Below are 128,408 nucleotides of genomic sequence, written 5' to 3'. Positions count from 1 at the left end.
TGCAGGTAAGCACAGACCTGTGACTGAGGAAACCTGCACCCCACTCACTCTGCCATCCCTGGCCATGGGACCCTGAGTCTGAGGGGAGCCTCCCCACCTCATGCTCATCTATAAATGGGCAGAGGTGGGTCAGAAATCTCTCTGGGTCTCAGAATCACCCAGTCAGCGTAAAAAAAATAGATGGTGGGGTTCAGGAGATTGCACTTTTTTAAAACTGTAATTCTGATGTTGGTTCATTGGGTTAGTATTCTAGAAGTCTGTGGTAGGATATCTTAGCTAATCCCAAATAGAATTGGTCCTTTCTGATCCATGCATTTATTTCATGTATTTGCTTGAATCAATGAGAATGTTAATCAAAGATTGGAAAGGCTTTTTTTTTTTTATATAGAGAAGCTTGAGAGAACGTAGAGGGGTAGAAATAAAGACACGGGTGACTGACCATCAGGCATGGTAGAGTGATACTTGATGGAAATTTCTATGGCAAGCAAATGAAGAGATTAAGAAGGCATTGCCAATGCCCCCATTGGGCACATAATTCAGTGTAAGCAAGGTGCTGACACATCGTCACCAATGGACCGGACTGTGTAAACTTCGAGGTAACTCAGGGCTCTTGGGCACCATCAGAGCTAACCCTGAGCTTGTAGAAGGGCAAAATTCCTTAGCTTCCTCCATTTCCCTTCCACTCCTTGTGACCACAGCTTCCTTTTGAGCCACTAAGCCCCGCTGTCCTGGCCTGGGTCTCACCTTGCTCCTGCTTGGGTTTGCACGAGCTTCTAGTTAAAAGAACCTGAGGTCTTAGTTGAATCATGTCCTGAGATCCAGAAAAAGGAAGAAAGGAGCTGAGAGCTGTTCATTGAGCTCTTTTTGTCAATCATGTTGATCATTTTGCAGGTGAGAAACTGAGGCACAGAGCAGGGGTGTGTCCTAGCAAGAACACTGCCTACTTGGCCTTTGTTCCTTCAGGGATTCGCTGCACGGAGACCTCAAGGTTTCCCTTCAGGGTTGCTGGAGGTTGACTGAATTGATTTCCTGTGTTCCCTGGCAGGTGGCAATAGGTGAATTTTAAATAAGACTATTAATAGAAGTTATCCATGAGGGAATGTCTAATGAATCCACTAATAGAGAAATTGTGTCTAGTGATTTTTTAAAAAGCTCATACTGAATACTGCTGATGTTAACTTGTGTATAGATGCCAAGGCAGGAATGTTTGATATGTCAAGGCATATTGGTGGTATGGTGACCTCTTGCTGTTGGTCTATATAGAAAGACTTCATTTAAAGATGAACCCACTAGAGCATAAAGTTAATTTAAGTTTAAAAGGTAATCTGTTTCAGGGTGCCTGGGTGGGTCAGTCAGTTAAGCGTCTGGCTTTGGTTTAGGTCATGATCTCACAGCTCGTGAGTTCGAGCCCCGCAACAGGCTCTGACAGAGTCTGGAGCTTGCTTTGGATTCTATGTCTTCCTCTCTCTCTGACCCTCCCCTGCTCGTTCTCTGTCTCTCTCTCTCTCTCTCCAAACTAAATAAATATTTTAAAAAATTGTAAAATGTAATCTGGGTCTTAGCATCACATCCTGTCACAAAGAGTTTAAAAGTCCCAGCAGCTCACATATCCCCCCGAGAACAGCTTGGGACAGAAATGGGTGATTGCGAACACTAGTGCTTCTCATGCTGTAATGTGCCCACAGATCACCTGGGGATCTTGCTAAAAGGCAGATTCTGACTCAGTAGGTCTGGAGCAGGGCCCCAGATTCTGCCGTTCTAACAAGATTGCAGGTGATGCTATGAAGCCAGTGTGTGGACCACACTCTGAGTAGGGAGAGAACAGAGGAGCCTCACTCCTGAGCAGAGGCAGCCAGTTTCCTACCCTGTATCCAGATACTTCCTCTGACCATATCTTTATCTAGCCACATATTATTTATTAAAAAAAACTACTGTATTCTTGAGTGTCACTGAGACTTTTGAGTATTCCCTCCACTCTGAGCATCTTGGGAATCAGGTGAAGAACCCCACACCCCACCTCTACTTCCAACCCCTTCTGCTAACCCCTAGGTTCTTCTTTGCACAGGCACCCCAATCCACCCCTTATAATTTATACTTCTAAACCTATTCACTCCCCATTTTCCTCCCTCCAGAATAAGCCAACCCAATAACAGGTTGACTTCTATACACCAGAACTGTGTTTTGCCATCCTTACTGGGTTTGTAACCCAGTTATGAGGTAGTTATGATTATAACAACATCCATTTTATTAATGAGGAATTTGAGACCCAGAAAAGTCTCAGGTTAAATAAATTGCCAAGGTCATGCAATTCATAAGCGCCAAGATGTGAACCTGGACCATCTGACTCCAAAGCCCAAGTTCTTGGCCACCGTGATGTGGGAAGTTATCCTGGGAGGGTGAACAGTCCATTCTCCCTGGAATCTCAAGGGCTCTCACATCTTCTTCTCTGCCTGATTGTATGTGGTCCTAACCCACTTTGGTACTTTCATCCTGCCTTAGCCTGGAATGAAATGGCATTAGGTGCTGAATATCCGGGATAAAGGTCTGGCTTAACCTTCAAGCATCTTCAGCACATAAGAAGTGGGCTAGAGTGATCTCTGAGACCTGTAGCCTCCCCTCACTGAGCCTCCCCACTATCCTCCAAGGGACCATCTTGTGGCCCCTCCTCCACTCTTTTCAGGAGCTTCTGTCTTCCTTTGTTCTCTACCCTCCTTTCCTTCCACTTCAAAAGTGACTTTTAGAGAAAGATGTGAAAACACTTATTAGTGACTCCACATGTATGAGTTGTTTGAGGCATTCTGCATTTTAAGCCTTATCATTTAATGAAGGGAGAAAACTCTTAGGGAGCTTAGGTCTAAAGCATAAATGATTATCCATTATGCCCTGGCTGGAAAGGAAAATGGAAGAAGGAAAGGCATTCTAGACAGGATGATCTATTCTTGCATATCGTCATTACTCAAAAAATGTCTGTTGATGAGACACTGAGGAGGAAAATGACACATTTTTATCCACTGGGATCGGGGAGAGATCTTCTTGCAAAAACCCTAGCGTCTGCTCCTGGGCCTTTTGTCCAAGTCTAAGAGGAAGAGTTGGACAAAAACAAAACAAAACAAAACAAAACAAAACAAAACAAAAAACGCTTAAAAATAGTGTCTTCCCTCTTCACCTGGCAATATAGGTTAATTTTTCCTTTGAGTATTTCAAAAATAAAATAATAATTCTACCAGGTACCACTTAAGGAAGAAGAAATCTATGAGTTCCAACTGAAAAGCACTTATTTTGACAGAACAAGGTGGTGTTGCTTCCCTCACCCTCCCAGTGGCTCATTCAGTCATTTAAGGCTCTATATAGTTTCTTCTAGGATAGCTGCATAGTCATTTGGAGTCTGGTCTCTGACCTCTGAGGCCCTGTCAGGAATGGGAACCAGAACCTAGAGCTCTTCTGGGGAGGCCACACATCAACCCAGTGTGTCACTTGAGAGTACCACCCACTTTCTTTGTGTGGCTCATTTTTCTTTCTTTCCTTTTTAAAAAAAAAATTTTTTTTTACATTTATTTATTTTTGAGAAACAGAGTGAGACAAAGCATGAGAGGGGGAGGGGCAGAGAGAGAAGGAGACACAGAATCTGAAGCAGACTCCAGGCTCTGAGCAAGAGGTCAGCACAGAGCCCGATGCAGGGCTCGAACCCACGAACTGTGAGATTATGACCTGAGCCAAAGTCGGACACTCAACCGACTGAGCCACCCAGGCACCCCCTCATTTTTCTTGGCTTCACTGTCCAACCCCTTGACTTATCTGAGTTATGGGGACCTATGGCTGCTCCTCTAAGAGAGAAGCAAGCAAGAAGACAGTAGCAAAGTCAGCCCTGGGGTGCCTTTCAGGCAGCTAGAGGGATCCAGGATTAGTTAATGCCTTTTCACCCCTGAGTAGAAGTGTGTTAAGCTAGAATAGAATAGAAGATAGAAATGTAAGGAATGGGAATTTGGGGCTGCCCTAGGATCATATGTATGGGCCAAGGAATAAGGGCTCAGACAAATAGCCAGCGCCCTTCTTATCATCCTCTGAAACATCTCCACCATCTCTTGGGTTGGGAACCAGGGCCACTTGACCAGTAAAAGCCTATGTATGAGAACAAAGGGCAAGATGAATGTGTTAGCATGGACATTTGGAAGGAAAGGTCTGAACAAGTATAAGACAAGAGCATCGTAAGTATTTGAACCAAGTCTTTTAACCACTAGAGCATCTTGCTAGAAAAACAAAAGACAGGTTCTCATTCACAGGATGTTTGGACAGTGACCTGGAAAAGAACTAGCTTATTCTAGACACAGCCAGGTTGAATATCTTAAAGAAATCTCCAGCTATTTAGTGAAATGATCATTGAGATATTAGTCTCCATGCTTACCTCTCCTATTAGACACAAGTTCCTTAAGAGTAAAGACCATGAGTCTGGCTTACTTTTGCATTCTTGATGGTAGGCATGTAATAGTGTTGGTAACCCACTGGCCTCTCAGCGATTAATAGCCAGGGGGAAATAGTCTACGGTAAAGATCAAGGACAAGAAAAAGAAGTTAAATAGAACTACTTCTGTGATACCTACTTCTGCACAAAGTTTAAGGCAAGGGAAGACCTTAAGGGAAGACCTATGCCTTACATTTTCCCTGATGAAAATCTGGCTTTTCCTCAGCCTCTGCTGCTCTTGCTTTGCATTTTACCCATCTCATTGTTGCCTAGCATTGCAGCTTTTGCACCCAAAGCAAAAAATTCCCAAGTGAGCTATAATTCTCAACACAGTTTGGTCACTGAGTCTCAGTTGGGACAAACCAACTGTACGGTGTATGACTCCCTGATAACTCCATAGAGCAAATCAGTGTCACTTGTTCAGGGGTCATTTAGGAAACATAGTCTTAAGGGCGATGCCGACCAGTTCAGGAAGATCATTGGGAGAATTTGGGCTTTCACATCACTGGCTCGAAGGAGTAGCTCCCAGGCTGGCAGACCCTATGTTGCCACAAAACAGAGATTCCCCCCTGTCCAAAGCAAGGAGAGCTTAAATTCTTTCTCTACAGCCCCTCCTGAGATGCTGATGACCCCCAACAGAGCTAGTGAGGGCATGGTGACACCCCAGAAATGGATGGGTCTGCTTCTTGGCAAGAAAAATTTACCCTTTTGTCACCTATATGTCATCCATATAGCCCTGGAGCTTACAGAGAAGTTTCATTTGCTTTCTGAAAGACAACTCACAGGAAACATGAGAATAAAAACAACTGGGAACAAGGAAACTAAACTCTGCAGGTGTCACCTTCTCTTACCCCTCATTTCTGCTGACTCACTCCTTCGCCCTTCAGAGCCGAGCATCTTTAGCTCAGGCTCTTGAATGAGGCCCATTGACAGAAGGGTGATGAGCTTTCCAGGCCTGGGCCAGGTCCTCTAGCTCAAAGGCATCCTCTCTGTCATCAGGCCATTTTTCAAAAATGTAATTCACCTATCTCTCTTGATTTATAGTTAAATTGAAAAGGTTAAATTTAAGGTTAAATTTAAAAGGATGAGGACACTGAAGAAGCTAAATCCACAGAAGTAAATATCTCAGGCAAACAAAATGCACAAACTTCATGGGCCCTTAGAGCTTGAAAGGAGCTCATCTAACGGAACCCCCTTATATGGAGACTGAGGCCCATAGTGACAGGGTTGGGACTCAAATCCATTTCCTTTGGAGTTCAAGTTCAGTACTTCTGAATGGCACTAATTCTTCCATGCCTTGCTCAAGTGGCAATTTGTTTCCAGGGTTGGAAACTGAATTCTGGGATCCCTACAAGTGTACCTCAAAACTAACAAGAGAAGGAAGAAGACTTTTGGGACTTCACTGTCACGTCACTAAAGAAAGAAAGTTGCCACCACAATATAAATTCTTCATGCCTCCTCTTTGAGGACTTGGGTTTAGAGCTTTCTGACCTCAGGAGCCATGGTTGTGACCGTAGAGGTCTTAATAGGTCCTCTAAGCCTTGGGTCTCCATGGAAATGGGTGACCCATGAACATGTCTGCAGAGACATGCCCTGCAAGGATTGGCTGTCAGGAAGAAGGACCATGTGCTAAGTTATATTTGGGGGCTCAGACCTGGAATTTATGTCACTGCAGAACAAAGCAGTAGTTAAGCTGGGTAAATCCCATCAGTGTTACTTTCAAAATATATCTGGAATTTGACCACTTCTTTCCACTCCTACTGTGACCACTCTAGTCTAAGATATCAGCTCTAGCTCTCCTAGCAATACTCTAACTAGATTCACTACTTCTATCCTAGACCTCCTCAGTCTTCTCCAAAGTGATTCTGCTAAAACTTGATTATGATCATGTTACTCCTCTGCTTAAATCCCTCCGATGGCTTCCCTCTCACTCAGAGTAAAAGCTAAAGTCCTTACTATGAACTACATGATCGACAAGATCTGGTCCTGTAATACTTTAATTAAAGTATTAATTACAGTATAAATATAGCAGGCAGACTCCCACCTCAGGGCCTTTGCACTGGCTGTTCCCTCTATCTGGGATCCTCTCCCCCATCCCATAACATGGCTAGCTCTATCACTTCTTTCAAGATCTTTAATCAAAGGATACCTTCTGAGTGAGGCCCTCCCTGACTACTTCCATTTAAAACGTTAACACTCACTCCACCTACCTAACATTTCACATATCTCTTTCCCATTTTATTTCTTCTCTTTAACACTTGCCCATAACATTTATCTTCTTTACTGTCTTCTCCCATTAGAACACAAACACCGTGAGGGATCACTGCTATATCTCCAGCAGACAGGACAGTACCTGGCACACAGTAGGTATTCAGCTAACATCGGTTAAATGAGAGAATGAATGAAAGCGTGGTTTGAGAGCTTATGCTCATGACATGGTAGTGCTGACTTGCCTTCCAGCTGGGAATTAGGAGTCGGGCCTCCTGAAACAAGAACATTTGAGCATCCGCCTCCTCAGCTTTTTGCAACTCTGTCTCCCCAAATAGAGGGTGAACGGAGATACATTCCCCATACTCACTCCTCCTCAGCCTGTCCCTTCTGAGCATCCTTCCCCATCCAGGCCCATTCCAGCTCAGAGACCCTCCTGCCAAGTCCAGAGAACCTACCTTGAATAAGAGCAGTTGTTCAACAAGTGACAGAACTTACCATGTGTCAGCCATGATGCTAAGTGTTTTATGTAGAGCACTTCATCCTTAGGAGGTCGGCAATATTATTTCCATTTTCACATGAGAAAAATGAAGCTGAGAGACTGCACACCCTCCCTTTTTCTCTTCTTTGAGAACCTTCTACCTACCCACAAGGGTGGACTCCTACCGGCATGTTGATACCAAGAAAACCCCAGCAACTCCTTGGGCAAGGGTAGAAACTTGACCCTAGTGGGGCAGGTTAGTTTCTTTTCCCTAGAAATGAGGATTCGATATTTGTCCTCACTCCCAGGCCCTTCTAAAGCCAGGACCAGGGAATCAGTGTGCGTTCACAGGTACCATGAAGGCCAATGAAGAATGAAGAAGGAGGAACGCTGGGCTGCCTCAGTCAGTAGAGCATGCAACTCTTGATCTCAGGGTTGGTAAGTTCAAGCTCCATTTGGGTGTAGAGATTACTTTAAAAAAAAAAAAGCAAGAAAGAGAAAGGAAGGGAAGGGAAAGAGAAAGAGAAAGAAAGAAAGGAAGGGAAGGGAAAGAGAAAGAAAGAGAAAGAGAAAGGAAGGAAGGAAGAAGGATGGGAAGGAAGGAGGGAGGCAAGGAGGGAGGCAAGGAGGGAGGGAGGGGGGGAGGGAGGGAGGGAGGAGGGAGGGAGGGAGGGAGGGAGGGAGGGAGGAAGGAAGGAAGGAAGGAAGGAAGGAAGGAAGGAAGGAATCAGATGTGCTGAGAAAAGCAGGAGCAGAGAACTTTGCAACTCCAGAGATGGAGAAAGAGGAAGAGAGAGGTCACGCTGTGGTCCCACAGCGGCTCTTCCATCAGCGCCCAGGTTTTCTGGGACTCTCTCCTGTTCTTCCCACTGAATACTCCATTTTGATGAAGACAAACTGACTGGTTTTCAATTATTTATAGCCAAAGGGACTTGACTCAGAGAAGGTAAATAACTTACTGATGCTACATAGCCCCAGAAGGATGCAGCTGGAGCTCTAAAGCCTGCACATCTCTGCCAAACCACCCAGACGTCATCTTCCTCCCAGAGGCAGGCAGGGAAGAGGTAGGGCACTCCCTACCAGATCACACTGTGTCCTTGTCCCTCCTTTCACACCCGGTACACTTGCCCACGGAAAACTGAGGTCATAGTAACCTCCAGGGCAGCCTCCAATGGGAAAAGAAGCAGCTCAGTGATGAGAATGTGCAGGAAGTAGAGAAAGGCAGCACCATTTTGGTGGGTAGGGATGGGGCATCGTGGCTGAGTTTATGTTTTTGCCAAGCTTCAGGTCTTTGAGGGAGCAGGTGGAGCCATGTCCTTCCCTCCATGAGCACCAGCAAAACCAATGGCTGGGGCGAGGAGGGAAGAGGCCAGGAAGGGGTATGGGGACAGCGTAGCCTCTGGAGCGGGAACTTTGTCCATGAGGCCTCCAGGCCCAAATCCCTCATCAAGGGACTGCATTTAGACTTGCCCCAAATATGCAATCAAGCCAGGTGAGGCCCAAAGAAAAGTGGGCCAAAAGCTTCTCTGGGTGGATCCATCAGAGGTAGCTGCTCCCTTGGTGCCACTTGAAGTCTGCAGCTCCTGGAGCTCTGTTTATTGACTCTGTTTATTTCTCTAATTTGTCAAGTACTGTCTGCAAGCTCGAGCTCGCCTCCTAACTGCTCAGCTTCTGTCCTGCCTCGCAGGCTTCACCAATTTGATTAGCATTCTCTGCACTCCATCGTTTGAGTCGTTAATGAAAACACTGATGAATCCTGGGCCCGAGTCAGACTCTGGGAGGCCTCTCCTCACGGCAGTGTCTTCTTGCCTGGCCAACAACCTGGCTGGGAGGCCCCCTCTCTTCAGACAGCCTTTGCCCGCTGTTCCAGAGCTTGTGTCCCCAGTTTTCATGCACTCGTCTGTTCGATCACCCACTCGCTAATTGTGCTGGGGCTAGAGACTTAGCACAATTCCTGGCAAATGCAAATTCGTGGAAAAATGCTTAACAAATGCCATCTATTTCTTCTGGGAGGCGCCCCGGAGAAACAAAGACGCACGGACAGACCCAGCCCCCCACGACAGGAATGGGAATGAGAATAACAGCTGCCACTTTGGACACGTTTGCCAGGGCTGAGCTAAGAATTATCCAGATATTATCCAGCCTGCGCTGCACAGCGTCCACCCTTGGGAGGCAGTTGTTGGTAATAACGAAGAGTAAGGATCCTGAGGTCAAAGAGTTTATTCTGGCTCTTCCGTCTACTGGCTTAAATCTTCTTCGCTTTAGATTCTCCCTCTGTAAACGTATCTCATGGGGTTGTTGTAAGGGTTTACATTATTAAATAAGATGATACAGAAAAGGTGCTGGGAGCACTGCCCGGCACATCATAAGTATTCAGTAAATGCTAGCTATAGTCATAGCATTGCATTATTTCATGCAATACAACTACCTGATATGAAGTTCTAATATCTGTGTTTTGCCAACATGAAAGCTGAGAGCTGGAGAGGCAAAGTCATTTGCCCAAAGTCCTACCTCCAGTAACAGAAGGGGTCCAAGCCCAAGTCCAGTTGATGTCAAATCCCACTTACTTTATTATTACAACCTAGAAAGGAAGAAACCGTGCATAAATGACTATCTTGCAAGATAGAAAAGCAAATGCTGATGTGAAGCACAGCATATTTTTGTGACACACAGTAGATTCTCCATAAATGCTACCAGATGAGGAGGAGGAGGATGAAAATTTTTTTTAAATGTTTATTTATTTTTGAGAGAGAGAGAGAGAGAGAATGTGTGCGTGTATAAGCGGAGAAGGGGCAGAGAGAGAGGGGGACAGAGGATCCAAAGTGGGCTCTGGGCTGACAGCAGAGAGCCTGATGCGGGGCTCAAGCTCGGGAACCACGAGATCATGACCCGAGCCGAAGCTGGACGCTTAACCGCCTGAGCCACCCAGGCGCTCCAAGGAGGATGAAATATTAAGTGCCATCCTGAAGTTTCAGAAGAAGTTGCACGACTGAAACTACATCCACTAAACACTGATTCCCCTCTCTCCCTCCCCTCAGCCCCTGGCAACCACCTTCCTGCCACCTTACAGGGTGTTTTAGGGTGACAGAGGGGAAGAGAAATCATTTCTGAACAAGGGAATAGTTGGAGCCTTCCATGACGACGGTGCCATTCGAGCAGCCTCAGCAGATGGGTGCAAGTTGAGAAAAGAGAAAAAGGTTCTCTACGTCGAGGAAAGTCGAAGAGCAAAGTCATGAAGATGGGGATATTCAGGTTGTGTTTAGGAAAAAAATAGCATTAAGTTACATTGAGATGGTGTGTGGCATATAAGAGGAAGTACTTGGGAATGAGCTAGAAAGGAAGGAGATACATGGGCTTTGATAAATGAGGCCTTGACCAAAAAAACCGACCCCAGCAGAGAGACTTCTCACACTCTGAGAGTCTCCTGAAACTCACACTAGGAAAAGAACCATAGGAAGGATTTGGGGATGTGGAATGGGATTTCTTTAATATCCAGGCATGAGTAACTTCCAGAACTCCTGCACAATAGGGCCCATGTTTGAGATAGAGGTGAGGCCGGGCTGACACTCAGCCAACGCAAGTGCATGAATACAGGTTGTTAAAATATTAAAGTGTTTTGAACCTTGAGGACATTGTGCTGAGCGAAATAAGCCAGTCACAAAAGGACAAATACTGGATGATTCTGCTCCTATAAAGCATCTAAAGTAATCAAAATCATACAAGTAGAAAGCAGAAAGGTGGTTGCCAAGGGCTGAGGGGAGGGTAAGAAGGGAATTAGTGTTTAGTGGGAATAGAGTCTCAGTTTTGCAAGATGAGAAAGTTCTAGAGATCTGTTATACGACAGTGTGAATAAACTTAACACTACTGAACTGTGCTCTTTTTTTAAAATTTATTTTTAATGTCTATTTATTTTTGAGAGAGACAGAGTCAGAGCGTAAGCGGGGGAGGGGCAGAGAGAGGGAGACACAGAATCCGAAGCAGGCTCCAGGCTCCAAGCTGTCAGCACAGAGCCCGATGAGGGGCTCGAACCCGTGGACCGCGAGATCATGACCTGAGCTGAAGTCGGACGCTTCACCAACTGAGACACCTAGGCACCCCTGAACTGTACTCTTAAAAAAGGTTAAGATGGTAAATTTAATGTTACATGTTTTTCATAGTAAAGTAAAAAAAAAAAAAAAAAAAAAAAAAAGAATATCACCGCCCCCCCCCACCCCCCAATATAATAAAGTGCTTTCCTTCCAGCTGGTAAGTGGCACTGCTCTGAGCCACTCAAGGCTCCTTTCCCTGGACCCCTGAACCTCCCTGACATGCTATAAAAGGACTAATGTCTGGCACTCTTGAAAATCACCCCTGGGGCTGGGGGACTTGGCTCGAAGATGCTCTTGCACAACATTTTTCTTTAGATGGAAAAACACAACAAAATTGTATCAGTGAATGGGGGCGGGGGGGGGGGTGGTAGGCAGGGCGGTTGTTGGAGATTGTTGAAAAGCCAGCCGACCCGACCACTGGACACTGGCCTAAGATATTCCTCAGGGCAAGATCCCTGCAGAAGAGAGTAAGCATTGCCTGGAACTCTCTTCCTGCTGAGTCATGGGGCAGCAGCCCTGCCCGGCCACGCGGCTGTGTGTGATTTGGGAGTCTGGAGGTACTGACCCTATAAGAGCCCCTTCCTGAGTTCAGGGAGACCACAGGGGGCCGCATCGGGACATAGGACACTGCCACCACACAGGCACACACATGTCCGTTGGCCTTGCGGGCTCCCAGTTTTCCTGTGGCTCCCAGCATCGGATATCCCTGATCCCTCCATGAGTTTGGCAATGCCGTGGAAGGTGCCAGAAAAAACAATTCTAAAGAGTTGCCTCTTGGCAGCTTTGGCTCAGTCATTTCTCTTCCTAATGAACCAACGGATGCTTAACTGACTGAGCCACCCAGGCGCCCCTGATATTTTTTCTTTAATAAAAGTCAGGGCCTGCCACATAGACAACCTTAACTCATTCACCCTCAGGGGTGGCTGCTATCAGAAGCTTTTTCCAAGGGGCCTCTCCCAGGAGAGAAAGGAGAGACCACGAATGGCACCGAGGACTGAAACAAGGGAGAAAGGGCACAGGAAATGGAGCGAGGGGCTCCTTACTGGCCATCAGCCCTCAACCTTCCCCATGCAGTGGGTCCCGCCTACTTGTCCCCAGAGAGATCCTAGGGAAACATTTCCATTTGAGCCATTCGAGTCCCCCTGCTACACTGGCAGATGCTCCCTGTTCTGACCACTGCTGGCCTGATGCTTACCCCCGAGTCCAGTGACTGTTAGCCTGATGTAATCCCACCATTTTCCATTCCCTCCCTCCTCTCCTCTTCTCCATAAGGCCTGCCAAGTCTCAAGCCCACTGTGCTGACAGGGGATGTGGCTCAGCCCATCCTGGGCATCACCAGTGTTGGCCCGGCCATTCCAGTAAGCCCGGTCACGCCATGATGGCCCTGGATTCAGCTTGTCACGGCTGGAAGGGGGCCTGACCTATACATACAGCTTTTACTGAGCTATAGATCATCAATCTATATTTGTGAAGAGAACACCTAATTTTTAAAAAAATATTTATTTTTGAGAGAGACAGGGAGAGAGAGAGCGCACATGTGAGGGGAGGAGGGGCAGAAAGAGAGGGAGAGAGAGAATCCCAAGCAGGCTCCACACTGTCAGCAGAGCCTGATGTGGGGCTCGAACTCAGAAACCTCAAGATCACGACCTGAGCCGAAGAACTGACTGAGCCACCTCGGCATCCCCAAAGCATCTGATTTTTATAGAACTTCTCAGGTGCCAGGCGCCGTCCAAAGTGTTTACACACATCGCTTATTGAACCCTCACAACGGCTCGAGGTCAGTGCTACCGTTATCCCTGACTTCTGGACTGAAGAAACGGGAAGAAATGGGAACGTAAAGGTTTGGTCACATACCCTGCATGTGGGGAACAGAACCTGAGTTCCAGCCCACATGTCCAACTGCGGGGTGGACGCATGATCAAAACCATCATGCCATGAGGCCATCAATGATATGGACACTGTCAGCACAATGATATGGACCCTCCTCAGAGGGTCACGCAGTGATGTGGTGGGTGGGTAGGAGGAGAGGGGATTGGGGCCGAAGGCCACAGAAGAAAGGGGCTTCCCTCTCCCTGTTTTCTGACCTGGTTCTCCTGGCAGAAGGTACTGTGTGGGGTGGGAGCAAGAAGGAGAGGAAACCCAGGAAGCGGAAGGCGAGTGAGCAGAGGGGGCCAAGGGCGAGGGATGCACACAGGCTGAACCAAGGGTAGTCCCACAGAAGCATGATGGGAGCGGGGGCTGGGGGACTGGCATCCCCCTAGGTGCTGACCCCTCTGGACGATGCCTGATTCAGGGCCAGCCCGTGCAGCCTCTGACTTTAGCTGTAAGGTGTGAAAGCATTCTGTTTGTCATGGCAGCCTTCTCATTGACCAAGTTTTTCCAAAGGCATGAGATGTCAGTGGCCTCTCCCTAAGGCTCCCCAAGTGCTGGGGAAGAAAGGGCCAGGGAAGCAGACCCAGAGGCCAAACACTAAAGCTTCTGCCAGCAGGGCTCAGGGCATGCCAGGCGATGCCATGACAGGCACGGGTCAGGGGTGAGGTAAAGGAGGAAGGTCACCCAGGTCCCTCAGAAGATCTTGTCAGCAGGCCAGTTGTTTTTGGAAACCACTCCAGAAAAAACAGCAAAAATGAGACAAAGGATTTCCTTCCTCCTCTGGCATGTCAGAAATTCCCTCGGGGCATCTTTCAGGAGCCATGTGTCTGTCCTTACAACAATCCTAGACACTGGTCAAAGTTTGTAATCCTCCCTGCAAACAGGAAATGGTGAAGGAAGCAAGACTGAAAAGACATGTCAGAATCTGTTGCTGTCACTGCGGGAGCTTGCCGGTTCTTGTCAAGGGGAGAAGCTGAGGAAATACAGATCTTTCCGCATTGCACTGGATAGGGGGAGCTTAGACCCACGGCTTAGAACTGGGCTTCAGAGGAAAACAGAGTACACCCGTAGAGAAAGGGGTGAGTAGGAAGGAAGGTGGAGAAAGCGGAGGCAGACGGGGGGGGGGGGGGGGGGGGGGGAGGAGACTGCAGGGAAAAGAGAGGAAGAGGGTGAGGTGGGTAAGGAAGCAGGAGACGGGGAGGGGAGGGTGTGGGGAGAGGGAAAGAGATGGGGAGAAATGGAATCATCCGTTGACTAGTCTGTCTTCACTTCTCCCTGACTCTTACATTCTCTGGATACTCCCAGTCAACAAGTTCTTGCCCTGACACTTCAATTCTCTTCCCTTTGTTGGCCACCACCCCCCCCCCCCATCCCAGCCCCTCAAGCCCTCCCTCTCATCTGGACCACGTCAGTGGTGTCCGTTAGTCTCTTAGCTTCAGTTTCTCCCATCTCAGGTGTTCTCAGTTTTTCCAACTCCTCTTTTTACCACTCTCGGTTTACATCCCCAAAACAATGTTTTCGTGACATGCTTCATAAACCCCTCTTCAACCTCGCCTCCCCTCCCCGCCTCCCCAGTTTGGTGAAATGGAAGGAATGTGAGCCTTTTGTAGAATAGACCTCAGGGGTTCTCAACCTCAGCACTATCAACATTTGAGGCAGATAATTCTTTCTTTGGAGGGGGAGGACCTGTCCTGTGCGTTGTTGGATATTTAGCAGCATTCCTGCTACCCAGTATCACATCCCTACCCGCCTTCCTCCACCACTTGTGACAAACATTTCTGCAGCCAAATGTCTCCTGAGGGACAAAATTGCCTCTGGTTAAGAACCACTGACCCAGATTCAAATCCTGACTCTGTCACTTACTATGTTCCCTTGGGTCAGTGATGTAGCTTCTCTGAAACTTAATTTCCTTGACATTTAAGAGAGGGCTAATAGGAGCGCCTGGGTGGCTCAGTCGGTTAAACGTCCGACTTTGGCTCAGCTCATGATCTCACAGTTTGTGGGTTTGAGCCCCGCGTCGGGCTCTGTGCTGTCGGTTCAGAGCCTGGAGCCTGCTTTGTATTCCGTGTCTCCTTCTCTCTACACCCCTCCCCACTCACACTCTGTCTCTCAAAAAATAAATAAACGTTAAAAAAAATGTAAGAGAAGGCCAATAATACTACCTTAAAGAGCCATTATAAGAATCAGAAAATAATTCTAACACAGAACATATACTTAACACAATACCTAGTGCATGAAAAGCACTCAGCAAATATTTGCTCCTTTCCCTAGTCTCTATTTTTGCATCCAAAGGACTTTGGTAATTATCATTACATATAGTACAAACCTGAGGTGCCACCACCATTTAGCACTATCTTGTATGCATTAGTTAGATTATCTGTTTGTCAGTATAAGGGATAAAATAACAGTGGGTTAAACAAGATGGGAACATCTCCCAAATAACAGGCCAAATAAAAGCGGCCCAGTGTTGAGGCAGTGGCCATGTGTTGTCGAAGTCCAGGAGAGAAGGAAAGAAGGGTGACAGGGGAGACATGCCTCTTTCCTTACATGGGAACAACTGAAAGTCGTCTACGTCACTTCCACTCACATTCTACTGGCCAGAACCTACCCACACGACCACACCTGGAGAGCGAAGGAAACATCTTTGAGCAGGTGGCCAAGTGGTCAGCTGAACCTGTTATTCCCCTGGATGAGAGAACAGACATCAGGACATACAGGAGTGCTGGTCTTTGCATGCCACTCCATCTTCCATAATTCCACTCAAGTCACCCTGCCAATCCCAATCTTTAGCTTTCAAAGCTGAGCTCAATCCCACCTCCTCCTCAAGACCTTTCCTGATTGCCTCCAGCCCAGAGCAACGTGCTTGCTTCTTCAACCTCATACAGTATTTATTAACAATCGAATTGCCCAAGCTGGAGGGTTATACAGGCTAGAATGGCCAGTCACTAATCTATGTGCTTCTTTTTTTTTCCTAAAAAAAATTGCTAACTTCCTTGAGGGCCCTAGCCCATGTTGTTTGCTTTTTCAAATGCCTACCTAAAACATAATGTAGCCCTACATTAGTTGCTAGGGATGCCATAAAGAAGAACCACAGAGTGGGTGGCTTACACACAAGAAATCTATTTTCTTATAATTCTGGAGGCTGGAAGTCTGCCAAGAAGGTGTCAGCAGGGTGGATTCCTCTGGAGGCCTCTCCTTGGTTTGTAGATGGCTGTCTTCCCCCCATGTCTTCATATAGTCTGCTCTCTGTGTGTCTCAATCTCCTCTTCCTTTTTTTTTTTTTAATGTTTATTTATTTCTGAGACAGAGAATAGATGGGGGAGGGGCGAAGAGAGAGGGAGAGAGAGAGAGAGCGCTAAGCAGTCTCCACACTGTCAGCATGCACCCCAATGTGGGCTCGAACACACGAATGGTGAGATCATCACCTGAGTCGAAACCAAGAGTCAGACGCTTAACCGACTGAGCCAGCCAGGCGCCCCTCAATCTCCTCTTCTTATAAGGGCACCAGTTATATTGGATTAGAGCCTATACTTATGATCTCATTTGAATTTAATTACCCCTTTAAATGCCCCATCTCCAAATCCAGTCACATTCTGAGGTACTAGGGGTTAGGACTGTAATGTGTCTTTTGGGGGGATACGATTCAGCCCACAGCAACCACACTGTAGATGCTCAGGAAGTTAACTCCTGTGCCTAGGACCTTTCTGCAGTGTTTGACGATTGCTTTTCCTCGTGTCCCTCTTAGAAGTCAATACAGTTTTCTCCTCTTATCCGAGGTTTCACTTTCTAGGGTTTCAGTTATCTGAGATCAACTGCGGTCCAGACCCGATGATCCTCCTTCTGACCTGTCATCAGAAGGTCAGTAGTAGCCTAACACTGTGTCACAGTGCCTACTGCCATTCACCTCACTTCATCTCATCACATAGGCTTCTTTTTAATTTTTGTTAATGTTCATTCATTTTTTGAGAGACAGAGCACTGGCAGGGGAGGGGCAGAGAGAGAGGGAGACACAGAAGCAGTTTCCAGGCTCCAGGCTGTTAGCACAGAACCTGATGCGGGGCTTGAACCCATGAACCATGAGATCATGACCTGAGCCAAAGTAGACACTCAACTGAGGGAGCCACCCAGGTGCCCCATATCACATAGGCTTTTTATCATCTCCCATCATCACGAGAAGAAGAATGAGTATAGCACAAAAAGATATTTTGATAGATCACATTTACATAACTTTTATTACAGTATATTATTATAATTGTTCTATATTGTTATTGTTGTTAATCTCTTACTGTGCCCAATTTATAAATTACATTTTATCATAGATGTGTGTACATAGAAAACATAGTAGGGGCACCTGGGTGGCTCGGTGGGTTAGGTGGCTGACTCTTGATTTTGACTCAGGTCGTGATCTCACAGTTTGTGGGTGTGAGCCCCGAGTTGATGGGGCTGATGGCACAGAGCCTGCTTGGGATTCTACCTCTTCCCTTCTCTCTGCCTCTCCCCCACTCAAGCTTGCCCTCTCTCTCTTTCAAAGTGAATACATAAACTTAAAAAAAATTTATATATAGGGTTCAGAACTATCCATGGTTTCAGGCATCCACTGGGGGTCTGGGAGCATATCTATCACACATAAGGGGGAACTTCTGTATTCTCTTTGGCTTCTATGACTGCACTCATTCAGTTCTCCTCCCTTTCAGGCTGCTCCTTCTCCACTCCTTAGTGAGTTCCTCTACCTCCACTACCCTTCAAAAAGTCTGTGTTTCCCAAAAAACAAATAATCCAGTGACAAAATGGGCAAAAGACATGAATAGACGTTTCTCCAAAGAAGACATCCAGATGGCTAAGAGCCATGTGAAAAGATGCTCAACATCACTCATCATCAGGGAAACACAAATCAAAACCACACTGAGATACCACTTCACAACAGTCAGAGTGGCTAAAATTAACTCAGGAAATAACAGATGTTGGCGAGGATGTGGAAAAGGGGGAACCCTCTTGCACTGTTGGTGGGAATGCAAATTGGTGCAGCCACTCTGGAAAAGAGCATGGAAGTTCCTCAACAAATTAAAAATAGGGCACCTGGGTGGCTCAGTCAGGTAAGCAGCAGACTTCAGCTCAGGTCATGATCTCACAGTTTGTGAGTTTAAGTCCCGCATCAGGCTCTGTGCTGACCGCTCAGAGCCTGGAGCCTGCTTCAGATTCTGTGTTTCTCTCTCTCTCTCTGCCCCTCCCTTGTTCACAGTCGCTCTCTGTCTCCCAAAAAATGAATAAAAACGTTAAAAAAAACTAAAAAAAATTAAAAATAGAATTACCCTATGACCCAGCACTACTAGAAATTTATCCAGAGGATACAGGAGTGCTGACCCAAAGGGGCACATACACTCCAATGTTTATAGCAACACTATCAACAATAGCCAAAATATGGAAGGAACCCAAATATCCGTCAACAGATGAATGGATAAAGAAGATGCGGTATATATACACAACAGAATACTACTTAGCGATGAAAAAGAATGAAATCTTGCCATTTCCAACAACATGGATGGAACTGGAGGGTTATTATGCTAAGTGAAATAAGTCAGTCAGAGAAAGACAGATATCATGATTTCACTTATATGTGGAATTTGAGAAACTTAACAGATGACCATAGGAAAAGGGACGGAAACATAAAATACAAACAGACTGGGAGGCAAACCATAAGAGACTCTTAAATACAGAGAACAAACTGAGGGTTGATGGCGTTGGGGAATATGGGTGATGGGCATTGAGGAGGGCACTTGTTGGGATGAGCACTGGATGATGTATGTAAGTGATGAAGCATGGGAATCTACTCCTGAAGCCAAAACTACATTGTGTGTTAGCTAACTGGACAATAAATTTTTAAAAAATAATAATAATCTGCTTCAGAATTAATTAATAAACTATAATGCTTAATCTTCTTCATTAAAGAAAAAAAAGTCTGTGTCAGCATTCTTTTCTCCTCGCTCCAAGCTCTTTCCATGGTGATCTCATGTGCTCCATTGCGGCCATCATCAATTGCATTCTGGTGGTTCTCAAATCCATAGCTTCCACCAAGACCTCTTCTTGACAATTTATTCAAAGCACCAAGAATTCTTTTTGGACATCCTACTGGGCCATCACCTCAATGTGCCCCAACTAGACTATCAATCCCCTCCATCTTTTTCATCATGGTACACTTTCCTCCCCTACATACACACACACACGCATTCTTCCTTCTCTAAAGATCTTTATCTCAGTGAACTATGTCACTATATCTCCAGGACTAAACTCTCTCTCCTCTATCCAACCCCCAAATCCCACCAGGATTTCCCTTCTTGAGAGCTTGTTTGGAGGTTCTAGCAGGGGAGCGCAGCTACTCATATACCCTTGACTGAAGAACGGTCCTCCTCTATCAGGGAAGGTCATCCTTTGGGATGCACATGGAGTGGTGAGGGAAGAAGGGGACACCCGCCTAGCCAGCCAGATCAGCCGAATCAACCCTGGCGATCAATGGGGTGACTGATGTTGTAGCCAGATCACCCTCACATGCCAGGATTTCCCTTCTTAATGCTTCTTTCCTTCTGCCCTTCTACCAGTTGGCTTTGGGGCACTATAACCTCTCATGTAAACTACAAAAACAACTTTCTTTCTAATCCCCCTACCTTTAATGCACTCTCTTCAACCAAAGTGATTTTCTAAGACAGAGACAATGACGTCACCCCCCTGATTAAAACCTTTTAAGGCCTTAGACAAAATCCCAAATTCCTTCATCTAGCAAAAGGATTCTTCACACTCTGTGCTCTGCTGTATTCAGCTTCACCCGCCACCTGTCCTCCTATACACTATTATGTTACATTGCTTTATTCTATCATGTTACTTACAGTTTCCCAAGGAGTCCTACACTCTCTTTCAGTCTTTGGCTTTCATGCCTGTGTTTCACTCTGCCTAGACTCCTTTACTTCCTCCTCTTCTCCTGGCTAATTCTTATTCACATTTCAAGTCTCATTTTAGACATTACTTCCTCTGAGAAGCCTGATCTGCGTTTGAGATACAATTCCCCTGCACCTCCTTCCCAGGAACCAATTTCCTCCCCCAACCTACAAACACATTAACACTTTCTCTGGCAGAGATCATTTCCTATTTCCTAAACCCTGAACTCCTCTTGTACTTTGTTCATATCTTTACGAAAGCATTTATCATGCTGTAACCTACTTTTGCACTCCTATCCACCCCCCACCCTACCCCCGCTAGTATGGAAGCTCCTTGAGGACTCAGGCTGTGTCTGATTTCTGTGCTAGAAATCTGTTTGTCCTCTGCCCTACTGTGAGCCCCCAAGAGGCTGGACCATTCCAACTACATCAGTGGAGTTCAATAGGAAGAAGAGAGGAAGGTCAAGGTGTTCATTCACAAGCTAGATGAGTTCCTCAACCAAAGGTCTGGGTGACCTTTGGTTCCTGCCAAATGGCCCTATCCACATGCTCTCTCCTGCATTCTGGGAATTTTCTCTCTTATCCTTGCAGCCTAGGTCTGATAATCTCTTTCTGATGTTACCAGCTTCAGGGTACCACACTATCCCTCATTTTCCTGTACTCTGTCCTCACTGTTGACAATAGTCTCTTCATTAAACTCTCCTCAAATTACCAATTACCCAATTTAAGTGTGCCACAACCTGACTAATTTACTCTTTGAATCCCTGACAAAGAGTCTAGCACCTAAATGTTGAATGAAACGAGGAAAATGACCTAAGCCATGGGCTACTTCAGCTTACTCCATTTCACCTCCATTTCACAAGAAAGGGGAAAATCCCTAGTTCAGAAGTCAGAAGTGAAATGAGGCAGTTTCAGGGTTGGCAAATAAGGGGATTGTGGGGATTCCTTTGACAGGACATGTGATGGGGAATTGGAAGAGGCTGTCGGGCAGATGCCCTCTTACATAAGCAGTCCCCAAGCCCTTCTGCAGAGCTTCCAGAGAACTGAGCAGATGCCCCCTGTGATCATCCCCACAAGGGAAGTCCATTTACTACGGTGACTCTGTCCCTGGTTGGATGGGAAAGCTCTCAAATCTTTCTTTTCTTCCTCTTGGTCTTGACCCTAGAGAAGTACTTAGAAAAATAATTGGAAATGCTGCGTCTTCCATCCTCACACCCAAATCCAGCAGCCTGAAACTCAAGCTCAAGAGGTGTAGGAGGGGCAAGGCCCACAATTATCAAAGCTGGACAGACTGCATTATTGAGCAGAATGAGGTCAAGGCCACAGCCTGGCAGCAGGATCCTGAGATGATTCATGTACCACACAACCCTGTGGGGTCCTCCCACCGTCCAGGGCTGCTACAGCTGAGAGAGACCTTAGTGTCACCACACAGTAGAAACTGGTCACCAGGAAGAAGAAGGAGATCTTGGTCACCAAGATGACACAGTAAGTTAATGCAAAGGAGGTGCCAGAATGTATGTCCCCTAGTGAGCAAACCTACTGTCTCATTGTAAATACACCACATTGCCTTTTTTTTGTTGTTGTTCTTTTTTTTATTTCACGTTTTTATTTAACTTCCAGGTAAACATATAGTGCAATATTAGTTCAGATATAGAATTTAGTGATTCATCACTTGTATGTAACACCCAGCACTCATCACAAATGCCCTCCTTAATATCCATCCCTATTCAACCCATTTCCTGCCCACCTTTCTTCCAGCAACCCTCAGTATGTTCTCTATAGTATGGTTTGCCTCTCATTCCCCCCCACCATGTTCATTTGTTTTGTTTCTTAAATTCCACATATGAGTGAAATCATATGGTCTTTCTTTCTCTGATTGACTTATTTCACTTAGCATTATACTTTCTAGCTCCATTGACATCATTGCAAATGGAAAGATTTCATTCTTTTTTATGGCTGAGTAATATTCCATTACACACACACACACACACACACACACACACACACACACACACACACACCATCTTTATCCATTCATCAGTCAATGGACATTTGGGCTCTTTCCATAATTTGGCTATTGTTGATAATGCTGCTATCCTTTCAAATCAGTATTTTTGTATCCTTTGGGTAAATACCTTGTTGTGTAATTCCTGGGTCATAGAGTAGTTCTATTTTTAACTTTTTGAGGCACCTCCATACAGTTTTCCAGAGTGGCTGTACCAGTTTGCATTCTCACCAACAGTGTAAGAAGGCTCCTCTTTCTCCGTATCCTTGCCAACATCTGTTTCCTGTGTTGTTAATTTTAGCCATTCTGACAGGTATGAGGTGGTATCTCAGTGTGGTTTTGATTTGTATTTCCCTGGTGATGAGTGATGTTGAGCATTTTTTCATGTGGCTGTTAGCCATTTGGATGTCTTCTTTGGAAAAATGTCTATTCATGTCTTCTGCCCATTTTTAAACTGGATTATTTGTATTTTGGGTGTTGAGTTTAGTAAGTTCTTTATATATTTTGGATACTAACCCATTATCAGATGTGTCATTTGCAAATATCTTCTCCCATTCCAAAGGCTGCCTTTTAGTTTTGTTGAGTGTTTCCTTCGCTGTGCAGAGGCTTTTTATCTTGATGAGGTCCCAATAGCTCATTTTTGTTTCCCTTGACTCAGGAGATGAATCTAGTAAGAAAATTGCATGGCCGATGTCAAAGAGGTTACTGCCTGTGTTCTTCTCTAGGATTTTGATGATTTCCTATCTCACATTTAGATCTTTCATCCATTTTGAATTTATTTTTGTGTATGGTGTAAAAAAAGTGGTCCAGTTTCATTCTTCTGCCTGTTGCTGTTCAGTTTTCCCAACACCATTTTTTTCCCATTGAATCTTCTTTCCTACTTTGCCAAAGTTTAGTTGGCAATATGGTTGTGGGTCCATTTCTGGGTTTTCTATTTTGTTCCATTGATCTACGTGTCTGTTTTTGTGCCAGCACCATACTGTCTTGATCACTACAGCTCTGATTATCTTGAAGTTTGGAATTTTGATGTCTCCAGGGTTGTTTTTCTTTTTCAAGATTGCTTTGGCTATTCAGGGTCTTTTGTGGTTCCATACAAATTTTAGGATCATTTGTTCTAGCTCTGCGAAAAACACTGGTGGTATTTTGATAGGAATTGCATTAAGTGCATAGATTACTTTGGGTAATATAGATGTTTTAACAATATTTGTTTTTCCAATCTATGAACATGGAATGTTTTTCCATTTCTCTGTCTCATCTTCAATTTCTTTCATAAGTGTTCTATAGCTTTCAGAATGCAGATCTTTTACCTCCTTGGTTAGGTTTATTTGTAGGTATCTTATGGTTTTTGGTGCAACTGTAAATGGGATTGATTCCTTGATTTCTTTCTGCTGCTTCATTATTGGTGTGTAGAAATACCACAGATTTCTGTATGTCAATTTTGTATCCTGAGACTACTTAATTCATGCATCAGTTCTAGCAATTCTGGGCAGGGGGAGGGGGTCGGTCTTTCGGGTTTTCTACATAGAGTATCATGTCATCTGCGAATAGTGAAAGTTTGACTTCCTCTTTGCTGGTTTGGATACCTTTTATTCCTTTTTATTGTCTGATTGCTGGGGCTAGGACTTCCAGTACTGTGTTAAGTGGCAGTGCCATGTTACCTTCTGAGAACAGGGGGTTCTTCCAAGATGTTAGACTTTAGTGGGAGGGGTAGATTCACACACACACACACACACACACACACACACACACACACACACGGGACAGACTACAAGTGTCTCCCACTGAGTGATCTGGAGAAGAGAATTAACACTGGTTGAGCCATGGCTACTTACCAGGCCCTGTGCACTATATTGGCAAGGTTAAGAGTCCTGGCTTGGGGCTCAGACAAATATGGACCAGAGTTTTATGTGACCCTGGGTAGGTGACACAGCTCCTCCAAGCCTCAGGTTCCTCTTCTGTAAAATGAAGATAAACAGAATGCCTCACAGGCTTGGGGGAAGATTAAATAAAATAATCCATGTACAGTAATAAGCCCTTGGAACATTTGAAAACTGGCACTGAATGAGACACATTTTTTAAAGTTTATTTATTTATTTTGAGAGAGAGAAAGAGAGAACAAGATGGTGAGAGGCAGAGAGAAAGAGGTACAAAGGATCCAAAGTGGGCTCTGTGCTGACAGCAGAGAGCCCGATGAGGGGCTTGAACTCAGGAACCATGAGATCATGACCTAAGCTGAAGTTGGATGTTTAACTGACTGAGCCACCCAGGCACCCCTGTTGGCTGTTACTTTTATCTACAGCAATTGTCTTCTTTAATCCTCACAACTTCTTTTTAAGAGAGGGAGGACATAGGCTCAGAGGGGTAGGTTACTTGCTCAGATTCATGTATTCTTGCAAATGTGTTAAGCTCCTGTCAAGAACCAGACACTGTTCCAGACACTGGGCATATTGCAGTGAACAAAGCAGATGAAAATCCCTGTCCTCATGGGGCTTCCATTGTAGCTGGGGAAGACAGACAATAAACAAAAGTCTAAGTGAACTGTATGCTATGCTGGGGGTGGGGGGTGGGGTGTCATAAGTGCCCTGGAGAAAAAAAGCAAGGAAGGAGATGGGGTGAGGGCACGGAGGATTGCAATTTTAGAGACTAGTTGTGGAAGGCCTTCACTTGATGACATTGACCAAAGGCTTGAAGAAGGCAGGGGTATAGGCATGTGGATCTCTGGTGGAAGAATTCCAGAGCAAGGGAAGCACACGTGCAAAGGCCCTGAGGCAGGCACCAAGTATTAGAGGGCCCACACGGGGTAGTGCTCAGAAACAGGGGTGCGGGGAGGAGCAGTAGGAGATGAAGTTAGAAAACGTTGTAAATCATGGTACCAGAAGCTGGGATTTGAACCCAGAACTGATTTCCAAACCCATGCTCACACACACCCCCTGCCTTGCTCAGCCCCATCACAGGCTCCCTAGATGATTGGCCGGTATGGTTAGGCGAGTAGCGGGGGTTGATTCTGGTCTTTCCAGAGAGGGCTTTGTGTGGTTCAAAGTCAGACACCAGGAAGGGGGGGTGAAGAATTCCATTAAGTGTAATGAAGAATTGCAAGTAAGTGTATTATTTCTATATTCAGAACCAAAAATCAGAATCTAAGTTTCAGTCCGTACATGAACTTATAAAGAAGGTCGTGATGAGGGAGCATAAGGCAAGCTGAGAGCAAAGCACAGACTAACACCCCCCATCCCCCAACCCAGGTAGGATATGTGTGACGACAATCCCCAGGCACTCCTGGGTGCCCAAGAACAAAGGAAAGGAAAGAAAACAAATGGTCAACTGATGGAGATCACAATCATACAGGACATGAGTCTCCATCGGTTTACAAATACCTCAGTAAATTACAAGAAAAAGGCAATCTTATCAATAGCCTAATCTCCAGAAACCTATAGTCTCAGTTTCCTGGAGCCCCAACATCACCCTCCCCTCCATAGTGATGTGGGGAACAAAGGCAAGAAGGAAATGGCAAGTAAAATTAAATTTCTTTATAACCAGCAGCCCATTGACAAATACTTGAAGTAAATATTGAGTATGGGAACCCCCTACTGTCTTTTTTTTTTTTTTAACGTTTATTTATTTTTGAGACAGAGACACAGAGCATGAACGGGGGAGGGGCAGAGAGAGAGGGAGACACAGAACTGGAAGCAGGCTCCGGGCTCTGAGCCATCAGCCCAGAGCCCAATGGTCCGTGAGATCGTGACCTGAGCTGAAGTCGGACGCTCAACCGACTGAGCCACCCAGGCGCACCCCCCTACTGTCTTAATGTTAATGCTCTACTAGAGAGAAAGCAACCTTAGCTTCACAATAGCACTGCCCCTGGCATCTTAGGAGTCTCCTTTAGCACATCAAAGTCGTTCTGGAAACCTCCCTTTTGCCTTTACCTCCCCCAACTCCATAGTATGTAACCGGGCACCCTTCACAATCCCAGCGGCAGCTCTTTCTGCCTTTGGGTCCCTTCCCGCGCTTTGACGAAATCACCCCTTTTGCACCAAAGACATCTTCAAGAATTCTTTCTTGGCTCTCAGCTCCAAACCCCCTTCACTCCAAAAACAGAATATTTGAAATCAGGGCACCCAAGACATCCAGAATGTGGTCACCTCAAACAAACACAAATGCTCTTCAATCCCAAAGACCCTCAGCTGCTTTAGCTTTAGCCCCCTCCAGGCAGGAGCGCTGGAGAGCGCCCTCTTCACTGGCCCTGGGAAAGGTGACCTGGGACTCCTTAAATGCTTCCATGTGCTATAGCAGCAGCAAGGTCCAAATGGACAGGCAGAATGCAGGAGGGCAGCGGGGAGGGCTGGAGACCCGGTCCTGACTTCCAGGCACTCCCAGGAGTACCTTCCTCATCCTTCCATAGGAAGAGGACCTCCACCCACACCCCTCCCCCGCCCCCAGGGAATTGCTAAGAAAGATCAAAGAGAACCTCTTGAAAGGGCTGGCTCCCATTCTGAGTAATTGCCAGGTAAGCACACTGTGTCTTTACTTTGCCATGGGCCTGTGCTGGCAGAGCTGGATAGAGGAAATTGCTCACCTTGGGGAGGGGCAGGAACTCTTCTGGGCCATCACGGTCCACTGGGTAGGTTGCCTTGGTCAAGGTGAGATGGTTCCCCGTGACTGGAAGAGTGAACTATCTTCTACTCACAAAGCGTTTCAGTTATCTGACTGGTACATTCCTCTTCTTTCTCCGTCAGACCTCTGAAGCAGTCACCACACCTCCGCGCAGACTGAGAAAACAGGAAGTATGTCGGAGAGGGTGGGAATTCACGTGGCAGGAGACAAGATTGCTCTATGGTTACAGGAGGAGGCCGTAGGGCTACCTCCGGAGAGGATCCTGTGCTGGTTCCCATCCTGGTCATTCTCTGATAGCACCCACCAGCTGAGCAACCTTGAGCAAATCAGCTGTCCACTCTGGCCCTCAGATTTCTCGTATGTAAAACGAGAAGATAAGGGCTAAGTTCACGTTGGGCTCTAAAATTCCGTGATTTTAAGCCGGAGATTGCACGGGAGCACTTGTAACGAGTGGGATGGCTCATGATCGCACTGAGATGATCCACCTGTTTCAGATCCAGAAACCCCTCCAGCTGAACGTCATTGCCACAGGCCAGACTGAGCCCTCGATGGGAATGTTCTTAGGGCGAGCAAAACCAAAACCAAAAAACAAAAACACTAAAGGGGCTGATGGGAATGTTCTTAGGGCGAGAAAAACCAAAACCAAAAAACAAAAACATTAAAGGGGCTCGTCCTTTGTGCTTGGAGCTTGGAGGCCCCAAGGAAAAACATGCAAATAGAGCTAAGGACACACACATACACACACAGCCCCTGAATTTTAGTATCACGAGATCGCTCTCAGAAGCTGCATCAACAACTTGGCCCCCCAGTTGGTGCCAGCTAAGCCCTCTCACTTAATTACACGCCTAGGGCACTGCAATTTACAATCCGGGCAACCACGTTCTATGCAATTACAAACGAACAAAACAGGTCCCTAATATTTTGTTAGAATTTGTCCCTGCCTTTCTCCCCCTTCCCTGGTAATATTAATGTTCCTCACTTACAGTCCCCTGTTCCCAGCGCCTGTCCATGACTCTCCAATGTCAGCCAAGAGGCCCACTGTTGGGTGCCACTCGCATCAACAGTTTTGCTGTCTCCCAATCTGACCTTCCAGGTCACTGTGCTTCCATTTTTTCCCAGCTGAGAAACACAAGATTCCTGGACTGAGTGGGGACGCTGAGTGGATTTTGCACCATCATTGGCTTCGAGAGTGAGATTTCAGATTCCAGCCTCGATTCCTTTTCATTTATGAATCAGCTCTGCTTTTTCTGCCTTTCCGGGTTTCTGAGCAAAACTTGGTGCCTAAGAGACACGACCAGCCAGAATCACAGGGGACAGGGAACCCTGAACCCAGTGCGTTCACTTTTGTACAACATCTCAACCAAACGTTACCCCAACTACACTCTCGTATGAGAGATGTGAGCAGCTGTGTGGTCTGGCTTGAATGTTCCTCCCTCCCGTCCTGCCCCCCCCCCCGCCCCCGCCACCCTGCAAATGCTATGACATCAGCAAGCCCTGGGGGTTCTACTTTAAAGATGGTGAATATTTGTCTCCCTTTCTCCACTTCCAAGTGTCACCACCCCTGTCCAGGCTACTATCACTTCCTGGGCGTCAGGCGGACAAGTGCTCCAGCTTCCTTTGAGAGTTGTGACCTTTTCATTCCTCCTGTCAATCCATTCTCCACTCCGAAGCCCGAATGATCTTTTCAAAGCTCCAAGTAGATTATGTCACCCATGATTGAAAACGTTGACTTCTTTCAACTTAGAATAAAATCCAAACTCTTCACTATGGTCTGAAAGTCCTCCAGTGCAGTCCTCTCTCGACAGGCTCCGCATCTTTTGGGTCTCAGCTTAAATCAATGGTTCTCAACAAGGAGCAATTTTGGCCCCCGAGGGACTTTTGACAATATCTAGAGACATTTTTGGTTGCCACAAATGGGATGGAGGGTGCTGCTAGCATCCAGGAGGCAGAGCCAGGCGCGCTGCTAAGCATTCTGCAACACACAGGGTAGTTACCACAAGGAACTGTCTGGCCCAAAACGTCAGTGGTGCCGAGGGTGAGAAATCTTGGCTCAAATTTCCTTCTGCAGAGAGACCTTCCATGACTACCCGTATCTAAAGTGGTTCCCGGAGCTCCTGGGTGACTCAGTTGGTGAAGCATGTGACTTCCATTCAGGTCATGATCTCACGGCTCAGGGGTTCGAGGCCCACATTGGGCTCTGTACGAAGGCACAGACCCTGCTTCGGATCCTCTGGCCCCTCTCTCTCTGCCCCCCTCCTGCTCATGCTTTCTCTCTCTCTCTCTCTCGAAAATAAATAAATACATTAAAAAATAAATAAAATGGCTCCCATTCCCCTTGCCTTTCACATCACTAACAACAATCTGTCAGTGTGTTCTTGTTGCTCACACACTTGTTGTGTGCCCCAGCAGGCTGGAGACCAAGTATGTCTTGTTTAGCTTGGTTGCCTCGGTGCCCACCATATAGTAGGTGCTCAATAAATACTTGTGGCATGAAGGGCAGGAAGGAAAGGAAGATGGGAAGGGGAAGGGGCAATCAAGGTTAAATATAACTCTTTATTTTTCTGAGAAGTATAATGCCCACCTCCATCTTTATGTAGAAAACCTGCCGTTCAGCTTGGCTGCCTGCACTGATAGTGTTACTAGAGAATAAGCCGAGTGGACTTTGAAACGTTCTAAAACGTCTGTGGCCGATGGCGGCACCAAGCTGTCAAGATTCCTTCGATATTGACTTTTTTTTTCCCAACAAGTCCACCTGAGGTAGGAACTGTGTCTAATTCAGTCTTTATTGTAGGCCCAGCTCCTTGCATACTGCTTAGGACCCAGAGAGCAGATTAAACAACGCATACGTGAGTCAATGAATGAATGAATGAACGGCCAACAGAGGACACATGTAAATCGCCAGCCTAGAGGATGAAGGAGAGCTGCTACCCCGTTTCACCCACTTCTCTAGCAGCTGATGAACCCAGTCAGAGAGCCAGCCCCCAATTTAGGCTCTAGCTCCTTTTGCTGGTGACCCTTAAAAGAGCATTGCCACGAAAAACGTCACCTCTGGATGAGACCTCTACCCTCTGTCAGCTGTTTCACACTGCCCTTGGAGGGAAAATAAATTTGGCTTCAAGTTTCCCCAACGCCCATTTATAGTTCCTCGCACAAAGCCCAGACATTTATACTATTTGGTCACCAAAGGCCAGCTAAGTCTCTCAGAGGTGACCTTTTCTCCACCCCGCCCCCAGCCCCCCAACTACCCCCTCAGGGCTTCCAAGGGCCAATGGGAAGGAGCTGCAGGCTGTGAGGTTTCCAGAATGCACTCCTTGCTGGAATGAATCTGCCTAAATTTCACTCTTAAACCCCAGAGATTAATGTTATCTTATTAGCAACACAAAATGGAAAAGACTGAGCTCTTTCAGTTTAATCTGCTTAGTTTCCCAGGGCTGCAGGGAGCTGCTCCAAGGAATGTGGCTTGGCTTTTGTTACAGGACGTTTTAAAAAAAAAAAAAAAAAAAAAAAAAAAAAAAGTCCAACATATTTTTTGGCATAAATCTACCTATCTAATTTAAATTTTGAAAACCCACTGATTAAGTCCTGGGCCTTTCACTTTTTTTCCTATGGAGTCTACAAATATCATTGCTATTAGGAAATCTCATACTATGAAACTCGCTGCTGCAAATCTTGCTTTTATTCTCTCCCTCCCTCCCCACCCACCACCCTTCCTCACTCTCCCTCAAATCTTCTCTATTCTCATTAGCACCATCTGGTGGTGATTCACATCTTCTAGTACTTTTAGACCCCAAAGAGTGTATGTGTATATATACGCGTTATCTCTACTATATTTATCTATCTTATTCGAAAATAAAAACCAAGAAAAAAGTTTTAATTTCTTGATTCATTTTAAAAGGAAAATAATCAGGGGCGCCTGAGTAGCTCAGTTAAGCGTCTGACTCTTAATTTTGGCTCAGGTCATGATCTCATGGTTCTCGGGAGTGAGTTCAAGCCCTGCATGAGGCTCTGGGCTGGCAGTGCTGAGCCTGCTTGGGACTCTCTCTCCCTCTCTCCCTGCCCCTCTCCCACTCACTCTCTCGCTCTCAAAAATAAATAAACTTAAAATAAAAATAATAATCTTATTAAATGTTTCACATAAATAACATTTTAATGAAAAAATAACCATATTTTCCAAAACGCAAAAATTTTACGAACAGAATGTCAATATTTCACATTTCTTGCACCGCTCTTTAATGTCTGGCTTAATAAAAGACGGCCAAATTCTATATCTGCTTCTGCATTCAACCTGTTGTAATATCTTGTTTTCGCTGAAACATATAAAGAAAATCTGGCCTCAGATAGACATGTAGTTGGAAAAAGGAGTGTGTTGATAACTTTTTCAGATAATTATGGGCATTCTTTTTTGACACTATACCAAATCTCAACAAGTTATGGCTTTTTAAAGCTTAGTTGGAATGTGGAATCTGAAATAATATCCATGGACTTTGTGTACCGTGCTGTATTCATATCCATTGGTCTATCTTGGACTTTGAATAGAGTTCTGATGCATGATTTTGTAACTTCATTCATTGTCATATGAAAAATGTTAGTTTATGAGTTATGGAGAACTTGTAAATGTTGGCACATTTCATGATACGACATCGAAAAAAATCACAGTCGTAAACATCGCTGCCAATCTCATCAGAAAAGGCGTTAAGTGTCAGGAAGCCGTCAAGCTCATGACAGACTCGAGTTTTTCCAAAATCCTAATTTTCACTTGAAAGCTTGAATTTTGTCATTGGGAACAAATAGTGTCAGCTGTCTGAAGTAACAGTCTCACTTCATTCATTTTTGGGAAAATATCTGCCAAGTCGTCAAGCCCGAATAACCACAGTCTGCCTGACAATCATTCTTTCGAGTAACAACAGCATTGGGTGAAGAAACAGCAGCTCGTGCAGCTGGCGACTCAGTCACACGCGTGCTTTCCCTCCAGACAGCCCTTGGATTTGCATTTGCCGCAGGAGGGCTTTGTGTGAACTTTGCCTTGCAGCGCATGGAACCTTAAAAAGGTGTACTCACAAAACCAAGATGCAATTACATTAAGAACGCTACCTGTTTTGTCAAGGACATTCTTCAGCGAGACTGGCATTTCCGCTACCGTGAGTGCGTGGCGGTGAAGGGTGCGAACGCTGTCCAGTTTGGTGTCGCTGCCATGACGTGTGCCAAAGTGCCCCGAGTTTGCCGCACCACTCTTTTGCGCCCCTGGTGCAGATACGAACACAGTGGAAAGGTATACAATAGTTTAATATCATTGGGAAAATAGCGTTGACCTTGACGACCTCCAGGGGTCTATGGAACAGACTTTGAAGGTCTTTCCTCTACCTCCCAACATGGGCTGCCAGAGGCTGTTATAGCCTGTCATCAGTATCATTTGCTGAGAGAGGGGGTCAAGACAAAGATGCCCTGTGCCCCAAACCCTTCACTCCATATGTTATTTTCCGTTGCCTGCCCCTTTTTTGATTCTCTGGAGCAAGTCTCCTTAGAGACTCTTTAGAGACTCTCCCCCTCACTCCAGGGCAGACTAAATAGCGCAGGGGGAACCCAGCTGGAAGTACCCACACCTCCTCCCACCTGTGCTAAAATTTATCTTTTCTTTTTCTCGCCCAGTTATCACCTAAGCCTAACACTTACATAAAGAAAAGGCTACAGGAATGAAGTGCCCTGTGAGGTGTGGATAAGATAAGCAATCTGGCAGGAGGATTAAAACACCCTAAGGGTGGTGCAAACAATCCTTGGAATCCCCCTTACCATCGGTCACCCAGAGACTACTTCAGTCTTACTCATCTTTCAGGCCTCAACTTACATATCGCCTTCCACCTCTTCCCCGCCCCCCATTTTCCAGTGCCTTCCTTGTGGCCTTACCGGATTTTCCCCACTACACGGTAAATTCCTAAAAGGCTTTTTTGTCTTGTTCATTCTCAGGAAGTTTAAAACACAGAGGGGATGTGTTTATGCACTCCTTTTTTTTTTTTTCCTTTTTAATGTTTATTTATTTTGAGAGAGAGAGAGAGAGAGGCACAGAGAGGTGCGGTGGGAGAGAGAGAATCCCAAGCAGTTTCCACCCTGTCAGCGCAGAGCTTGGCTCGGGGCTCGATCTCACGAATCGTGAGATCATGACCTGAACTGAAATCAAGAGTCAGACACTTAACCGACGGAGTCACCCAGGTGCCCCCATATGCATTCTTTTTTTAAGTGGATGTCTTCAGATGGGGCAGACGTCTCCATTCACCACCGCCCATTCCGCATCCTACTGTCTTAAGAATGCATCCCTTGGGCGCCTGGGTGTCGCAGTCGGTTAAGCGTCCGACTTCAGCCAGGTCACGATCTCGCGGTCCGGGAGTTCGAGCCCCGAGTCGGGCTCTGGGCTGATGGCTCAGAGCCCGGAGCCTGTTTCCGATTCTGTGTCTCCCTCTCTCTCTGCCCCTCCCCCGTTCATGCTCTGTCTCTCTCTGTCCCAAAAATAAATAAACGTTGAAAAAAAAAATTTTTTTAAAAAGAATGCATCCCTCATTGCCTGTGCCCCAACAGAATTGGAATTTGCTGGTCACACTGAATCACAGCCCAGAGTAGGCCCTCAATCAGTACTTAATTAGAAGGATTCTTCTCTTTTCAGGTTGGGAGCCAGGGTCTTTTTAATTGGCTACTGTTCACGAACCATGGCCCCCGGGACTACCTTATGTCACAGGAGTCCCATTGTGCTTGGTAACCTGCTTCAGGGCACCCCCACATCTTCCATCTCACCAGAGAGTCTATGTCCTTCTAGAAGGCAGGGTCCAGTCTCTCTTCCTTTCTTCTCCTTCCTTCCTTCCTTCTCTTGCCTAATTCTCCCTTGCCTCCTCCCACCCCAGATTCAAGCACTTGATTAGGTTACAGTCAGCTTAGACACCTGGGTAGGTAGTGGAGAGTCTGGTCATAAAGAAGATAATGCTCTCTCAGGCAGGTGGCCTCAGTTCCTGGAAGATGAAATCTTACCAGAAATAGGGGAGGGTAGTCTTAGGGTGGGGAAGAGCCGGGGGCAGGGAAATTGTGGTAGGAGTTTGCGAAGGTAGGCTGGGAAGAGGTCAGGAAGGGCCCTCAAGGCCATGCTAAAGAATGTGGATCTCTTCCTACCGACACTGGGGTGTAACATGACCAGACCTGTGTTCCATGAGCATGTTTCCTAGGGCTGATCTTCTCCCCCAACCCTCCCCTTTTCCCTTGATCACAAAGAAGCGCCCAGTGCCTGCCATTGAAACTGTGCAAGACGCCCTCCTGATTGGGTGGATGCAGTGCGACCGGTGTCTGAGAGGAGGAGCAGGGCTGAGCAGCAGACAACTCTCCCTCCCCCCACCACCTAGGCCAAAACACGTTCTCCGACTTAAGCTGGTTGGACTAGATTGGGTGGGGACTGGAGGGATCAGAGGATTAGCACATCAGTCCCAGCCTTGAATGAAGCACATTCCACAGTCAAGTAAGCAGGGTGTGGTTGTACCCAACCCCTGCCCAGCTCCTGGCCGGAGGGCTGTGTGCATGTGTGTTCCAAATGTAAGGGCATGCTGTGTGCCTGCCCAGGACCTGACATTCCTAACCAGCTATGCCCTCTAGGAGACCTCCATGGTACTTCCTTCCAGAACTTTCCCTGTGTGTCCTCACTATGTTCCGCTTGCATTTTGCAGATGACTCACCGTTTCAGCACCATCTCTCAGTTGGGAGGAAGAAATGAGAAAGGATTGCATTAGGACCGGGAAGCTCGTCCCTGTCCTGTTTCTGGCCTGGAGTCACCTTGCTGTATTGGTCAGGGCAGGGAGCAGCCTTGAAGCAAGGGGCCTGGGCTTCTGGAACATCTGCAGGAGAAGCTGGTATTATGGGAAAGTACCCCAAACTACTATAGTCACCATTCTTTTGCTGACTGTAAAAGTAGCATATAATCACTGTAAGAAACAGTCTTAAAAATTCCAAAAGTAAGGAACACTTTTAGATCGTCTGTAACACCAATCCATAAAAAATGGTGATTATTGATCTTCTATCTTTTTCATATTATGCCTATCCAGTGCATGTTTTTTTTTTTTTTTAATTTTTTTTTTTCAACGTTTATTTATTTTTGGGACAGAGAGAGACAGAGCATGAACGGGGGAGGGCCAGAGAGAGAGGGAGACACAGAATCGGAAACAGGCTCCAGGCTCTGAGCCATCAGCCCAGAGCCTGACGCGGGGCTCAAACTCACGGACCGCGAGATCGTGACCTGGCTGAAGTCGGACGCTTAACCGACTGCGCCACCCAGGCGCCCCCAGTGCATGTTTTTTTAAAGGAAGAAAATGAAGTATAGTTTCTGTATATAATTGGGATCATTGTTTTAAAGTCTTCTGTATCCTGCCTTTTCATTTATGAACATTTCCCTATTTCCTTATTCTTAAACTATCTAATTTTAATGGCTGCATAATACCACATATGGTTGTATCATAAAACCAGTGATAGGATCCTAGAGTGAGGTTATCACAAGGGGTCCGTTTCAAAAAAGAAAGAGACAGAAGTGTGCTGCTTAATAAGAGAGGGAGCCATGCCATGCCTTTGTGCCTTTGCACCCCTCCACCACCTTTGGACTCAACTCAAGCATCATCCTCTCCATGAAGTCTGTGCAGCCCCAGCCTGAGCTCAGGCTAACACCAATCCATTGTGCTCCCCTAAGACCATCATAGCACCGATCCCATTATATTAAACAGATGTCTTCGTATTTCAATCTTTCCCACCAGACCATAAGATCTTTATCAACTGGACTCTACCTGAGCAAGCCATGAAGCTCCAGTGTCCAGCTGGTACCTGGCATATAGAAGATAATAAATGCCTTTTAAAGAAGCAAAGTTTAAGCAATCCCCCCATTGTCAGATATATAGACTATTTCTAATTTGTAGAGATAGCCTTCACTTTCTCACTTCCCCATGTTCTCACTTCCAACATTCTATGTTGAGTGAGGAAGAGGGTGGAGGTAGACCAAAAAAATTATATCTGGGGCACAGGGGTGCAAGACCACCTGGCTGCTGGGATCCCAAACAGACCAAGTTCATCTACTTGCCACTGACAATATCCAAAGGCAGACAAACGAGTGGTGGGAAACAAGAAATGAGATCAACATGGGGAAGACAGAGGACTAGCGTCTCAAAGACCGTCTCCAAAGTGCTGAAAATATTTCCAGGTTTATGCAAGGGAAATGTGGGACAAAGCTGGGTGGGACGGTGGGTGTATGCCGTTGCGCAGCGAAAGTCAAGTTGATTATTGTCTTGGGGTCAGTCACAGGGTCTTGCCGGCTCAGGGCAGCCCTTATTGTTTGAGGGGGTAGTTTCTGTTCCCTTCAGGGGATGCTTTGCCCATGGGGTCTTTTGCCTGAGTTAAAAGATAAGTTGGAATGAAGAACGTGATCAGTTAGAAAGAACAGACTGAAATCAGGATGGAGGTAGTGGAAGTCCTCTCTCAAAACCTTGTTTGGGTCACTTGTTGCCATTTGAACCCTCCTGTAAATGATGTTGGGAGACTTATAAATAAATCTTTGTCTTCATCTGACTCATCTTGTGGTATAAAGTGCAGATGCCAGAATTGGAAAAATCCCAGCCCCACTATTTGATAGCTGTGTGGCCTTGAGCATGTTACTTGATTCTGACGCTCATTTGCCTCAATATACAATGGAGATAAGGGCACCTGGCTGGCTCAGTGAGTGGAGCGTGTGACTCTTGATCTCAGGGTTGTAAATTTGAGCCCCATGTTGGGTGTAGAGATTACTTAAACACACACACACACACACACATAAGATAAAATGGGGTCTACTCAAGGATGTCGAGATGTTGTAAATGAGATAATGTGGATCAAGTCTTAACACAATGCTTGGCACCTTGTAGCTAGTGTTTATTACTAAACAGAACTTTTGGGCCCATGTTACGGAATTCATGCCACATGGCCAAACTGCTTTCCAGAAACATGAGCAATTCACACACATACCTATAGCATATGGCACCTTCCATGGCATCTTCTCCAGTAAGAAGTTTGGTCATTTTTTCTCTTTGCTCAATGCGCCTTACAAGGATCATGTGGGTCCTGGTCAAACTCATCGTGAAGTTCAACCAAAGGTCATCTTTCTTCTCACAGTCTAAGCACCAATGTGAAACCCCATCTCAGTCACCCTTTCTGGGCTGCAGAAGATGAGGCTAAGCTACATGGCATGAAATACAAGGTCACACCAGTAAAATATGAGGGTGTCAACACAGAAGTTTCAGAAGCTGTCTTCCGCATTCAGCTGAATGAATAGGGGACAAAGGCAGCAGAGGATAGCCCCCAACACGGTTCTTCCCGTCTGTCTTCACCCTCATCCCACCCAATATACAATCATGGAAAGTGAAAGCACAAAGGCTGCCTGGTGATCAACTTGCTCCAGAAGAGGCCCAGAGAGGTTAAGTGGCTTGCCCGAGGTTACACAGCTGGCAAGTGCCATTGAGAGTATCGAGATGACAAGGAATCCAAGATTTTCCTCACAGGCAGAAAATCTCGTGTACAACTCCACTTGTTTGTCCTCTTAGCCCCATTTACAACTTCACCAGGAACATCAGGGTGGATGATGATAGGGGCGGGAGACAGCACACGCTTGCAGGGGCTCTGAAAGCCCAAACCCACAGCCTGTGCAGAAGTCAGTTGTGAGAAGAGACTGAATCATCTCAGCAGATGCGGCTCAGCACCATGTGCCAGAAGGGCCTCTGTGGTCCAGCTGGGAGCTCCAGGGGCTTCAGGAGGGCTTTCCCCCCACTTCCTGTTTCCTGTGCCACAGCCATGGTTTTTATTTTTCCCTGCATATGGAAATCCCCCCACAAGAGCCAGTTACTTGGATATCTTGTTTAATTAAAAAGTGGGGAAAGGATAAGCTTACAAAGCACCACGGCAAACCAGAAGTCATTGTTGTAACAGTTTTATTCAAGTCTGTGTGTGCTCTGGTGGTGGGACCAGGCTGAATCTGCATTACACTGTAATACGATAAGAGGTTTAGCCATTGAACCAAGCCTGCTTGGCATCCCTAGTTAACAATTTACAGTACCTTGAAAAAAAAAAAGCCAAAGAAAAGAACCTGGTAAGTTTCCTTCAGGACTTTTCTATTTTTAAATATTGTTGACAAATTACAATAACTTAAATTCCAAAGCAAAATGGGAATTCAAGGACACAGGGTTAGGACATATGAACAAGACACTGAAACGGGGAAGGCCTAGGGATGAGAACTAGTAGCTAATTACAGAGAAACAAAACGAACACATATGTGAACTTTCACTTTACCTAGACTCAAAGGCTCTAACAGGAAGGAAAATCCCAAAGAAAGCTTTTCTGCGAACTAAGTAAAACCCATCTCCAACTTCTTTCCTTAATCCTCTAGAAGATAGTCTAAATCTGTATGTGAGCATGTGAATATGTGAGTGTGTGAATGTGTGAGCGTGTGTGTTTAGGATGGATAGTGAGGAAAATCAGAGGAGAAAGTTGACAAGTTCATTATCTCCCTTCTTTGCTACAGCTGGGTACCAAGGGCATGTAGCTCAACACAATGGCTCTTCTCAATTTCTAGCTGCAGTCGTGAGCTAACAACCCAAAGCAAGGCTACAGGCGGGGGATGCAGGGAACCACAGGCAGTAAGAATCAGGAAGACCAGTCCTACCGGCTTCCAGGTTAAGGAAAGAGCCCGACCTTCAGAACAACAAATGACCGGGCTCCCTGAGCTGTCTAGGGAGGCCAGGGTGCTGCCAGTGCCCAAGACCGGAAATGAACAAAGCGGGAGGGCTGTCAATATCTCATCAGGACAAATGGGAAATCGTCAGCAGCCTGAGAAGATGATGAGAGGTTCACCTGACCTGCACAGCCAACCAGAAGCCCAGAGCTGGGTCAGGCTGGTTAGGCACCTAAATCCTATTAATTAGCCGTAATCAGCTGGGACTCCGGTTTCTGCCTCCTGCCTTCAAACACCAGTGCCTGAGATGCCAAGGGTCCAGTGGCAAGGCCTGGAAGGTGCCAGGGACCGAGAACTCCCAGAAGCAGCAGTGGGTTCTCCTTTCTGATGTGGATTTTTATTAATTTGAATTCCTGATCTAAGAAAGCAATGATTTGTCTGAAAGAAGAGAGCATTTAGGAATGTGTTCCTAGGACTAAATGTAGCTTGACAAGAAGCCATCCTCAGGCCTGAAGCCAAGGAGAGAGGCAAGTGGCCTAGTAGGCTCAACCACAGGAAATTGCCAATATTCGGCTGGTTTTGACCTACAACCACCCCCCACCCCACCCAACCCCCACACTTTTCTCCACAAAGGGAAATAAACTAGCAAGGTGAGGCTTATCAGTGCTGGACCCTGGGTTCCAGGACCATACATTTTAAAGTTAAAGGGCTTCGTGCTTCAGGTAGAGAAGACAGCATCATCCTCAGTTCGTTGTTGGGCTCACAGGTCTACAGAGGGGAGGAGACACTTGCAACTTCGCACACTAGCATGTGGGCAGCTCAGGTCACCGTGTTCCTGCCGTTCTTGCCACCATGGTCATTTACGATCACAACACACTGCGGTGCGGGCTGCTCTCACCCCTGACCCAGGGCCAGTCTCTGGCAGAGCTTTCAGGAAAGGCCCAGCACTACAGCAAGGGCAACACCTGCCTCTTCCCCCAAATCCTCCAAGAGGCAATGGAGTGTTCCCAACCAGCTTGAAGGCGGGTGGAGGGGGGGGGGCTCACATACCTGAGTCAAAAGCACAGGCTTAATTAAACACATGAAGAAAAGATCAAGGCTCCCTGAAGTGTAACCATTCACAGCCATCCAGCCTTTCAGAACCCGCTGTTCTGTGCTTTTGTTAAAAGCAAGCTTGAAGAGTTAGCAATGCTCAGGAGGGGTCTCCCTCCTTGTGGGGGCCAGAGGGAGGAGGGGGGCCCAATGTGGGGACTGAGGAATAGGAGTGTTGACAACAAGCCACACCTAGATGCCCTTGGGATGTCCTGTTGTGTCCCTGAGCAACCGTGGTCTGAGGGGAAAGGGGCCTTGTAAAGAACCTCACACCAGGACATGCGTCCCAAGGGCCGGCAGACCTTCTCGCAAAGATTCTTCCAGGAATTAAATTGGCCTCATTCCAGTCTCGAAAAAAACAAGACTCTGGGAATGACTCCTAAAAACTCCAAGACGCCAAACTGTCATTCTGATGCTGACTCCAGCCTCCTGGTCTCCTATTTTCCTCCTTCCTAAGACACTAATGCTGGGAAAGACCAGCCTGACAAGTTAAGTGGGGGGATCAGAAAGGAGGTCTGTAAACACCAGGTGCTGCAAAAACGCAGAAGAAGATGTGCCTGACCATGGCCCCCGTTAGTCATTCTAAGCCAGCTCCAAACCACTACTCTTCCAGAAACCAAAGTAAGAAACACTAGGCAAGTCCCTTAGAGGCAAAAGTGGTGAGGACCACACTGTTAAGGTCAGCAATTTGTCCTAATGGCCGGCTGGGAGCTGCATGCTTCGCCGACCTGCTCTGAAACATGTTCTCATTGCCCTTGACCGGGAAACAGGTAATGGTTGCTTTTACAGGAAGGAAATGTGAGAGTGGCTAAAAGGGGAGCCAGACAGCAAAACAGATGGTGGAAGACAGACACCTTGTTCAAGTCTTAGAGCTTGGTGCCCGACTCAGCGACCAGTCCAGGCAGCTTTCAAATTTCCCTTCCCTTGAATTTCTTCCTCTTTAAGCATTTTCTCTTCTCTACCAGCAAGTGTATCAGAAGGAAAATGATGCAATTTTGTAAAGGCCAGGAGGAAAGGTTAGCACTATTCTGAGTTGACAAATAGAAGACATCATCATCATCACGTTCATCATTACTACCAGACCCTTGGGATACTAAAGGATGTGAAGTGAAGAGAGAGTAACCACCAAGCCTCTTAGAAATAATATGAGGATAATGGAGACATCCACTCAGCCCCTGGCAGGGACCTGGATCCCCAAGGGGGGGTAAACAGAGGATAATCCTGTTTAGAATCAGTGGAAGGAGACGAGGGATCTGAGGACAAAGGGCAGAGAGCAGTATCTGTTTCCAATCACCATCACTGGTGGCCCCTGATGCTGGGGGCCACTGGATTCCAATCATCCAATCACTTTTGGGTAATGAACACCTGCCAAGAACAGAGGGAAGGAAAGAAACGGAAAGAGAAAAAGGGATTCTGGCTACTGCCAACGCAGGGGCTCAATCCCAGCTTCAAGGCCTGCTCCTGACCGTGACCATAGAGACAAGGGAGCCTACGTGGACAACTCAAATTCTATAGGATCCTTATCCCACCACGCCTCACCTTACAGAGAGAGAATGTGGCAGGCAGGGGCCCATCAGAGACGGGATATGGAGGAGCTGAGAGAATGCCTCTGTCTTTGCGCCAGCTCACGAAGCAGCCTCAGACTAATCCTGCTTCTGCCTCCGACAGGTGCAATTCTACCAATGGCAGACCCAGTCTTTGTCTTTCCTCCGGCTGGAGGAGTAAGAAATGGGTTCAGCCTCTTACTCAATGGCAAGTGGCCACCACTCCGTGCCCATTACATCAGTTATACTACCACTTCCCCAAAAGATGGCTGCAACCTAACAACAAAAAGTAGAAAACGGTCAATTGCCTCACAGCACAGAGCACTGTCCAGAGCCAGCAAGGTTTGGATTATGCTGTGTGCTGCGCCCCGCCAAAGGGCCATTTAGTGGAACCAAGGGCTTATAGACACATTAGAGACTTAGGAACTGGGGCTATGGAGAGTCCAGGGAAGGGCCCAGAACCCACCATCTGTGGCCCCCTCCCCAATCAAGAATGAAGAGGAGTCCCTCGGTTGGCTGGAACTGTTAATAGGATTCACATTCCACAACTCCTCCCCCCCCCCCACCCCAGCCAAGGGGTGAGGGGACGGAGGCAAAAAAAAAAAAAATCTCTACAGCCTTCACTGAAAAAAGAGGAGAGAGATGAGACACCATGGGCAACAAAACTGAGTGCCTCCCACCCAAGATGAGGGGGGGCCCTTGAACCAAAGTGCCAGCGAGCTCATAAAACCGGGAGCCATTCGAAAACCAAGGTCACCCCTTTCCTCATTCCCGGGTTGGGACTTGATCATAGTGACAGAGAGACAGAGCGGTGACCAAACTCATCATCTGTGCCAGCTTCACTGCTTTCCTCCTTCTGGCAGGCGGGCAGCAAATGCAGGGAACCTGCAGGCGGTCCGCCAACGTCTCCAAGGAAATATTCCATGATAAGAGACAGGGAAGCCACATTTGGAGAGTCTGGAGGGGAGAGGAGCATGACCCAAGGCTCTGCTCCCAATCAAGTTTACGTGTGTGTCCTGCACAAAGGCAACCGCTCACACTTGACACGGGAGGCCCCAGGGGAAGTGGAAATGGTACAGGCACACAGGAGGAAGCTCCACAAGCAGCTCAACATTCCAGTTAAGGAAACAGATTCCAGAAAAGTCAGGGTTGGCCTCTGCTCTCCTTCCTACCCAGCTCAGGGTCCAGAGCCCAGCATCAGGGGCCACCTGTGCCCAGAGGCATGAGCCCTCGGTCAGTCTGCAGTGCCTGGGGCTCAAAGGTTCCTGTATATCAGTGGCTCACTAAGCACCCCACGAACATCATCGCCTCACCATATCCGTGTGTGGAAGGTACCACTAATGGCTCCGTTTTACTTCAAGGGCATCCCGTAATGGATGGTGTGGCTGAGAAGAAATCCCCACAGTTCCAGCTCCCAGTGTCCGGGACCCTCCCACCCCCCCACCACCAATATGCTATTTTGGTGCAGTGCAGAGATATCTACCAACCAAACACATAATCCACTGGCTCCAGGGATTGGAGGAAAGATCCAGGGAAGGGCATAACACATAACGACCAGAACAACATAACGGACCAACACAGGAACTTTGTCTCTGGCTTCAGAACTGGCACCAGTGAGTGAGTCTCCCAAGAAACTATCCCTGGGATGAGCATGTTTGTATCGGAAACTGGTCTGGCCACATCCAGACCCCGGGTAGGAGATGGATGCCATCAACAGGTGCTGGTTTCTGCCTTTATTTGTGTGTTTCCGAAAGGAACAAGGGCAGACTCTGTTACCCTCTTTGCTGCCACTCGACTCTGTTTTTCCTAATTCCCTCTCCTCCCCCCAGGTCCCCTTACCCTTGTGGGGCTCAAATAAATAAGCGGGGCACCTGGAAGGGCAGGCGGGTAAGTACCAGGTCCCTCAACTCCTACGTCCCACACTGGGGCACCTTGCCTTCAGTCCTCCAGCGGGCACGTAAGGGCTTAGGGCACACAAAAGCGTGTTATCTCACACCAGATGAGACTCTGATTCATGGGTGCTGGGGAAGAATGTGGAAGAGGAGCAAAATCAATCACAGATCATCCAATACTGGTGTTTGGGAAGGCTGAACTCAGGGCTAACAAAAGGACTCCGGGACAGGCTCCAGGCTTACCCAGGGGGCTGAGGAGAGGGGGCAGCAGACAGATTTGGCTGAGTGACCCTGCAGAGTCACCGTAAAGGCGAGGAAGACTGTGGAGGGTGGGGGACATGCACGCACCCCGCCCTCCCCTACACAGCCAGAGCTGATGGCCGCAGCCCCTTCCAGTGGACATGGGTAGAAAGGCCCTACAGGGCAGGGGACCCTCTGAAGTGGCCCTGCTTCCATCCCTTCCACCTTCAAAGTGCATTATCAGTGCAAGAAGTAGGGCTGGATTTCAGGGGGTCCAACTCCGAGAAAGGGCTGTGCCAGCCAGCTCCCCCCATCTCCTCCTGCTTCCCCCTTGCCCGCCCCCAACCCTTTTCGTGTTAAGACCAGAACTCTTGCTGAATTTCATAAGGGGCGGGCCTGTGTGTGTTCAGTTCGGCTCTGCACAGCGGCACGGTGCTGTCCTGACTCTGGCCCTCTGCGTCCAGGTCCAGAAGCGTCCGCTCAGCAGGGGGCAGCGGCCCCGCTTGGAACGGGAGCAGGGCCGGGAGTCCGGGCCGCTCATCCACAGTGCTGCTGCTGCTAGCGAAGCAGGAGTCCAGGTTGCTGGGTGTCTCCGTGCTGGAGCTGTTGGCTGGGGAGGCGCTACGGGCATGGCTGGGGGACACAAACCACCAAGGGTCCAGCCGTTGCCGGTTGGCAGAAGGACGTGGCCGAGGCAGAAACTCCAGGGTCTTGGGTCTCTCCAGGGTAGAATCCTGCTGTGTGTTCCAGCGCCTTGGGGTTGGGGGAAAGACCACATTGGGGTCAGGGAGACGGGGGAATTCACCTGGGTCTCGGCTGGGGCTGGGGGTTTTCAACATTCCTGGGCAAAGAGACAGAGGGAGAGGCATCAGGTGATGGCACACATTTCTAGACCAGATAGACACTGCTCCCTCCCCATACCTGCCACATCCCTATTCACCTGGAATAACACGAGCAACAAATCTTTAAGCAGCACCTACTACGTGCAGTGGAGTGTGCTGGGAGGCACTGGGGATACAACAGTGAACTAGAAGGCCATGATCACTGTCTCCGATAATAAAATAAGAAGAGGACATACGGGGGTCACATCCATAATGAAAACCCTATGATCCATGGGCCACCCTGTGGTCTGCAAAACAAGTTTTATTGTAACACAGCCGCACCTACGGCTTGTTCTCCCACGACAGCAGCAGTGTTGAGTAATTACAACGGAGACCGTACGACCCCAAAAGCTTAAAATATTTACTATCTGGCCCTTTACCGAGAAAGTTTGCTGACCCCTGACGTAAGGAAGTGTCTGTTTATTTCCAGTTCATCCATTTAATAAACATGTGAGGCCAGAACAAATCTAGGTCTCAAAAATCTGAAGATGAGTCATAAGGTCTCTTCCCAAAGAGGACACATACCTGAGTACAATACAAAATCTAAAGCCGAAAGGGAAAATACAATTGTCATTTACACTCAAAATCTCCCTGAAATCCCAGTCGCCATCTCCTCTCCTACTGGGTGAGAGGGGTTGCAAAGTCAGGTTTCGGTCTTCTAGGGAGCAAGTGACAGTGGCAGGAAAAGACAGGGATGTGGACACCCAGGTGGCCCAGCGTCAGACAGGGAAGGCGAGCTCATGCACAGGCACAGGCACAGGAATGTATCTGGATTTGGAGTCAGGCACGAACAAGGGATGAGCGATACAGGCAGGATGCATGGGAGGAAGCTTGCCCACGAGTAGGTCTGTACTAAGCTGTAATCACAGGCAAGAGCCCAGCTACGTGGCACAAATACCCCTCCTGTATGAGTGTAGCATTCCTTCTGGTAACTTTTGTCTCCACTTCAGGGAACGAGCACAGCTCGGCTCCTGCCCCTCCTATGCCCTGAAGGCACTGCACTGTGCCCTCCAAGACCCAGGGCCTGAACATCCTACAGGAGCCCTGGGTCCGATTCTTCCCAGAACCTGCGGTCTGCCTTCACTCCTCAGGGAAGCCCCCTGCCGAGGCACAGGGCAGAGAGAAATCAGTCGGGCCTGGACATCTCTCCAACCCCAGGGCAGCACGTCCTGGTGGGCCGAGTCAGAGGAGGAACTGTCATTCTAATTTTGCCATTCACTCCAATCTTGCCACACCCGGGAGGCCCAAGAGCAGGAAAGAGAAAAGGAGGACAGGACTCACCTGTTCCTGGGCTGGGGCTCAACCCATTGCTGGAGGGGCTCCTGCTGGCTAAGAGAGCCGCTGGCTTGAGGGCCCCGTCAGAAGGAGTCCGCCGGTGACCGCTGGGCTGCGTGGGGGCCGTAAGGGTGACATGGGTAGGAGTCAGGGATTGGTTAGGGTCTCGCTTGAAGCGTTCCACTCGGACGTTGACCAAGGGGTTGTGGGTGCAAGGGGTCAGGGGTGGGGCTTCAACCGGACTGATGGGCATCTCGTACACCACGATCTCGTCACTGTCGGAACGCAGCAGGGAGCGGGTGGAGTTGCACTCGGAGATGGAGGAGAGAGAAAGCAGCGTGAGGGAGGCAGAGGGGTCTCCTAGCAACAGCATGGGCTCCTCCTTCTTGAAGAGCTTCCGGGATGGGGGGCTGGTGCTCCGACGAGGACGGCTGGCCCTCTGGAAAAGACCCTCACGCCTCTTCTTCTCCTCCCGGGCTGGTGGCTCAGGCTCCTCTGGGGGAAGCAGCTGGCACTTGCCAGCTTCAAGCAGGTCAAAGCCCAGGCCTGTGGCCGCGAGAACAGCCCCACAGCCAAGCAGAGCCACCTCACAACGGCGGTGGTGGGTGCCACCCCGCTTGAGGCTGTTAGTTGGCGTCAGCTGAGGGGTACTGGTGGCTGAATTGACTGGGGTGGGCTCCTCGTGGACTCCATCACTGGAGGGGCCCTCCCCATCCTCTCCTCGAGGGAACGGGATACAGAGGTAGGACTGGTTGGGTGAATGCTGTAGACGACTCTCCCCACTCCTGGGGCCTTCGCTGTCCTCATCCTCTGGAGATGACAAAAATGGCAGGGTGTGGGGGACAGGAAACGGGAATGAGGCAGCAAGAGTAAGAATCTCATCCTTCTCCCCAACCCTGGGCCTCCTGGTGGATTTTCAGGAGTGCAAGGGTCAAACAGTCTCACAGGCAGGATAAGGACTGGGCATTGAACCCACAGGGCTTTACCCCTCCACACTCAACCGTGGCCAGTATGAGGCAATCACTCTCCATTCCAGAGCCTATTTTCCTGTGTGCAGACAAATCTGCTAATTTCCTACTTCTTGCATTGGGATCCTCAACAAAAGAGGTACACTGTGTGAGTTTCCTAGAATAGTGGGTAGAACAGAAACATCCCTAACTTTTTCGCACCTTAAAACTGGAAGGGACCTTGAATTTCTACAACAATGGCCTAGAGGCCGGTCTCAAGACCAGTGTCCCGCAACGGACTGGAATCCTCTACATGGGTGAAGGCCCATCTACGCTGTAGACTGACCTACTAAGACTTGAAAATCTTCAGAGAGAAGAGGACATCCTATCTGAGAGAGAGAGGGAGCCTGGAGAAGACCTTACCCATTCAGCAATCACAGGCAACTAGAAAGCTTCCTTAGAGAAAGACCACAGTGTCTTCCACCACCATCTCCTGTCTTGCAGACTCCCCACGTTAAAATACAAAGGAAAGAGACCCAAGCAGATGGAAGCGCCTGATTCAAGTCCTCACCCTCTGCACTGCCCTAAGGAGACTACAACCGGCGCCCTGGGATAGGAGGCCAAGGGCAGGCTCCATGGCAGCAGTGGGAACAAACTGTGATTTGGGAAGGTTTGATGCAATGGGAGTAGAGCCAATGAAGAGAGAATAGGGTGAGGGCCCAGGAGTTGGGTCAAAGAGGAGACAATTCCCATGAGGTGGTACTAGGGGTCCTCAAACACTCCCAGAAGCTTGGCCAGAAGTTCCCTGAGGGAACAGGGACAGTCAGGACAAGGGCCATGCTTACCCATCTCCATAAGGCTGGTGAACCCTGGCAGGGCTGGGCTACTCCTCGGGCCCTTCCCCAGGTTGGGAGCACTGGACGACCACTGTTTATATCCATCTACCAGGGACTTGAGGCTAAATAGGAGGAAATGGGGGAACTGTTAGAACTGGTGACTTCCCTTACTCCACCCTCACCTCCAGGGGCCCATGGAAACGTCTCTTTCTGTGTGCTTAATTCCACCAAAGCCCAAGAGCCTCGGGGTAACGAACATTACTGGGTCCCCTCGTGTCACAAACAGAAGTGCACATGCTCCAGGAAAAGAAAAGCAGGGCCATGAACCCACCCCTTCACATGCTGCTACGGAGCTGTGGAAAGATCTAGCAGGCAGGCCGGCAAGAAGACAGGAAGAATGAGGACTGCCCAGCACTGGCCAGGGTCTTGCCTGAGCCCACCTTAAGGCAGAGACGATCACTCCAGGACACTGTGTCCAGCACACTGCTGACATCAGAGACACTGCAAATTCGAAGCCTTGTGATCCCAGGCGAGCCCTGGGCAGATGAGCTAGCAGGGATGGGCCATTTCTCAACTTCTCCTTCCAAGCTCACGGCATGCTTAGGCAACTTTCCAAGCCATCCACTTTTCAAAAACAAAAATCAGCCAACAAAGCTGCACCAAAGCAGTGCACTTTGGGACAGACCTATGTGGGTAGTACATAATGCTTCACTCGAGCCCCTGGTTTGTCTGGGAATGAAGAGGAAAAGGGCAGGAGCTTGCTTTCAAGTCCCTGTGATGAGCTCACACCTGCCAGCCAGTAACTCTGAGGATCCTGACGGGGCACCCCATCAACCCCCTTTACGATGGGGGAATCAGAGGCCCAGAAGCACTGGTCTTTTCTCTAATGGACAACGAAGAGAGAAGGCTGAGGACTCCGTGGGTTATGGCTGCCTTGGACATACCAGGATTATAACCAGAGGTGGCTCTCATTTTAGGGCCAGGAAAAGCTGTTCAGCTAAAGCCCACTCTTCCCGGTCCATCTTGAGGGAGAGAGAGGGACCAACTTTTCCCCTCACTTCAGATCTCTATTTCAAGTGCTGTCAGAAACACCAGTGAATTCAAGTATATTCCGGCCACCATTGGTTTCAACCAAAATAAACAGCCAGAGATAAGCATGCGAACCAAACCCACAGCCTGGGACTTTTAGCTGATGATCTTATAACATCACCTCCAGCCCTGAGTTCAAGGGGAATCCAGATTAGCAAAGTCAAAGCCAGTGCTAAAGTTCAAAGCATAAATAGTCATGTACTGCCCCCTAAAACTAAGGGTGCCAGGAGAATATCCACAACGGGAATGGTCAGAGAAGTGAGGAGAGGGAAAGTCAGACCAACACAGGAATTTCCCAGGGTGCACGATGGTACTGCTTTAAAGGAAAAAAATCAGCATAGCCTTGGCAATAATGAGGTTTGATTCTACTGGATGTGCTGTGAGGACAAGGAAATGGAAGGGGACTATTACGAACACATTTGATGAAAGGGTGAAGATTAGACTCACCCCAGGTGGAAATGTGGAGACTCTGATGGGGTACTTAAACCATTAGCTTTCTCACGTCTCTGAGGGGATCTTCAATGAATAAAGAAAATCAGTAGTAGGTGACAGTGGGTACATCCAATTCAGTATCTCCCACATGGGAGCCCTCAAGGCTTGACTCTAGCTACATTGGTAGCTGCCCTCCTCTGGCCCGGTAAGCAAAGCCCACGTGATGAAGGAATCCTAACAAGGAGACCCAGGACCTCCCAATCTGTGGGACAAAGGTCCTTGAGCAGCCACAGCATAACTGCAGAGGCCGCGTGAACCCACAGATACCCAAGCTATCTACAAGCAAGTGCATACGTTTCCTATAGATATGTACTCGTTTTTTAAAGGATGTATAGTCACTTAACATTACTGAATTCAATATAGCTTTTTGTTGTTAGGGATTATTTTCTTCCGTTGATAGGGGCTAAAATTAGAAATATTATCAAACAGAGGCTCCCAAAATTTCTGACGTTAAAGAAGCCTTTACTCGAGAATGAACAGAATATACTTTATTTCTTCAACAGGAATGGAGAATCATAAAAAATTCAAGTCATATTTTGGGGCGCCTGGGTGGCTCAGTCAGTTAAGCGTCTGACTCTTGATTTTGGCTCAGGTCATGATCTCACAGTTTTTGAGTTCGAGTCCCACATTGGGCTCTATGCTGACAGTGCAGAGCCTGCTTGGGATTCTGTCTCTCCTTCTCTCTGCCCCTCCCCTCCCCCACCTCTATGAAATGCTTCAGTAGTTTTGAGGACACATCTATGCAAGGAGGAAGAAAATTCAAAGTTAATATTTTGAAACATGAACCAAAGTTAATTTACTAAACAAGACGAAAAACATCTATAAATGAAGCAGAACCAGAGAAGCTACTGAAATGTCAGAAACACCCAGGGATTCAGCGTGACTGACTTTCAGACCCATCCTAACCCTACTCTACCCCAGGGCTCGAAGGAATCCAAACTGAGGGAGATCCTGCCTCTACAGGACCTAGCACAGCAGAGCAATTCACCATTCCTAGAGGACCATCATCGAGCCCTCACAGAGCTCAGGCAGTTCACCCTATGTACCTAAATTTTCTATTCCAAGGTATTTGTGATTTCTAAAGCCTGGCTTCGGAGTCAATCCTTTTTGAATCAAATTGCTATTTTCGTTCTCAGCTCAGATCTGACATGAGAGAACAGATTTTGGACATGAAATCTTCTTAGTATTCGAAGGAATACCAAGGCCACTTACAGGTTCGGGCACAAGTTCAGGAAAGTCTCTGAAAAGGGTGAAGGGGATTACTGCCTATTCTCACAGGCTCAGAAAAGTCAAAAAACAGGATTCTAGCCTCTAACACCAAGAAGAAGGTACGAAATAGAAAATGCACCAGGAGCAGGGAAGAACCATCACAGCAGGTATTACAAATGCTTCCTATGAGCCAGCTAATCTTGTATGCACTTCCCAAAATGGACTTATTTAATCCTCACATCAACCCCGGGAGATGGGTACTGGTATAACCGCCGATTTACAGATGAGGAAACACAAGGCCACACGGTGAGGCATGGCGGAGCCAGGATTCACGCCCAGGCAGCCTGGGGTCAGGGGTTATGCTCGCCACCACTACACGGTGAGCGACTGGCCTACGAAGAACCGGGACTTGAGAGAATTTAACTTGTAAGAACACAAGCACATCCAGGGCACGAAGCCGGGTCCCCTGCTTCGCTCAGAGGACGTGCTCACACCTGTCCGTGTAGCAATGAGGTGGGGCTTAAGAGAAGCTCCGGTTGGCCCTGGGGTCACATGGCTACCAGGGCTGGGTCATTCCACCTGCCCTTGCTTCGGGATAAGCCTCCAAGTCAAGAGAGGCCTGTAAGCCTTGCTCTTCCTTCTCTTGGCTCTGAGCGGATGTTTTAAGGGAAGAGCCGGGTACAAGTAGGACACCTGGCTGAACTCATCACATTTGGTTCATGCTTAATGTACCTGCAACTCTGAGTCAGACACCTGTAGGTGTCGGCAAACTACAACGAGGGGCCTAAATCCTGTCCACCACCTACCTTCGTAAAGTTTTACTGAATCAACATAGCCACGCTCATTCATTTACAAAGTGCCCATGGTCTATGGCTGCCTTTGCACTACAACACAGGAGGTGAGTAATTGCAAAAGAGAGGATGTGACCCACAAAGCCTAAAATATTTATTATCTGACCCTTTACAGAAAACGTATGCTGAGCCCTGTCCTAGGAGGTTCAGGAAATGAGGACATTGGAAAACTGAAGCTTGTAATTTCTCAGAAAGCAATGAAACACAACAGAGGAGACGGTGTTTCATATCATAGTTTTAAAAGGGTATACCCATCTTTAAGTGGGAAGAATCTCTTACATTCTGGCTCTTACCCTTCGTCTCCCGAGGCAAGCTCCTTCTGACCAAGTGTACTTGGCCCCCACGTCCGTCCTTTCTTCTTGGGGGCCCTCTTCTCCTCCTCCTCCCCTTCTTCTTTGGGGACGACTGAGTTCCGGCCCCAGGTTTTGCTGCTTTCACCTGGTGTCACTGTGAATAACAAAAGTTGGATGGGATCTGGAAAGAAAGATAGACAGGGCCCCCCCCCGCCCCAAAACTAGCCTCTACCTCACCAGACAGACACAGACACATGCGCACGTGGACACACACGCACGGAGTTACAGGGAAGAAGTCACACCTCCTCAAAAACTCTGTGCCCAAGTGGAGCCTTCAAGTCCTCAGCCACCAATCACTGAGCACTCGCAAAGTACCAAACATGGAAAAACTGCCCAGATTCTCGTAAGTCCAATGCAAAGCTGGAGCTCAGGCCAGCCAGACGGCAGAGTTCCAAACAGATCTGACTTAAAGAACTTGGTTTTGTTGGGTGGGACTGGACGGGGAGGGGCAGTGGGTGAGGAGTTAGGAAGGAGAGAAAAAATATAAGGGGGTAAGGAAGACTTGGAAGTGCAGAAAGGAATTGTAGGTAAGAAAGAAAGATAATGAGGAACTTAAGACTATGGAGAAGGAAGTCAGGAGTAGGGGAAGGGGAGGGAACAGGCCTAGAGAAATATACTAGATAAGAGAGGAGGAACATTCTTCTGACATTGCTACCTTATAACAAGGGCTGAAACCCAAATGCTTCAGAGGCTTACATCATACATGAGTGAATGATTCCAGACACCAAAAAATAGGGAGCTGAGGGGACTGAGGCAAAATACGGTGCATAAGGAAACTGCCATTGGTTCTAGCCAACTGCGGCCACATGAAAAAGGGAATCCACTGATACGAACCGATTTTTCAAGGATAGCCAGAAATCTAGGGCTTTTAAAAAAAATGAAATCTCTATCTTTAAGTTAGGGGAACTACTTTGTTCATGTACACACACACACACACACACACACACACACACACACACACGTGTGTGTGTGTAAATTCTTTTCAGTCAACACGGTGGTGAAAATAAAATCGGTCCCAATTTGGCCTATCACAAAGTCTTTGGCGAGTTTTCTTAGGAACTACACTTTGAAAACACCCTTCCCTGGGAAGCATGAACAAAAGAAAAACAGTGATGCCCCAAACATGCGGAGAGTGCACAAGGTCCGTAGGCCAGGGTACCAAGCAACCCAGGCCAGGTACCAGGGTATCTATATCACACACCAGTTTCCAAATTGCTTTGTAGTTCACTAAGGATCCTGTCGATACCCACAACCCCCTTTGCTGGGATCTAAGAGTAAAAGGTAGAGGAGGCAGTAGTAAAGCTAATGGAGAGAGACAAGAAGGAGGGCTACGGGTTTGCGTACATATGTGCATGTATATACACATTGTCGAGGAGAGGTGGCAGAAGTTATGGATGGAGCAAGCCTGGGCCAGTCGGTGGCTGGACAGAGCAGGGGACAGGTGCCCCCGGTGTGTTCTGGCCCCAGCTAATTTGGGAAACAGTCTCACACTGGATGGCTCGAAGGCGAGGAATGATGGTGGGGCTCGCAGGAGGACTGGAGCGGCTGTTGGTGAGACTCTTCCTTTTATCCATGGTGGGGGAGGCCTGAACCGTGAACTTGTGCTGGAAATCTGCTTGGGGAAACACAGACATGTGTGTGCATTAGCATTTTCCCATACTCTAGTTCCTATGAGAAAAGTGAATGCATCCCTGCTAGACGCATTTTCCCATAATCTAGTTCCTATGAGAAAAGTGACATGTCCTGGGCTTGAAGGACAGGCCCCAGTTTCCCAAGAAGCAACTTGTTCACCTAGGAAATGTTCTCTTTCTCCCCAAAGAAGGCAGGGCAGCAGGACCAACATATGAGGAGAAGGAAAATTCACTGTCTAAGCGAATCTTATATACACAGATTTACAATAGTTGTTTAAGACGTGAGACTTGTTGCGTATTCTAGGAAATCTAACTTAAAATTCTTTTTCTTGGGGTGCCCGGGTGGCTCAGTCGATTAAGTGTCCCACTCTTGATTTCAGCTCAAAATAAATAAAAACAATTCTGTTACTTACAATCTATTAGTACATGGCCCCTTTTCTTAGGGACCAAAGCAGGGAGACTGATGTTTCTCATTGAGTGCAGGCAGGGCAGAGTAATTAGGACTAATACTTGGTGGGAACCTAGGAAAGTGAGGGCAATGGGGCTAATGGTCCAGACTGCGACGTCTTCCAGAGGCACTTATGGCAGAGCATGAAGAACGTAAAACTCGCAGCTCTGGATTTCTAAGTTCCAGTGTCCTCATGTCTTGAGAAGCGTGAACAGCTGAGTGTTCACACCTAGGTCTCCCCACAAGATGCAGTGTCCCGGAAGGTGGGAGCTGCTGTTTTCCTATGAGCCTTCCCCAGCACACGGCAGCAGCGCGGCACCACACACAACACGTTCGAGAGGGACTCAAAGACTCCCTGTTGCCTGGCCAGAAAAAATGTGCAACATGGACACCAGTAAACATGTCCCACAAACAAAGTCAGGGAATTTCACTGAATGGATTCCCTTGTCTGTACCGAAGCCACCAGCGCTTACAATCATTGGCTATTGTTCCTATTCCGCCCTTTTCCCTTGGTTCCTTACACTTCTATAGGTTTGCTTCCCAGACCTGATAAACTTAGACTACAACGAAGTTTTTTTTATCTACATAAACACACACTCACCTCCCTCCACGGGTACACTACACCCCACAAAGATTCTACTTCACAGATTCCTTTTACTTTGCATTTCCCCAAGCCTGGACGTACTCCAGATGTGCCTTTATTCACCCAATGTGCTTCTGAAAGGTTGTGCATAAATCAAATTCTTACACATTAATCCTGATCTCCACTGCTCACACACAACTAATTATTTAAAGAAAGCCAGAGATAAGTTATTCTGCAGAGCACGGCGTTCTCTCGTCTCTGGCATACTCATGCCCCGGAATCTGCCCCTGCAGCTCTGGGCCTCCTCACCGGGCTTGCCTCATGTGAGACGTGTCTATGTGAGCCACCACGCGACTGTCAGTCTGGACCGTGCCCGCCTGTCAGGTCCACCAGCCACCAGTCGGTCTTCCTTCACACCCTGTGTTCAGTCACCCTCAAAAACTCCCCCGGAGCCGGGTAGCTTTTCCGCAGGCCAGTCTTTCCGGTGAGCGGAACGGGCCACGTCCAACCTGCTCCGTTCTGAGCCCCAGAGCCCCGTCCCCGGCCGCCCCCCCGGGCCCCCTGCAGCAGGCTGCCCTGCTCCCTACCCCCCCAGCCGCCCCCAGCCCCGCCGCTGACCGGAAGGAAGGCTGATGCGGTTCCCATCCTTGAGCTTCAGCCGGCTCTTCCTGAACTTGCCCTTGCGTTTCTTCACCCGGGGCTTCTCCTGGCACAGCTGGTGGATGATGATGTTGAGCTCCCGCTCTAGGATGTCGATCTCCCGCTCGGCCAGCTCCTGCTCGCGGCGCCGCAGCAGCTCCTCCTGCGTCTTCTGCTGGAGCGCGGCCCGCGTCAGCTCCTCCTCCCAGGTGCGGAGCTCCTGCAGCGGCAGACGCAGCGGGGAGAAGACGGGGTGTTCAGTGCAGGGGTGGAGGCCGAGGGCCCCCAAGGGCCAGTGCTTCCCGGAAACCTGGACAGCGCTCCTGTGATGCCCATACCCCCGGTCCCAGGAGGAGATGCGGGCCTCACAGGTAGCTGGTAAACGGACACCTGACCACGCCGGACGCTGGGGACGGGAAAGCTGGGCACGGCCACACTGAGGACACGGCTACCGCAGCCCTGGAGACAGGAGCTGGTAGTTCCCAGGTGCTCCCTGATTACTGATAAAAATTGCCTGTGATTGGAAAAAAATGGGGGGGGGGTTGGGTAGAAAATATAATCCTGTCATTAAATTTTACAGACTTGGGGAGCGCCTGGGTGGCTCCGTCGGTTAAGTGTCCTACTTCAGCTCAGGTCACGATCTCACAGTCGGTGAGTTCGAGCCCCGCGTCAGGCTCTGTGCTGACAGCTTGGAGCCTGCTTCAAATTCTGTGTCTCCCTCTCTCTCTGCCCCTCCCTCCCCTGCTCATGCTCTCTCTCTCTGTCTCAAAAATAAATAAAAACATTTAAAAAAAATTCACAGACTTGGTTCTATTTTAATTTTTTTCCCCCTTATATAAGGGACGTTTCTTAAACCGGAGAAAACTAAATGTGATCTAGCTTAAAATGTGCCCCCCCTAGAAATGAATTACCCTCCAGGCATCACCTAACACTCAAATAAAAATATATTTCCAGAGTGATTGTTCAAAAAAGGGAGTCTTCTAAACCTCTGTTCAGTTGGTGAGTGACTCTACTGAGGCATGTGGTTTGAACTCTCCTCTTATCTCAAAGGACAACCATTTGCTGTGGAAGGACCACGACAGCACAGAAGAGAAGAGAAAACATTTCCCAAAGTCTTTGCCAGGCGCTTGCTCTAGTACCACTGCCCTAGTAGATGGGCAAGCCCTCTTGCCTGCTTCCCCTTTTTCCTTCTGCATGAATTTATGAAGTTCCTGAGATGGGGGGTCGGGGGGAAGGGGAGGTGGTATTAGGTATTAGGAGAGGAAACAGGAATGAGAACAGAACATGTACATACAATTGTCAAATCTGGCATCTAAACTGTTAGCACTGGTTACCCAGGGCGTAAGACTGAAGTGAGGGGGCATGATGTAGTCAAACCTAAAAAAAAAAATGGGCATTTCTTCAATAAAGTAGTCAGAGCAACACTTCTGTGGTCGAAAGCTACAATTTCTCCATGGAATGCTCCACTGTAAGAAGTCATTCTGGACTGTAGAAAGGGAGCCTAGAGCTAGGAAAAAAGTTTGTGAACACATATTGGCAAAGCTGAGCAGTGGGTAGAGAACAAAGAGAGAACAGAGACCTGAGGGGAATAAAATATTCTGACATTTAGGAACTTTCACTCAACTTGCCCTCTACTCTCAAGAGAGTATCAAAATTGATAATAAATGTTATAGAAAAGGCAGAAGTGAGAAAAGGATTAGCACCTTGAAAACTGTCTTGTACATGATAGGTGCTCAGTGTCAACGCGTGAATGAGAAAGGAGGGGGAGACAGAATTCAATTTTATAAATACACGCCTTTACGGGAACCCAGATTCATCCAAAGTGTCTGAGAGATGAGCCTGAACTTTTGGACTTCTCCTTCTTTAATGAAATAAGCAACTGTTGTATGCTCCCCCCAAAACCTTGGCTCTCCTTATCCCAGTACTTTGTTTTCACCATCAGGAGAACACACACACACGGAAGATTGAGAAAAATCATTCCTGGTTGGTTGATTTCACTGCTAGATGGGAAAGTTAAAAAGTTCAAGCTGATTTTCAGCTTTCCTAAGTCATCTTCTCCTGTGCGCTCTTGTCTAGGGGATGGTTTGTGTTGTAGCCCCCTCTTTTGTGGGAAGTCAGACCCCAGTCCAGAGACAAATCCATTGTCACTATATGTGGAAGCTGTCAAGTTGAGACACGCTGAGAATGAGCTGAATCATATGGGAAACCAGGACATTTGTGGAGTACTTGCCAATGGCACCATATATCTGGAAGACTCAAACATGTGAGTCTCCTGCTTGTGAAACGCCTATTTGGGGATCAGTCTTCTAGTATGCAAATCACATTATCTGCATACAATGATTTAGTAGGAATCTCTCCAGAGAGAAAGCTCATTATCCATCTCACCCTCACTTGCCCAATTACAAGCCTTATAATGGATAGGCATCATAGCAAGGGCTCTGGGGGCACCTGAGTGGCTCAGTCGGTTAAGCATCTGACTCTTGACTTGGGCTCCGGTCATGTTCTCACGGTTCTTAAGTTGGAGCCCCGCGTCGGGCTCTGCACTGACAGTGTGGAGCCTACTTGGGATTCTCTCTCTCCCTCTCTCTCTGCCCCTTCCCCACTTGTGGACATGCTCTCTCTCTCTCTCTCTCTCTCAAAATAAACTTAAAAAAGAAAAAGAAAAAAGAGCAAGGACTCTGGAACAAACTGGCTGAATAGTGGCCTGGAGTGAATTACCATGGGCATCATATGCAATATGGAGTTAACAGCACTGACAGCACATGGTACGTAAGACAATTATTATCTTATTGTGTAAGATTACATAAGAATTCATATTAATTACTTAGAGCATGGCACAGGGAACATGCTCTACGAATGTTAGCTGTTATGAGAATGGGTTTGGCTTTTCCTAGTAAATATTTACTGACAAAATCCAAGTTTCATTCTTCTTAGTGGCTAGTACCCTTATAATTTCATCAATCAAAAGAAAGAAAACCAAGAGTCAAATGATTCAACAGTCTAAAAAGAACCAGCAACTCTAGGTTTCTTCTAGTTGGAATAGCATTAGTAACAGGAACAAACTCGATTAATTACTCTGCTCCAAGGTCAGTGTCAGATTCCCCCCACCCCCCAGGTCACAAAAGATGTCATAGACTCACTCCATTCCCCTGCAGAATGCTCACTGACTTGCCAAATAGTACCAGGTTTAGGACTACTATATGGCATTAAAAAAAAAAAAAAAAGAGTTTAATTTCTTCACATCAGCTCCAGAAATGATTTTTAAGTCATTTGTTTAGGGAAACAACAATGATATTGGAGAGAAAAAGGTTTTGGAATCAGAAGATCCAGGTTCAAGATTCTGCCTCTCACTATACTGGCTGTGTGACTTTAGACAAGTCACTGACCCTCAGCCTTGAGATGAAAAAGATAATACCTGCCCTACATGCTGGGGGCAAGGGCCATAACCCACCCCCCCCCCAAGATAAAAATGATACAAGGTTCTTTTATCATCAGACATTTCAAGTGAAAGAACTTGAAAGACATACACAATTTTAGCTACTGTTATTATATTAAATTGCTTCCCAAATGCCCATAATGGGGAATGGGAAGGGAAAACAGAAATTAACCAAGAGACACACGGACGCCGCTTATGCCCGCAGCTATAGCCCTTAGGTCCAGCCTGGCCCCTGTAGTAGAAGCAACATAGGTGCTGGTGTTAAGCTTCACCTCTGTGGATACTGGCTGCTAACCAGGCATGAAGGGCAAAGAGAGGAGCCACATAGGGAATGGACACCAAAACAAAAAGGTAGATCTTTAGTAAGCTAAGAATATCTGAACTCCTCAGTCAGTTTGGGCTTGAGCCCTTTTCATAAAAACACGCAAAATACCAATAGTATTTTTAGCCCATCACTATTTCTGATCCTGATACCTGTGCTCAGTGTTGAAGCATCCCTGTAACAAGTTAACCCCCCAGCCCCAGAAGTCCACTACAGAACCAAGAAACATTTCTAGAACTTTCTCATACTTTCTGCTGGTACTTACCCAGTGGTGCTCTTCCTCTGGTTTGGACAATGAAATAGATACTCCGTAAGAAGAGCTTTGGATCATGACTCCCTTACTTGTTCCTGCCATATCCCGGAAAGAAAGAAAACGTCTATACTATTTCAGGGCATACCTAAGGCCTGGAGAACTCTCTCCATGTAAAGCCGGGAAGAAAAAAGCTGCTCTGTTACCACAGACCAAGCAGGAAGGTGGTTGTGTCGGAATTTGTCCAGAGGCCCCAGTGGGGAAGGTCCACTGATTCAATGCATGGCTTTTTCTTGTTTTATTTACCTTTTCTTTGGCCCTGAGTTGGTCAAACATCTCCTGAATCTCATGTTTCCAGTCATCCTGCAGGCAGTGGAAGGAGTCCTTGGGCATTTCAAAGAAACCAGACTCCTCTATGGTAGTTAGCTGGTCCAGGATATTTGTGAAAGATGGTCGTGAGTGAGGGTCGGGATTCCAGCAGTCTGCACGGAACACGTGAGCGGACAGAAAGCATGAATGGACAGAGACAAGCATTAAGACTTAGAATATTATGGGACCTCACTTACCAGAAATAGTTTTCCCTCCAGAAACTGAAACACTGGGTAGGTAACCACAAATAGGGCTGGGGAAATAAAACAAGCTGCCCACCCTCAATATTATAAAGACTGAATGGGGAAATATAATGCGGCCGCCCCCATCTGACTCTGTTGAGTTAGCATAAGAAAAGCAAGTCCAGAGACTCTGCCTGCGTGAAGTTCAACAGCCATGACTTCTCATGTTCCTACACGATTCCAGTCTTGACAGTGGGTCACGAGACTTGGGGCCTCAATCTCCCACAAATAAATGAGCCAGCCTTGCCCACCTCTATGGGATGATGATAAGGCAAGGATAAAAGGCACCAGGCTGGGCAGCAGGAAAAGTGAACTCTACCTACTCTCAGCTCAGACACTAGCTAATGGAGTGCACCTTGCCTCTCTCAGCTTTGGGTTTCTCACTTAGGGTCTGACCAGATGACTTCTAGAGTTCCTTTCTTCTCCGATGTTCTTTGCTTCTATGTGTAATACGCTCATTTTTTATTAAGTAATAAAATGCTAAAGCCCTGGATAGCAGGCTTTAGTTACTGAGCCAAGCTCTACAGTCACTGTAGATGGACAGAAGGGACATCTGTGACATCAGCGAGGCAGGGTGTTGACATATCTTCAAGCAGGTCTTCCAACCACCCACAGGATTCCTCTGTGAGTGACCAATGCTTCACCTCCTCTTTCAGTAACCGATCCAGCAGAATTGTCCGCAACGTACCCAAGGGCTGCCGAAAGGTAAACTTTCTCCAGTTTTGTTCCAGCCAGGGGTCACTTACCTTCCATGAGTTTGGCAAAAGGTTCTGGGCACGTAGAAGGAATGGGAAGAGCGAGCTTGTTCATGGCCACTCCATAAGCTACAGCTAAGCCATCGATTCCTCGGAAGGGCACCTCGCCAGTCAGGAGCTCCCAAAGCAGCACCCCGTAGCTGAACAGGGGAAGAAGACAGAAGCCACAAGGCAGTCTCACCGACAGGGCTCATGAGACCTTTCTGAGCTGCCCACACTCTTTCTGGGACGGAGGGACACCAACAAAGCAGACGCACCAATGGAATACAGACCAGGAGACCACGAGGCCAACCCACTAAAAGCAAAAGCTTTGGAGTCAGGCACACTTGATTTCGAAGGCTTGTTCCTCAGATTCCTCATCTGTAAAGTGCAAACAACACGGCCAGTCTCACAAGGCTGCCGTGAGATTCACTGAGCCACTCTAAGGGTTTAAATCCGTGCCGGCCAGCCACAGCTATTCTGCTGTTATCCATAACGTAACACTCTGGAAGAAGAGGCAGCCTCCCAAGAATACATTTTTTGTCTGTTTTAAGAAAACTTCAGCGTTAGCCACAGATATATTTCTTTGGCTTTACAAAAGCAGAGACCTGACCACCTAGAACAGATTTTGCTCCTGTAACAGATTTCTTTAAATGCCCATTAGGTTGGATAGATTCCTGCCGCTGATCACTTAACAGAGACTCTGTCTAATTCCAAGGGGAAAGTTGCACAAGCGTGGCCGACATGGGGACAACAGAGCAGTGTGTCAGCTGTAAGGACTTCAGTTTCCTCTCCACCTTTCAAAGCCACATGAAGAATTTCTTTTCACATGTCCTGTGAGTCAGAGAATGGGGAGCACAGAATTTAGCGGAATAATTATTCTATGAATTCACAGTCAGAAAGAGGCAAAATCATGTAGGGTTCAATCCTTCCAGGAATAACAATCCTTTCAGGACAAGCACCATAAGGCCACGAACAGTAAAGAGTAGCTCTCCTCATATTTTTAACACAAGCCTCAAATTTTTAAAAATACTCATCGGTAGTTTATAACCAACAAAGTCATGTTATTTTCAAACAAAACATAGCTCAGGTGGGAAAGTGTGCGACTCTTGATCTCGGAGTCGTGAGTTCGAGCCCCATGCTGGGCATAGAGATTAATTGGAAAACAGCCTAATATTTCATCATGGTACTTTGTATGCGCAAGATGCTAAGACCTTTATAAACATCATCTTAAATCCTTACCACGAACCTGCAAGATAAATATTATCACCATTTTGCAGATGAGGAAAGCGAGGTTCAGGTAAGTTTAGCAGCATATATTAAGGGCATACGTGGAATAAGTCATGGTGGGCCCTGGACCAACTCTCAATTTCTTCTCTCTAGAATCTCCTTGTACCATTTCTCTGCTTGGTGAACTATAATTGCCTTTCAAATTCAAATGCTCCACCCTTTATTCATTCGTTTTAAACATCTACTAAAGATTTATTGTGCATCAAGCTCACTGCAGGCCACTGGGATACAAGACACAGATCTTATCTACAAAGAGACTACCAACAGGAACAGAAAAGACGTCAATTAGCACACAGAGTGGGTCACAACAGACATATTATGAGTGCACAAAGAGACAATGATGGGCCCCTGGCCACCTAAACCAGACCAGAATGGGTCCAGGAGACAGCTCAGCCCGGACTGCTAGGCAAAAGAAGACAGGGATCGGCATATACAAAGCGAAGGCTTGCCCTCAAAGAATCCCAGGTGACCTGGCATGGCTCCAAAGGAGAGCAATGTGCCAACCAATGCACCAGGGCATCCCAGAAGATCCCCGCAGACGGTCCTCCAGAGTGGCCTGGCCAGTCTCCTTGGACAACGGCGTTCCCCCAGTGCGCCCTCCAAATACCATCACTTTCTTTATGTATCTCAACAACCACAAAAAGCCTGGTAGACAGTTACAGGTCTTGTCTTGACAGGGTTGGCTTTTAGTCTGAGGCTGATGGCAACAATGGACACTTTAGGAAGCCTTCCCTGATGCTGCCAGTGTTACTTCACCCTTGTCTGGGCTGCCGTGGACTGTGGTTGTTTGTCTGCCAGCCAATGGGCCCTGCGAGAGCAGGGATGGTCGTTTAACCTTTGCTTTCTCAGGGCCTCGTACACAGAAGGCCTCGTCTAGTGAGTGAGCTGGTAGGAAGCACTGTATGGATAGACAGTCCCGCAGGCTGCACTGGGCGCCCTGGAGTAAGCCCTGAATTCCCAGAATAGCACTGTTATTCTTCCTGCCAAATCTTTACTGTGACTCATCCAGACAGCAGTCGTGCTGGGCAGCTGCTACCAAGTGACCTCTAAGAACTGTCCGCACTGCGGACTAGACTCCTAGGCTACGGTGACCCTCAGCTTCAGTTGTCTGCTCCTGGCATCACTGCCAACCTCCACTCTGGGGAACAAAAACCCAAGGTCCCAAAGAACCCCCCTCCTGGTGTCTGAGCCCTAACTACCTGGAAAGACAGTAGAGGATTTCAAAGATCTAAACATGGGTCCTATTTGTGTCCTCGCATCTACTCTGTGACGCTTTTAGTGCTGAGTCCTAGGTGACCCATGGAGATGCCTCGGGCCACCTCGAAGAGGGTGGAGCCAGGGACTCCGTCTCTCTCAGTTTCGACGAGGGCAGCCCTGCTCTCACCTGGCTTGTTTCTTTGTTCCACCACATTTTGTTCCATGTGAAATGCCCCACAACTAGGAGAAACGGGTCGAATGCTGCCCAAGGAAGATTCAGACAGACTTGAGTCAAATGTGTCTGCTTCACCACTTACAGCGGTGGGGCCGTGGGAAAGGAAGCTTACCTGTCCAAACCTCAGTTTCCTCACTTGTGCAACAAAGACAGCCAATTCCCACCGCACAGAGTAACTGCAAAGAATACGTAACAGTAACTACTGCTTCTCCGGAAGCTACCCTCTACAGCTAGTAAACACGGTGTGCTTCCCCTTGGGAAGGTCCTGAAACAAGAAAGCCTCTGGTGGGATTTAGGGCGAGACTGCAGTGTCGGCCGAGAGCCTTGCTGAGGGATGACAGCAATCAGGGAAGAAGCATTCCTGGGGATGACTGAACCAGTTAGTTCTCCTCTGCCAATGTTCCTTTTATTTCTGTAACAGAAGGTGGTGATGTAAATGAAGACTTGGCATTCCTTTGGCAGGAATAGAGTCCAAGAAAGGAACTAAAGAATGACACATTAGATGTGTCTGAGCCCCCGGGAGAGGTGGGCAGGAGAAGCCCACATGGTTTACCTCAGGTTTGACCCACTCTGATGCCCTCCCAAGGTTGAGAGAAGGTCAACAGGCCCTTTCAAGACCTTGTACAAGCGGCCTGGAGGTACCAGCTCAGCTAAAACTCTGCCTCAGTCCCTCCCCCAACGGGGAGCCGCCCATTCCCACAGTGCTGTCAGTGATTTCCCAGACGTCCTTGCAAACCTTGGGGAATGCACCCTGTGTCAATGATTAACCACCTCCAGAGGTATGGTAATGCCTTCCACCATTTGGTGGGGTCACAGGTCAGGGAGGGGCGTTCTGTGTTCTCAAAGTGAGGAAAAGCATCAGAGTAGATAGCAACCCAACCAAAGGCACAGCAAATCCACACCTCAGCTGGACCAGGACTATTTTTCTTATTAACCTATGTTGTCTCTAAGACACACATCCTGATAGGAGAGGGTGTTCCTTGAATGGGCTTCTGCACTTGGTAATTGGCTGCGACCCCACATTCCAGAAACCATGCTATTTAATAATTGTTGGTGAAGATAGTTGAACTACCACATATGAAAGCACTCTGTAAATTGTGAAGTAACACAAAACTGTTCTTGTTGTTGTTGTTAACCAGACCTCATTCAAAATGATGATCTATTTGTTACTATATATGTAATATATAGATGAATACATTGACATGGTAAATATTTACTGATATGGTAATATGCGCATGCTATATTACATTATTATTATTTTTTTTAAGAGAGAGAGAGACAGACAAGCAGGAGAGGGGCAAAGAGAGAGAAGGAGACACAGAATCTGAAGCTGAGCTGTCAGCACAGAGCCCGATGCAGAACTCGAACCCACAAACTGTAAGACCATGACCCGAGCCGGTCAGACACCCAACAGAGGTGCCCCTGTATTATATTCAAAAGCAGCTTACAAAACAGAATGATCTCATTTTAAGGGACGAGTAGATGAGCACAGGAACAGAAATAAATGCACCAAAATATTAACGGAAGTTATCTTTAGAAGTGAGTAATGGGTGATTTCTTTTTCCCTTTTTTTTTCTTTTTGTTTACCCATATTTTCTAATTTTTTTTCCTATGGTGAACACATTTTACTTCTATAATTTTATTTTAATGTTTATTTATTTATTTATTTTGAGAGAGAGCCAGTAGGGGCAGAGAGAGAGGGAGACAGAGAATCCCAAGCAGGTTCCATGCTGTCAGCACAGAGCCCGACGCAGGGCTCGAAACCACACACGATGAGATCGTGACCTGAGCTGAAACCAAGCATCAGACGCTTAACCCACTGAGCCACCCAGGCGCTCCAAGTTCTATAATTCTGAAAACTTAAAATGCCTCCACTCCATTCCCCCCACACCAGGCAAGAAGTCATTATAGGAGACCACTAACCACTGCACTCTGTGCACACACAACCAAAGGGAAAGGTTTTGTCAATTACTCCTCCTAAGGCGGTCTAATCCAAGCACATCAGGAAACACATGAAGTCGAGGATCTGGGCCGTGATCATCATACCCTCCATCACAGCATGTGGAAGAGACCCAGAGACCTACACTCGAAAAGCAGTAAGACAAACTCAGCTGGCCCTCGGCACACAGCAATAGAAGAGGCCCAGAGGCCCCAGACCTTGAGGAATTCCACGAGGGGTAGAGGACGGACACAGGCTCTGCCCAGTACCTGGCACACAGTAAATATTCCAGAAACATTTCCTGAATGAGTAAATGAGTTACAAGTCGATTTGTGAACAAACGTTGTCCAAGCTCCTGGGCATGTGTGGGCCCTCTCTGGGACATCCTGCTGAGCCCCAGGCCTAGTGGGCCAATCATCCCAGAAGAAGCTGCCCGAAATGCAGGCACAAGGGTATACAGATGGCAATATGGCTACACCACAAAGTTTTAAGAGACACATATTTAGTTCCTTTTTTTTTTTTTTTAAACTAGGCTTCACACCCAGTGCAGAGCCCAGCATGGGGCTTGAACTCACAACCTTGAGATCAAGAGTTGGACACTTAACTGAGTCACCCAGGCACTGCTCTGATTCTAACCACAGCTTTGTCTCTACCACCTGGATGAACTTAGACAAATGACTTAAACCATCTAAGCCTCGGTTACCTTATCTGTCAAATGGAAATAATATCCTCTACTTTTGGGGATTCTTGTGAGGAATAAAACGAGATAAAATAGAGGTATAGTGGGGTGCCTGGGTGGCTCAGTAGGTTGAACGTCCAACTTTGGTTCAGGTCATGATCTCGTGGTTCGTGAGTTCGAGCCCCATGTCCGGCTCCGCGCTGACAGCTCAGAGCCTGGAGCCTGCTTCGGATTCTGTGTCTCCCCTTCCCTCTGCCCCTCCCCTACTTGCACTCTTTCTCTCAAAGAAAGAATAAAACATTAAAAGTTTTTTTTAATGGGGTACAGTATTTAGCATAGAGCCTAGCTCATAAGCATTTGTGTGGGTAGCAAATACTGTCACCAGTGTATGCATATTGTACATACAGCAATGGGCACAAGTTTTCCTCGGACAAAGGTTTGAGATCATTTGGAGCCACTTAGGTAAGTAGGCTCAAGGAGTAAAGGCCCATCTAAGGGGTTCCAATACATTGTTCCTTGCAGGGAATACTGCAGTGCGGAAGCTAAGACAGCTGGAGGGAGCACAGTGAATTATGTCTTCAAACCACATTCCTCGACCGAGATGAGTCAGGAAGCTGAAGTCCTGGGAACAACTCTAAACTAAAGACCTAGTGGCAGAGCAGACCACATGACCATTTCCAAGCCACCTCATCCAAAGTGCTACTGATTTGGAGTTTACCTCCAAGCCATTCCCTTCAGAGAGCAGAATAACTTCATCAGATGATTCACCAAAGGCTCCTCAAGCCTGCTTTCAGGATCTGTGGTTGAAAGGCAAGACCTGGAGGTTAGCCTTAGAACAAGGACACTTTGGGTAAAAGATGAATGGTCCTGCCCTGTTCCTTCCATGATGGACAAACTTCTACAATGGCCTTGCTCTTCCTTGCCGGCCACTTCTGTCACCATGAAAAGACCTTACATTAGATATTGGGGCTTTCGCTTCCCACTAAGAATGTGCCTGCATACCTGCAGCAACTCTGTCCAAATCAGTATAGCGACAGAAACTTTTGGCGTCTGTGGTAATAAAATCTGCACAATTTCAGGGTCAGGCTGGAGAAGAAGCCTAGCAGGAATACAGGAAGTAGAAAACAGTAATGTTACTGAGAAGTCATGGTTTCCTATGAAGAAAGGGTAAGATCAAGTTGAGTGTGGCAAGTAGCTGATTGTCCCCCAAATCCACTCTCCCCTTCTTCCATCATAAGAGTTTTAGCTGGACACACAGTTACCCAGCTAGAGCCTACATCTGTCTCCCTCTTTTGGAGCCGGGTGTGACAACTTCCGGGTTGTCTCCAAATTAAAGACAACCTGCTTGTCATGGATAAGCTCTCTTTCTCTGTTTCTGCAAAATACAACGTGGAAGCAACAGTCACTTAGATGTAACCATTTAGATAAGAACAATGCACTGAGGGACCCTAGAAAGAACCTGGGTTTCTGAAGGATCTCACGGGGCACAGCTACCCCACAGCCTGGACTGGCTGGACTACTCTTTGAGTACTACTTTATTTAAGCCACTGCATCTATAGGTCTCTTTGTAATAGCAGCTTAGCCTAATTAATATATTAGCTATTCTCATTTAGCCTATAGTCAAGTAATGAAAGCGTTAGATTGAAGCCTATGAAATTGCTGTTTCTGTAGGTCAAAAACATTGGAATATCACTACACAGTTCACACTGATGAAATCTGGCCAGATACTTTAAGGGAAGAAAACTCTTTTCTGCATGATAGTCACTTCACCCTATAATTAATGCTTGGGGATATACGATGCAATATACAGAAGCTACAAAACATCACTAAAAGAAATTAGAAAAGGTCTACGTAAATAGGAATATATCTCATGTTCATGGATTGGAAGACTTAATGTTGTTAAGATGACAACAGTTCCCAAAGTGACCTACAGGTTTAACACAATTCCCATCAAAATCTCAGCTGCCTATTTTGGAGAAATTGATAAAGTGCTCCTAAAATTCATTTGGAAACGCAAGGCACACAGAATGGCCAAAATAATCTTGAAGAACAGCAAAGCTGGAGGACTCACATGTCCTAATTTCAAAACTTAGTACAAAGCTACAGTAATTAAAATAGAATGGTACTGGGGTGCTTGGGTGGCTCAGTTGGTTAAGCATCCAACTTTGGCTCAGGTCATGAAATCATGGTTTGTAAGTTCAAGCCCTTCATTTGTCAGGCTCTGTGCTGACAGCTCAGAGCCTGCCTTGGATTCTGTCTCCTCCCCTGCCTCCCTCTGCTCGTCCCTGCTTATGTTAAGAAAAGAAAAGAAAAGAAAAGAAAAGAAAAGAAAAGAAAAGAAAAGAAAAGAAAAGAAAAGAAAAGAAAAGAAAAAAGAAAAAAGAAAGAAAGAAAGGGAGAGAGAAAGGAAGAAAGACTGATTAAAACAAAAGAGTCGTACTGGCATAAGGATACACACATAGACCAATGAAGTATAATTGACAGTCTAGAAATAAACCCTTCCATCTGTGATAATTACTTTTTGACAAGGGTGACAATTAGAAAAGAACAGCCTTTTCAACAAATGGGGCTAGATACAGTAGTCCCCCCTTTATCCATGGGAGATATGTTCCAAGACCCCCAGTGGATGCCTGAAATTGCAGGTGGTACAGAACCCTATAGATGTTTATTCCTATACACACATAAATATGATAAAGTTTAATTTATAAATTAAGCATAGTAAGAGATGAACAATAAAATGGAATAATTATATTATAATAAAAGTTATACAAATATGCTCTTTCTTTCAAAATCTTATCATTCTATACTCACCCTTGTGATGATGTGAGATGATAAAAAGCCTACGTGATGAGATGAAGTGAGATGAATGATGTAGGCATTGTGACCCAGCGTTAGGTAATACTGACCTTCTGATGATAGGTCTGACCTTCCAGACTATGGTTGACCATGGGTAAATGAAACCATAAAAAAGCGAAACAACTGATAAGGAGGGACTACTGTAGTCACAGGCAAAAGAATGAAGTTAAACCTCTTACCTCACACCACATACAAAAATTAAGTCAAAATGGAACACAGACCTAAATGTGAAAGCTAAGAGTTTTATAACTCTTAGAACATGGGTATAGATATTCATAAAACTTGGGGATGGTTTCTTAACTATGACACCAAAAGCCTAATAAGCATAAGCACTCAAAGCACAAGCAATCAAATAAAAAAATAGATAAATTGGACCTCATCAAAATTAAAAATGTTTCTGTTTCAAAGAATACCATCAAGAAAGTAAAAAGAGGGCAGCTGGGTAGCTCAGTCATTAAGCATCTGACTTCAACTCAGGTCATGATCCCATGGTTTGTCAGTTCGAATCCCACATTGGGTGAGCTCAAGTCCCGCTTCTGGTGAGCACAAGCCCCGCTTTGGGTGAGCGTTGCCTCTCTCTCTCTCTACCTCTACTTCTGCCCCTCCTAGGATTCTCTCTCTCTCTTTGCTCCTCACTCAAAAAAAAAAATAAATAAATAAAAAGAAAAAGAAAAGAAAAAGAAAAAGAAAAGAAAAAGAAAAAGAAAAAGAAAAGAAAAAAACAAGAAAAAAGAAACCCACAGAATGGGAGAAAATATTTGCAAATCATGCACCTGATAAAGGACTTATATTAAAAATATATAAAGAACTCTTTCAACTTAAAAATAAGACAGATAACCAACCCAGTTTCAAAACTAGCAAAGGATTTGAATAGGCATTTATCCAGAAAAGATATACAAATGGCCAATAAACACACGAAAAGATGCTCAACATCAGGAGTCATTAGAGAATAAAATCAAAATTACAATGAGATACCACTTCTATCTAACTGGATAGCAATAATTAAGAAGACATATAATAACAAGTATTGAGACAATGTAGAGAAATTGGAACCCTCCTACATTGCTAATGGAAATGGAAAATGGTGCAGCTATGGTAAAACAAAAAAATAGTTTGGTCGTTCCTCAAAAAATTAAACACAGAATAACCATATAACTTAGCAAATCCACTTCCAGGTATATACTTAGGGGAACTGAAAATCTATGTTAATCTATGTTCACACAAAAGCTTGCACAAAAGTGTCCACAACAGTATTATTCACAACTGCCAAAAAGTGGAAACAACTCAAATGTTCATCAACTTATAAATGGATAAATAAATTTCCATAGGATGGAATATTATTCAGGTATAAAGAGGAATGAAGTTCTGACTCATGCATGCTACATGGATGAACCTTGAAAACATGATAAATGAAAGCAGCCAGTAAAAAGACCACATGTTGTATTGATTCCATATATAAGAAATGCCTGGAATAGGCAAATCCATAGAGACAGAAAGTAAATTAGTAGTTGCTGGGGACAGGGGGAGGCAGGATTGGGGAATGACTACCAACAGGTATTGGGTTTCTTTTTGGGATGAGAAAAATAATTCTGGAAACAGATAGCAGTTGTAGTGGTTTGAATGGTAGACCTAAAAACATACATCCATGTCCTAATATCCAAAACCCTTATGTGGAACAGAATCTCCCCCAAAGTCTCAGAGGGGGCATAGCCCTGTTAGTACTGATTTCAGACTTCTGGCCTCCACACTGCAAAGGTCTATTGTTTAAAGCCACCAGGCCTGCGGTAGTTTGTTACAGCAGCCTTAGCAAGCTGGTAACAATGCCGAGTGGTACAAAGTTGGTAAATTTACTGTAAACCATCGACATCTACATTTTGAAGGGTGAACTTCGTAATACGTGTATATCTCAATAAAGCTGTTTTTTTTTTTTTTTAATACACACATTCGTCATATACACACACAAGCTCACTTTACAACTCACCAGGAAGAAACAACTTCATAGACTGAAGTCCGATGATAACCATGGCCCTTTCTTTTGGTGTACCAAGGTGATGCTACTTCTCACAGCCAGGAGGATGCACCCTCTGCACAAGCTCTTCCTCCCATCAGTGGGGATTAGATTTTTAGATCCATGTGCCTATGACCTCTTAGGTGGACATTTACTAGGGGAACGGCTAGTCTAATCTGTGACTCTGCAGTTCTCAGTACATGCTTGAGACCCATCTTTTCCCATTTCTGTATCAATGTTCAACAGATAGTGCCCTGACTAAAAGGTTAACCATATAACTAGAAAGCATAATTTCCAACCCACCAAAACAACAGAGATAGCACCAAGAATACTCATCAGCTGAAGAGCTTAGAGTGAGAACAAGTCCAGCAATAACAGCCGCGGTTGCTAAGGAAGCCAGGGGGACCCCGTGGAAGGTCAGTCCCCAGGAATGCCTGGGTGCCCTCACCACCCTACAGTCAGAGATGGGAGTACACACTGCTCCTGGGATCTACTGGTCTTTCCTACGGAGCAATCACTAACACATAGAGGCGGTACCTGCCACAGCACTAAAGGAATTTTGGATAGATGAAGGCGTTAGAAACTGTCCCACGGCAACCTGGGAGTTACTACAGATTGCTGTGAAGGGGTCACTTAGACCCACTTGGGGTGTCTGGGAGTCTATGCATCCTCAGTTCTCCAAGTCCTGAAACACGTGTGCAGCCAAAATAGACCAGGGCGGCACTGCCCCTGACCCTTTGGACCTTACCTCCACACATCACTGCCTTTGGAAAACATGGAGGCACGGATGACTTCGGGTGCCATCCAAGCATATGTCCCTGCTGCGCTCATCTTTGTGGTTCGGTGCCATTCTCGAGCCAGGCCAAAATCAGTGATCTTCAGAATCTTGTTGCTCAGGTCTCCATTCTCCACCTTCTGGAGGATCAGTACTGGGAAGAAAAGGAACATAGAAGAAACCAGAAAGTCTGCATTAATCACAGGGAAACCACCAACTACAGAGCCCTCCTGCCAGATTCTTACCCTCTCCTCTAGGCTCCACTGTGCAGCTACCATGGACTGATGGTAGGAGCCATCATTTTTGGTAAGATGCACCTACGATGCATCCATTTTCGTGGCAAGTCCTTTATAGGCATTATCATTAACTCACAACAACCTTATGAGGTAGGTACCATTGCCATATCCTTTTTACAAGATGAGGAAACTGACATAAAAAATCAACTAATAAGCCAGGACTGACACAGGCAGCCTGACTCAAAAGCCTTCCCTCTTAACCTTCACAGCACACAGCCCATTCACGCCTGATGGAGGGACCCGTGATGTCACAGCTGACCCTTCTGAGGAGAGGCTCCTTAGGCTTCCTATCTGGCCAGGCACCCCTGGGCCTAACCACTCTCAGACCACAAGGAATGGGGTGCATTTTGGAGGCGCAAGGAATGGATTTTCAAGGTTCCAGACAGTGCCTGCACAGTTCCCATGAACCTCTCCCAAGTTAAGTTTGTAAGAAAGCTGTCTCTCAGGCACAGAGATTTTCCTTTGATCCAGGAATTCCCTCCCCCACCCCCAGCCACTGAGAACTGCCTGACAAATTGAAGAAGTCAGAAGATACATGTATGTTCGCAACCATGAATCTCTCTGTGTGTACGACCCAGGAGGAAAGAACTAGTTCACTGAATCAGTAATACTCTGGGCCTGTCTCCCCAGTTCTAACACCAAAGCACCACAGTGTGGAGCCATCTGGGCTCTCCTAGGACAGTAGCTGAGGCGGCTACCTCACCTACATGACAGCTTCAGCTGTCTGCATCCCCTTGCAGGAGTCAATATTCCTAAAAAGGGCAAACACGCTAAGGGGCACCTGGGTGGCTCAGGTGGGTAAGGGGCTCAGGTCACCATCTCGCGGTTCGTGAGTTCGAGCTCCCCATCGGGCTCTGTGTTGACAGCTGGGAGCCTGGAGCCTGGTTCCGATTCTGTGTGTCCCTCTCTCTGCCCCTCCCCCACTTGCAATTTCTCTCTCTCTCTCTCAAAAATAAATTAAAAAACAAAAAAAGAGCAAACACGCTAAGTGACTGAAGTGCCGTATGCCAAGCCGAGAAGCTCTGAGCGGGCAGAGGGTACGTGCGAGCCAGGCCTCCATTTCCACAAGCAGGAAGGTTCTGAAGGCCTCATGAAAGCACAACCTCTCCCGGGCTGGATGCTGAACACCTGGGATTCAGAGCTTTATACTCAGGACTTCAGAGAAGGTAGGAAGAGTCTCTCCCCATCCCTGCTCTCCAAGTCCAAATGGGAAGGGGAGGGAAAGGAATCCACTGAAGACAGAGTAACAAAAAAGTTGACTCGGTTCCTCCAACCACTCTGTCTAGGTAAACAATGAGAAAAATCAGTTCTGAGCCCTACTGTGCTGGGTCACACCCTCCCAGGGTTGACTTTCCAGTGACCCTCGCTGAGGGCCTCTTCAGAAGGCTTTACCTTTACCTCTGAGAGGCAAACTCCTTCAATAAAGGGATGTGTGATGGTGGTACTCTGGGTACCATGGAGGGGTTTAGGGGTGCTTTTTAGGGCACAAGAGCCTTAGGCAGTTCCTTCAAGTCACACAGCTATACTTTTCTCATCCTGCCCCCAGCCTGCAAATGCCCACTGGATTGTTACCTATTGGAAGGATGGTTACCTATTGTTACCTATTGGAAGGACAAAGATCTTTCTGTCCTAAGTGCTTCTCAGAAAATCAGCAGTGAAGAGGGGATTACAAGCAGCTATAGAGCTGGAAGCACAAAAGAAAACAGTGCTGGCCCCTCCCTAGATCTAATGGACTAGGTCTCCTTCCTCCACACCCTCTCCCGGACTCCCCTGACACACCCCTCCCCACTGGGAGCTGAATGGATCCAAGTCTCTAAATGCTTGGACAGATTTTAAAAAAACTTTCTCCATCTCCTCGAATAACAAACATCTTTCCAGATTCTTCTGTGCCCCTCTCCCCTTCTCTGCTGGCAGATATAACAAATATGCCCTCAAATTGCTGGGCCAGTGGCACTAAAGAAACCCACCATTCCCTGATTAGAGGCAGCCACCAGCTGCTGACCCTCTCTCTCTAAGCCACCCTTAAACCAAAGATTCAGAGTGAGCCCATCCCCTTACGTAGCCAATGGGATTTAGTCTTATCACCCAAACTCCAGGTGCTGGGACAGGGTGAGTGGGAGGAGGGTAACAGTTTGATGATGCATCTAGAACGAGCTGAGCTTCCACAGATCCTAGGCTGGAAGGGGGAACAAAGAAGTTTAGGTTCTGTTACAGGACATGGGTTTAGAGAGAATGAATGGTACAGCAAAGATGTTTAAATACATTAGCCTGCCAGATGGCTGGAGAGGGATGGCAGAATGATGGAGATGGGGCAAGAATCCACCCAGGGAAGGTCTCCCTGAATACAAATGCCTTTAGACAGTGCAGGTCCAGCCTAGTTCCACCTAATCCCCACCACTCCCTGCTGACTTCTATCCGGCTGACCTCAGACACAGATCCCCATAGATTGGACCCGTGAAGGCATCAGAGTTAGAAATCGCCGGCCATGGGGTCCTGACCTCAGCAAAGAAGAGACTGTCGTCAGAAGCCAGCTAGTGATCCTGGCTACATCTATCTCTGTCTAGTTCCAAAATATTTTTCATCACCTCCAAAAGGAAACCCATATTCATCAAGTAATCATTCCCCATTCTCCCCTCTACCCAACTCCTAGCAGCCACCAACCTGCTCTCTCTTTATGCATTTACCTATTGTGGATATGTTACATAAATGGAACCATGCAATATATGACACACTTAACATAATGTCCTCAAAGTCCATCCATATTATACCTTGTATCTGCACTGTATTCCTTTTTATGGTTGAATAATATTCCACAGTATAGACACACCACCATTTGTTTATCTCTCCACAACAGACATTTCGGCTGTTTCAACCTTTTGATTATTGTGATTTAGTGCTGCTATACACACATATGTACATAAATATATTCATTTGAGGACTTGTTTTCAGTCCTTTGGGCTATGTACACGGGAGTGGAATAATGGCTATAATGGTAATTCTATGTTTGCTGTTTCCCACGCCAGCTGTGCCATTTTATTTTTCTTAAATTCTTTATTTTTAATTTTGGGGAGAGAGAGCATGCATGAGCAGGGGAGAGTGGCAGAGGGATAAAGAAAGAGAATCTGGGGCGGGATCCATGCTCAGCGCGGGGCCTGGTGCGGGGCTCAATCCCATGACCCTGAGATCATGACCTGGGCCTAAATCAAGAGTCAGACACTCAAACAACTGGGCCACCTAGGTGGTCCTTTCCAAAAAAATGTTTTAGTTGTGCCATTTTACGCCCCCACCAGCAGTGTATGAGGGTTCCAATGTCTCCACATCCTCAACACACTTATTTTCCTTTAATTTTTTTAGATGATAGCCATCCTAGTGGATGTAGAGTGGCAGCTCATTGTGGTTTTGACTTGCATTTCTCTAATGACTAATGATGCTGAGCATCTATTCACGTGCTTGTTTGCTGTCTGTATATCTTCTTTCAAGAAATGTCTTTTTGGGGCACCCGGGCGGCTCAACTGGTTAAGTGTCCAACTCTTGATTTCAGCTCAGGCCATGATCTCATGGTTTGTGAGCTCGAGCCCCGTGTTGGGATGTGTGCTGACAGTGCAGAGCCTGCTTGGGATTTTCTCTCTCCCTCTCTCTCTGCCCCTCCCTGCTCATGTGCTCACTCTCTTTCACTCACTCTTAGTTAAAATAAATATATTTTTTAAAAGTAATGTCTTTTTGTTTTGAGTTATAAGACTTCTTTCTATATTCTGGATACTAAACCCTTACCAAATAGATGATTTGCAAACATTCTCCCCCTTTCTGTAGGCTGTCTTTTTCCTTACTTGACAATGTCCATGGATGGACAAAAGCTTTTACTTTAGGTGAAATCCACTTTATCTATTTTGTTGGTCATGCTTCTAGTGTAAGAAGAATTCCATGGCCAAATCGAAGTTTATAAAGATTTACTTGTATGTTTTAAGAGTTTTACAGGTTCAGCTCTTGTATTTAGGTCATTGATCCATTCTCAGTTCATTTTTGTATATCATATAAGGGTGTGCAACTTCATTTGTTTGCATGTGGATATCCAACTGTCCCGTTTGTTAAAGAAAATGGCTTTACTTTTAAAAACAGAGTAGCTGTCTCCCAACACACTTTCCCCAGGGAGAAAAAGGTTTAATCACAGCAACTCACTTATCTGTACCGCTGCAGTTAGACCATTCTGAGTTTCTACCACTGACAAACAGCCACAGAACTAACGAATGATTGTGCTTTACTTCTTAAAAACTTAAGAATGGTTTATCAAAATCTAATGAAGTCCATCCAAGAGTGTTGTGTGGCCCTCACCTCTCATGACTAGGGCAGTGGAACAAATCCTGAAATCAACAAGTCCAGGCCTAAGTCAGTGGAGGTGCCGGCCAGGGTAAGGGGAACAGGGGGAAAAAACCAAAAACCTACTGGCTAACCAGATACAGAGGCTTGATGGAGAAGGGGGGGTTTCCCGTCTTTCAGACATGCGGGACAAGTAGAATAGAGGTGTCGCGGACTGAAGTTGAGAGGCACAGCCCTTTGAGGAAGCCAAGTACAGTTTGGGAAACATCATGGGTATACGGTGACAGTAACAAGAGTCAGTGTGGATCAAACAAACTAACAAACCAACACCCAAAAAGCAGACAATTTAAATCCCAGGCTCGACACTCCACATAGGACCCTGCACAAATTTCATCAACTCTGCATTTCTATTCTCGTTTCTGTAAAATGGGGATAAAGATTAAAGGTGATGTAGTAACAAATCACGTGGCAGAGGGTCTGACACATACACAGCCACTCAGGACACTATAGCTATTATGACTACTATCATGATTAAGTGTCTCATGCATAAGTGGAAGCCATGGGACTCGGCGGTAAAGGTACTGAGGACACTGGTGGGGAGCCTGGGAGTCCCTGACAGATGATAGCCATGCAATAAATTTTCGCTGTATAAATAAATGGAATGGTTGATAAATTAATAATGATAGCTACCCATTATTGATCACTTGCTATGTAGAGGCATGATGCTCTTTACCTAACGTATGTGAAGAGCTTTACATAAATCACCTTAGTTAATTCTTAAATCAACCCTATGAGGTAGGTGCAAACATTCTCCCAGTTCTACCCATACTAAAACAGATACAGCAAGGCTAAGTGAGGGATGGAGATGGGACCAAAGCCACATCTCTCTTCATGTGCTGTGCCATCCAGAGGACAGTAAGGAATCCTGTGTGTCCTTAAGGCTTATCTCAAGTTCTGCCTGATCCCTAAACTGTCACTGGTTAACTAGTCTTCACTGCTCTCCCTTTTCCTGAATTATTCCTTTGGCACCCAAAATCAGTATCACAATTGAACTTTATATACTTCTTTTAAATCCTTCCCAACTGCTGCACGTAGGTGTGTCTCATCATCCCTGGAATGTGATGGATAGGACTCCTCGAGGACAAAAACCCCATTCTCTTTCTTCTGGAATCCACACCATTCCGTCTCCAGGAACCAGAACAGAGCCAGACTCTGCAAGAACTGACCCTTCACTTATTTCACTGAAGAAGTATCTTGTACATCTTCTCAGGCAGTCCACTTCCCCACCCTATGGGCACCGGGGGTGACATCCTCCAGTGTCATCTGTCCTGAGGCACAAAGGGGAGCCGATAAGGACCAGGCAAGATAACGAGACTGAAGAAAGAGGAATGCTGCAGCCAGGGTTTACTGATGAATAACGCATCCACATCTGGCTGCTTCCAGGTCGGGTGGGAGTTTACAAGGAAAGAGAAGCTAGAGACTCTGCCCTTAAGGGCCTTCTACGTACTGAATGGAAAGATACAAGACAGGGGCGCCTGGGTGGTTCCGTCGGTTAAGCATCCAACTCTTGATTTCGGCTCAGTTCATGATCTCATGGTTTGTGGGATCAAGCCCTGCATCGAACTCTGCACTGACAGCACAGAGCCTGCTTGGGATTCTCTCTCTCCCTCTCTGTGCTCCTCCTATGCTTTCTCACATGCATGTGTGTGTACTCTCTAAAAATAAATAAACAAACAACAACAAAAAGAAAGATACAAGACAAAATTGACTATCAGGTCAAGACAAAGGGAACATCAATAATAAGGGCCTACGTTTTGCTACAAGGATAAGTAGGAGAAGCAGTCTTCTGAACCTGAGTAACCCATGGACATTATTCTTGATTATTTCTAGATCAGGATACCACTTATATACCATTAACTTAATAGTTTTCTTTACAGTGACTTTTTAAAAATTACTGAAAGAAATTTTATATTGTTATAAATGAAAAACACAAATATTCTCCTAATAGCAGTTAACCTGTACAAATAAAACAAACGAAAACAAAAATCACTGTTATTAAGTTTCAGTAGACCCTGTTACAGGTCAAACTCCTTTTTTAAGGCCTTCTATCTCCATTAGAAAGAAGTGATTAGAGGTGTTGGAGAGTGGGGTGCCCAGGTGGCTCAGTCATTTGGGTGTCCGACTCTTGATTTTGGCTCAGGTCATGAACCCAGAGTCATGGGATCAAGCCCTACACGGGGCTCCATGCTGTGCATGGAGACTGCTTGGGATTCTCTCTCTCTCTCTCTCTCTCTCTCTCTCTACCCCCCCGCCCAACCCCATTCCTCCCCTGCTTGTGTGCACACTCTCTCTTTTTCTCTAAAATTAAAAAGAAACAAACAAACAAACAAAAGGTGTTGGAGAGGAATCAAGAAAGGTAACTAGTGCCAAAGTGAATCTTAATCCTCCATGAATATAAAGAGCTTGAGTGACTTTCTATGGAACTCAGTGGTATTTCAAACTGACCACCTAAAAGGCCAGCTCCGGTCAGGTTATCAGAGGGAGAAATGAGTCAGGCAGGGGAGGCCACAGAGGGCTCGGAGTCTGACCTAATATCCTTTAGCTGGAAGCCAGGCTCTCAAAACTTGGCACAACTGAGGAGACACTCCCATATGTCGTAATGGCAAATTTAGCTTTGGTGGATGATTTATCATTTTGAGATTTCTTATTTATTATTCATCTCCATTAGCACAAGGGGCTCTGACTTGCTAAATGTTCACCTTGGCGCCAAGGCTCCGTCCCCAGGCCTTCATTCGCTACGAATGATTCAGCACCAGATTAAGCAGCTGGTCTAACTCTGTTCTGAGTGTTGTTGTGTTTTGCTTGGTTTAGTCTTTTTTTTTTCCCTCAATTTATTGTCAAATGTGTAGACACATAGGAGAGTGTACAGAACACGTATGTAGTTTAAAGAAAATGAGAGGACAACTCCTATATCCCCATCTAATCTCCTAGAAGCTCTGTGTGTCCCTCCTAGTCACATCCCTTTCCTAGCTTCTGTCATTCATTCTCTTACTTTTATTTTTTTTATTATTTTTTTAATTTTAAAGAATTCTTTTACTTTTTTAAACTTTACTTTTTTTTTTAAGTTTATTCATTTTTTTTTTTTTAATTTTTTTTCAACGTTTATTTATTTTTGGGACAGAGAGAGACAGAGCATGAACGGGGGAGGGGCAGAGAGAGAGGGAGACACAGAATTGGAAACAGGCTCCAGGCTCTGAGCCATCAGCCCAGAGCCCGACGCGGGGCTCGAACTCACGGACCGCGAGATCGTGACCTGGCTGAAGTCGGACGCTTAACCGACTGCGCCACCCAGGCGCCCCAAGTTTATTCATTTTTGAGAGAGAGAGAGAGACAAAGCACGAGCAGGGGAGGAGCAGAGAGAGGAGACACAGAATCTGAAGCAGGCTCCAGGCTCTGAGCTGTCAGCGCAGAGCCCGATGAGGGGCTTGAACTCACCAGCCGTGAGATTATAACCTGAGCTGAAGTTGGACGTTTAACCAACTGAGCCATCCAGGGACCCCTAATTTTTTAAAAAATGTTTATTTATTTTTGAGAGAGAGAGAAAAAGCGTGAGCAGGGAAGGGACAGAGAGAGAGGGGAGACACAGAACCGGAAGCAGGCTCCAGGCTCCGAGCTGTCAGCACAGAGCTCGATGTGGGGCTCGAACTCACAAACTGCGAGATCGTGACCTGAGCCGAAATCAAGAGTTGGGCTGCTTAACTGACGGAGCCACCCAGGCGGCCCTCATTCCCCTACTTTTTATAACGTCACTGCCTGTGTATACATCCCTGCAGGAGATGTTTTGCAAAGGCGAGTGGCCGGCACAAATGCAGCTGTGTGTAACTAGTTTCCCAGGGCTGCTGTAAAACGGTCATGACAAATTTGGTGGCTTAAAACAGTAGAAATTTTTTCTGAATTCTGGAGGCTAGAATTCAAGTCTAAAACCAAGGTGTCAGCAGGGCTATGCTCCCTCTGAAGACTCCAGGGAAGGAAGAGTGTTTCCCTGCCTCTTCTAGCTTCTGGTGACTGCTAGCAATTCTAGGTGCTCCACGGCTTTGGGCAGCGGTAACTCCAGTGTCTTCATCTGGCTGTGTGCCCTGTGCGTGTGTCTGTGTCTTCCCACGGCCTTCTCGTCTCTGTGTGTCTGTATCCAAGTTTCCTTCTTCTTACAAAGACACCGGTTGCTGGATTAGAGCCAGACTTCATCCGTGTGGCCTCATCTTAACTTGATCACATCCGCAAAGATTCCACTTCCAAATAAGGTCACAGACACAGGTGTGAACTCCTCTGGATTTTCTATTTCTAAATTCACTTTGACCTACCTCTGCTTCTCCGGTTGGGCAAAGAAAACATTTGTCTATCCGGTAAGCAGGGCAAGGAGGAGCGCCCAGGAGCTTCATCAACACATGAGCAAGACAGCTGAGTGTAGATAAGAATCTGGACCAGGCTTCCCGCAGGCAGGCAGGCCTCAGGTTAAATCAATGTAACACCAGCAGCAGCCGAGGTGGCGATGTCAGTCCTGACTCACACTGCAGGATGTCAACTGCCCAACCTCTAGGTCTGGGGCACAGCCGTTCTCCTGGGCTCTTTCTTCACAGTCTGCGGTGTTTTTCCTTCCTTTCCTGTGGGGTTTTTCCTGCTGTGTTAATCCCTGGGTCCTGCAGGGACAGGACACTCTCTCTCTCTGCTGGTTTCTTCTCTGGCTTGAGCGGTGTGCATTCTCCAGTAGCTCCTTAGAAAGAATGCACGGAAGGTACTTTGTTGTTGTTGTTTGAAAATGTCTATATTCCATCCCCATACCTGGTATAAAATTGGAGATTTCCGTTCACAATTTTGAAGGCATTATGCACCATTTTCTTGCTTCCAACACTGTTAAGAAGCCTCAGGCCATTGAGCCTCATGATGCCTGTAAGTGATGTCTTTTTCCTTTGGGAAATTTCTCCTCTCTTCTTTGTCCCCTGTGGTCTGAAATCTTAGAGGGATGTGGCTTGAGGCGGGAACTTAGTACTTTGAAATCTGAGCACCCATGTCTTTCAGTTACAGAGAATTTTCTGTTTAAAGTGTTTTACTGTTAATTTCCTTGCCTGTATTTCTGTTTTCCCACTCTAGAACCTCTATTATTCAGATATCGGGCTTTCTAGACTGGTCCTCCAGTTTTCTTTTCTCCTCTATTTTCTCCATCTGTTTTTTCTTTTTGCTCTTCTTTAGGAAATGTCATCACTTTACCTTCGAACTCTTCTACTGGGTTTTTCATTTCCCTATCATGGTTTTAATTGCTAAAGGAGCTCTTTTTCCTTCTCTGATTTTTTTTTTTTTTTTTTTTTTTTTTTTTTTTTTTTTTGGTGCTTGGCATCAGGTATCTGTTTTTTGTTTTTTTTTTTTAATATGGGCACAATATCTTTTCTTCTACCCCCGTGTATTGCCAATGGTTCTTTTTTTTACTTCTTTGTTTTCTCCAGTGCACTTTGCCTCAGCTGCTTTTCCTATCTGTGTTTTGGCCTCTAATGCACTTTCAGAGTTATAGCAACCCTTGGTTGTCTGTTTGTGATTAAGAACCAAACGGTGCTTAGGTTTAAAACAAAATTTTTTTTAATGTTTATTTATTTTTGAGAGAGAGAGAGAGACAGAGTGCGAGCAGGGGAGGGGCAGAGACAGAAGGAGACACAGCATCCGAAGCAGGCTCCAGGCTCTGAGCTGTCGGCACAGAGCCCGACGTGGGGCTTGAACTCACAAACTGTGAGATCGTGACCTGGGGTGAGGTCAGATGCTTAACCGACTGAGCCACCCAGGCGTCTGTGCTTAGGTTTTAATCCTGGGGCACCTAGCTAGCTCAGCTGGTGGAGCGTGCGACTCTGGATCTTGGGGTTGCGAGTTCCAGCCCCACGTTGGGTGTAAAGATTACTTAACAATAAAATCTTTAAAAATAAATAAAAGTAAAAAGTCCTCATATTTTGAAGGAAGTACTGAAATAGTTACTGAAAATATGAAATGATGCTACAGATTTCCTTCAAAATAATCAAGGCTGGGGAATGAGCGGGGTAACAAAGGAAGATTACCTTCGAGCTGGCCAGTGTTGAAACTGGTGAGTACATGGGTGTTCGTTATGCAATCTCCCTTACTTGTAAGTTTTCCATAATCAGTAGGCAGGAAAAGGTGTGAGGAACCATAAGCTGACTAGAACCTCTAAGCACATAGGAGGAATCTGTCAACTTTGAGCTTCACTGTGGGGAAATCCAGATAAGCCTAGAAAGGAATACCAGAGGTCACTCCTCTTGAGCTGGTCAGCTCTCAGGGAGCAGTTCTCTTCCAAATGGCTGGGAAAGGAAAGGCCTGGCTACCAAATGTGCTGGGAAGCCAGTCGTGAGGGCCAAGGGGGTCTCAGAATGCACACTGCAGTCTGTAAACGCTTACTTCGTCCCTCCTTTTTTTTTTAATGTTTATTTATTTTTGAGAGAGAGAGAGAGAGACAAAGAGAGCATGAGCGGAGGAGGGGCAGAGAGAGAGGGAAGCACAGAATCCGAAGCAGGCTCCAGGCTCTGAGCTGTCAGCACAGAGCCTGACATGGGGCTCAAACTCATGGACTGCGAGTTCACGACCTGAGCCGAAGTCAGACGCTTAACCGACTGAGCCACCCAGCTGCCCCATCCCTCCTTTTTTTAAATAAAACACCCATACCCTCCACTGTGCTTAGTCCCCCTGTCTAGAAACTGTTAACCTCTTCCAAATGGAAAGGCGGTCGGTGGAGGAGTGGAGGAGAAAGATCCATGGGACTCAAATGCATTGCACAGCACTGCTACCCAACCTTGCTCACTTTAGGACCTCACTTGGCCCCAGCTCCAGAGGCGCCTGGGGCTGCCAGTTGCTAGACTTTTTAGGAGTCTGTGATATAAACTGACTGGTTCTTTGCTTTTCTGTCCGTTTAAAACGATCTTTTTCAAATGTCCTACGTCACCTAGTTACCATTCACCCCCCTGTTTTCCAGCTTCCAAAACTTGGTTGTTGCGGCCTCCTCTCCTGCCGGCCTGGTGAGTTCCTGCAGTTTTAGCCGGGTTTTAAGAGTGAGCACCAGAAGATGCAGTACGTGTATGTGTTCAATCTGCCGTCCCAGCCCGGGATCCTGCCTTCAGTTTTGCTTGTTTTCTTGGTGTAGGGAGAAGGAGCTGGTATAGTCTGTACCCAAAGGTACCTGCAGGGGCTTCCCCTTTGCTTGGCTTAGTTCTTCCACCTCTCCAGTTACGGAGGTTCTCCTGCGTCTTCCCGCCAAAGCCCAGACCTACGTCACAGCTTCCCCTCTCTCCCACCTTAGCAAAAACAACCTCTGAGCTGCAAAAAGGCAGAAAGAAAAAAAGTAACAGTTGAAGAGCCAGAACGTCTGGGTTCTGGCTCCACCACTGCGGATCTGCACCAGGCCCCCGTTCCCCCTGCTTCTGACATTCCGAGTCTGTAACTCCCTGAAAGCAGTGTCGGTCTTTCCTGGGGCCAGCCAGGCCCCAGTGTGGAGTAACAGCTAAACCAAAGGACAAAGAGGAGTCAGGCAAGATGACTCTACCCCAGAGAAAAGTCCCATTCACTAGACGCAGCCAGGCCTTAGGGCACCTGAGTCAGTGCGCGAGACATTTGCCTCCTGAGGCCCGTTGTCTCCAGCGGAGGAAGGAAGAACTCAGGCTCTAGCCCCACCCAGCAGCCCAGAATGCCAACAGGTCCGTGGCTAACATGGAGCCACCTCCCTGCCAGGCTAACTCAGCAAGAACCACGCGGAAAAGCTTGCCTCACGGACCACTACTGTGCATGCATCCCCTGGCCTCTCCCGGCCCCTGCTGACCCTCAGCCCACTCTGTCCCTCCAGGCAGGGCCAAGAGAGGCCAGACTCGCTTACTGAGGCAAATGATTCACCACCTAGACTCCCCGACTCTCCGCCTCAGCAGGTGCGGCGCTGCCTGGAGACGGCCAGGAGACGCAGCCTCGGAGGCCCCAGCCGGTTCAGCAAGGTCAGCAGAGCTCCGCTGGGTTCCACTGGCACGACCGGCAAAGCTGTGCTTCCCGGCAACACTCAGCCCGGGCAGCCGAAGGCCCCATCAGAAGTGCAGAGAGGTGAGAGAACCGGGTCCTCGAGGACTTAGGATCCGCCTTCTCTTGGTGCAGAAGAGGCAACCGAAGGAACCAGAAGAGGAAGCCCTGCTGGAGCAGCCAAAGAGCACTCAGCACAGTGACCTTTGCCTGTCCCAGAGCTAGAGCAAAGCTGAACCACGATGGCTCCCTTTCTATGCCTGCAGCCTGAGGAGGCATAATAGGTGCTCAGTAAGGACTTTTCTTGGTTGAATCAATAAATGGATACAGGGGCACCTGGGTGGCTCAGTCGGTTAACCAGCCGACTCTTGATTTAAGCTCAGGTCACGACCTCCCGGTTTTCTGAGTTTGAGCCCCACGTCCGCTCTGCATGCTGACCGTGCAGAGCCTGCTTGGGATTTTCTCTCTCTCCCTCTCTCTCTGCCCCTCCCCAAATAAATAAATACATTTTAAAAACTTAAATAAATATATAAATACATACATGCAAATCATCCCAAAAGGTTTCTGACTGAATCAGTTTACATGGTGGTCCCCAAACTTGTTTGAGGGCTGGCTACGTCAGAATCACCAAAGAAGCTACAGCAATGGCTCCCAACCTCTTGAAATATGTCCTTTCACCCTTAGAAAAAATGCTATTATGATGACAGATGCACCTTTAATGTTGATTAAGAAGAAAATACGACTCAGAGCTAATGTTCATGGGAGCTTCAGTGTGCCGTGCACTGGGCAAAATGACTTACATCCATAATCTTACTTCGTTCTCCCAGTAATTCAGGAAGGCACTTTCAGATGTGGAGACTGAAATCCAGAGAGGCTAGTCCACAGGCGATAAGAGGCAAAGCCCGGACCTAACCCAGGTTTGAATGAAATCACATTCAGTGCCCCGACCACCCTGCCATATTAAAATATTCATTGAGAAAAACACTTCTAATCGAATTTGCATTCTATCAACACAACAGCACCTACACACATTTGAAAAACAGACATGAATGTTGACACTCTCTGCAAACACACTTAGTGCAAAAAGGCCTTGCAGTAGCCCCCTCCCCAGAGGGCTACAGCCCATCACTGGGAACCACTGATCTCAATGATGTCACTGGAAGCCCACCACGCACAAAACAGAAGGCTACTGCCCTTGAGGAAAAGGGCAGCCAGCCACCAACTCATATCCAAGCAGGTGTCTCAAGGCCTCTGACTCCAGAGGAGGCGATGGGAGAGAAATCTCCAAGGAAGGGTTAAAACAGAAGGACAGAGTCAGCAGCGTTCCATGAGAAACAGAAAACAAACTGAAAACACAGCAGAAAAGAATTGCTACATTAGCAATCCTGGCAACATATCATGGAAGGACTAACGAGGGATTAATGATAGGAACAGAGCCTGAAAGCTGTGACCCAGACTGCTAGTCGCCCTTCAATGGTTATTCTCCCCTCATCCCATAGTAACAGAACCCTCAAGTGCATGATGGGCACCCGGCCACATACAACATTAACTATGTTTCCCAGTCTCCCAGTTCGAAAGCATAGCCAGGTGACTCGGAAGTATCATGTGGCTGCCTTCTGTAACTGGTCTTAAAGGTCATCAGCTCAAGGCCTTTGGCTGTTCTTCATCCCTTCTCACATCGTGCTGCCTGGAACACAGACGTGATACCTGGAGATCTAGCCGCTACCCTGGACTCTGAGGATAAGATTCTGCCTGAAAGTTGGCAGAAGTGTGAAATGGAAGGAGTCTAGCGCCTGTGGAACAGACATGTCATGCTAACCGCGGGCCGTCTCCTGCCAGACTTTTACATTTAAGACAAAAAGATTTCTTAGTTCAGCCACTGTTACTTTGGGTGTCTGTCTCGCATCAGCTAACCTAATCTAATAGGTACGAAGTTCAATTCCACTGCTACAAAATCTCTTTTAGCAAATAGACACATTAAAACCGAAAATCTAAACCCAAAGCAACAATTCCAGTCAATAAAATCTCTGTACAATACAGCCGAAGATTTGGAAAACCTCTCCAAGCTTCTATAAAATGAATCCACTTGACACGTTTCAGCTGCATGTTTTTTAAGTAGTATGTCATGTTCTATAATAAGTGTTGACTTAAATTTTTTTTTTAAAGAGCCCCCTGTAGAGAGAGCCCATATGTACTGTGCTAAGTACAATGTGTTCAACTATAAATTAAACTAGTACTTCCTCTCAAGATCACTAGCCAGGAGGAAGATTCAGGGAGTAAGAAAGGCTAGAGCAGGAGATCTTTGTTTCTTATTATTAACCCTGTGATACAATTTAGCTTTTTAATAGGTACTGTATATGCACTTTAAAATACATATAGAAAGGGGCGACCGGGTGGCTCAGTGGGTTAAGTGTCTGACTTCAGCTCAGGTCACGATCTCATGGCTCATGGGTTTGAGCCCCGCCTTGGGCTCTGTGCTGACAGCTCGGAGCCTGGAGCCTGCTTTGGATTCTGTGTCTCCCCCTCTCTCTCTGCCCCTCCCCAGCTCGTGCTCTCTCTTTCTCTCAAAAATAAATAAACATTAAAAAAAATTTTAAATACATACACAAAAAAGATGTAGCAAGCAATAATATATATGACTATACTTTCATAAAACATTAGTATACAAAAATACATGGTTTGATCGGATTTCTTTTTGTTAGGAATATGCTGTCTGTTTACCAGACAGAAAAACACCTGAAGGATATATACCTAAATGTTAACCATAGTTACCTCTGGGTACCGGGTTTTGGGGAGATAAGTTTTTCTTATATTCATCTAAAAATTTTTTTTAATGTTTTATTTATTTTTGAGACAGAGACAAAGCATGAGCAGGGGAGGGGCAGAGAGAGGGAGATACAGAATCCAAAGCAGGCTCCAGGCTCTGAGCTGTCAGCACAGAGCCTGACACAGGGCTCAAACCCATGAACCGTGAGATCACGACCTGAGCTGAAGTCGGAGGCTCAACTGACCTCGCCACCCAGGCGCCCCTCTTATATTCATCTTTATTACAAAAAATTGTCTACATTAAACGGGTATTCTTTGTTAATATTTTACAAATTAAGTCGTTAGGGGTGCCTGGGTAGCTCAGTTGGTTAAGCGTCCAACTCTTGATTTCAACTCAGTTCATGATCAGGTCATGGGTACAAGCCCCATGTTGAGCTCTGTGTTGACAGCTCGGAGCCTGGAGCCTGCTTCAGATTCTGTGTCCCCCTCTCTTGCTTGCACTGGCTCTCTCTCTCTCTCTCTCAAAAATAAACATTAAAAGCCATTTTTTTTTAATTACAAAAAAAAAAAAAGAGTGGTTTTCCCATAACACTGTCAAGTTGATGGCTATGTCTTAGTGGTAGGGAGGGACAAGGAGGAAAACCTGCATTTAGAACAGGACAGAACTAGCAGAGAAGCCACCAAAGTAGGAGTCAAACCTAATTCTACCTGTGTGCACACTGCCCTTTTCATCGGAACTCCGGGGTCTCAGACTAAAGCCAAACCACCTGAGAAGTGCTCTGTATCCTTGTAGGGAAGGGAACCAGCTTTTTATGTTTAAATAAGAGTATATTAGAAATAAAGACTATATTTCCGGGAAGCTCACAGACACCCACACCAGGACAGCTTTGGCAAGGAGTGGAGGCAAAAGCCTGCTGGTGGGCAACATCTCACCAGGCATTATTTAGGGCAAATGTGTGCTAAAAGCGCCACGGCTGAGACAGTACATCAGCTTGGGGGCACAGGGCAAGACAAGTAACTGTCCTACACCAGGTCTGAAACTGTTTTAGAAGTCGTGAGTCTTGCGGTGAGTGGTGCAGGCTGGACCCTGCAAACTCAGTAGCACTGGTCACCTTCCAGTCACACCCCCCAGATGGTAACTCAGTGAAGCATGGGAGGGCTGACTTCACATTAAATGTTCAAACGTATGAGGATAGGAACTAACAAAGCAGGGGAATCCTGGGGCCTTAAGTCCTATTCTCTCCACTGGACCTTCACCCTCAAAATAGGTATGTATTTGGTGCTGAGCAGTGGCAGGAAGGTCCAATACAGCTGTTCAGCGACACCCAACACAGAATGTTGTTGTTGTTGTTGTTGTTGTTGTTGTTGTTTTTAATGCTTTATTTATTTATTTTTGAGGGGCAGGGGGAGAGAGAGGGAGAGAGAGAGGATCCCAAGCAGGCTCCTGGCTGTCAGCACAGAGCCCAATGTGGGCCTTGAACTCACAAACTATGAGATCATGACCTGAGCTGAAGTTGGACACTCAACTGAGCCACCCAGGTGCCCCCCCAACACAGGATGTTCTTAACCCAGGATCTCTGCTTTGACTTACAGAATCTTCTCCCACTGGCCCTGCAGACACTAGGTCGTAAGAGCTATGAAACACCCTAGACTGACGAGCCTCCAATTTCCCATCCAGCACCAGGGTCCTGTTAGTTGGTCCAGTGCCTAGGTCACTATCCCTTTCACAGTGGGACCCTCTGTTCCTGTCCCCACCCATGCCTCTCTTTTCCCTTTTTCTAAAATGTGTGTCTTACCAGGCTAGCATAAAGGGCCTCTGGAGAGGGGGAAAAGAGGTTGAGGTTATATATCAGAAGTGCAAAGAATATGGGTCAACTCCAAGAGCTCTGTACCTCAGCTCCCCTCTTCACCAACAGCCACAATCCACCATGGGAGAAACATTGCTCACTGCTCATTCACCCCAGGAACGACCATTCTCTACATCCCCAAATGGAGAAAGGTTATTTTAGAGAGGAAGATTCTCCTCGCTCCATCACAGTCCAGGGGCCAGAAAGTCTCCCCTGTAAGACTAGCCTGGTGCTATTATAAGTGGGAAAGTTACGGGGCAGAGTTTGGAAGCATAAGGGTCAGCCCTTCACTGGAGGGGCCCAGGCCCCAGCAGGTCAACTCTTAGGGTGCTGGGCGTGGCCCACAGACCATGAGGCCCCACCCTGCCTAAGTGCAGCACCCACCCTCCTCTCTGGGAAGAAGGCACCACACCATGGGTAAAAAGGGATTCGGGGTTAACTAAAGCCTCTAAAATACAACCAACATCCAGGATCAGAGAAGCCAGGATGTTACTCAAGAGAGCAAAACTCCTCCCTGTTAACCCTCCTGACTAAGAATCTGCGGACTTTGGTTAAAGATACTAGCTGTGCTGCTTAGGCCGGCAGTCCCCTACACAGGGGAGAGGGGGAGGGAGGAACGAGGAAGAGTTGGTCCTATAAAGGAAAACAGGAATGGAACTTCCTTCCCCCTCCCATCCCCCCTCCCATTCGTTCTGGCCACAAGTCGCCCCTTATAAGGACGGCCATCAGCGCTGCGAGTATTTATGGAGCGCTAACTACATACCAGTCACCGTGCTAAGCAGCCTACATGCACTACCTCCATCAATCGATCACCTCAGGAAACGGGTACTGTTTCATTTCTGTTTACAGGTGAAGACGCTGCGGCCGAGTGAAGTGAGCACATTCGTCAGTTACACAGCCAGGACGTGGTAAATCTGGGACGACTGGCTACCACTCCCACGCTCTTGATGATGATCTTGGTGTACCCCACAAGCCCATCTTGCTTTAAGCATCTACTGTGGAGAAACGTGGACACGAGAGACGAGAGACGGAAAGAAAATCCTCGGAAGGAGGTCACAGAATACACAGCCACCGGGGCTCCTGGGTGGAATGTCTGACTTCGGCTCAGGTCATGATCTCACAGTTCATGAGTTGGAGCTCCGTATCAGGCTCGCTGCTGTCGGCGCAGAGCCCGCTTCAGATCCTCTGTCCCTCTCCCCTCTGCTCCTCCCCTGCTCGCGCGCTCTCTCTCTCTCTCTCAAAAATAAAATAAACTGAAAAAAATTTTTTAAGAATACACAGCTGCTGAGCTGTGAAGAAAGGACAGGGCTTCATCCAAGGGAAAGAGGCAGGAGGCCACTCTCAGCAAGGGGAATAGTGTGGTTTCAGGCCAACGGGAAGAAACCCTGACACATGTAGGGAAGAGGAAGTGGTCCCCAGTAGCTGGAACAGGACGCAGCGGCAGCGAAGGGCTGGGGCCGGACCGGAAGACTGCAGGCCACGCAGACATGCTGGGAATCTGTCCCGGAGTGACAGGCAGTTTGTGAGCAGGGAAGTGGTGTGGTTGCAGCGGGACAAACAGAACTGAAAGAGCAAGAAACAGGCAGCGAGGACACAACAGTGACCTTTACAGTTACCCAGGGGAGGTGGCGAAGAAGGAACCACGGTACTGGGGATGGAGATGACGGGCCAGCGAGATGCAGCGATTAATCACACGAACAGGGAGAAGGAGCGGCCAGTGAGTCCCGGGAAATCTCTCCAGCTTCACAGCACCCACGTGCTCCGGCTGGGTACCTGTAGGTCATCGATCTTTCGGGAAGGTATGCGCATTCAGCGAGGACGGGGGCTTTGGGAGGTTTCACTGCCCCTACCTCTGTGCCAACACACGCCCACCATCTCACGGCTTCCGATAGAGACTGAAGCTTCCCAGACCCTCCCAGCTCTCCATAATCACCTGGGAACACGGTTCCTTCACTTCCAGGCACAGACACAAACTCACACATTACGAACTGCCACGGTCTGGACCACATGCAGTTCCACGGCTCTGACATGCTGGGACCAGACACTATTTGCCAACGCAGCTCAGTCCCGCGTTCATCTGGGACAACGGGCAAGCCCCAGATACCAGTGCTCTGTGCTTCACGATGTCAGCCAAGGGCAGGCAGCAGAGAGCTCGGAGAATGGCACGGGCTGAGAATGAGGCCAGAATTGATAGATGGGCTTCCTGGGGCTGCCTGTTGAGAGCCAGTCCTCCGGCACCTGGGCCGTTAAGCACAGTGTTCAGACAGGCTAGTTAACAGGGCTGTGATACTGGGGCCTCGGTTCAAACCTGGAGGGCGTCCAGGGCTCCAGGCCACTCCCAACTCTGGCTGGTTTTCTCGCGAATACGTGCACGGGGAACAAGGGAAAAGATGTATACGTGTAAGCCAGCACTTGAGAGACAACTCCAAGCACCAGCCTTCCTGACGTGCCCACATCTGTGCCTGCTACATGATTCAACAGCACGAGGGGTGGATTTCTGCTGCTTTGTAGGGCTGGAGGATAGAAGGGGACATGAGCGAGAACTCATATATTTATAGACTAACAATGGCTGGTCTCAAGAGACACAGCACAATTCATCAGCCTTTTTCAAGCTATTTTTCAATGACCCCTTTAACCAGCCCCAGCTTTCCATGGGAACTTCACTTTTATCTCTTCTCTCGACGCAGTGGCCCCTTCCCACCTCTCTCACGCTGCCGAGTGAAGGTTCTCTCACAGCCAAGCTTCTTGTGATTAAAACACAAATGGCCGCTGCCACCTTGCTGGCCAAACTTCCCAGCGCGTGTTTGCAGGACACCTTGCCCCCTGCCACATCCTAAAATAGGACTATTTCAACTCGGGCACCTACAGCCATTGCCACCTTGTGCAAATTAAGCTCAGATAACACAGCTGGGACTCTAGCCCTGAGCTCGTCCAGACACAGATATCACCAGCAGGAAACGGCAAGGCAGAGGCAGAGCTTTTATGCAGCCATTTTCCTTATTAAAGAACATCTCCACAGATACCTGCCCGCTCTGACCATTCCCACCACACTGTCTCACCCTGACCGTGAAGAGCTGCCAGGTCTCAGTCATGCCTCAGCTACAAACTGGATAAAAACGATCAAGAAAGAGGCAGCACATCAAACCTTTGATGATTCTGTCAACAAAAAGCCATTCTTCTTCCTTGGCATGTGGACATGGGGTGTTGCTCCCAGGCTCCCCACGAACCTGTGTCCCCAGGCCCTGCCACCGGAGTCCCCTTGGCAGGCAGGGCAGGTGGCATTTTCAAAATGGCACAATATCTCCCACCTTCTATGCTTTTCTCCGATGTGATCTGGACACTCCTCCCACAGACAGGCGGGTCTCTGTCCCCTCTGAATCGCTGCGGGCCTGAGACTCCCGTTAACCACCAGAACGCAGCGTAAGTGACACTGCATGACTTCTGAGCCAGATCAGGAAAGACGACACAGCTTCTGCCTTGTTCACTGCAACACTTGTGCTTGAAGCCTTGAGCCACCGTGTCAGAAGGCCACCAGCCCCGAGCCAGCCACACTCGGAGGGCTCACACGTGGGCACCATCACCAGCAGCCCCAGCCTTCGAGTCCTCTCAGCCCAGGCACCAGACATGTGCGAACAAGCCTTTCTGAAGAGTTCCGCCTCCAGCTGCGGCCTCAACCAGACCCTCCAAATTGTTCCAGCTGAGGTTCCAGACATGGAGAAGCAGGAACAAGCCATTCCTCCTGAGCCCTTTCTAAATTCCCAGCCTGGTTTTCATGAGATAATGAAATGATTCTTGTTTGGGGCGGTTTGTTCTGAAGCAACAGTAATGGAAACAGTTGGTGACACGCTTGTGAGTCTATTGTCATATCGGCTGCTACCAGAGAAGCAGCTGCTCTCGGAGACGGTATTCTTAAAAAAGAATGAAAAGCTCCCTTTTATTGAGCATTTACTTTGTGCCAAGCATTATTCTAAGGGCTTGTGTGCATAATTTCATGTAGCATTACAATGCTATGAGTAAATACTAGGATTATCCTCATTTTACAGAAGAGGAAATGGACTCAGAGGTTGAGGACCTTGCCCAAGCCCGATCTGCCTGACTCAGAGCCTAGAACACTATATCATACTCTGCTCCCCAGCCGCTTTGAGACAGGAGTGGTTTCTATATGGGAAACTTAAGTCCCTGGGGACATGGCTTTCCTGTTCAGTACTCCAGGTGTGGGAATTTCCTAAAGAATCTAGTGACAACAATCTAGGCACAACATTGACCAACACTTGGCCATGGCTGAACTGGGGCAGCCCCCTCCTCTGGAAAGTCACTGCTGTGGCCAACCATCCTTTTATCAACACCCTCTCCGCCCCCCGAACTGCTTTAAGACCTAACTCCTCCATCAGTGCCTGCCAAAGAGTTCTCCCTTCTGTAGACACCATCTCATGTACCCTTGGCACACTATTCCATACTGCATCATACTGTTCTGGTTGTCCGGGTGTGTTTATGCCATATGGCTCCTGAGGATGGAAAGAATGTGGTCGAAGTGACGTCTACATCACATACAATAAAGGGATGTGTCGTATTTCCTACAGCACCTATGCAATCACAGGCACATCAGTTTCTCATGAGGACCTGCTGGTTGAGAATCATAACCCACGCAAAATGCAAACACCCCAGGCATCACCCAAGGCATCACAGAGGAGAAAAGATTTTATTGTGGAGGAAGAAACAGCACGACCCACCACAGCTGCCCATCACCATCACCATCACCTTGTAGCCAAGGAAGCCCGACCGCAAAGGCTCAAAACAATGGGAGTCGCCATTTTGAACCACAAATCCTTAATAGTCCTGGAAAGCTAAGAAAAACACAGTAAAATTTCCTATGAGTCATTTCCCAACTTCTCATCTAAGAGTAGGGAGAGGCCAACCTCAAGTAACACCTCAGGCTAAGACTAGCTTTGTTCTGACTCACTGTCTTCCTGTCTATGCTACAGATGCCTTTCTGAGTACCCACCTTCCACCTCCATGCCCACTGGGATGGGTGAGATGAGGTTTGTACCTGTACCTTCCTGGCCTATCTCCAAAGATGACTCTTGAAATCCAAGCGATAGAGTTGAGGATCTTACTATGGTTGGGTAAAATCACAACCACACAGGTTCTCAAGGTGGTACATCTCTGTTTCCAGAGGGAGACCAGTCTGTTGGTTCCTTCCCTGATACCTAGAAAGGTAGCCATAATGGGCATACCCTGAAACTGCCAGGAAAATGTTCAAATGTCTTCTTTCCTGCCCTCAGGGAACCTCCTAGTGAGGAAAGGTCTTAGAATATGTCCCTTTTCCTGAGCAGGGACATTCTTACTCTTCCTATAAGGTCATTATCAGTGACCTTCTCATTCCCAGCCTCTCCTTCAGTGTACTACATATCAAATCAAACACCAAAAAACTTATGAGGAGCCTAAAATTGGCTGGATTCATGGTCCATATGACCTAGAAGGATGCACACAAAGCCAGCCTTATGGGGCATCTGGGTGGCTCAGTTGGTTAAGCATCCGACTTCAGCTCAGGTCATGATCTCGTGGTTCGTGAGTTTGAGCCCCGCGTCAGGCTCTGTGCTGACAGCTCAGAGCCTGGAGCCTGCTTTGAGTTCTGCGTCTCCCTCTCTCTCTGTCCCTCCCCCACTGGGGCTCTGTCTGTCTCTGTCTCTGTGTCTCTCTCAAAAATAAATAAACATTTAAAGAAAAATTAAAGCCAGCCTTACATGCAATGATCACGGGTGGAAAGGTGTCCAATGGCAGGGGCGGGTGGGGTGGTGGTGGCAACATCCAAAAGTAAATCAAAATTACATAGACTTTCTACTCATTTTGCCAGGCATTAGAGGATTCATGTGCTCCACAGAAACACTTCTGCAGATCCCCCTTTTTTCTCCTATTTGTTGTCCTCACATAAAGAAACTCATGAATTTCCTGCTTAAAATTCCTTTTTAAAAAGTGTTTCTAACATGGGGCAGCCTGGGTGGGTTCGTTGGTTAAGTGTCTGATTTTGGCTCACGTCATGATCTCATGGGTCATGGGTTCGAGCCCCGCATCGGGCTCTCTGCACTGACAGTGCACAGCCTGCTTGGGATTCTGTCTCTCCCCCTCTCTCTCTGCCCCTCCCCCGCTCCAAAATAAATAAACTTAAAAAAAAAAAAAAAGTGTTTCTGTCAGGGTGAATTTGCTGGATTCCAGTCCTTGTCCCCTCTGCTTGCCTTCCGTCACCATAGCTTAAAAATACCGGTGGCAACAAACTCAAAATTCTCTTGGTGAGGCAGGAGAAGGGAAGAGCTGGGAGGCTTTACTCATAGTGGTTGGGTGTTATTTCACCAGCAGTCAAGTCAACTCAGAGCATTAAGGAATGAAGGCTGGAAAGCCCAATTTCTCTTTCATGATATTAATCTATGAATGTAAGTCAGCAGTACAAAGCCTGCCCACCCGTCCTCCATAGGGAATGGAACTGCCACATGGGCCCAACGCGATCCATCTGGTTACAGACTCAGTTTGCAGGGCGCTTGGGTGGCTCAGTCAGTTGAGCATCCGACTTCAGCTCAGATCATATCTCACAGCTCATGGGTTCAAGCCCTGCATGAGGCTCTGTGCTGACAGCAGGGAGCCTGCTTGATATTCTCAAGGGTCAAATGATGTGGAAGCTTCTGTTATGGTCCAACTTTTGGATAGCTTTATATAAGCATAACTTTGATTCACCCTGAACCCTAACAAGAAGCAAAGCTGAGGCTACAGAATGATGGCTAAGATTCATACTGTGCTCCTGGAGGGGCCCTGGGGAAAGGGCAAAGGAGAAAGTAGCCCTCCGCTCCTATGCATTTTAGGACCACCAGGTCTAGGGCTGTCAGGTCCCTGGGTTAGAACAGTGAAGGATCCCCTCCCTGCAATTCCAGATGCGGGGATGATCTGCCCCACAAGGACCCCAAGACCAGGTTTAAAGCCACGGCCAGCCCCAGCGCACCCAGAGTCTGGTGAGTCACAGGGTCAGTCCTACAGAACAAGCTGCTAGTCTGGGGTCTCCCACTGCAATCTGCTCCCAGAGGACAGAGAAGAAAGACCACCACACGAGTGCTGGAGGGCCCTGGACTCGAGTTCAGGCCCCACCATTCTCTAGCTATGTGTTCTTGGGCAACTCATTAAACCTCTGAGCCTCAGTTTCCTCTACTGCAAAATGGGGTTACCACCACCTCCGCCTTGAGCATCTGAGACAGATACTGCTCCAAATTAAATTCTATAGCACCAAATACAAAATATGATTATTCTTCATCTCATCTCTAGGAATACTGGGGGGCGAAATGGAGGGCATTTATCTCTGTCACCATGAATAATAAGCTAAGGAAAGAAATCAGATAATGTCACTAATAATCTTAAATCATCAGGCTTATGTGGGAAAGGCTTATGAGAGGCTTATGTGGGAAAAATTTAAGTTGCTTTTCTATTACCATCCATGGGACTTGATGGGCCACCCTTCCTTGTCACCAGCTGCCATGCACTTGGAAAGGACAAGCTAATTTATGATGAATTTTATGATTTTGAGGGAGAGGGGAGAACTGGCAATTACAGAGAGATTGTTAATGACCCACCATGGGATTCCTATCCCTAAAGACAGATAGCTAGGAGCTGACTACTTAAAAATGTTTTTCAATCTGATCAGAACATGGGCAGAGGCCCCTCTTTTCCAAAGAAGACAAACAAATGCCCAACAGATACATGAAAAGATGCTCAACATCACTAATCATCAGGAAGATGCAAATCAAAACCACAATGAGATATCATGTCACATCTGCTAGGATGCTTATTACCAAAAAGCAAGAGATAACAAGTGTTGGGGAGGATGTTTAAAAAAAAAAGGGAATCTCTGTGCACTGCCGGTAGAAATGTAAATTGCTGCAGGCACGGTGGGAAACAATATGGATGCTCCTCAAAAAATTTAAAAGTAGAACCACCATATGATCCAGCAATTCTACTTCTGGGTGTACATCCAAAGGAAATGAAATCACTGTCTCCAAGAGATATCTGCACCCCCATGCTCACTGCAGCATTATAGCCACGGTATAGTAAGAATCAAGTGTCTATCCACGGACGAATGGATAAAGACGACGTGCTGTACATACATATACGATCAAGTATTATTTGGTCCATAAACAAAGAAAATTCTGCCATTTGTGACAACACGGATGGACCATGAGGGCATTATGCAAAGTGAAATAAGTCAGACAGAGAAAGATACGTACTGACTCTAAAAAAGAGGCAAACTCAGAAACAAAGCAGAATGGTGTTTGCTAGGGGTTGAAGGGTAGAGGAAATGGAGACATGCCGGCCAGAGAGCGCAAACTTCCTGTTAGAGGATGAGTAAGTTCTGGGGGTCTAACATACAGCATGGTGACTATAGCTAACAATACCGTACTGGGGCTCCTGGCTGGCTCAGTTGGTAGACCATGCTACTCTTTGTCTCAGGGTTGTGCACTCAAGCCCCGCATCAAGTGTAGAGATTACTTAAAAATAAAATCTCTTAAGAAAAACACAAAACCTATTATATATTTGAAAATTGCTAAGAAGAGTAAATCTTAAATGTTGTCACCACACCAAAAAATAATTATGTGAGGTGACAGATGTGTTAACTAAGCCTGCTGCGGTAACCGTTTCGCAATATATATGCATATCAAAACATCACATTGTACACCTTAAACTTACGCAATATTACCTGTCAATTATATCTCAATACAGCTGGCAGGGGTGGGGGCGGGGGGTGGAGAGGAGGAGTCTTTACTGTTTTTACTTCCTGAAAACTAAAATACATGGCAGAGCTTGAACAGTGGTCTCTTTTATATAACCCAGTGAAGACATGATCGTTAGTGGGCAGGAAAGATGCAGACTTTGCTGCTCAGCTTAAAAAAAAATTTTTTTAACGTTTATTTATTTTTGAGACAGAGAGAGACAGAGCATGAACGGGGGAGGGTCAGAGAGAGGGAGACACAGAATCCGAAGCAGGCTCCAGGCTCCGAGCTGTCAGCACAGAGCCCGACGCGGGGCTCAAACTCACGGACTGTGAGATCGTGACCTGAGCCGAAGTCGGCCGCTCAACCGACTGAGCCGCCCAGGCGCCCCTGCTCAGCTTTGACCTCTGGGGCTATAAGCAAGGCATCCCTGATCCCTTGGATGGTGTAGATGCCTCAGATGCTGTCGCCCACGATACTTGGGACCTAGCTGGGAAACATGGCAGAGTGACAGGCCCCACTGTCAGGGGCTGGGAGTGCCTGGAATAAAAGACCTGTCACTGGACCCAGGCAACCCAAAAGCCTGACTTTAGGCAAATTACTCAACGTCTTGTGGTCACAGCTCTAAGATTCCATTAAGCTCTAGTCTAATCCATAAACACAAAAGGGAGTTATGAATGACTGGAAACTGGAGACTATCACTGTTTCCCCCAACTATAGCTTTCACCTTCTTCTTGGATTCTGAAGGTTAACAGAATGCAGAAACAAACAAAAATAAAATGTATCCAGATGGCATGCACTCCACGGAGGGAAGTGGCAGGAGATGAGGTACACAGACAGGAATAGGCAAATCACACAGAAAGAAAACACAGTCGCATCTGCACTGTGCAATCTGGGATACCTCTTTTTCTTTTTTCAAGAATACCTTTTCCTGTTACCTTGCCTTATCAGGCATATCAAGTTGCAAGCAGTCACAAGGATCTGCAGAGAAGGTCTGAGTTCCTAGATCAGTTGCTGCCAGGGCCCCACAGACCCACTGTGAAGGTCAGGCCCCAAGGTAGACAGATGGGTAGAGAGTCAGAGCCTCCACGGCTGGGCAATTCCAGAGGCAAACATTAGGCTTCTGACTTTCTAAGCTCCAAGAAACACCCTCTTCTAGAGTCCTAAGCTCCTGAAAAGTTTATGAAACAGAAACGGACATATAAAAAAGCAAAGCTTGATGACTGCAAATGCAGTTTGTTCAGTAGAGGAGTTTGAGTCCATCCAGAAAGGAACTAGGGGTAGAAAAGACAAGGCTATATGCAAAGTCCTATACTGGGGGTGATTTGTGGGAAAGGGGAGGCAGGGGGCAGGAGAAAATGGAAGAAAGAAAAACATTACCTCTGCCGTCAATAATTCTACTGGGATTCCTGGGTTTTCACAGAAAAAAATTATCGAAGGAGACAACAGCAACAACAAACCCCACACATCAATTACATTTGCTTCTAAGAAGTAAACTTAGGGTTTTGGGTAGGAATAAGATGGACTTTTCTTTGTATTTCAGTTTTGAACTATTCTTACCTTCTGTACGTATCACTGTGTCTATAACTATAAATATCTACACTGCAATTGGAGAACAGGACTAAAACACTTAACAGCCAAGTACAAGACAATTTATACTTAAAAGTAGAAGATCACAAATTACGGATCTAAAGACTGAGGAAATAAACGTAGCCTCTGGAATTACAATAATAATGATCGATATGTGGAGCACTTACCGTGTGCCAGACGGTGCTAAGCGCTTCATCTAGATTATTTCACTGAATCCTCACCTCTACCCTATAAAATGAGATGGGTGCAATTATCATTATTCCCATTTAACATTAACAAAAACTAAAGCACAAAGAGTTTATCATTTGTGCAAGGTCCCAGCTATCAAGTAATAGAGCCAAGGCATCAACCACACCTCACCCAGAGCTCACGTGGGCTCATCTCCAATGAAAGAGGGGGTTCACATCCTAAATGTGGACTCTAAAGGAGAATGGGGGCATTGTTGAGATAATATCTTGGGCTGGAGAGAGACGTTAATGCATGGGAACAGGCACAGTGCTGGAATCTGTGATGACCAAACCCACAAACATTTCCTGAGGACCTACTAAGTGCTGGGCCCAGCCAGATGTGCAATAGCTATAGGCAATAAAGCTGCTGCACAGAGATGGGCAAGGGGCAGTGACGCGCCATCCTCCTACCAAAAGAAGACCGCAGCATTAAAAAAAAAAATCTCTTCAGCCCGCCCTGAATATTCCAGTCTTAAAAAAGGCCGTGCAACAATCATGCTAAGTTGACTTGGGGAAGAAGCCAGGAAGAGGTGTGAAAACGGCTTTCCCTTTGACCTTGGCCGTGGACTGGTGCAGCAGAGGAGAGAGAAATATACTGCCTTCCTCCTGGGGCAAAATCATTTTAATTATCAACTGAGAGGCCAGCAGAGCCATAAAACCGACCAGCTGTCCCATTCATTCAGGCCAAAGGCCGTAACAAGACAAGGCAGCATTTCTCAGGGGGGTAAGCACTGTGAGTTAAGATAGGTCTGGAGACAGTGAGAGAGACACCGCCTTCTCTACAAGAAGCCCAGACATGGCTGGAAGCGGCGGGGGGGGGGGGTACCGGTCCCCTTCTGCGGCTTCAGCTGAAATAAATCTGCCTTTTACAGTAAAACTACCCCTGGCCGACTTGGGAAAAGTCAGCTCAGGGCTGCCTAAAATCCTCAGGCTACTTTTTTGTTTTGTTTTAAGTAGCCTCCATGCTCAACGTGGAGCCCAGCGCAGGGCTTGAACTCACAACCCTGAGATCAAGACCTGAGTTGAGATCAAGAGGTGGATGCTTAACCGACTGAACCCCCCAGGCACCCGTCCTCATGCTACTTTAAAAAGGGAAAGTGAACTATATCCTGTGTATATCTAAAATAACAAGGAATAGAAAGAAGTTTCTCCTACTCCTTCGAAAGAGGAAAAGAGCACAGCTTCGTTACTGAACGTGGTCCCTCTGGGGCACATGGCACACACTGTTTCATACCACCTCTTTTTTTTTTTTAAAGTTTATTTTGAGAGAGAGAGAGAAAGTGAGAGTAGGGGAGGGGTAGAGAGCGATGGAGAGAGAGACAGAATCCGACAGTGCAGAGCCCTATGCGGGGCTCAAATCCATGAACCGCACAATCATGACCTGAGCCAAAGTCGGATGCTTAACCGACTGAGGCACCCAGGCGCCCCTGTTTCATACCATCTTAAAACAACACTGGTCTTTTCTGTAATGCCTACATTTTGCAGATAAGGATCCTGGAGCTCCAAGAAGCTACCCACATGTCCCATGTCAGGGCTCACGAAGTAGCTTTAATCCAAGTCTCTCTGACTCCCCAGCCAGCGTTCCTTCCATGTGTGGAAGGACCAATGGGGTTCCCAAAACCAAGCATGGGGGAAATGCTTTCTTCTCAGATCAAAACCTCCAAGTTTCCTACAGAGAGCAAAAATCCCGGGGACGAGCAATCCTCAGCTTTAATATGTCTCATTTCTAGACCTCTCTGTCATGCTCCAGCATCTGCATGAGCACAATCTTCCTGCAACTCTGTTGGGGAGGGGGACGGAGGCACACAAACACCTGAGTGGTCTTGAGCCCCATCTGTAAAAGCCTAACGTCAATTCAGAGAAGTGGGGATGGGAAGCTGATAGCAAAGTTCGGAGACACCAGGATGCCCCTCATTCAGTCCCAAGGACAGAAATGGTGTTTGACGAACTGCGTCCTACCTCCAGGATGAAGGCTGCCCTTGGTTTATTGTGAATCCCCATCATGATTCATGTGACTGGAGCATCTTCTCTCGGCAAGGCCATCTGTCATGCCCTGGGCAGCAAAGGGGCAGGGAGCTCCTGTGAGCTCCAGTCAACTGTGTTCTCGCTAAACCACTTGGGAGAATATTCCCCATCAGGAGCTCTGGCCCCTGCAACAAAAAGCCAGAAAGCAGGGAACCCGGGCCTGTGCAGACCACGTAATCACCACCTTCTCCCAAACACACATTCACACTTTAAGTCACACAATGTCAGCCTGGAAGGGACCTCAGGGACCATCTCGTCCAAACCTTTCATTTCACACTCGTGGAACCTGAGGCTCAGAGAGCACAAGATGTGCCCAAAGGCAACCCAGCCAATCAGTGCTGAGGGTGGCACGTGGGTCTATGCTCCTTCCACTGCACCCATTCATTCTTCCCTTACTCACAGGCCCAGTTTAAGAAGTTCGCTGTAACAGGGGCACATGGGTGGCTCAGTCGGTTAAGTGTTCGACTTCGGCTCAGGTCATGATCTCACGGTTTGTGAGTTCGAGCCCTGTGTCGGGCTCTGTGCTGACAGCTCGGAGCCTGGAGTCTACTTTGGATTCTCTGTCTCTTTCTCTCTCTGCACCACACCCCCCTCAAAAATAAATGTTAAAAAAAAAAAGAATAAGAAATCCTCTCTAACAGTGTTGATTCATAACCTTCTCAGAGTCTTGGATTAGTCAAAGTAGTACACCCCAAATGAACCTATACACATTCTGCGTAGATTCCAAGGGATTCAAGGGTGCTGTGTTAACAACCTGTCCCTAATAAGAGCAACAAATATGGCTCTACAAGAAGCTGATGGGGGACTGAAAGGGATTCTAAGGTAAAGAGACGGGTGGCCCGGGGAAGAAGCTACATTTGTCTCTCGACTCAACAAGACCACGCACATCACACCTCGAGTCTCACTTTCCCTATCCATAAGTAACCCTGAGCTACCTCACAGAAATGAGGTAAAACACCGGGTCAGGAATGGAAATTCTTTTTTTTTTTTTTTTTTTTTTTTTAAATTTTTTTTTTTTTTCAACGTTTATTTATTTTTGGGACAGAGAGAGACAGAGCATGAACGGGGGAGGGGCAGAGAGAGAGGGAGACACAGAATCGGAAACAGGCTCCAGGCTCTGAGCCATCAGCCCAGAGCCTGACGCGGGGCTCGAACTCACGGACCGCGAGATCGTGACCTGGCTGAAGTCGGACGCTTAACCGACTGCGCCACCCAGGCGCCCCAGGAATGGAAATTCTTCCAAGAGGCATGGAGGAAGGTAGAGCCAGGCAGGCTCTGGTCTCCTTAGAGCCCCTGAAGCACAAATCTTGACCCTGTGTGGTGACAGTGCCACAGACCAGCTGCAAAAGGTTCAGGTCACTACTTAGCTGTTACCAGGCTTGCCTGGGGAAAGGTGTAGGGAAGAGAAGACACAGTAATTTGGCTTTCAAGGCAACAGCAGCTCAAATCAGAGGAAACAGAGATAAAAGGGAAAACACTAAGGAATCTGGAAATCAGAGCCCGCACACCACTAGAAGCCCTGCTTGTCCTGCAACTGCACCCTCACTGAGGCTGTTTCCCCAAGATAACAACTCAGGGTCCAGGATACCTACCAAGATCCTTCGCACAACACCATCTTCTGCTCCGACAGCAACGCAGGCTTTAGAGGTGCCTAAACATTGCCCAGGGCCCCACACTACCTCCTACACCACTGAGTAAGCTGCAGAGAAGCCCCAGAGCCACCAAAGGTGAAGGAAGGCACTCCAGAGCAAGCTTGGGGAAAGGATGGCAAAGAGACCAGTTTCCCTCCTGATCCTTCTCAGCAGCCCCTCAGCCTCACCATCCACAGGAAAGGACCCAGGGGATGTCAAGGGCACTTGCCTCTTGTGGGGGGTGGGGGGGGGGCATGCTCTCACTGGACATTTGTGCCTGCTGGTCTCCTTGCCTGGACCATCCTGGCCTTAGCTACCCTCACTGCTTTGTCTCATGAACTCCTCCCTACTCCCTCGGGAGATTCTCAGGCATGTCCCTTTATTATCATTCTCATGGTACCAACATCTGCCCTGAACAGTATACGCAGAGTCATGACTTTACATTTTAGGTCTTTCCCCCATGACCCCCCGGGGAGCTCTGTGAGGGCAGGGCAGGTGTCTGTTTTCGTTTACTGTTATATTCTCAACACCAAGCGCTCCAATTGACACACAAAGAAGAAGCATCTTTGTGCGAAGACGGCCACGCCCAGGGGAAAATGGACAAGCAAGGTTCCCAGGCAAAGTAAAAGAACTGAGGTCTGCAACCCAGACCTTCTGGCCTCACCCGCTTCTTCTGCCGAGTCGTGTTCACCTGGCTGGTTGGTTGCTTCGTCTCAGCCTCATCCACGTATGTCTTCATTTTGACTCGCAGAACATGTCTCTGTGTTCATGCAAAATGCTACCCATCAGCTGAACAGAATACTCTGGTACATGCCTGGTGGCTGCTAGCTAACCTTAGCTATTGCCTCCTACAACCAAAATGACCCAATTCATTAAGCACTGATATGCTTTTGCCAGGAAAAAAAATCCTCAAAACATGTCCATCACCCTCCAATTCCAAAAGAAGGAGCTTGAGGAAAGAACCACAAAGAACAGAAATGGGAAGAAAAATGGAGAGAGAGCCAGCAGCACCCGAGCCAGGTACTGTTGGAAGTATCTCACTGGGGATGCACTCCTGAGGCATAAAAAAAGGCATTTACGCACCTCTTATAAAGGACTGGGAACTGGGCTCTCTAGCCCATACTTTGCTGCCTCCCAGACCCATCCTGGGGATGTTTTATAGTTTATTTTATGCTCTTATAGGAAAAACTGCTGTTATGGCCACTCTTCATCCTTTTCTAGGCAAGTCCTTCCTGCCACATTGCTCTTGGCCAGGATCCCTGTGCCCTACTTGCTTCTTCCATTCCTTCTTTCCTGCGCACAGGAACGCGCTCTACCTCAGTGTACAGGAGGAAGGGCACCAGAGAGTGGAATCCAGTGGGTCAGACCGTTCCACAAGCCTTGCAGCTGGCATGCTGTCAGTCTGGAGAAATCCTCCCCAGGAAACACAGTCGGGGATGTGGCCAGTGTCCAGTCCAGGTGTAAACCAGGGCTTAGATGTTACAGCCTGTCTGAGGTCAAGGGCAAGACGGAAGCTCTGTCCCCCTGACTCTTCCAAAGAAAGCAAGTCTTCGGTTTCCTTATCTTGTCAACTCCGGAGAGAAGGCTGAAGAAGGGCACCAAGTGCAACCGAGCAGAGACACCAGAGGGAGAGGTGCTACTCAGGCCTTGAGTCGCAAGAGGAGCAGCCAATCAAACTCAACAAAACTAGAACTGAGACTGTAAGGAGCACAAAAGGGGATTCACAAGTTGGGAACACAAAGATCGCTGAGGTTGGATGGAACGGACTGGCAGTGGATGCAGGCAGCACAGGGGCGGGGCGGGGGGGTGCTGCTCTAGCAGTATCCGGCAGCCCGCAACTGGCTGCAGTGGAGACACTGGCCAGTGGATTATTCGGGGCTGGCATCCAGGAAGGGTGCAGGGAAAGAAGAGGGCAGAGGCACTGGAGGATGGCAACAAATACACGGCGAGAATACCACCCTCGGCACCAGAAACGATGGCGAACTCGGACATTAGGAAGGGGGCGAGGGCCTGGAGATCACACGGAGGATGAAAAGTGACATCTGTACCAGGGAGGCAGGAGGGACGTCCTTTGACAAGAGAAGCAGAAGCTTTACATTTTGAGATCCTGTAAGCAGGCCAGTTCAAGTGATACTGCGCTCGCTCATTTATTCACTCATTCATGTACCTGGGAAGCTAAAGACACAAAATCCGTTTGGAGGCAGAGCGGATGCTCCTGAAATCATCGCCAACATAAAGAGGCCAGGGGATGCAGGCTGGCAGCCGGCTACAGGCCAGCAGTGCTTTGTTCTATTTTTCAACGGCCCGCGCTGGATGGAGCACGCACTCCCTTCATCATTCCCACCAAGCGCTATAGCTTCACACCAGCGGCTTCACAGACGTACTGACCCTGGAAGACATCTGAGCTTGCCACGCTAATATCCTCTACGTGCTCTCAGGTAGCGTGTGTTCAGCACGAGGCGACTACTTAGCAATGACCACAGTGATGGACTGTCGGGAGGAAGCGGCCAGGTTTGCGCTGAGCACAGGAAAATGGGTAAGGTTTGGACAGGCAGAGACACGAGGCAAGGCCACCCCGGGAAGCAAGGTTATTCCCATGGCAAGGGTGTAATGAGGCCTCAGTGGCCCGGAAGCACAGAGTGTATTCCAGGGGAAAGAGGAAACCAGCTTGGCTTAAGGGGAAAGTGCCTTTAGAGGAAGAGAGAGATAAAGGCAGCAAAGACCTCATGAGAAGTTTCGGGTGACATCCAAACCAAAGAAGGCGGGTGTGGTTAGTCCCAACCAAATGCAGTCCACCACTCACCTCTGGTTTTCAGCTATGAAGCTAAGAGTAAATTGATCAGCTCTTAATGAAATGTGGCTGCTATGGCTCTATGAGTAGGACAGCAATAGCATTCCTAATTCTATAAAACCAAAGCACTATAGGGCCACATGAAGCAATTCAGCGAGACGCCCCAGCCGCCCAAAAGCAGTGTGCCAGCAACAGCGTGGTGACTGGGAACACAAGCTGAGGGGTCAGGCCTGGGTGCTAAGTCTGCTCTTAGGCCTGGAAGTGAGATCCTAGAGAAATGGACGACCCCTCGGAGCCTCAGTTTCCTCATCTGTAAAATAAAGACATTCATAGTCTTTACTCTGCAGGGTTGCTGTAAGAATTAAAGCAGAATCTACATGAAATGCTCGGACAGTGCCTGACCTAAAGAGAGCACTCATTTTATATATATATTATATATATATTATATATATATATATAATATATATATATATATTTTTTTTTTTTGAGAGAGAGAGAGAGCGAGTGCATGCACTTGTGGGGGAGGGACACAGAGAGACAGAATCCCAAGCAGGCTCCACGCTGTCTGCACAGAACCCGGCAAGGGGCTCAAACTCACAAAACCATGAGATCATGACCTGAACCCAAATCAAGAGTCAGACACTTAACCAACCGAGCCACCCTGGTGCCCCAATCGCATCAGTTATATTATTATTGTTACTGTTATTACTAAGGCTTTGGTTTAGTTAATACAGCATATCTAAGTAGCAGAAGACTGTACAACCTTTAAATACCTTGTGGTGGAAGAACATTTATTTACATAACAAGTCACAACCCGCTGACAAGGAGGGCAGCATGAAAGAATGCTACACGGTTATTAGGATTTCCTGTGTATGATTCTGGTAAAAAACACACATAAATGCGAAAACTGGAAAAACTGCTTTACCTCTATGTTTTTCTGTGTTTTCTAAGAGGAGAAAAGAAGTGATTTAATAATAAAAGTAATAACACAACCTTCACTTTGGGCAAGGCTTTTCAATGTCCAAAGCTTTTTCATATGATCTCATTTTTACACTAATGTAAGCTTGAATGACCGCTATTAAACTGCTATTCTGCCAAATGCCTGTAAGCCAAAATCCAGAAATCCATCTCCTTACCCCCAAAAGGGCAATCTTTCCACTAAAAGACCATCTTTCACTGACACCTTTGCTAACCATCAAGTCGCTGGTTTTCCCCAGTGGATGGAGCGAGACACAAATCCAATTATATAGCCAAGGTTTCCTGCAAGTAGTTTAAGAAGGGATGTTTAAGTTAATGATGCAACATGGTAAAGTAGTATAAACCATTAGTTAAATCGGGGGTCTGAGTCACACGTCCCAAGGCCTGGCTAACCTTGTTTGGCTATATGATGCTTAATATCTGAAGTAATAGTTCTTCCCAATGCATGTCCCACATTAAGATGCCATGGTAAGACCGCCAGCTGCTTCCACCACCGGCCTCCCCTGGCAGCAGACCCTGATTACTAGCTGGGCTCGCTGCCACCCAGATTAAAGCCCTGCCTCTCCCAGCCTCCTCTGCGCCAGCCATGGCTATATGATTACATTCTGGCCAATTAATGCAAGCAGATGTGTCTTGCTGGACTTCTGGGAGGTTCATGGGAGCCAACTCAGTGTCAGGAGCACCTTTTTCTGGGCTTCTGCTTTTTGTCCCCCTTCAGGCCTGTTACTTGGACCAAATAACTGGCATTTCAGCAGCCATCTTAGACCATAAGGCAAGCCTAAGGATGCAACCCATGTACTGGGCTGCCGTGAAAAATAGGAGCCTGGGTCCCTGATGACACTGTGGTGTTCTTAACCCTGCAGACTTTTTTTCAAAGACAAATGAATGTATACTTTGTTTTAGCCACTGATATTTTGGTTTTTAGGTGATGCGCAGCCAACCCTAAACTTATTGAGGATTATGGACCAATATAGGATGCTATACATGTTCCATTGCCAGTTAACAGCACGTGACTTTTAAAAGCAGGTGACTAGGATAATAAAGCATTTTAATAAATCACCCTTTTACTGAATCTTTTGTAACATATGTTTATCACCAACTACTTTCTTTTTTCCACAAAGACAGCCCCAATAGATACATTCTCTTTTCTCTAGTGGTTCTAAGTCAACTAACACGTAGGATTCATAGCATTCTGCCCTCACATGACAGCGACCAAAATCCAACTCTCTGGAACCAAGAAAAAAACAGGCCAGTGTACCCAGGTCTGCAAAAACACTAAATTCTGACTCTCCAACTGGTGGGTAAAAACTAGCACAACATTATTTTAAATGATTAAAATGATTTTCAAGTCATGCCCACAGAGCAATGGAGTAAAAACAACAACGTCATCAAGGCTCATATTGGATTTATACAGTCCCGGCAAACAGCCACCACAGACAAATTTCAAGAAGCTAACCCAGCTCCCATGAGAGATATACAGCAGACATCAATATCAGCACCAGCCACACAGCCCAATGGACTATGCACGTTTCTGGGCATGTTACCGTGAGGAGGTCAAGGGTCATACTGCCCCATGTAAGTCCAACTCTCATCACGACATGGTACACCTGAAGGCTCCACCTTGGCAATCCTAAAGCCCCCTAAAGACAAAGAAAGACCAGGGTTTTGTCTCTCAGATGACAGAATGGCATTGAGGTCTCTTGCCATCTCCTGCAGCAAGTAAACTTTTCCTTCACAAGAACCTAGACTTCCATATATAATCTCACAAAAGGTAAATCCTTGTGTTTAGCTTAAATTACACCCAAGTTTGAAACTTCTTGGAGGAAATGATTGACTTTTACAGTTCCATCATCCTAGCCCAAGTTTTTAAGATTAGAGCACTTTGCCTACTTCTCCTAGCATGATAAGAAAAAATAAAGTTCACTTTCTACATTACATTTTCTACCAACTCATCCGCTTATTCTTACCCCATCATCCAAAGCAAAGTCTAGGCAGAAATGTGAAAAGGGTCACCAAAAGTTTTAGCTTATTTAAACATTTACAGAATTTGAGAGGAGGGATGAGAATAATCGTATTTTATTTTATGGAACTTAAATCCCTTACATGCATTATATCTAATGTTCCATGCTTTTGCAAGGATGAATTTTTCTTTTTTTTTTTTTTAATTTTTTTTTAAACGTTTATTTATTTTTGAGACAAAGAGAAACAGAGCATGAACAGGGGAGGGGCAGAGAGAGAGGGAGATAAGAACCGGAAGCAGGCTCCAGGCTCTGAGCCATCAGCCCAGAGCCTGACGCGGGGCTCGAACTCACGGACCGCAAGATCGTGACCTGAGCTGAAGTCGGACGCTTAACCGACTGAGCCACCCAGGCGCCCCAGGATGAATTTTTCTATTGTTAAGGGTGAAGAAGGCTCAGGTAGAAGAGATAAGGGTAAGAAAGGCTATCTTAAAGTAAATTAGAAAATATATATTGGTGTGTGTGTGTGTGTGTGTGTGTGTGTGTGTGTATTTAAGGGTAAGAAAGTCTATTTTAAAGTAAATTGGAAAATATATTTGTGTGTGTGTATTTACTTTAAAAATATTTAGAAGGATATGTCAAATGTAATACTTATGCTTCCTGAAGGAAAACATTATGGGTTACCTTTCTCTCTCTCTCTTTCTTTTTTATCTACACTTACTAACTTTTGTACAACAAAAACATGCACTACTTATATAATTTTACTTATTATTTTAAAAAATTTAAAAAGTATTTTTTAAAGTAAACAGATTCACAGTAGTATTAACAGAAAAATAAACCACATCTGGAACAGCTCGGAACAAAGTCTGAAGGATTTCTGGGCTCAATGCTGAAGAAGACAGAGAGCGAAGTTCCGGGGACCCACACCACTCTCCAAAACCCTAACTCCCTCCTCTCTGGACAGGATGCTCAAAGTGATTTATATACCATTTAACAAATTTTATCCTCTATACCACACAGTTCAGGCAAGAGAGAGCACGAATCACCACACAAAAACAGCATAGTCCCAGCACCTGCCGACTCTGCCAAGGAGACTGGTTTCTACCAACTTACCACGTAATTATGTCTAACACTTGCTTTACAATCCAGTTTATGGATTCTGGATGTTTAATAAACAGTTACTACTCAGTTCCCTGCTATTAAACACTAGGTAGTTACAACAATTAATTAATAATACCCGTAGGCTATCAGGAGTCCATAATACTACCAGCTGGTCATGCTCTCCGGGTTGACATTATCATCTGGATCGGCCTCGCAGCTCAAAGAACATGCTTCTTTTTCCTTATGGCCCCTTCCCTAGTGGGTACCTCAAATTGGGGTGCTCAGGCAGAATGCATGCAGACAATATATATTTGCATTATCTGCTGTTCCTCTAAAGGGGAAAACCCTTTTTGTAATTACAGACACACTTCCCTCAAGTGGAAAAATAAATCTATGTACATATGTGGATTTTTGCACAGCATGTCAGAATTATACACTGTCAACCTTGCCTGCTAGTATGAGCTCAAAATTATCCCAAACCCCTGAGCTGCCTCATTCTTCTTTTCCTACACCAATTTTTCCTGGCACTCATTGTACCCCTACGTCTCAACTCAAGGATGGGATGGTTTTAAGCAAGGAATTTCACTGCCCACTGAGATTCCATTAGGAATCCACTCCCACCAAGCCATGGACTGAGTATAAAAAGTGTTCTTGAGCCCTCCAGCCCCATCTCTTCATACTCACTGTTACTGGACTTAAGGTCGCGGTGGATGATGGGGACAATTGCCTCATCATGTAAGTAGTTCATCCCTCTGGCAATCTGCACAGCCCAGTTCACCAGGATGTCCGGGGGAATCCTTTTCCCAGATAACACTCTATTCAAAGGCCCTCCACGTGCAAACTCCATGACCAAGCAGAGGTTGGGTTCCTTCAGACACACACCCCTAAGGGCAATGATGTTGGGGTGCTTCAGCATGGCAAAGAGCTTGGCCTCCTGGCGAACATTCTCTATGGTTTGGCTGATGTCCTCATCGGGGTCATGGCGAGCTGCTTTCACGGCAACCTCATCCCCTATCCAGAAAGCACGATAGACCTTCCCAAAGCCCCCGATGCCAATAATCTCTTCCAGGGTTAGCTCCGCAAAATCAATCTCTAACACTGAGAAAGAAAAGAAAAAAAGAAGTCAAAAACATTCTGAAAACACCCTTGAATCACCCATTTACCTGGAGGGTTAAGAGCAAGTTGTCTGTTCACTTGGCTTTTTTGTCTCCCCACTGTAAGGAAAACTCCAAAAGGGCAGGAAATGTTAACCTATTGCATTATTCTTAATGACTAGCACATAGCAGGCATTCAACAAATATTCATGTAATAATTTCTATTTGGAACATCATACAGAATGTCATACCAAGACAAACCATTTTAACTAAAGGGAACACAGAAGGAGATCGTTTTACGATGAGGAGAAGCGTACAACCCAGTGACAAGGCAGACACACAACAACCAAACCACGGTGTGAAAAGAACCTTTAGAGCAGTATAATCAGATCAGGAAAAACACCAACTCCCACTGCAGGACAAGGATTAAGAGGGTGAGTGGGAAAGGATTCTCAGGGAAAGCAACATTGGGAATGCACCCTAAAGAATGAGTCTGCTAGAGGGGAGCACCTGGCTGGCTCGGTCAGTAGAACATGCTTGACCTCGGGGTTATGAGTTTGAGCCCCATACTGGGTGTAGAGATTACTTAAAAATAAAATCTTAGAAAATGAGTGGGAGGGATCTCATCAGGCAGTGAAGATCAGGGGTGGGAGAAGGACAATCCAAGCAAAGGGAAGGTCATGAGCAAGAACATGGGGCATGAGAGTATATGGCATATTAAGAACTGTAGGGAGTCCAGTATGGCTTCATTAGATGCATTAGGATACAAAATGAGGCTCAAAGTGTTGTTGGGGTCACCTAGGCTGTGAAATGTTTTAAAAGTCATTCTGAGAGGCTTGAACTTCACACTGTGAATGATAGGACTAGCGCATTTTTAAGTAGAGGAGTACTTTTAGACTGGGACTTAGAAAGGACATCAACTCTGGCAGCCATGGGGACTATAACCTGGCAGATGGGGAGCCTACTGCAAAAGGTACCACTAAGGAGGCCACTGAAGTAACCCAGGCATGCAAACACCAAGGTCTGAATAGCAGCAACAGTGAAGACAGAGAGTGTGCAGTAAACTGGGAGGATATTTTCAAAACGCGGTTCTACCAGGACCTGGTGACTAGGATATGTGGGAAAGGAGCCTCCCAGGAGACATCTTACTCCAGAAGTCACCTGCTCCACAGCTCTATCCTGATTCTCCCAGTACCACACCCAACCACTCATCTTCTTTCCAATGCAGAGTTTGAATCTAGGGTACCTGATTATATCTTCTGCTCTGTTTGGAAAGGCTTCCATGGATAGATAATAATAGCTATCAGTGATTATAAATCTTGAGCTAGATAAGGTGTTGCTATATGAGTAAAGTGCTATTTTATGTTTCTCTCATGAAAACCCTGTGCTGTGTCTTCTCAGTTTGTCTTTACCTGGCTGACTCATATTCAACCCTCAGGTCTCAGCTTAAACAAAATCTCCTAAGAGAACTTTTCCTAACCCTTGCCTCAATGAGGTCAGGCCCCCATCAAACATATCCATAACAGTCTCTGTTTGGCAAGACTCGGCAAGGTTTAATTACTTGTTCAGTGCCTGCTGTCCTGCTAGATTGTGAGATTCACAAGGGCAGATTCTGTCTGCTTTACTCACCACTGTACTCATCCTGCTGAACACTCAGCAGGTAAGTGATAGTCAAGTAAAATGGGGGCAAAATCTAACTCAGTAGGGACTAAACCAAACTCAGACAGACCTGAAAAGTTGAAAAAAAAAAATGCATTGGACCTCCTGAAACAGAGAAAATAAGGTTGCTAAAAAACAAAACAAAACAAAAAAAAAAACGAAGAAAACAAAGATACATTTCTGAACTTTTGGCAAGATCAGAAGATGAAATGCCCACTGCTGTTCTCTTCCTTCCTCAGCCAGCTCCAGGATGCCTCCATCTTCCACTCAGATGCTGGCAGTCCTCAAACCTCTATTCTCCCTGAATTAGAGTATTCCTAGCCTATCTAGGGCTAACATTCATTTGTAGTTTACAATGCAACTGGCAGTCTGCACAAAGGAATACAAAAAGTTATACAGAAGGTATAGCCCCATCTTGACCCAAAAGTTTCAGCTGTTCAAGCTTTTCATCTCAATCTGGCACTCTTCTCGAAGAATCAATGGTGTGGCTGGTCCTGCAGACAAACAATCAACATCTGCTCTACAATTCTCTACATGATCTTTCAGAGGCCCGAAAGTTAAGAACTACATTTCCCAGACTCCCTTACCGCTACTGTTCTGCTTCTGCCAATTAGATGCACAAGATAGGGAAGGCAGAAGTGAGATGGACACCATATTCTTGCTTTTCTCCTGGCAAGCATGGCTGTGGAGAAGTAGGATTTTCCTGCATGTCAGTCATTAGCTCTGGGCAGATGGAGAAAGGAATGTTGTAAGGTCAAGTGGTTGCCTAATCTCTGGACAGTAACTACAAGACGGTGTTCCTAAGATTGACAGCTTCAATGTCACCCCCTGATTCTGTACGTTTCTAATTAGAGAAGTGGTGGCTTGCCGGGTGGGCCAGGTCTGCAATGTTCTGAGAGTTGTTCCCACAGATCCAGCTAAGAGCCCCTTCTCCCTGCCCTTCCAACACTTCTGTAAGCACTCATTTTCCTGTGCTAACTCACTTTCTGCTTAAAATAGCTTAAATGTTTCCGGGTCCTAAAATGAATCCTGATTACTAATTCTTGTCTTATCTCATTTATATGAATGAGAAAAACATGGGTATATTAAGGGGCTGTTAGAAACTCTCTTGGAAAGGAGCGCCTGGGTGGCTCTGTGGGTTGAGTGTCCGACTCTTGATTTCGGCTCAGGTCACGATCCTAGGGTCATGGGATTGAGCTCTGCACAGAGCTCTATGCTGAGCGTGGAGCCTGCTTAAGATTCTTTCCCCACCCCACCCCCGTGCACCTCTCCCTGACTTGTGTTCTCACTCATACACACACTCTCTTTCTCTTTCCATCTCAAATAAAAGAAAAAAAGAAAAAAGAAAAAGGAAACCCTCTTGGAGAAATATGTAAGTTATGTCAGGACTCTCCTTGGTCATGGAGGGAAGGAACATTCACTTTTCTTTTCTTTTTTTTAAAGATTTTATTTTTAAGTAATCTCTACGCCCAATGTGGGGCTTGAATTCATGACTCTGAGATTGAGTCGCAGGCTCTAATGAGCCAGCCAGGTGCCTCAAACATTCACTTTTTCTAACAGCTTCTACACTGGTGAAAAGATATGTCTCTGTAACAAGTTGGCATTTACACATCTTATTTCCTCAACTGAATATCTGAATTTTCCTTAAGGGAATAAACTGTTCAGTACTTTGTTTTATACCCTCCCTTCTTTCCTCTGTTCTGAGGCATAGTTGTAAACACACAGGACGTGTTAAGTACTTATTTAAACGTACAAGGATTTAAAAGAAGGGATTCTGAATCAGGGTGCTGAAAGGACAGCTCCTCAAATGGCATTTCACAGAAGACGGAAAACCTCTGTGGGGAAGGGAAAGTGATAATCTCTCTCTGGTAGAACATAAACTCTCAGGTTCTTGCTAACTAGCTAAGGAAATAGTATGACCAGCCTTCAAGAAAAGTATAGAGCACAGCTTGCAAGCAGATAGAAGATAGAACAGTGAGGACTGGGGGAGGGTACTTTCTTTTCTCCTCCCTGTGAAGATTCCTTTGGGTAGGAACTAGACCTTCACTGCAGCTGAGAGAATGTGGGGCTCTCCTTTCCCCCTCCAGTCAAGACCTGGTTTTAAGTAAAAATCAGGTCAAGTCACATTCAGTACATTTTTCAGTTTCTGTGGATGGATATTTTCAGGAATATCAAGAACAAAACCTTATTTCTTTCGTTTTTGCAGTCAAGATGTTATTCTCTCTCAATCGTATTCTTGGAAACTAAATGTATAGGCACATTCTGGTGGGTTTGGGCGAGTGAATGGTACACACGTGACTCATTTAAAAATCCCAAGTATGCCTGAAAATACATTCTTATGTTTCTAGTAGATGTAAGAAAAAAATGTAAATTAGTAATAACCTTAATTTATACCCTGCTTGAAAACAGACACAATCCTCCTGTAAAGAAACTGTTTTTTTTTTTTTAAATAACCTAGGGCTATTTATCTCTCATGATGATAAATTTGGAACTGTACATTTTTCCTCTTTCGCTTAAAAAAAAAAAAAAAGATGAATGAGTTCCTAGGTTATTTGTATTTGTCAGCTCCATGGAAAGCTAAACTTTCATATCTACATTGGTGGGGATAACTGCACTATGTAAATATTAGATGATTTCTAGTATCACTATTTTTTTTTAATTTGTCACAAGGTTTGGTAATTTCCCCTCTTTTGAATGAAGTTTGAAACAAAATTTTCAGTTTGAAAAGCAATATTTGAAACTAAAACTGAACATTATTACTTAACTGAGTGTCTGCTGTTCTTAATCTAATGTCACAATTCATGCCTCAAAGGAGAAATTCAAAAGGGTAACTGGGGAAAAGCTGTCAGTGGCTCAATTTTATTCCAAGTCTTTGGAGACAAGGTTGCCAATCACCTTTATTTTCTGAGTGACACTAACTGAACTGGTGGACACAGGAGACCCATCAGAGCACCTGTTAGCAACTTCCCATGTTCATCTTTACCAAAGCACTGCACTGAAATGATGTATTTACATCACCAATCTCCCTCGGGCATGATTTACAAGCACCTCCTTATCTTATTATTTCTTTATCTCTTGGTATTTAACACAGTATCCATCTTTCACAAGGCACTCTAATTGGTTTTTGGATGAAATTAAACTTTCTGAATTATCAAGAATTAATCCCATTCAAGTTCAGAACTCGTGGTGAGACTAAATAAAATAAGTTACCAGGACCTTCAAAAATCATGTTCTTCAAGTCAGTTCTTTTAAGAAGCACAAAGTACTCCCTACTTTCTCATCATCTGAATTCCACATACAGGAATCTAGTCTACCCAAGGTAACTTTTGTTACATTAAAGATTAAGTCCTGGCTCTGTGCTGTCAGTTCAGAGCCTGGAGCTTGCTTAGGATTCTGTGTCTCCCTCTCTCTCTGCCCCTCCCCCACTCACGCTCTGTCTCTATCAAAAAATGAAGAAAGGATAAAAAAAATTTTTTTTAAAATTAAGTCCTGGGCACCTAATGGAGGAGCTGCTAATGTAGCACACTGTGGACACATCTGGTGTTCTGCAGATGAGTTCTTCCAGCCCAAGTCATATTCACTCTTGACTGCTCGACAGCTGGAAGTACAGACATTAAAGAAACTGAGTCCCTTCTCAGGAGCCTCACATAGCTCTCCTACTCTGACATTAGCTGTAAAAAAAAAAAAAAAAATCACAAGAAGTCACCCACAAAGAAACTCACAATTTGACTTCTGTTTAAAACTACACTGTGTCTAATACGTCAGGCCATTCTTCCAATCTCTTCCAATATGTGACCATGTTCACCTTCAACACTATTTCAGACCCGTATGCTAGGACCCTTAGCCTACACCTTCCCAGTACTACAGACAAAAAGATTTAACACTCAGAAACAATTTAAAGTCATTTGTCCCCTCCAGGCTTTATATAGATCAGATTGTAGAAACACGAAGTTTTAAATTGAATGAGAGGGAGATAAAAACAAAGGGAACTAAGGATTTGAACATCAATTTGATAGTCAAAACACCAATAAAAAAGAACAGAAAAATAAGGAAAGAGGTTGTGACTTTCATATTAAGTGATGGTATTTTATAAACATCTTAAATAAAGTAACACAATTCTTCAGGTGAAAATAAGTTATAGGACCAGAAAGATAAATGGTTTGTTTGTTTCAGAAAGATAAATGTTACAAATGAAATTTAAAAATTCAATGCCTGAAGTTGGCCCTGGGAATGATTTTTTTAATTGACTAAAATGCAAAGTATACAAAATCTGGAATAAACAATAATAAATATGTATTAACAAAACCTGTATTAGCAAGAAAGAAATTAAGAGAACCCTCAAATATAAAACAGTGTAAACTGCACAGAAGATATTTACATCTTTCTTCTAAAACCACCTAGCAGAACTGATTAAGGAATTCTAATGGCAATTTAACTCCTTTAAAACAAAACAAAACAAAACAAAACAAAAAAGGGAATTTTATAGCAGGGTGTGGAACAGGGGGCTCCTGGGAAACTGATGAAAACCAGGACACTGGAAGAAAGGCCCTGGGAGGGACCCGTGGGCATGGTCCGCTTGAGATTTGGCAAATACCAAATATAGGCAAGGATCTAGGATGAGAAGAAAGGAGAAATGTATTATGTGAACAGCCTGGGTGTCAAGAGACTGGGATTTAGCCACTCTCACGGGGGAAGATCTTTTTCCCTCTCTAATCATTTCTCACCCCATCACCTGCTTCTCCACACACTAGACCCTTCTCAGTGAGACTCCTAAAGGTACAACTTCTGAGATACATGATTGCGATCCAAGAAATAGACAAGACGTTTCAAAGACACTTCCGACCCGAGTTCACACAGGCTTCCGGGACTTGAGAGCCGGCCCAGCCAGCCCTGCGGGAGACACCCCCATCGGCTCCCTAGCAAATGCCTTGAAGGGGCGGGGACAGGCGGCAGAAGAGGTCAGGAAGGTCCCTGATTTGGGGACTAAGGTTAGGACAGAAACTACCAGCTGGCCTGAAATTCTTCCACAGTTGGGGGGAGCGGGGAGTGGGAAATGGGGAGATTCTCACGCTGGGGCTTCAGGAGGTGGAAAGCAGACGCTGCCGCTGAGGTGGTCAGATGAAGGTTAAGGAGCCCGAGCGCCTGAGGTTCCAGGCAAGGCCTGCGGCATCTCTACCTTACCCAGCGCACCCACCAAAGCCCCTACAGCGCGAGCGCGCGCGCACACACCCACCCGCGGGTCAATCATTCCCCACCCGTTACGAGACCACCCCTAGGCCTCCAGCTCCCCCCTCCCCGCCCGGCCCCGCGGCCCCGCCTTCGCCTTACACTGAATGGGCGGGTAGCAACTGGGGTCCTCGCCGCCGTGCTGGCAACGACTGGAGAAGGCGCTGCGCGGGGTCACGTAGTTGCTGGGGAAGATGCCCACCCGCTGGTTCAGCTGCCCGGTCCACCAGCCCTCGTCGCCGGACACCTGCGAGTCCTTGGACAGCACCTCCACCACGTCGCCCAGCCGCAGGGTCAGCTCGTCCTCGCCTGCAGCCTCGTACTCGAACACCGCCGTCCAGTAGGGCAGCGGTGCTTCGGAACCCAGCTCCCCGGGGGCCGCCGCCGCCTCCTCCTCCTCTTCCTCCTCCTCCTCGGCCGCGGCCCCCGCTCCATCCTCCCCCGGCGGGGCGGCAGCGGCGGCGCTCGCCAGGCAGCCGAGAAGCGCTCTGGAGGGCTCCATGGAGCGGCCGATCCATAGGGTGCGGGGCTGCCGCCGCCCGCAGGAACCGCCGCCGCCTATTGTTCATGCGGCTCCGCAGAGCTGGGGGGACCCCCCTCCCCCGACGGCGGCCGCAGGTAGGGCCCGGGCTGGCGGGGCGGGGAGAGCCGGCTCGCTGGGGCTGGCGCGGAGCGGCGACAAGTGCGCCGAGCGCGAGTGCTCACCGCGGCATGGGGGCGCGGCGGGCCCGAGCCCCCGCCTTCGCGCTCGCCCCCCCGGGGCGGCCTGGCCACCTCCGCCGCGGGTACCTGCTCGCGCAGCCGGTGCCCGCCGCCGCCCGCTGGCCGCCGCTCCCCTTTCCGCGCCGCGCCCCGCCCCCAGCGCCGCCCGCACGCCCGGGACCACCTGACGCGGACCTGGCTCCGCCCCAGCCCTGCGGACCCGAAGGGGCGGGGCCGCCCGGCACCGGACCCACCCCCCACACGCCAACCCGCCCTCCCATTGGCCGCGGCCGACCGTCCGCAGGTTCCTCCCGCCTGCCACCCGCCCGCCCCTCTCCACCCCCGGCGCCTACGTGTCCCTCCCCCGAGGCCCCGCCCCCTTTTGCGGGCTCTCATTCTCAACCCCAGGTCGACCCATTTCCCTCTCCCATTGGCCCGCGGCGGCTCCAACCATTGGTCCGCGCTACCTGTCCATTTCTTGCGAGAGTTCAACACCTCCTGGCTGGAGGAGGCTGCGGCCTCATTGGGTGCATGCGGAGGGATGGGTGGACCCAGAAAGGTAAGGCCGAGCCTCCATTCAGACCAAAAAGGCTGTTGGAGGCTGCGCCCTTTGTTTGCTGGCGTAGGGCAGTGGCCCCGTTGGCCAGCACCTGTGCTCTTGATCCTAAAGTGAGCTTTTGAGAGGGAGCAGAGGAAGAGAGCTGGGTTGTACCTCCCCCGCCAGAGCCCTTTCTTCTCTAGCTCCCTCCTGCAGTTGGGTTCTCCCCGCTCTTGGATGTGCGTCTGCCCCTGTCCAACCAGGTGGATCAGCTTCCGCTCCCAGCCCCACTCCCACCCAGGAAACCTTTCATCTCTATAAGGCCTTTAGGCCCATTGGAACGTTCTTTAGAAGCACTCCTAAAACTACAGTTCCCGCCCTTTTCACACAGTTCCCGCCTTTGTAAGAGATTCCAATCTTTTTAGAATTGGCACTTTTTAGAATTCAGAGAGAATGAATGAGAGACCACCTTACTGGGGCTTCAAACTGAGGCCGGAAAGCTCAGTTTGAAAACTATCCGTGAAGAGAGTGCTTGGCCTCTCTGAAGAGACTCGGTTTTTCTACTTTTGCTCGAATGAATTGCACCTCAGATCATGCTGATCTCTAGAAATCAGATTAAGAACCAAAGTAGAATATACACACGGACCAATGCTACAGTTCATGATCAAGGACCAACCTTTTCCTACATCTTTTTCTTATCCTCCATTTCTCAAACATTAGGAAAGAATGAGGTAAGTGGCCCCGAATACTTCCTCTTTGTTGTAATCCTATCAGTAATGTAGATTTCCAAGGAGAAAGTTTTCTGACATTTCAAAACAAGTTAGCGCTAAAAGGTCCAGCCCAATCTCTACCAAACCGTGTACCCTTTTCCCTGATCAGTGGCACGAGTAAATACAATTTGCTTGGCAAGAGTTGGTGCTTCATTGAGTATTTTCCGTTTAGTTTTAGGTGGAGGTTGATTGTTAGACGAGCTGGAGACAGTGGAACAATCTGTAAAGGTAATCAGGGCCGGCATCTTCAGCCCTGTCCCAACTAGCTGCATGATCGTGGGCAAGTACTTAACACTGTAGTTCAGCCTGCTCATCCTTTAAGTGAGGGGGACCAACTGGAAGATCTGTGTTCTTGTAGGCCCCACATTCTGTGGTTTTCATAAAAGTATGGCTACACTGTATACCTAGGCATCCCACACGCTGGAAGCCTTGGAACTTCTGGAGAGCATCCAGGGTAGGTCTTGAGGAAGGACTTCTGAGGAAACACCGTAAAACAATGTTCAGATTCTTATCTGAACATCGAACTGGAAAATATATGGATGAGTCCTTGAGTAAATTCGCCGGGTTTTGTTCAACCTCGAACAAACTATTCCACCTTCAAGCAGAAGAGCAGGAAAGTGAGGGCGGGGAGGGGGGGTAGATGTATTCGGTTTAAAAAAAAAAGACCATAAGAAAAAAGATTTTTCTTGATCATCTTGGAGGGAAAATAAATTTTTCCTAGACACACACACAGAGAAATAGAAACAGAAACAACTAGGAAGATAGAAAGCTGTCAGTGGTAGATCTCTTTCAAGTAGTAGGATTTTTGACGTGGTTTTGGAGAGGTGGGCATCCGGAGCTGACGGCCAAGAAAGAATTCTTGAGACATCTTTGGTGCAAAAAGGTGATTTCATTAAAGCACGGGGACAGGACCCGTGGGCAGAAAGAGCTGCACTGGGGTTCTGTTGGGTGACTGATTATATACCTTCAGGCTGGGAGGGGGTTAGGGATAGTGAAAGTCTAAGGAATTTTGGATGCAAGGTTTCCAGGACTTTGAGGGGGCTAGCTGTTATTAGGAAAATGTTATTTATTATTGTCTAATAAAACTTTAGTCATGAGACCCTTAAGATATATATCAGTGAGGCATATGCTTGGAGGATGATTGCCAACATATATCTTGAGGGCGGCAGTAAAGATAAAGGAAGTTTCCAAAGGAATTTTTATATGTCAAAGTAGACTTACAGGATTCTAGGGGATCAGGATCACGTTAAGCTAAGATTCCCTTTTGCCCTTAGCAAAGTGTCATCATCGAGGCAGCTGATTTCCTAGAGGGAGATCACTCTGCCTGTCTCAAGGACTTGTCAATGGGCTGTAAGCGGTAAGGGAATTTAATTTTTCATTTGCCTGTTTCCTACATCATTATGAGTGATTGGGCAATTTTTATTGTCATTTTGTTGATTGGTAATTTTATATGTTTTACTATAGCTTTTTTGATCTCCACTCTTCTCCCCCACCCCCACCCAGAGAAGAGGAAAAAAAGATCCTTGATCCCTCTCAGTAGGAAAAGTCTAACTCCTTATATAATTTAAATCTTTAATACGTAGCATGTGTTTAGGACTTCATGAAGAGTCATTCATCAAACATTTCAAGAAGTCATTCAGTAAATATTTGTCCAATGGATAAGTGCTAGAAATTCAAATGAGGGAAGATCCTTTGGGTTCAAGTTGTGGAGCAGGGTTTCATGGAAGACGTGGAACTAAAGCCAGTCCTGGAGGGGTAGAGGGTGGAGCAGGGAAGAACCCACACCCAGGAAAAACAGGAGAGTAAGGGCACAGCCACAGAGGCGGGAATGGAATGAGTAGGCTCATCTACTGAATGGAATAAAAGATGAGAAGGAACTGAAAATAGGTTGAGACCAGATTCTAGAGAACTTTGTAATTGCTTGAATCATACTAATAATTATTTAGTTGATTATTTGTAATTATTTAATGTCCAGTTTGTTCACCATCAGGATAGAAACCCGTCTGTCTGGTTCTCTACAGTTCGCCCAGCACCTCAAGAGTGCCTAGCACATAACTGGCTCTCAGTACCTATTTGTGAGTGAATGGCTACCTTGAATACCAAGCTAAGAAGCCTGGCTTCTGTTTAGCAATTAAAAGGCTATCACTGAAAGCTTTTGCACAGAGCTGTGAGGTGATGAAATGTCTCTGTCACCTAGGACCAAGAGATGAGGAATGCGTAAGGAGGTGCTTAAGGTGGGCACTGAAGGATGTATGCAGCTTGATAACGGAGACTAGAAAGTGTGGACGAGGAAATCAATGTAATAGACAGCAGCGGCACAAAATACCAGCCTGCAAAGAGGAGAGAGTGCAGAAAGGGAGTTGTGGGAAGTGAAATTGACCAACTAAAAAACGGGCAGATGGCAAAAGACTTTGAAAGCCGGGTGGAATTACCAAGATTTTACCATTGTTAAGTTCTTGAGGAGAGGTTAACAAATATCACCCAGAAAAGGACCATTTTCTCCACCATACTGAAAAGTATAGCATAAAGCGGGGAGACAATAATAGCGATCAGCAATGCAAGTTGGCACCAGACTTCTGTCAGATCATGATTTATCCTAGCTCTGTTCATTAAAAACTGTGTGACTTTGGGCAAGGTGCCTGTCTGAGCCTCAGTTTCCTCATTGTTAAATAGGTATAACAATAGAAACTCCTTTTTCTAGAAGCTTATAGGATTAAATGAGACCAGTCATACAAAAGCTCTCAGCATTCTGCTTAGCGCCCACTAAATATTCAGCATGTTTACTTCCTTCTTTGCTCCACTCATCACCCTCAGAAACAGCCTTTCATCACACCCACGGAAACTGCAAAGGCTTCCTGACTGGGAGTTCAACTATGGTTTTTCCGTCTAAAAAAGAGAAGGGAGGCAAAAGGAAGGAGAAGAGAGAAGGGAGGAAGGATGGGAGAAAAGAAGGAAGGGAGGAGGGATGGAGATAGGGAGTAAACAGAAGGGGAAAAAAAGCAGACTGATGGTTAAGTCTGGGGCCTTCGACTCTGACAGAATCCATACTCACTGTTTGCCATTAGGCAAGTTAATCTCCCAGTGTCGCAGATCCCTCTTTAGGAAAATGGGGATGATAATACTTCTGTCAGGGCACCTGGGTGGCTCTATACGTTGAGCGTCTGACTCTTGATTTCAGCTCAGGTCATGATTTCACAGTTTGTGGGACTGAGCCCCACAATCTGTGCTGTCTGTGGTGACAGCGCAGAACCTGCTTGGGATTCTCTCTCTTCCCCTCTCTTTCTGCCCCTCCACCCGCACTCTCTTCTCTCTCAAAAAAAAAAAAAAAAAAAAAAAAATTAAAAAACATAAGATGTACTTATTTGCTGATCAAAGAAGTATGTTATTATAAATGATTATGAAAACATTTAATGATGTGGAAATGTGCTTAATATAATGATAAATGAAAAATGAGTGGAAAAAAAAACCCTTTATACTGTTAAAAACATGACAGCAGACCCCAAATGGAGTCACTTATGCTAAGCCCTGTGTCACCAAGTTGAGACTTATTTACAGTTTCGGCCTCTCCCAGAAATGGAGTCTTAATCTGGTCAGTGCGAATCACCCAGTCAGCACTCGTGAGGTCATCTGCCTGATAGACACTGGCCATGCCCTAAAGGAAAGTGATTTTGGTATAACCAATCCACTTGTTGTCCAATTAACTTCCTTGTTTCTGCTTCTTCCACCTGTTAAAGTCTTCCGTTTTGCACAGCTCCCGAGAGCTCCTTTCTGTCTGCAAGGTGGGATGCTACCCAATTCGTGAATCGTTGGATAAAGCCAATAAGATCTGTATAACCCTACTCGGGTTGAATTTTGTTTTTTAACAATACAACGTGATCACAAATGTGTGTGTGTGCGTGCATTTGCATAGTATCAACATCTTCTTAGTTATTTCTGAGCTGCGTGGTGGGATGTGGGTAACTTGTATTGCCTTCACTTTGCTTTTCTTTATTTTCCAGGCAGCCAAAATAACCATGTAACACTTTTGTAATTAGAATAAAGACCCACAAAATCTTTTTTTTTTTTTTTTTTTTGTAATCTGGAGTAAATTTCAAGCCAAAAGCACTATTGTTAGTTGGAGAGAGGGTACAGGAGGGGAAAAACTATAACCCAAGGATGACTGTAATGATGATGTTAATAACAACAGTGACAATGGCTACTATGAATTTAGGGCTGACTGTGTGCCACGCACTGTTCACAATCTGTTTTATTTGTCAGAGTCTTTAACGGCTGTTTCAAGCCAACAAAAAGGTCCTAGAATATAAACAGTCCAGTACTTCCCTAGCCTTCCTACCTCCTGGAGGGAACATTCTTGGTTATGTGCAGACAGGTACGTGGCTACTTACTTTTAGAACTAATTTAGGATAGCTATGGCCTCACCTAACACTGGCATAGACTTCTTTTGTTTTACAGCTTTTCAGCTTGTTCTTTAAATCACACTGGTGACAAAGATTTAGCTGAAATTTCCACTCTCCGTTTTGCTTTTGAGATTTATGCCGTCTTATCTAAAAAAAAAAAAATCCATTTAATGATTTCTGTTGTTATTGAAACAAACCAGAGAGATGTGATGAATGAGCAGCTCTCACAATTGTCCATGAAAAATGTATTTTACGACAGGCGGGCTGTTTAGTCACAGGCTTGGCACAGCAACGCCCTCTTAGAGACGGTGGTAGACAACTGTGCCACCGTGTGGTATTGAGGGGTATGGAGGCAAATTTTTTCTTTTTCTTCTTTTTAATGACTTTAATACTTTTACACTTTAAGTGCGGAAAGTAACCTTACTGGCCACTGGGTGGAGCTCTCTCTATTTGTTGTGGAAACTAAGACCCAGACAAGTGTTCTCCACCTGGGCTTGAAGGCTTGAACCCAAATCTTCAGACCCTCTTCAGACCCTTTCTTGCCAAACAGCTACTTCCAGTTCTAGATGTTCACCCAAGGATGTCTTCATGTCAACTTCGGGGAAGTTCAGAGCCATCTAGTGCCGACTCAGTCTTACATCCAAGGATGCCGAAGCCTAGAGAGGCTGACTGACTTGCTAAAGGATCCACAGCTAATGTTGTGTCCCTTGTTTATTATTCCATTCACTCATTTACTCACCAAATATTTACACATGTGTCTACTATGTGTCAGGTGCTGTCCAAGGCACTGGAGATACAATAGTGAGCAAAATGGGCAAAAATCCCTTCATACATCTTATCTTCTAACGGGGGAAACAGACAAACAAGATAAACAAGCAAAATACATAATATGTAGTATTAAAGAGGAATCAATGCTAAGAGGAAGAAAAGGTGGGGTGGGGAGTGGGGGGAGAGGGGTCACATTTCAGAGTGACCAGACCAGGTCACTTTCACAAGGTGACTTTTGAAATAAAGATCTGAAGGAACTGAGAAAAACAGCCATACTGATAGGGGAGGAGAACATTCAGGCAGAGGAAACAACCTAGCAGGAGTGAGCATTTCAGGCTAGGAGGAGGTAGGAGATAGAGGTCATGGGGGAGCCAGATCATGTGGGACTTTCAGGTCAGAGAAGGACCTGGGCTTTTACTTTGAGTGACATGGGAGCCACTTGGGGGTTTTCAGCAGAGGAGTGGCGTGGTCTGACTCAGGACAGAAGCACCAGGGCTTCCAGGCTCACAGTGGGCTGCAGAAAACAAGGGCAGAGACAGACAAGGAGGCTCTTCAGTGATCCTGGCAAGTGATTACGGCAGGTTGGGACAAGGGAGGTGACAGTGGTATGGTAAAAGGTGGCCCCACACTAACCAAAGAGGCAGCGTCCCCAACCCCTGACCCTCTCCTTTTCCTGCCACACGAGATTATTTTATTAAAAAGCTCAAAGGAGGGGTGCCTGGGTGGCTCAGTCGATTAAGCGTCCAACTTCGGCTCAGGTCATGATCTCGCAGTTTGTGAGTTCAAGCCCCATGTCAGGCTCTGTGCTGACAGCTCGGACAGAGCCTGGAGCCTGCTTTCGATTCTGTGTCTCCCCCTCTCTCTGCCCTGCCCCAGCTCATTCTCTGTCTCTCTCTGTCTCTCAAAAATGAATAAACGTGGAAAAATTAAAAAAAAAAACTCAAAGAAAAAAAAAAAAGAAGGTGGCCCCAATTTTAAAATCAATCTAGCTTTGCTGATGGGTCAGAAGGGGTATGAAAGAGGAATCAAGGAAGACACCAAGGGGTCTTTGGCCTGAGAAGATAGGAGCATAGCATTGTCATTACTGGAGATTGGGAGCAGCACCTCAGCAGTGTGCTGTTAGACCTACCGAGTGTGAGGTCACTACTCCATACCCCAGGGGATAGGTCAGGTGGGCAGTCCATTACATATGTCTGGAGTTCAGCCAAGGATCATTAAATGGTAACAGTCACTCAATAAAAACATCACTTCCATAAGGTGACTAGGGAAAAAAAAAAAACAAAAAACGGGGCGCCTGGGTGGCTCAGTCGGTCAAATGTCTAACTCTTGATTTTGACTCATGTCATGATCTCAGGGTCTTGGGATCGAGCCCTATGTCAGGCCTCTGCACTGAGAATGGAGCCTGCTTGAGATTCTCTCTCCCTGTCTTTCTGCCCCTCTCCCTTGCATGCTCTCTAAATAAAATAAAATAAAATAGAATAGAATAAAATAATAAAACAAAACAAAATAAGGGTACCATAATGACTAGAAAACCTCCAGGCCCAAATTATACAATACTTCCTATTTTAGCATTGGGCTTTCCAGATCTCTACCCAAAGAAACTTCTTAAAATGGCTCTGCTTTGCGTAGTTGACGGCTGTTAACCTTTTGCTCACAGACATGAGACATGAGTCTCCTGACACCTGTTAGGCCTTTAGGAGGATGGTTGCGTGTTTCCTGGGTTAAGGGATGAAGCCTGCGTGAGGTCAGCAGGAGCCCCAGAGGGCGGCCCCGCCAGGCCTGTGAAACAGGAGGAAAGCTATCCTGTGCTTCCTGTTTTACTAAAGGTAGAGGAGATCCCAGTGTCAGGACTTCCCTTCCTTTGCTTCCTTGGATTTCGTTGTGCACCGGTCAGGTGCGGTTGCTTGCAGCTGTGTGGTCTGTTTCTTTGCTATTGTGTTACCTGCCCTTGACACGCCCACAATAGCTCTGTACGTGGGAGGACTGACATTCCTTATTTTGCGTTGTCTCCTCTCTTGGAGACAAGGGCAAGGGTGGCAGAGTGACTGAGCGCTTCTTGAGTACCAGGCAGTAGTTTAGGAGCTGATCCACAGGCCCTCACTTAGTATACAAAGACCAGATGTGCCACTGATTGTAATAACAACTGACCTTCAAACAGTGGTTTGCAGTTCCAAAGACACTTCTATGGAGGCGCCTGGGTGGCTCAGTCGGTGAGCATCGGTCATGAGCTCATGGTTCGTGAGTTCGAGCCCCGCGTCAGGCTCTGTGCTGACAGCTCAGAGCCTGGAGCCTGCTTCGGATTTTGTCTCTTTCTCTCTCTGCCCTTCCCCTGCTTGTGCTCTGTCTGAATCTCACTTCTGCTATGACTCGCTGTGTGGTCTGGGACAATTTACTTAAATTCTCTGTTAAGCCTCTTTCTTCAACTGCAAAATGGGGATAAAAAAATCATACCTATTTCCTAAAGTGGTTTTTTTTTCTTAAGTTTATTTATTTTGAGGGGAGGAGGGGCAGAGAGAGGGAGAGAAAGAATCTGAAGCAGGCTTTGCACTGTGAGCACAGAGCCTGACGTGGGGCTCGATTCCACAAACTGTGAGATCATAACCTGAGCCGAGATATAGGGTCGGATGCTTAACCAACTGAGCCACCCAGGTGCCCCCTTAAAGTGTTTTCTTAAGAGCTTCGCTGAGGTATAATCAATACAAAAAGAACTACACACATTCAATGTGTACAGTTAAAAAAAATTTTTTTTAATGTTTATTCATTTTTTGAGAGGCAGAGAGAGAGACAGAGCATGAGTGGGGGAGGAACAGAGACAGAGGGAGACACAGAATCCGAAGCAGGCTCCAGGCTCTGAACTGAGAGCACAGAGCCCGACGGGGGGCTCGAACTCACAAACCGTGAGATCATGACCTGAGCCGAAGTCGGACGCTCCACCGACTGAGCCACCCAGGTGCCCCTCAATGTGTACAGTTTTATGATTTCAGATACATGCAAACATCCGAGGCCTAAAGTGGTTTCAAGGATTAAGTGAGGTGATACACGGGCAGCACTAAAAACAATGCCTGGAACATAATGATCCCTCAATTAAGGCGGAAATGATTACATTACCTCTTTGGGCCCTCAAAAACTTCTTGTCAGTTGGAAAGTCTGGTTAGCCAAGGCTCGAGAGGCTCAGAGAGGCTATTCAATGTGATAATGCAGTAGTAAGGAGCAGAAGCACTGGACCCCCTTCGATTCCCAGGCTTTTTCCCCACTCAGAATCGATTCCTCCAAGAGTGTTGGTTCTGTTACACAAACCAAACTTTCCCACCACATCTCCTGGTGCCCACCAGCTTTGTCCTTGTGAAAGGACACACGGGGGTTGCAGGGGGGTGATGGCAAAATGAACTCACCTTCTCAGGCCCATCAGCCTGTCAGGCCTGTGCCAAGCACTTCTTGGGCATTTTCCGCTTCATCTTCACCAAAAAACCATACCCTGCGTACTTTCAATAACCCCTTTGTGTAAAAAGTGGGCCCCACAACCATTAAGTGACAGGAGCGGTAGCAGTTGGAGCAGAACCCAAGATCTGCCCAGGTTTACCCACAGGAAGCCTTCCATCAGGAGCTGTTTATCTCCGTGCAAAATTCACTGCACTGGAGAGACTCCCTTTTAGGACTCAGAAGGGACTGGGGTGGGGAGGCAGATGGGACGTGCCCAACGTTGATCCCGGGGGCAGCCCACTCAGCCTTCATCGCTGCTTCTCTTTCTTCCTCCCAAACACAGAGGCTGGGGCCAGGTTGACCACCTCCCCCCTTCACTTCAGAGGCAACGTAGCCTCTCCCTCAGAGAATTCCCAGTTCTGACCCAGTGTGGACCTAATCCCATGCCCTGTTACCATTTCTGACGGGGCACTTGCAGCCCTCTCTCCAGCCCCCCAGCCACCTGTCTAAGGGTTAGGCATCTGCAGTTACCTCTTGCCTCTTGACATGGAAGTTCCCATGCTCCACTTCTGGGCCTCTGGCATGTTATGAGTAGAAGTTTTCTCTCATGCTGAAATGGAACCATTTCCCCATTCATATGCAGGCTGGATGTGGAAGAATAGAAAACCTCTGAGGAGGACACCGGGGTGGTTCAGTCGGTGTCCCACTTGATCTCACGGTTGGTGAGTTTGAGCCCCGCATCGGGCTCTCTGCTGTCAGCACAAAGCCAGCTTCAGATCCTCTGTCCCCCTCTGTGTGCCCCTCCCCCGCTTGCACTTTCTCAAAAGACAACC

The 128,408-nt window shown here is 46.8% G+C and overlaps 1 protein-coding gene across 1 annotated transcript; it reads right to left on the bottom strand.

Annotated features, from left to right (window-relative positions):
- Nucleotides 1-42,707: 42,707 nt before the first annotated feature.
- MAP3K9 (mitogen-activated protein kinase kinase kinase 9) lies at nt 42,708-117,563 on the bottom strand. Its single transcript, XM_047079420.1, has 11 exons — nt 117,083-117,563; nt 109,686-110,099; nt 70,661-70,841; nt 59,721-59,869; nt 58,670-58,845; nt 54,335-54,575; nt 52,544-52,666; nt 50,995-51,148; nt 47,070-47,182; nt 45,284-46,087; nt 42,708-43,962 (listed from the first exon to the last, which is right to left on the bottom strand). The coding sequence occupies exons 1-11, from the start codon at nt 117,480-117,482 to the stop codon at nt 43,478-43,480; spliced, it is 3,240 nt and encodes a 1,079-aa protein (XP_046935376.1). The 5' UTR covers nt 117,483-117,563; the 3' UTR covers nt 42,708-43,477.
- Nucleotides 117,564-128,408: the final 10,845 nt, after the last annotated feature.

This window comes from Lynx rufus, unplaced genomic scaffold (assembly GCF_022079265.1).
Source record: "Lynx rufus isolate CCGP_SWC_20201006 ecotype Redwood Valley unplaced genomic scaffold, mLynRuf1.p SCAF_17, whole genome shotgun sequence".
NCBI classification, from domain to species: domain Eukaryota; kingdom Metazoa; phylum Chordata; class Mammalia; order Carnivora; family Felidae; genus Lynx; species Lynx rufus.
This window is presented reverse-complemented; position numbering and strand designations above follow the sequence as displayed.

Bases quoted from the DNA above. Each gene is read 5' to 3' on its own strand.
- MAP3K9 (XM_047079420.1), bottom strand. From the start codon at position 117,482: ATGGAGCCCTCCAGAGCGCTTCTCGGCTGCCTGGCGAGCGCCGCCGCT. The intron at 59,870-70,660 runs GTAAGGTCCAAA...TCCCCTGTTCAG, and splicing joins AAAGGCAGTGATGTGTGGAG to CTACGGGGTGCTGCTTTGGG. The intron at 46,088-47,069 runs GTAAGCATGGCC...TGTCATCTCCAG, and splicing joins CACCAGCCTTATGGAGATGG to AGGATGAGGACAGCGAAGGC.